This window comes from Telopea speciosissima, chromosome 7 (genome assembly GCF_018873765.1).
Source record: "Telopea speciosissima isolate NSW1024214 ecotype Mountain lineage chromosome 7, Tspe_v1, whole genome shotgun sequence".
NCBI lineage: Eukaryota > Viridiplantae > Streptophyta > Magnoliopsida > Proteales > Proteaceae > Telopea > Telopea speciosissima.
The window spans coordinates 1,693,834-1,818,845 of NC_057922.1; the positions used below are offsets into that span (position 1 = coordinate 1,693,834).

Here is a 125,012-nt window from a genome sequence, read left to right on the forward strand (position 1 = left end):
CCTCATTTTGTATTTCATTTACTTAAGATATTATTCATAAATAAGCAAATACCCTCTATTTGAATCCAATAAAAATAATTAAAAAATCAAACGAAGCTTCACCAGAGGACGACGCATGTGGAGGGGTTGAAACCACTGGAACAGCAAGAATCTCACGCGAGGCTGGTGTCTTGTCCCGACGCTAATACACCTGCATAGGAGGGGAAAACGATACTAAGATAGGAATAGGAGGTGGCACAATAGGATGCCACTTGTCCTCAAAGGACAATGAAGACAAGAAAAGTAAGAACTCTCCTCAAAGAAGGTGACATCAGCACTCACAAAATATCTGGAAGAGACAGGGTAATAACACTTATACCCTTTCTGGGTACGAGAATAACCTAAATATACACTTGGTAAACCTAGGTGCAAACTTGTCAATGGAGACATGTAAGTTATGCACAAAGCACACACATAAAAAACACGAGGGGTAAAGCAAAAGCAGGAGTGCCCGGAAAAACAATGGAAAAAGGGAACCTATCGGCAAGAATAGAAGAAGGCATGCGATTAATCAAATAACAAGCAGTCAACACACTCTCACACCAAAAAAGCTTTGGGACATGCATATGGAACATGATAGCACGAACTACCATAAGAAGATGCCTATTTGTGTTCAACCACTCCATTTTGTTGTGGAGTGTTGGAACAACTAGTCTGATGAATCATGCCACGGGCAACACAAAAATCAAAATTTTCATTTTGTACATATTCCAATGCATTATCAGAACAAAAAACTTTAATAGACACACCAAACTGAGTTTTTATTTCATTATAAAATTCTTGGAATACACATAAAAACTCGGAATGATCCTTCAGGAGATACAACCAGGTAAGACGGGAATGATTGTCCATGAATGTGACAAAATACATAAAACCACGTTTTTTCTCGACACGACAGGGACCCCAGATGTCCGAATGGACTAAAGCAAATAAAGACGAACTACGAGCCACAAATCGAGAAGGGAAAGACACACAGTGGTGTTTCCCCAACTCGCAGGGTTCATACTCTATCCTAGACACAGACTTAAAAGACGGAAATAATAACTATAACCTAGCTAAAGATAATGACCCAAACGACAATGCCATTGGAAGGGAGTCACCCCACCAACAGACGCAGCAGCAACGGAGGAAGTAGCAACATCACAGGTAAGATAGTCCAGCCTATCCTTTTCATGCCATCCACCAATCGTCTTTCTCGTGTAAAGATCCTGAAAAACACAATGAGTAGGAAAAAATGTCACAGAACAGTGTAAAGCTTTAGTAAGCTGACTAACAGAAAGAAGACTCAATGGAAACTGAGGAACATGTAACACAGAGGAAATGGAAGAGGTGGGAGTGACTGTACCAGATCCAATAACAGGAGCAGCAGATCCATTTGCTAATATGATAGATGAAGAATCTGAGTTATTCGAAAAGGACGTAAACAAGGTAGACTCACCAGTTATATGAGCAGAAGCTCCAAAGTCAATAATCCAGGGAGAAGTAGTGGAGAAGAAGGCAGATGTACCTGCATGAGCAAGGGTAGCAGCGGAAGAGGAAGGTATGGAGAATGCGCTACTGGATTCCTCAAGAGTTTGTAACCTCCGTAATATTTGAGAAAGCTCGTCACGATGAATAATGCTTGACAAACTGCCACCTGTAGTGGAACCTGATCGAGAATCACCAATGGTCACAATATCAGCATTCTCATAAGATATCGCATGATTGGCTGATTGGGTTGCCCAATCTAGTTTGCCATGCTTATCCCAACAATATTCAACAGTATGACCAGATTTACCACAATGAGTGCACCGTCGATTAGAGCGATCACCTGACGGACCACCAGTACTACAACCACCACCACCACAACCTCCCCCTGTGCCACGGCCTTTTCCACAACCACGACCAGCAGTAAAAGCAGAGTTATCCTAGGGGGAGGAATCAGCCTTAGTAGGAGCAGCAATACGTTGGAGACGAGAGAAGGTATCGGCCAGTGTAGGGACTGTCTCACCAGCCAATAAATGGCCCTTCACAGCCTGCAGATCAGAATTTAACCCAACAAGAAATTTGGAGACAAAGAACTCATTACACTGGGCTTTTAACTTGTCAATATCAGTAGTAAGAGGCTAAAATACATTCAACTCCTCAACCAAGCCCTTAAAAGAACAATAGTACTCTTGAAGAAACTTAGAAGATTGCTGGAGCTGGAACAGTTTTTCATACAAATCGTATACACGGTTCATACTTTTCTCCTGAGAATAAGTATCTTGCAGATCATCCCAAACACCTTTGGTTGTAGTGTGAAACATAACGTTTGCGGCTATATCTGGTTCCATGCTATTCCATAGCCAGATGAGAGTGTTGGCATTCTCCTTTTTCCATTCACTGTAAATGCTGTCACTGGATAAAGGTGGATCAGATGTAATATATTGAAGCTTGTCCTTGGCCATGATATACACTTTCACAGCTTGTGCACAAAACAAATAATTCGAGCTCCCCTAGAGCTTGATGGAGGTAATTGTCACATTCACATTATCAGAAGAAGGTGGAACAACAGAGGTAGTAGTAGTAGACTTAGAGTCGCCCATAACAAACAAATAAGATGGACAGAAGCAGGAACCAGCAGCAACAATAACACATCAGATGCAAAAAAAATTGCAGGAATGATGATCCAGCAGTAGGTGAGTACCAACCACAAAAATAATATGGACAGCAACAACTTATACCAATTCAAGAGCAATGAAGATTGCAGCAGAAGTCAAACAATAACCACACAGAGCAAGCCAGCAAGTGCAGTAAATAACTAAACAGAGTTGAGGAAGAACATCATCAAGAGAGCAGATCCTCGAAGAATAACAGAAGGAGGTCACTAGATCAGAAGAGTGGCAACCACAGTAGAAGAATCCTCCAGTCACACAGCCAGCAGCAACCATCGACTCACACCAAAAAAGAAACCAAAATTGATATGGAGAGCAAAACACCAGTTGAGATCGATTTCTCCATTATGATGAACACAGAGAGAAGTTGATAGAATCTTCAAACCAGCATGAAAACCACCTTAAAGAAGATCATAAAGAACCAGATTGGCATAGGAACCACATGCCATTAGCACCCAGTGAAAATAGGAACCATCACCATCGAGAGAGAAAAAATATTTAGCAGGCACAATTTCTGATCGATTCTTCAAGGTTGTCTTCCCATCAGCAACCAAACTCCATCGAGAGAGATCAAAAACAGCCCTCCATTTATTAATAAGGAGGCTTTAATCTATGGCGAACCAGAACAGCAATCGGTGGCTGCACACCAGAAAAAGAAAAAACTGGAAACCGAAGGAGAAAACCAGAAGAAAGGGATTGAAGAACCCTTGATTGATTAGTATTGCTCTGATACCATGTTGCAAATCAGAATTAAACTAATCACATCAGGGGTGATGGAAGAAAGATGAAAGAAGAAGAAGAAGAAAGAGAGGGAGAAGAAGTTGCCGCAAGAGAGGAGGAGAGCAGCCTGAGATAGGTAAAAAATAGAATACCTTCCCGCAGGCAGCCTCTGAATATATAATTAATTTAGACAAAATAGAAAGTAAGGTAGTTAGGGATATCCCCTAACCCGTTACTTATTACAACCGTACAAACTAAGGAAGAAACTGATGTAAAATAACAGAAAAACCCAAAATATAAGACTAAAATACCCCTAGTTTTCAACAAGGCTTAGTAGTGCTTAATTTCATATTTCCTAGGTTTATTTAAAAATCTTTTCATATATCTAGGTAGTTAAGTACTTAAGTGTCTTTTTACATTCCTAGGAAGATTTATTGTTTCCTTGTTTCTAGTTCCTAGGTTCTTGTTTATTGTTCCTAGATGCATGGGAGGATGTTTTCTATGTAATGGGTTGGGAATACCAACAGTCCATTAATTGCTTACATGTATCTAAGGGGTTTTTGGAACTCCTTCCTCCCCTATAAATTCAAATCTTGGAAGGCTGCTTTGGCATTCCAGAATTCTTCAAACAAATACTTAGTCTTCTTTCTCTTTTGAGAACATTCTTGTGAGTTTATCAAGTGGCCTAGGTGGGACCCCTATGGTGGGACACATGTGAGACTCTAGTTGTCTGATTTATTTATCCTTCTACTATTTCAGTCTTAAGGCTATCAAGTACAGCAGTCCATCTTCAAGTAAGTTCTTTGAAGCTATCCTTTAATCAGTCCCTGCACCCCATTTGCAAACCTTTTCTGCCTTTAAAACCCCCATCCATAACCCTCTAGCCGTGGCCTTTCTTACCTTCCATTAAAACCAGCAATCAATTACCCTAATCAATCCTAGCCTAAGCAAACCAAGTTCAGATCAAAACCCTATTCTCTACCAGTTTTCGATCTTGGCTTGTAGTCCTTTAGGTCTGCACCAACAGCATACCAACTAGTGCTACATAATGGCTGGCCAAGGCGGGGTGGTGTTCAATACGTACATATGGTGATTTTAATTCTTCTTTCTTTTTATTTCTCTAAAAAAACTAATCCAAACACAGATTATGATCTGTAACAATTCCATACAGAATTGCTAGCTGCCACCTAGCGGAGGAGAAACAGAAAAAAAATAGGTTTATTTACTAATGTTGATGTGATCCCAGGGTTCAAAAACCCTGTTTGGGTTCACTACGGGCCCACCCAAGTGCTTAACGGCTCAACAATTAAAGATAACGGCACTTTGTAAATATGACGAACAGTTTTGATGGCTAACAAGTACATAGAATAGAATAGGATCTAATTGGAAGCAATTATTTTAATGGGGAAATTCTGGAAATTCAAAGAAAAAAAATGAATATTGAGAATCAATTTAAGAAGGGCCTGTTTGCAAATAGAATAAATAAGGCTTCATGTGATATTTTGAAGACGACCCCATCTTCTTCAACCCACGATACTTACTGTAGCAGTAAACCAGCAAGGTAAGAATGGAGGAAACTCCTTCAATGTAACACCGGTTGACAAAAAAATTCAGGGGTGAATTCCTAATCCCCAGCCCTCTTGAATGCAAGCAACGAACATGAGAATCAGCAGGGTAAAGTTGAACAAAAATCCCTAAAATCAGATAGGGTGGTAGTTATAGGTTCAGGTATGGTTTCAAGAAGATATCCCACAACTCCCTCTGAATTTCGACCTGAAACTCAGTATAACGGGTCGCCTTCAAGAGAGGTACTAGTACCTCAAGCTGCAGGAAGAAAGAGGATGCAACTAACAAGATCAACTCGATTATGTTGATCTACTATTACTGCCAGAAACAGAGCACACTGTATAGGTTTAAAGGAAGCTGAAAAAAGGAGATTTAGAGGAAGACAGGTTAGAAGATAAAATCTGAGCTGAAAAAAGATGAACCAGAGAAGAAGAATTCAAAGCACACACAGCGTCATATCAACACCGTGAGAGGTAAATCTCAGTTTTTTTCTATTCAATATTCCATTACAACTGAGAATCGTTGGCTTACATATGTGTATATAAAGAGGATAAAAGGGACTCCTATTCAAAAACAAAAATTGAAAATAAATTTGACTCTAACTCTAACACTGAAGTAGAGCTTGAACCAGCCTCCACAATCTTTCCCACGACTCTATTATCATGAATAAAATAACAGAAGAAAATTACAGGATTAAAAAAAAAAACAACTCAACTCCTAATTTATCCGGCTAACTGTGCATCAAATGTACATACTTTGGTTCATATAATACACACATACATTCAAATTCTGACCCCTTCAATCCCTTCTCTCCCCCAAACAACTAATTAGGCCTTAGCTGCTATATCCAAAAGGTTTATCAAGTTTAACTCTATGGAGAAATCCCATTAAACACATCAACACACGCAGCTAACTTGGTAAGATTCTCTGAACCCATAATAGAACAGCACTAGAATAATTCTATCACTAAACAACTCTTTGCATGTAGAGGCCTTCATTTAACAACAGCCGCTTAAAATTGGGAACAAGCTGAAGTTTTGATGATAGAAAACACATATCCCCTTGTCCCCCCCCCCCCCCAAAAAAAAAAAAATTAATAATAATAATAATTGGAGGTTACAGCTAGTCCAACTTAGAAGAAACAGAGCTCACGCCTCATCTTCTACCAGAAACTTGGAATAATAAATAAATTTGACGACTAACCATGGTTAGCCTGCCTTCGTAGTCTTAAAAGCAATCAAGCATCACACAATAAGAGAATGAAGATCTTAAGTCGATAAGAGAGAAATATACAGATATAAAAATGGTAATGGTTCCGTCAAAGCAAACGAAAGAAGTCATTCTCATATTTGTGTTTTCGGGAGGCAGGAGCACCTACACTTACTGACCAGATGAAATGCCTAATTCCCTTGCTCCGGATTAGAGAAACTATGAAAGCCTACCTGGTTCGACTCTTTGAAATATAATGAGAAATAGCAAACGGATCAATTGGAGAACTAACTTCTTCTTCTATTTCTTGCGGGCTTCTTGCGGGGTTTGGAACTACTGTCCCTGTTTGAATAACTTCGAAGAGCTAGGGTAGCGTTCAGATGTGAAGATTTGGAGCAAGAAAGCGAGAGATAATGATGCTGCCAGCCTGCTATAGTCTTAAGGCTAGGCCGGTCCTACGTCCTAACAGGGTTTAAAACACGGGATTGGGACCCGGATCGACCCGAATCGGAACCGTTTTCGGAATTGATCCCAATTCCCAAGGAGGAAAAGACACGAAAAAAAAAATAAGAAATGTTTTAAAATGAAATAACGGAATTTAGCTTGTCTATACGGAGCTCAGCACGGGTTCGGCTCCTGTCCTGGTGGGAGCTGGAGCGTCCAGCACCCCCTGCGATTAGGACACCTGGCCATGTGATAATCTAACGGTGTTATTACATTTAACCTATTATTTTAATCCACCCCTCTCATCTACCTCTCTCACCCGCCCATATCCCATTAAACCTGATCCGTTTTTCAGAGCGACAAACCCTATTCTAGAGCTCTCACCTCATCTCCACTGGTTGAGCGAGCGGTGGCGAGTGATGGCGAGTGGCGACGAAACCAACCGGCGACTGGCGACGAAAGGTAATGTGACTTGTCTCTCCTTTTCTCTCTCTCTCTCTCGGATTTGGCTGTCCCTCATTTTTGTTCCTGAAAAATCCTAATGAGGGTGATATTTGCGTCATTGCTAAGTACCCTCTCACGGGATCGTGAAATAGTAATTAATGTTGGCGATGGATGATTCTGTAAGGTGGGTTTGTTCATCCGATGTTGTATTTGTAAGTGAGCGATTTTAATGATTCTCTATTCATCATAAAAGAGATGGGGAAGGAATCATCCTCATCAGATGTTGGAGGATGTAGGCTTGTATTTTCCTATTGGTTCAAGATCTGAGATCAGTATGTTCATCTACGATGAAGAATCTGATAGATTCAGAAAGGTGAAAATTGAGAACATTTTAATTTTTCAGTCTTCTTTCTTCAAATGGTAGTTGACTTAAAACTGTTACTGCTGATTATTAGACATCAGGGGAATTGCCCAGAAATTGTTGCAACAAAACTGAAGAAAGATTGATTTCTCTTCCCATTTCATTCTTTCCCAATGTTTGTTTGTTTGGTTTTCTGAAAGTGGTTATAGAATTGAAAGAGAAAATAAAATGTCTAGATTTAAAGCTGGGATTTCCACACCATTGGAAGTAATACTGAGGAAGAGTATATGCCGATTTCTTGAAGTTAAGCTCTTTTTAGTGGATTTGCTATCAGTTTTCGAATCGGCAATTCTATTTTCCGGCATTTTTTATTGGGGATCTACTGCTGCAGTTTCCGGTAGGTACCCTCCAAGGTCTTCAATGGATGCAAGATATGATAGATAGGTAGGTTGGTAGGTAGTCCATGATTTTCGTCGCCACTGGCCGCCGCTCGCTCAACTAGTGGAGATGAGGTGAGAGCTCTGGAATAGGGTTTGTCGCTCAAAGAAATGGGACTCTTATCTTCTCTCTTATTTTCGATTTGGATTTCAAAAACTGAAAAACGGGTCGGGTTTAACAGGATATGGGCGGGTGAGAGAGGTAGATGGGAGGGGTGGATTAAAATAATAGGTTAAATGTAATAACACCGTTAGATTATCGCATGGCCAGGTGTCCTAATCGCAGGGGGTGCTGGAGCTCCATTGCAGGACAGGAGCCGAATCCGCCCAGCACGCCTAGGGTGCTGCTAGCCATCGGGCTGTGCCGCACACGTCCCTAGGTGTGCGTCGAGATATGTGCGACACAGCTCAACCGTTGGACGCCCCCTGGTAGCACCCTGGGCGCTGGCCTCCCTGGAGACGATCTTGATCCAAAATAACGGCTTTCTACCGCCTGTTCGGTTCCTCTGCAAATACATGTGAGAGGCAACCATTTGTCCTAATTTTATCATTTACAAAGAGAGGAGGGAGGTATTTATAGAAACAAAATAAACATGTGATTGGTTCTGAGATGTGTATGTTCACTTGCATGTACCGTACATGTAGATGATCCATGTTCTTCTATCACCCCCAACATCCCCCCCCCCTAAAAAAAACCACGATTAAGTGGTTAACTTCAAGGTTCGGAAAAGGGTGGGTACGTGGCCTGGTTTCCCACCTAGTGTCACTCTCTCCCAAGTCCCACCCCATGGAAAGGATCGTCCTGCCCATTGGTCGAGGTTGCCTGCATATCTGGAGCGGGCGGCGTGTCCAACATCTATCCATTTTTGGCGAATAAAGAATTCCTTGCCTTTTTTTTTGGTAAAAGGAATTTATTATTTAGAGAACAAAATTCATGAAAAGTCAGCATACAAAGGAAGGAGAATACAGTGGGGGAGGGGGACGTGCCAAATATGATTGTTTTGAACAACGTTTCCGAAGAGTCTGCTACAAAGTTAGCTTCACGCAAAGTATGCTTGAACTGAATGTCCTCAAACGAATGAGAGAGTTGGAAGGCAGTCCTTGATAATTTGATTGACTCTCCATGGAATAGATTCACCCTTACAAAGAACATTCACCACAAGTAGGTTGTCGTTTTCAATGATTAGCCTCATGATGGTCTTTGAGATAGCGATTAAGATAGCAAACCGAACAACCAAAACATATGCAACCAAAGCATAATTCCATCCAATATCCACAGAAAAGTAGCAGATAAAGGAAGCTTTAGATGGATGACAAACTCCGCCAATCCCAACCATTCCAGGATTCCTTTGACTCAATCCATCAACTTTAAACTTAACAAAAGGGATGGAAGGGGGAGACCACCTTACCAACCTGGGAATCTTAGAAGCGACCTTATGAAAATCAGAGACTCTTTAGAGAACCTCCTTGGGATTGAAATTCATTTGTCTGAAGATTAAATCCCAATAACCACTTCCAAATGATACTACAGAAAAGGGAGGTCTTGAGAATGTTATATTTGTTGTGAGAATCTAAGTTGTTGATAACTGAAATAATAAAGGTACTAATGGAGTGATTGTTTATAAGAGGTAGAAGATCTCCTTGTTCCCAAATTGCTGAACTGAATCACACTCCACAAAAAGATGATCAACGGTTTGATTCTGATGCTGACAGATCATGCATAATGGATTTAAGTTGAATCTTCTATTATTTAAAAGGTCGGAAAGAGGAACCCTTTGATGGAGAATTTTCCAAAGAAGATGATGAATTTTTGGAGATGTGGGAAGGTGCCAAAGTTTAAGTCATAATGGTTGGGACTGGATTGAATCATTTGATGGCAATTCTAATAAATACCATTTACAACTCTTGTAGTCTTTCGAAATGGGAGTAAAGTACTTTACCCAAATAATATAATATTTATTTAATATCTCATCTTATTACAATCTATTGAACAGAAAATGCTCACTGCATTCCCATAAATAAAACCCCAATAAGATAATAATAGAGACTACAATGCAAAAAAGAAATATACATTAAAATACGACTTCACATCCTCTACTTCCGCCCTGCCCGGTGTGAGGCGCACACGGCAGTAGAGAATGTAAAATACTTGCCGTGAAAAGTGCAAACCCACCCCCCTCCCACCTTCTCCTTCACAAAATGGATGAAAGGCCAACATAATGGATGGGGAAAGCAAAATGGAGATATGGTGTTTATCCAATAGAATCCGAATTCAATCTATATTCAGTCAAGGTTTAATGGTTCCAAATCATGTTTAGGACTCCTAAGAACGTATCCATGCGACCAATGGACCAAATAAAGCTTATCCTACCGAGTTTTGGGTGTGAAACTCTCGGACTCAAATAGTTATACTGGTCTACGAATTTTAAGGAAATATGTTCCTTCGAAATAATCGGAGCCTGAAATGTAAATTAATTTCCATGCATTTACGTAAGACATTGTGTCCTTCAAGCCTCTCATTATTTGGATTTTTTATTTTTTGATATTAAGATTGATTAATTTGACTAATTTCATCTGCAAGAGAATCTGCAGTTTGAGAGCTAGCAGCAAACCAATCGAACCATTCAGTGCTCCTTCCTATCCCATTCAACCCCACAAAACCCTCTGGAAACAAAAAGTCCTGCAAACTAACTTGAATTATACCAGATCTATCCTCAATAAATGGTTAATTTGGCACTGCATGGACCGTTTTCAGAAACGATGACTAAAAACCTTGCATGGACGACTACCTCTTTCTTTTTTGGGAAAATATCATCCCCCTCCCCTCTAATTTTACTTAATATCAACTCAATACCCAAATTTTGAAAAATGATAATGCCGTCCCTTACTTTTTAAAGATTCTATCAACCGTACCGTAAGTGACTAATTCTGTTAAATTAGTATATGAAATGACGATATTACTCTTTTTTAATTGGAGTTAATGGGTAGGATCCACCAACCTGACCTTGGCGTACATTAGCACCTTCTCAGCAGTGCACGTTAACAAATCCCAATTACTTGACTTAAAGAAAACTTTTTTTTTTTTTAAATTATAATGAGGGGAATCAGACGGAGAATATTGCCCATCGTCTTCCCCAAATCGACAAACAGGGAAAAAAACCCTTTTAGGGTTTCAATTCTCCCACCGCCGCCCCTTGTAGTGGCCAAAAGGAGGGTCGGCAGCCTCGAAACTCATGGGCAAACGATAGGCCTTTACCGGCGACCAAGGCAGAAGCCTTTCCTACAACTCCGCCCCGACCCTCTGCATTTTTTCTTCTTCTTCCGCCAGCACCACCATCATCGCCACCACTGCCCGATCCTCTTCCACCGCCAGCACTAAAAAGTCCTTTCCAATTTAATGATTTTCTTGAAACGAGAAGCAATGAACATTGACTGTTTATATATATATATATATATATATATATAGTGGGGAAGGGGAAAGTTTGAAAGTTAGAACCAAGGCGGAGAATCGGATCAAATCCGAAGAATGAGGAGATAATTCCTCCTAGTGGATCATAAAATCCTTGTGGGTGCTTCAATATCCTACTATTGAAGATCATTCGCTCCAGGTACTACCCATCAAATCTATGGGTTTAGGGTTTTTTTGCCATTCTAACAGGTTCTCTATTTGTTTGTGTTTTGTCTACTGTTAGTTTAGTTTGTTGAATGTATGTATTTTAATTGAGATTGGGTGTAATTGGAATCGATGGATAGAAGATGGATGTGCAATTTTTTCAAGGTTTTGTTCTAATTTTGGATTATTGTTGTTATTACTGTACCGATCAATAACTCTGCAGCAGGCAGGTACAGTAGTAAGATAGAGCATGGATTCCCTTCTCGAATATTTCACTGCTATTAATTTTCCCAGCTGTTGCTGCTCAACTACATACGAAGGTACCAATAATAGAAAGCAGTTGAAGCACTCTACTGAAAATTGCACTGGTGTTGTCAAGAATAGTAATATTGCACAAAGAGTAAGGGGTTGCAAGAGGAGGAAGAAGAAGACGAAGGGGGAGATAGAGAGGGATGGAGGAGCTGGGTTAGAAGATGGAAATGGGGTTCGGCGGTGGTGGTGGAAGAGGATAGGAAATGGGGTTTTGGGTTGAAGGGTAATATGGGGTTTAAAAAAAATTGGATATGCTTACATCATCACATAATGGTGTTTTTTAACGGATACGGTTGATAAAATCTTTAAAAAGTAGGGGGAGGGCATTATCATTTTTTAAAATTTGGGTATTGGATTAATATTAAGGAAACTTAGAGGGGAGGGGATGATATTTACCCTTTGGGGGGCGGGGGTGGTTCCTACGTAGCATATATAAAGGCTGGGCAAGATGTCTTTTATATCCAGAAAAAATGGAGAACACTACGTACTCTGCACTCTTCAGTACTCCCCAGTCCAACCATCATCGGCTGAGAGAGATCGAGTTCCGCGTGCTATGGCATAATTAAGCTCCTCCAAGAAGGCATGCATACTGATTCGGGCTTTTGATGTATAATAATTAATTTATGTATTTGCGATCATGTTTGCATGATATATATATATATATATGTATATATATATATATGGATGTATCTGAGATGTTTCGGGTATTCCAACCAACCAACCAGCTGTGCCTGCAGAGCATATTTTGTTGTCTCTAGAAATGCTCCATCACAATTCATGACCATACGCTGCCGCTAAACAAGGAGGTTTCCATTGAAATGTTTGTTAGTGAAATGTGAATATGTAATAAATTTGTTTGGGCCGTTTAGGCCTTTTGATGGACCCAAAAAAAAAAAAAAAAAAATGTGAATGTGTTACAATTCTTGATGGTCAGTGCTGAATTCTCAGAGAGAGAGAGAAAGAGGTCTAAATTACCATATTCCCCATAGGGTAATGGTCCCCCCCCCCCTCTCTCTCTCTCTCTCTCTCTCTCTCTCTTTCTCATACTGACTCCCAGCCAATGGTTCTAGGTATCGGAGCAGATATGTTATACTTATAACTAGTTATGTGGCAATTATATTTCTGATAGGCCATCCCCTCACCAAGGAGCAGATATGTTATAACTATGATAAGGAGCATGAGTCCATCGGTGATCAGTTGAATTCCTCTTTTAATATTTATGTCAACAAGAAGTGGAATTGTGCTTCAACCTATTGCAAACACTCCATTCCCACACCTCCCAACTGTAAACAACAAAAGCCACAATATTTGTCAAAGTTATAAAAATCACAAAAACAACAATCAGAAGCATTTTTATATTTTTATCTCTTCTCAGTATATGCCAGAGATTTAAGTCTACTAACAGACAAAAATAAAAAAGACTTCCGAAGAAGCAACATGTTTCATAGCAAAAGAAAAACATCCCACCCATGATGAATCCAGCAGTTTTAAGTTACTTATTTCTGGATACCTAAGCTGTGATGATGTCAAAATTGGACCCAAAAAAAATCATAATAATAATAGTGTTTTTCAGTCACCAAGGACAGCCTTCTTGAATCTGACTATGCATTCCAAAGCTTTTTCAAATTCATTGTCTTCTAATGCAAGTGTGAACCGACAGTAACTGGGGATTCCAGTCCATGAACCACTGTTGATACATAAACCAGTGGCCCTGAGAATGGCTTCCCTGAAATTAGAGTCGTTGAGCTCTAATTCACAAGCATCAGCAATATTGTTGGCACCTCCATCATTGGACGATTGGTTAAGCTTCAAGGTTTTACCTAGATATGCTGTTGGTTTTGCTACCATAGAGACACCACCGCAACATTGAAGCACATCCCAACCACATCTTTGGAGCACCTTTGCAATGATACCACAGAAAATAATCAGATAAAAGGACACAATAAAGCAACACTAGTGAGTAGAAAACATGCTAAAAAGGCTCGGTCTTTTTCAATTATTTGGCCGAGTCCTACATGGGAACTTAAAACTGATGCTTTGAAAACAGAAATTCTGATTAGTATATGAATTTATCCCAGCTTGGGATCCAAACCCATATTGCTTGATGCCATATGGATGCAATTTATATGTAGAGCCCAAGGTATAGTCCCAATTAGTGACTCGTAATGTGGATGCAAAATGTGGCTTAGAATAGAATACATGGCCATGAGTCTATTGGTTGTTATCATATATCCATAAAATAAAGTACTAAACATTGCAATGTTGCAATGTTTGGACAAAATACAGATGAGGGGGGGGGGGGTTGGAAGTAACAAAATTCTAAGCTTTTAGTAAGAGGACAGCAGAAAGTTGCAATGTAAAACCTAAATTTATGTTGAAGGTTTGTAATGTAAGGCTGGATCATGAAGGACCTAGCCCCAGGCAGGATCTTCTTGAATAAAGTTTAATGCTGATTTGATCTTCAAAATACTAGGCAACAACTGAAGAACTTGTAGCAGATCACACAATGAAATTGATTGAAATAGAAACAAAGAAGAAAATAGAAAATAGAAAAGAAGGATAGGATTGGATCGAGCATCCCACCCTTCTCCCTGGTCTCTCACCCACGGCCTCTCACCGTATTTTGGTCTCTCCCCAATGGTATCTCACCATATTCTATCACAGAACAAAGCACAAGGCTATGTTTTTTTTTTCTTTCTCAATCTCATTAATCAAATTCGTGTAGAAGGCTATAGCCCCTTATAAACTTACATAGAAGACTCAAAAACAGACTCAAACACTAATAAGGTAACATAAACTGACTAGGAAACTAAAATAATGAAAGAAACTGACTCAAAACAGGACTACAATTAAACTAATGAAGTAAATCCTGTTTTCGTACTTTCTACCCATATTTTAGGTTCATTAAATTGACCAATTACAAAGTAAACCCATGGGAGATTCTCGAGATCTCGGCAGACAGTGCATTTCTTTTTTTTTTTTGGGTTTCGGTTTGATGTTTCGGTGGGAAAATGGTCATAGTTGGCTCTGAAACTTTAAGAGAAGCTTGTTTTAGGCTTAACAAACATATTTAAATCTTCAAATTGCAAAAAAAAAAAAACACCCAATTTTGTGCTTTGGATTTGCACCCTTGGTTGGCAGTAAACGTCGACTCCTTATGTAATATTTGCCTATATACATTGTTTGAGTACTATGAGACATAATGGCCAAATAAAACAAGTAAATTATGCAATAATGGATGAAGACACATAATATTGAATAATTATTTTAGAAATAGTTAAAGACTTAAAGTAAAAACTACAAAGTATAATGATGAGTGAACAATGCATATTAAATAGACACCTAAGTACAACAAATGTCATAGACCCCATAGTCTTCCATGTCCCAACAATACAATATTGTGAGTCTCTGTGACTGTCTATTGATATGAACTATCCACTAATGGTCTGATGGAACCGACGCGAATTGTCTTCCGTCTGCATGACATATGAATGCCACATCATAGTGTTCGAGAAGAAACAAGAGTAGTTTCTTCTTAAGGAGGTTGAGATATCTGAGATTTTTGAGATTTCGATTGAGTTTACCAAAACCATGCAGATTTGGGTCTCGTAAGAGAACTCGTCTTGACCAGGTTGAGATTCTCGAGTTTTTTGATCTCGGCGAGTTTTAGGACTATGGGATCAAAAGCCCAACACCTACACAACCCAAGTTACCCAACCCAGAGCTTATTTTCAATAAAATAAACCCTTTAGGTGACTTATCTGTATCAATTTTCTTGTGCTTAAAGAAAAAAAAAAAAACTTGTCCACAAGTTTGATAGAGATGCTCCATCAAACCACCAAAAACCTGCCACATCATCAGATCAGGCTGCCTCTCAGAGCAGTTTAATCCCACTACTACACTGGGCTGGTTTTGGGGCTTGTTCCTGCAGCTACACATGGACCTGTGATCTACATCAGTTTGACTCTTTTAAAGCCCAGCATATTTTCCATCTGTCTTACCATCTTCATCTTTCTATCTAGGCATGCATGTGTGCATCCAACATTTGTGAGGTACAAGAGAGGAGCAAGGCCTCTGAATAAATAAAACACAGCAGCAAAAGAGATGGAGGGCTTGCTAAGGTTTGGGATTAAGAGACTAGGGTTAGGTATATAGCAAGAACTGAAGACGGAACTTATTAACCAACACTTAACAGCAAGGTTAAGACTTTCTTGATTGGTTGACTGATTTAGCAAGAACCCAAGGCAGATTGGAAATACAATGCTGTAAGAGTTATACACATGCAGGTTGGTTATGGCCACGAGCCATTTGGGGCCTGAAAGAATTCTGTTTTGAGGAAAACATAATGCACAAGGATCCTAGGGCCTAGAGTTTTGTATTAGTTTTCGTGAAGTTCTCATTACGGAAAGGAAATGAACTAAAACAATTATAAGCAAGAATTGGGTGGAAGCTTATAAATTGATTTCAATATTGAGGATATACAAGGGTGTGAAGAAATGATACCTCTTAGAAAGCTTAATATGACTGTTAGCTCAAAGCTTAAAGGGAAGTGACTATGTTCACAGCATCAGGGTTTCAGCAGCTCAATGAAGGTTGAGGTTTTGCTTGGATGGTACCTCTTGGTAGAGTTTTGATGGTGGATCATTTACCAGTCAAAGGTTTCAGCTTAGTTGATAGATGCTACGTTGCTACAAGGCTGAAGAATCCACTGAACACTGTTCATTTTCTCCAGTACTACTTCTGTTATATGTACTTCTTACAGCTCCTTGCAGTTTAATTGGAGCCGGACATTCCAAGAAATATAAACTGGATCCATTGGCTACATGGTCCTTATAGCAAGAACTGTCGCACCTATAAGCTCTTTCTGAAGTATTCAGCAGGAAGAAAATGTAGAAATTTTAGATTAAGGGCCGATAATGGTTGTCTACTAACGGTCTAGCTGCAATTAAAGAATAGCTAATTGGCATATCCAATATTCATTTGCTACCCATTGGAAAGAGCCGAATTAGGAGTTAGTTCTTCATAAAACGTACTTTTTCTTTGGATCTATTATCAGATTGTATGAATACTGTTTTATGAACTCCTACATTGACAACCTGATGATGTAACCTTCTTTTACTATTAATGAATTTCTCTACTTGTCTATAAAGAAAAACAAGACTTCGGGGAACTTGGCCTGGTTCATTACAGATCCTATCAGATAGAAATAAACTAGCTTTATGATATGGGAGACTAGGGTAATGGGTATAGGTAGTTAAAGAAGATCAAGAGTGTCTGGAGATAAACTCAAGATTCAAGAATGAATTTGAGACACTAAATATCTCTGAGAACTTTGAAAGTAGTCAGTTGAATAAATAGAAATCAAGATTGGAGAAACACAATGGAATCATGATTGGAGAGATGTAACCTCAGGTCCTCAACTCTTGATCAAAGAATTAGAATTGGAACAGACCATGGACAAGGGTTTGAAGGAGCCAACACCACCAAAAGTTGTACAGAATCAGCACCAGAAAAGAATAAAAGTAACTCTTTATTCAAATTCTGCATTACATTAGTCAACTCCTCCCTATTTATATACAATATACAAAACAGTATTACTAACTCTAGAAAAACCTGCCCAGCTGCCCCATTTTGGTTCAAAGTTGAGCCCACGCCTGATTTGCACTCCTAGCAACAAGATGGTAACCAACATCTAACACAAAGAGCTAGTTAAGGGCCTCCTTCCTCCTTGCCGGTAACCTCCTCAGATCGATCTCTCTCCCTGAGGCCTGCCTCCATGGCTGGCTTCACTGGTCCTGCTCCCAGCCCTTCTCTCCAGTCATTCTCCCTCCCTTCCATCTCACACAACCATTTCCTCCCCTCCCCCTGCCCCCTCCAGTCCGGATGGTGTGTTCTGGAGCTCCCTGTTCAACCACGACTCCCTTTCCTCAAGAGAAGGTCACGCCCTTCATTTCATACCACCTAACTTCATTGATTCTTCTAAGACTACCCTTCATCAGGGCAGCCTTCTTAATGAAGGTGCACCCCCATATTGGTACAAGATTGTACAAGATTTACAACAAAGGGTGCACCCCCATAGGACCTCCACTCGATCCAAGTATTGGTCCAAGTTGCTGCTTGGTTTGGTTTCTACACCTAACTCCCCTACTTTCTATTTTGGTGATTTTTCTCCTTGACTGTTCCCAGCCATCCGAATTGGCTCAAATTTTGGGATTGACTTGTGCTGGTCCAAACTTGAACTCGACCCTGATATTAGCCTTTTTGCTGGCTGAAACCTGAGTTCCAGCACCACCCTATATTCTGAACCTTTGTTGGTTCAAACTCCTATACTTGGGATTGTTCATTGGTTATTGTGGGTTTGTTTGGGACTAAATCGGACCTAGTTTTAGTCTTACATTACTTATTGCCTTTGCCAGGAAGCTCCACAATGTCAAGAGCGCCCTTAAAGCTTGGAATGCAAACTCTTTTGGAAATATCTCTGATTCTCTTGCTGCCTGTAGACTTAAACTTGGTGATATTCAGACCAGGCTTCAAGATGACATCCTTAATGTCCAGTTGGCTGATGAAGAAAAGAAAACAGTTTATGACCTCTCAAACCTGGTGGCTCAAGAAGAGAGCTTTGCAAGGCAAAAAGCCAGGGTCAAAAGACTCCAGCTTGGTGATACTAATTCTGCTTATTTCCATATGTCTATGACAGCTAGAACTAATTTCAACTCCGTCCCTTTGCTAGTTGCTCCGGATGGTTCCACTCACTCATCAGTTGTGGGCATGCGATCGGAAGCAGTTCGATTCTTCAAAGAGTTGTTTTGCCCCACATCTTCTTCTCCATCAACTCCCATCCCTGATGGGCTCATCAACAAGTTCATCCCCAGTCACTTTGTCAGCTCTCGTCATGCCATCCCAACTGAAGCTGACATCCTCCAAGCTGTTCTCTCCCACAAGCCTAATCAAGCCCCAAGCCCCTAGTCCAGATGGTTTCAATATGGGATTCTTTTGTTCCTGCTGGGATGTTGTTAAGGTAGATCTCATCAAGGCCAAACAAAGCTTTTTCTTTAATCCCGGGCAGATCAAAGGTATAAATCAAACTTTCCTTTGCCTTATTCCAAAGAAAGAAGGTGCTTCTTCCATGACAGATGTCAGGCCTATCTCACTTTGCAATGCTTTAGATAAGTTTATTGCTAAGGTGCTTTCAAACAGGATCTCGTCGGTTGTAGATTCCCTTGTTAGTATTAATCAGTCAGCTTTCATTGCCAGCCGAAACATTTTAGACAATATTTTGCTTTGCAATGATTTGGTCAGTGGTTTAGATAGGAAAAGTCACTCTTCAGCTGCTCTTATGAAGATAGACATTCATAAAGCTTTTGACTCGCTGAGATGGGACTATATCATCTGTGTTTTGAACAAAATGTGATTTCCTCCTGCTTTTGTCAATTTGATCTACCACTGCATCGCCACCCCTCAGTTCTCTGTACTTGTAAATGGCAGTCTAGCAGGCTTCTTTTCTTCCTTGTTGGGCATTAGGCAAGGATGCCCATTATCCCCCCTTATATTTACCCTAGCTATGGAAGTTCTTTCAAGGGAGATTCAATGCAAGACTGATCAACTCTACATTTCTCCAATGCCCAAGTGTAAGAAGCTCAAGCTCACTCACCTAGCTTTCGCAGATGACCTTATGGTATTCTCCAAAGCAAACATCCTTTCTATTGAGACTATAATGGCTTGTTTGAATCAGTTTGGGATTTACTCCGGTCTCAAAATTAACCCCCAAATATCTCAACTCTTTTTGGCTGGTATCTCTGATGAAGAAAAGGTTCTCTTTCAAGCAAGGACCTCATTCCCATTCGGCCATCTCCCAGTTAAGTATTTGGGTCTGCCTATAATTCCAGCTAGGCTGACGGCCCACCATTGCACTCCTATTTTGAATCTCATGCGCAAGAAACTTCAATTATGGAAAGGCAAACTCCTCTCATATACTGGTCGTCTTGAGTTAATCCGATCGGTTCTCCAATCTTCTTATATTTATTGGTCTGGAATCTTCGGTCTTCCTCAATCAATCATAAAGGATATTGAAAATCTCATGTGCTCATTCCTTTGGAAAGGTAAAGAAACGTCTCGCTTCCTCCATCCGATGAGTTGGGCATCAGTTTGCCTCCCCAAATCGGAAGGAGGCCTTGGTTTGGGAAGAATTAAAGAGGTAAATTCAGCTGGTATCCTGAAATTGATATGGAAAATTGCTGTCAAGAGGAAAAGCACATGGGTCGATTGGATATATGCAGGGCTGCATAGAAATGGCTCCATATGGTCGGTCCCCACAACCTCTGATGCTTCTTGGGTTTGGAGAAAAATCCTATATCTCAGGCATAGTTGTCATGGCGCCGCCATGGCGTCCTGGCGCTGGGGGAAAGGGCATATCGAGATCCGCCATGGTATATGTATAGCTATCGAGCGATATGGCTTCCATGGCGTCGCCATGGACGCCATACCACGATATATGGGTATGTCGACCGATATTTGAACATTTAATGTATAAAAGTCAGGTTTATATATATATATTTTTTAAAAATGATTTAATAACTTAGATGCTTTTTCGTTAATGTGTATTGGAGGTGTAACTTGAAAAGTTACACCTGCAATACACATTATCATAAAACTTAAAAATATTAAAGATAATAACTTATACGGTTATACCCTAATGGGGGAAATAGAAATCGCAAAAGGAAAATCGAGAGGAGAGGGATCGTGACTCCGGCAACGGTAACTTCCTCGCTTCCTGCAACTCTCGAGTCTCGGCAGCCTTCGAACTTCTCCAGTTCTCCGGCAATCTCTAGGACTCCAACTCTCCAAGTAAGTAAATTTTTATTTTTTTTTTTAATTTGGATCTTCTTCCTCCTCCCAGGCAGACCTCGTCTTCTTCTTCTTAACTTCTTCTCCTCCCAGCCTCCGGTAGTGATTACAGCCAGTAGTATCGTTTTTTTTTTTTTTTTTTTTCTCTTGCCTTGCTTCCTCCTCCCAGGCAGACCTCTTCTTCTTCTTCAGTTCTTCTCCTCCCAGCCTCCGGTAGTGATTACAACCAGTAGTATCGTTTTTATTTTTATTTTTTCTCTTGCCTTGCACAGCCACATTTACACACACAGTGACAGGGAGAGAGTCGAGAGACAGAGGGGGGGGGATTTATTTCAGTTAGTAGTCCTCGACTCCTCTCGGTTTTTATTTTCTTTTTTCTTTTTTCTTCTTTGCTTGTACAGTCACAGAGACAGGGACATAGTCGAGAGACAGAGGGGGGAGGGATTTATTCCAGTCAGTGCTGTAACCATAGCCCTCTCGGTTTTTTTTTTTTTTTTCTTTTTTCTTCTTTGCTTGTACAGTCACAGAGACAGGGACATAGTCGAGAGAGAGGGGGGAGGGATTTATTCCAGTCAGTGCTGTAACCATTGTCCTCTCGGTTTTTTTTTTTTTTTTTTCTTTTTTCTTCTTCTTGCCTTGCAACTAGCTTGCTTACAGTTGCAGACCTTGGGACTTCTTGCCTTGCATTTTTTTTTTCTTCTTCTTGCCCTGCACAGTGCGCACATACACACAGTGTCACACAGAGACAGGGAGAGAGTCGAGAGACAGAAGGGGGGAGGGATTTATTACAGCCGAACTATCTCTGTTTTTTGTTTTTTTTTTTCCTTTTTCTTGCCTTGCAGTAGCAGGGTTGCACAGTCACAGAGAAGGTGTTTGTTTTTTATTTTTTCTTCTTCTTACCTTGCACACAGGCACACAGCCACAGGCCCACAGCCACAGGCCCACACATACACAGTTACACTTACACACACAGAGACAGGGAGAGAGTCGAGAGACAAGGGGGGGAGGGATTTAATAGTTATTACAGCCAGTAGTCCATCACTATTCACTGATTTCACTCATAGTCTCAGTCACAGACTCACAGTGTCACACACACAACAGCAGCAAGCACATATTCAACTCCATAATTTCAGTTTTTTTTTCCCCCTCCATCCATTAATGTTAATCTGCTAAAAACCAGTACTTGGATTTTGTGTTTTGACTGTTTTCCATCCTAGTTCAGCTTAATGTTAATATGCTAAAAACCAGTTTAATTGTGTTTTTTTTTTTGTGTGTTACCTTTGTAGTCTACTAGTGTCTTTCACTCAACTAATGGATGGTTCTACACCAATTAGTAGTGGGGGTGAAAATATTGTAAGTACTGGAGCTACTCCAGGATATGATCCAAGCAAAGACCCAGCAAGAAAGGCCAAATCAAATGACCCTGGGTGGAAGTATGGGTATTGGCCAGATCTAACAAACAAGAATGTTGTTAAATGCACCCTTTGTGGCAAAGAAATGAGTTGTGGAATTAAAAGATTGAAGCAACATTTGGTGGGTGGATATGGAGACGTTATTAAGTGTACCAAGACGAGTGATTCTATTTCTCAAGTGATGAGGGAAGCTCTAAATAAAAAAAAGAAGAAACAAATTACAGAAGTATTGGATGATGATGATGCTGTAGAAGTTGGAGGGCAAATACAATAAGAAGATACACTAGAAGGACAATCCCAGACTCCTACAGCTGCTAGGGTGGCTCCTAGCTCTGGGACAATTGCTAAGAAAAGAAAGGTTACTCAGCCTCAAGTAAGGGGTCCCATGGATGCTCATGTTAGACGGACTCCTGAGCAAGTAGTCAATGAGAGGCATAATAGTAGTTCTACTCAGGCTACTATAGAGAACCGTTTTAGGACACCAGAACAAAAAGCCAGAGTTGATTATCACATTGCCAAGTGGATGTATCAGCAAGGTATCCCATTCAATGCTATTAAGGCAAGGACCTTTGAGGTGATGTGCGAGTCTATTGCACAATATGGTTCTGGATATATTCCACCTTCATATCATCAAGTGAGAGTGCCATTGTTAAGAAATGTTGTGAATGAAACTGCAGAGATGAAGAAAAAATATGAAGAGTATTGGAAGCAGTATGGGTGCACTCTTATGTTTGATGGATGGACGGATAAACGGGAAGGCACTTAATTAATTTTCTCGTTAATCGTCCGAGGGGACTTATTTCATGGGATCTGTTGATGCATCTGGTATGGTTCAAAGTGCACAAATGCTATTTGAATTGCTTGATAGCAAAATTGATGAGATTGGTGAGGATTATGTCATTCAAGTTGTGACTGACAATGCTTCAAACTATAAGTTGGCTGGTAAAATGCTTATGGAAAAGAGAAGAAAGCTATACTGGACTCCTTGTGCAGCCCATTGTTTAGACCTGATGTTGGAGGATATAGGTGGTCTGAAAGACTTTAAGAATCTGATAGGTAAGGCAAAAAAAATAACCACCTTCATCTGCAGGCACACACGTCTTCTTGATGCAATGAGGAAAAGAACTGGACAAAAGGATCTTGTGAGAGCTGCAGTTACTAGATTTGCAACTGCTTATTTGACATGTCAAAGTTTGGTTAAGCATAAGGATGCATTGAAGCATTTGTTTATTTCTGATGAGTGGAAGGGTTCCATTTTGTCAAAGACAGAGGCTGGAAAGAAAGTGGAAGAAACGGTGTTTGCTGTACCATTTTGGAACACTGTGGAAGATTTTATTAGAGCATCGAAGCCACTTATTGTTGTTTTGAGGATTGTTGATGGTGATGAGAGGCCTGCTATGGCTGAGGTTTATGTTGCTATGGAAGAGGCAAAAAAGAAAATCCGTGAACATTTAGCACATAAAGAACGGCTGTGGAAGAAAATTATAAATATCATTGACAGGCGTTGGGAGTGTCAGATGGAGCGTCCATTATATGGAGCCGCACTATTTCTTAATCCCGGAAAATTTTTCATGTTCAAGGAAAGTGAAGATGGCGAACTGATTGCCAATCTACACATCTCATTGATTGATGTCATGACCAGACTAGTGGATGACCCTGCTATACAAGACAAGATAACTTTGCAAATTGATGATTATAGATTTTCAAAGGGTTCTTTTGGGAGGGATATGGCGATTAGACAACGGACAACCATAAATCCTAGTAAGTAACTTAGTATTTTTAGTTTGTACCTACTTTGTATGCTACTATGTCTATGATGTATTACTATTAATTCAGTTTTTTTATTATATTTTTATAGTTACTTGGTGGAGTACAAATGGAGGTCGTGCTTATGAGCTTTCAAAGCTTGCACGACGCATATTAGGCCTCTGTTGCTCTTCTTCTAGTTGCGAGCGCAACTGGAGCACATATGAGTTTGTAAGTATTAACTTACATGATTACATTTACATTTAATTTATTTTTTAGACTTTTTTTTTTCACTTTTGTTATGTCTTTTATTGAAAAATGACTTTTTTGTTCTCTCTTGTTTATGAATTCAGATTCATAACAAGAAGAGGAATAGACTGGAACATTCTCGTTTGAATGATCTAGTCTATGTTCAATACAATAGCCGCCTCCAAGAAAGGTTTCAACAAAGACGTGAGCTGGAAGGCAAAAACAAAAAATATGATCCACTAATTCTTGATGAGCTAGATTGGTCTAGTGAGTGGATGGTTACTCAGCCAGTGGAAGATTTAGTCCATCCCAATGATGATCTCACGTGGGACGATGTTGGTAGAGCAACGGGGGCATCGATTGAAGCCCCCATCCGACCAAGGAGAACTCAAGCATCAACCTCTAGAGTCAATGTGACATATTCACGCCGTGGACATGGTAGAGGGAGAGGTAGCTCAAGGATGGCTAATGTTCAGGATGACTCTGAACCAGATGAAGACGAGGAAGAAGAGGAAGATGATGTGAATGACGACGAGAATGTCGTAGATGACTATGATGGTGTCGAAGAGCCACGACAAGAAAATCTGCCAAATGCAGATCTTTTAGATGAATATGATAATTAATTAGTTTTGGACCTTTTGGATATTGTGGATTGTTTAAACTTTGAAGTTTGAAGATTAGTTAAGGACTTAAGATTATCTATATTTGGTATTTTGGTTGATTACTTGACTTTAAATTTTGATCTTTGATTACTACATTCAGTTATCTATCTTAAATTATTTTTTTGCTTTTGAATACATAATTTCCTCTCCTCTTTCATCAAATTCATATATATTAATATATACCTATTACTTTGTTCAGGTTGCTTTGCTCCAAATCACACACACTGAAAAAAGACTATTGCTATCAAGCTTCAGTAAACAGGTTAGCCACTTAGCCTATCATTTGATTTTTACTATTGCTTTCAATTATTTGATAGGCTAAACCATATTTTCATACTTTCATATACACTAATGGATATTACACTTTCATGAATTAAACCATAGTATATTAGTAGTAGTGTAGTACACTTTCATGTTGATTTTTTATGTTATAGGACATATATTATAGCATACTAAATGACATTAAAAATAGAGAAAATAAAAAATAAAACATGGTCGACATGCTCGCCATGTCGATATATCGACGTGACACCCCTTCACCGACTTGGATCGCCGTGACACCGTGACAACTATGATCTCAGGCCTTTAGCCATGGATTGGAGGCTATTTTATGCAAGATATATGTTAGAGATATAGGCCAGAATACCGTAGGGGTATTCTGGTCCTTTCCTCTTTTTTGTTTTTCTTCTTATGTTATTTATTCTCTTTCCTTTGTTTATACTTATGTCGGCTATATAGGGGCATAAGTGTCTATGTAATTCTCTTTTATTAGTATAAATAAAGGGCTTAGGGAATCATATTGATACACTTAAGCATTAAACCATTCTATTTCTTAACATGGCATCAGAGCAACGATACTTCTGATTTTTTTCAAAAACCCCACCCTCCCATCGTGTTCTCTTCCCTTTCCCTTCTCTCTCGATTTTATTTTCTCCCCCTTCTCCTTGCTTCTTCTCCTTCTCTAAGGGCAGCACTGCAGAGGTGATCACATGATCTAGTTGCTGCCCCTTCCCACCTCTTTTATTCCTTTTTTTTCATGACCTAAACCTTTTCTCTCGATGGCTGCTGTTTCCCTATTGCACTAATTGGAGTTTCCTGTTTTTTTTTGGAAGTTCAGTCCTCGATTTATTGGGACTGCTTCTCCTTCTATTGGAGACCCTCTTGCGACATTGGACTGCTACTATCGAGACTACAACAGGAACTGAAGACCATATCTCCCAATCGAGCCCTTCTTTCAGGTTTTTTTTTTTTTTTCTTCAAAAAAAAACCCTGAATATTCTCGGTTTTTGGGATTGGACTGCTTGCGGCTCCTGCTTCTTTTGGATATTTTTATTCTTCAAGGACATTCTCTACAGTATATTGGGCAGCGTGGATAAGCCTTCTTCAACAATTTTTTTTGGATTTCCCTACCCCATCGATCTCTGTTTTTGGGTTTTCTTCCATAACCCTATCACACTCGATATTGGGGAGGGCTCCTATTTTGCTGCTGGTTTGTTGGGAGGTGTATTTCCCATCACCAAGGGCCATTCGGATATCCTTTCGGCACTTGGTTTCTCTGCTGGACAGATCTTCTCTTCACTATGGGTGACTCCACTGATATTTCGACAGCTACATCTGATCAGGTTAGCCATGACAAATCTGATTTTCGTGATCTCCACCCTAACCCTATCAAGTTAGACGGCAGCAATTATCTGCTATGGTCTCGATCAGCCTCTTTTGCTATTGCTGGACGTGGCATCACTGGTTATATTGATGGGACTATCCCTATGCCGACTGCCCCTGGTACTGCCAAGACTCGATGGCTAGCCAACAATGGTCTTCTTATGTCATATTTTGTTCTATGAATTCAGATCTTGCCCAGGGATTTCTTCTACTTGATACAGCTTCTCAGATTTGGGTAGCATGTAAAGAGACATATGGGCAGCTTGGTAATGATGCTCAGGTGTATGAGCTTCGCAAAAAGGTCCTGCATACTACTCAAGGGGACTTAACTGTGTCTAAATATTATGCCACTCTCCGCAGCCTCTGGCAGCAATTGGACCATTTTTCAGATTATCACCCTGATCCAGCTACCAACATCGCTGCCTATAAGAAGCATGTCGACAAGATTAGGGTGTATGACTTTTTGGCCGGGTTGAATGTTGAATATGACCAGATTCATGTCCAAGTGTTGGGCCATTCTCCTTTTCCCACACTTGAACAATCCTATGCCCTGGTCTCTTCAGAAGAAAACCGTAGGGCTGCTATGTTACATACTCCTGTCTCGGACAGATCAGGTCTCCAGACTGCTGCCCCTATTGGTACTTTATCTGTTGGTAGTTCTACTTCAAGCCCTATTACCTGTGACCACTGTCATAAGCCTTATCATACCAAGGACAGGTGCTGGAAGCTTCATGGGAAACCGGCTGACTTTGAAGCCAAGCGGGCTGCCAAGAAAAAGCCTAAAAGCAAGGCAAATCACTCTGAATCTGTTGATACAGCCCCGGCTACAGATATTGGTCTATCCTAGAACGATTTACAGGCTTTCCTGCGTATACTAAGGTCTTCCGTTGCTGCTGCCTCTACTACTTCCGTTGCCACTGCCAATTCCTCAGCTCCTTCAGGTTCATATTCTGCCCAGTCAGGTATCCCTTTTGGTGGTCATTGTGCTTCTGTAGCTTCACATCCTTGGATCATTGATTTCGGGGCTACAGATCACATGACTGGTACTTCTAGCTTATTTTATAGATATTCTCCCGCTTCTGGGAAAGACAAGGTCAAGGTGGCTGATGGTTCCCTTTCTTACATCTCTGGAAAAGGAATCATCAACTGTACTTCCAACCTCCATTTGTCTTCTGTTTTACATATACCTAATTTTACTACTAACCTCCTTTCCATTAGTAGTATTACTCGTGATCTTAATTGCAAGGTAACCTTTTATCCTTCACATTGTGTTTTTCAGGATCTGGCGTCTGAGAAGACGATTGGATTGGGTAAAGTTCACAGTGGGCTGTATCTGCTTGATGATGGTCATCTTCCTTCACCGCTACCTTCTCCACTACATCAGAACTCCTTGGTCTCTTCTGAACTTTACCAATGGCACTCTAGATTAGGTCACCCTCCATTAGGAATTTTAGCGCATTTATATCCATCTTTGGTCACCAAATGTAATAAGGATAACTTTTTTTGTGAGGCTTGTGTTCTGGCCAAACAGACACGTGCAACTTTTTCTTTATCTAATAAAAGGAGTTCTTCTTGTTTTCATTTGGTGCATTTGAATGTTTGGGGACCTAGTCGTAAGACCTCTATCTCTGGCCATCATTGGTTTGTCTCATTTATTGATTGTCATTCTCGAAATACTTGGATTTATCTTCTTCAGTCTAAAAATCAAGTTTTTTCTTGTTTTCAACATTTTCATAAAATGATCCAGACCCAATTCCAGGCCACTCTTAAGGTTTTACGGAGTGATAATGGCACTGAATATAAGGAATCCCAATTTCAAAAGTACCTTGCTGATCATGGGATTCTACATCAGACTAGTTGTGTTGATACCCCGGCCCAAAACGATGTGGCCAAAAGAAAGAATCGCCACTTATTAGAAGTGGCAAGAGTATTAATGTTTGCTCGACATGTTCCATCCCAATATTGGGGTGATGCGGTTCTCACTGCAGCTTACCTTATTAATAGGTCACCTTCACGGGTTCTGGATTCCCGTAGCCCATCTGACATTTTACTTGGTGATTCCTCCTTTGTGATACCTCCCAAAGTCTTTGGCTGTGTCTGTTATGCTAGGGATACTGATTCCCTGGCAAACTTGAACCCCGTGGGTTACGGTGTATTTTTTTGGGTTATTCTCCAACCCAGAAAGGATACAAGTGTTACCACCCTCCTACCCGCCGTACTATGGTGAGTATGGATGTGGTTTTCCATGAAACCCTTTCCTATTATTCCTCCCCACCTCTTCAGGGGGGAGCGTTCTAATGAAGATGTGGTTCATACTCTTGGGTTTCCCCTCCCCCCATCACCTATAGCCACCAACCAACACTCCCCGGCTGCTGTCCAGCCTCTCGAGGCTGCTGTCCCTTCACCTGAGGGGAATCCAATACAGGGGGAGATCATGGAAATAGATGGTGGTAATGTTCCTATTCAGGGGGAGCTGACTCCAGTACAGAGGACCATTGACAATTCCACCATTCTCACTTATAACCGGAGATGTTCTAACAGAGGGCAGAATCAGTCCACTGCAACACCGATACCCATCCAGTTGCCGCCTCAGGATCCAGATCCTCCTCCTGGTGAGCCCTCCTCTTCTGATCTACCCATTGCTCATTGCAAAGGTACCAGGACCTGCACTTTACATCCTATTTCCCATTTTGTGTCTTATAGTTGTCTTTCTCCCTTTTTTCGTACCTTTGTTTCCTCCCTTTCTTCTGTTTCCATTCCTAAAAATTGGCAGGAAGCATCTACAGATGGGAAGTGGAAGGCAGCAATGTTGGAAGAAATGAGAGCATTGAACAAAAACAATACGTGGGATCTTGTAGTTCTTCCTCCAGGAAAAAGACCAGTGGGTTGTAAATGGGTGTTTGTGGGTCAAGCGGTATGCGATGGTACAGGTGGATCGGCATAAGGCACGTCTGGTTGCTAAAGGCTTCACTCGGACATATGGCATTGACTACCAGGAGACTTTCGCACCGGTAGCAAAACTCAATACTGCACAGGTATTGCTATCCTGTGCAGTGAATCTTGGATGGGATCTTCAGCAGTTGGATGTGAAGAATGTCTTCCTCCATGGTGAACTAAAGGAAGAAGTATATATGGACATTCCTCCAGGTTTTTCAAGTCTTGCTACTAAGGGTAAGGTGTGTTAACTGAAGCGTGCACTCTATGGCTTGAAACAGTCACCTAGAGCTTGGTTCGGTAGATTTAATAAGGCTATGTTATCCATGGGCTACCAGCAAAGCAATGCTGATCATACCTTGTTTATCAAACGTGTGGGTGCTAAGGTTACTCTCCTCATAGTCTACGTTGATGATATTGTAGTGACCGGTAATGATGGTGATGAGATCAACAGGTTGAAGCTATTCCTTGGCCGTGAGTTTGAAATTAAGGATCTGGGGACTCTGAAATATTTTCTCGGGATAGAGGTTGCTCGTTCTTTAAAGGGTATATTTCTGTCTCAAAGAAAGTATGTCTTGGATCTACTATCTGAAACGGGGCTGCTAGGGTGTCATCCTTCGGCAACTCCCATAGAAGCTACGACAAGACTCAAGGAGAAAGAAGGCACACCAGTTAACAAAGGTCGTTATCAGCGGTTGGTGGGCAAACTTATCTACCTATCTCACACTCGGCTAGACAGTGAGTATGGTCAACTAGTTTATGCATGACCCTTATTCTTCTCATATGGAGGTAGTCCTTCGCATCTTACGATACTTGAAGTCTGCTCCAGGACAAGGGATACTCTTATCTCCCAATGGTCATCTGAAGGTTGAAGCATACACTGATGTGGATTGGGCTGGTTCAAGTGATAGGAAGTCCATCTCTGGATATTGCTCTTTTGTTGGTGGGAACCTTGTCACCTGGCGTAGTAAAAAACAGAATGTGGTGGCCAAGTCCAGTGCTGAGGCTGAATTTCGTGTGATGGCTCATGGTATCTGTGAATTGTTGTGGCTTAAAGGGCTGTTGCAAGATATTGGAGTTGTTGTCCAACTTCCAATGATGTTATATTGTGACAAAAAGGCTGCCATAAGCATCGCTCATAATCCTGTCCAACATGACCGTACTAAACATGTGGAGGTGGACAGACATTTCATCAAGGAGAAACTTGAAGCTGGACTTATCTATGTTCCCTATGTGAAGTCTACTGATCAACTGGCTGACGTGTTTACAAAGGGGCTGACTGGCAAAGTGTTTTATCCTTTTCTAGCCAAGTTGGGCATGTGTGACATTTTTGCACCAACTTGAGGGGGAGTGTTAGAGATATAGGCCAGAATACCGTAGGGGTATTCTGGTCCTTTCCTCTTTTTTGTTTTTCTTCTTATGTTATTTATTCTCTTTCCTTTGTTTATACTTATGTCGGCTATATAGGGGCATAAGTGTCTATGTAATTCTCTTTTATTAGTATAAATAAAGGGCTTAGGGAATCATATTGATACACTTAAGCATTAAACCATTCTATTTCTTAACAATATATAATGGGGCTTCCACTAAAGTTTGGATAGACCACTGGCATCCGTTGGAAATCCTCCTTCCTTTTATTGGCTACAGAGATATTCACAGATTGGGTCTTCACAAGCACTCTTTAGTTTCGGACATCATTGACCAGAATGGTTGGATCCCCCTTCCCTTTCCTCTCCTATCAGATATGTGGAATGCTCTCCCCTCCATCTCTAGAAGGCCGTCAGGAGCAGGAGACATTGTCAATTGGACTCCATCTTCTTCTGGAATATTTAGTGCTAAATCTGCCTGGGACCTCACCAGATCAAGGGGGACAAGTTCACCTTGGAGAAAGATCCTTTGGTTAAAGGCCACACCCCTCAGCACAGCTTTTGTGCTTGGAGAGCTCACTCCAACTGTCTTCCTACTCAATCTTTCCTCCTCCTCCGGCACATCATTGTTGATCCTACTTGCTGCCTTTATTAGAACGCCCCGGAAGACATCAATCACCTATTCTTCGATTGCCCATTCCCTTCGTCAGTTTGGGCAAGAGTTTTAGACCATTCTGGCCTAGAAGACGAAGAATTTTTCCTTTCAACAAAGAGTGGATATGGGTGGATATGTCTTTTGCAGGAACTAATATATTATTCATCCAAAAAAAAATATATGTGATTTAATTGGGAAACTTGCTTTTGGTGCTTCTATCTCTTCGATTTGATGGAGTGCAATATAAGAAGATGGACCTCCAACTCAAGACCTCTTCGTCAGATTTGGGATTCCATCTTTTTTTATGTCGTCAGTAAAGTTCCTAGGACCTCTCCTAGTTGTGTTCCCTCCCCAAGGCAGGCATATTGTTGTATCCTAGGGCCTCCCCTCTTCCCTTCTCTCTCCCCCCCCCCTCATATGGGTTCTCTCTTGTAAGTAGTTTTCTTTTCTTTCCCCAGACCCCTCGGGGGGCCCCTTGTTTCTTTTCCTTTTGGTAATGAATATATTATTCACCCAAAAAAAACTCTAGAAAAACCTTAACCATCAAGAAATTAACTCAAGAGACTCCTAATTAAAAATTAAGATACAAAAATGTGAGCACACACACATAGATACACATACAGAACCTGCTCCAAATGATACCCAAAATAACTAAGTTACAACATAAATCAAATGAAAGATTGACTAGACAAATAATTGCCATGAGTCCCAACCAAAAGTTATTAAAAAGTAGCAGAACCATGTATAGATGTGTCATACCTGCTAGCTGGTTTATGTAACATAAGTTAAGATGGTTTCATCTTTAGAAAATCATGAGTAGACACACACTTTCCTCTTTTGGGAAGGATTCAACACTCGAAAATCTCATCTAGAAAATACAAATTAAAATTTGGGAAGCAGGGTGGGATCCCACCATTGTGAAGAACCTACAAGCTCTATGTCAAGGAGTGGAAAGGGGGAAGCAGAGGGGTAGGTGGTGGACAGGGTATTAAAAATTGATCCAAGACCCAATGAAGTCCCAACGTTGGACAGCTTTCATTCTTGTAGAGAATGTAGCCATGGGCACAGATGTAGATTGACCAATACTCGTTTTCCTTCTGATACTGATAAAACACTTCCTGCCAAGAAACTTCCAACAAAACTAATGGAAAACAAAAACCCGAAGACAAACTAAATTTTAAGCCTGAGTGTTGCAGATAAATCAGCAAAAGAGGGCTTATTTTTTGAAATAAGTCTTGGGTTGGTTTCTATACATGTTGGGCCTTTGATCCCAAGGGTTTTCAATGGAATAGGCCACTTTAATGAGTCTAAACTATGAGTATTAAGGCTGCATACGAGATTGCATTTATCCGGACTTAGTTTCTTATACTTCGTTTATTTTTAAGTTGTTTGGATTAGTTCAATTGAATTGGTTCTATGTGGTTCAATTTAGTAGGGCCGGATTAGGATTCTATAAGTCCAGTCATGTTTTGAATCTGTTTCCTTTAGTATTTCACTTTCCTAGTCAATTAAGGTTTCCTACTTACTTAAGGATTGGGTTATGCCTTTCCTTTTTAGTATTTGAGTCTATTTTTGAGTATTTTATATAAGGTTGCAAGGAGGGCTTGCATTGGACAAGAATTTGATAAATAAAGTTGCTGCTTTTGCTGCTCTCTTCTCCATTGAAGATCCCTTGTGTTTGATCAAGGAACCCCTTGTGTGTGAACAAGGTTTAGGTGGGTGTTTGATCCTGTCGAACCACCTTGCGGTGTGAAGTCCGGGTGTTTAATTTCTATTTGTTCTTCCTTCCATCATCTTCTCCATCGATTCAAGTAAGTAATTTCGGGATTTCGTTTCTGCAACTCCTAATCTGATTCTGGCTTCATATGGAAGTACTTTTTTTTTTTTTTTTGCATGAATTCTGATTATTGCAGATCTGTTCATCTCTGCAATAGAAGGATTCAACCAGAATTTCAAGCAGATCAGACCTGCTGACCTGGAGTTGTACTGAAATTCCAATCCTGCCCTTTATTTCAGACTCTTAAATTTCTGCAGTTTGTTGACTAAATCGATTTGATACTTTTACTGATCTGTTCTTGCTGAGACTTATACTCTGTTGTCAGAATCGATTGCTCAACTTATTTCTGATTTCTGATCTCTATTTTGCTGTGTGGAATTACTCTTATACCCTTCTACTAATTCAACTATGATTGGTCCATATCTACTGATCCAACCATTGGAATGCCCCCAATGTTCCTTGGTCTCTTCCGGCTATGCTCCAGTCCCCTCCGGCAGCCCTGCTAGCTGCCTGCCCTGCTGCCTCAACCGCTTCTCCACCCTCCCCTCCCCTCCCCTCAACCCTGCACTCTCCATCCAAAAACCACCCATCATTTCTGCCCCCCCCCCCCCTCTGCTCCTCTCCCCGTTTCACCCTCAAAACCTGCTTCAAACTCTCCTCCGCCTCCCCCCAACCCTGCTTCAACCTCCCCTTCACCTCCTCCCATCACTTGGAGCTCCCTCCTTTCCGGCAATCCCTCAGTCACATCTGACCGACACTCCCTGTATTTTGTATCTCCCACCATCGTCGATGACTCCAGGGTAGGCCTCTGTCCCAAGGGCCTGCTCGATGATGAGCTCTCCAAGTGGCACTGCTGCCTCGTGGGTCACTTTCTTGGCGCTCGTCCACCCTTCCACATTGTCAAATCCTCTCTTCAAAAACAATGGCGCTCGGCAGGAGCTGTCTTCACCTACCTTCTCTCCAGCGGCATCTTCATCTTCAGGCTCTCCGACGACTCCGACAAATCTCGCGCCTTGGAGGGTGATCCTTAGCTGGTAGGCAAGAAACCGATATTCCTCCGGCAATGGGACCATCGCTCCTCTCTCAGCAAAATCGACCTCAAATCCATCCCTGTCTGGGTCAACCTGCCTGGACTCCCATTTCACTATTGGTGTTCTTCTGGTCTCAGTCTCGTTGGATCGACCATCGGCAACCCTCTCTTCTCCGACGAGCGCACGAAGAAAATGGATCGACTGTCCTTCGCTTGCATCTATGTGGAAATATCTGCAGATGACCCTCCCCCCGAATTTGTCACCATCCAGGAAGAAGATGGCCACTGTTTCTCTCAAAGAGTGACTTACGAGTGGCTCCCCCACTACTGCTCCATCTGCAAAACCTTCGGCTACCCCTAGAAGTTGTGTCTCCCGGCTCCTACTACCTCTGCTGATGGCCCAATGATTCCTCCGTCTACCTCGCCCACCGTGACTGTTCCAACGGGTGATGTGGAGACCAATATCGCTGACTCTGGAACAGCGATTCTTACTGTTGAGGAGGTTGAAGCCCTTGGGGAAGACATTACTACTGCTGAGATTGGTACCTTGGTGGAAGATGACGCTGATGCATCAGTTGACTCGATGGAAGGTAAATATCCTTTGAAAGACGACGCTGCTGCCCGGGAGGTGGTTACTCCGATGGAAGGTTCCTTGAAACTCTCTCGTAGCCCGAAAAAACACCGGAATCGCCATCGGAAAAACCTGCGTGGCTCTGGCGAGGCTCCCAGTCATGGCGGCTCGTCCGAGGCTCACCTACTCTCCAGATCTGAGGACGCTGACCACAACAGGTACATGGTACTTCGATCTCTCGAGCTGGGCGATGATAGTGATGTTGCAACCTCGAATGTCACTCTCGAGATCAGCCTGATCTGCGACGATGACTTGCAGGCTCCCCCTGCAGTTACCTCTGCAAGCTCCCCTTCACCTTCGTCCTGCTCCCCTTCCACTTTTGGAAACCCAACTCAGATATCACCCCCTTTTAACCAAACCACTCCCTTCCCGAGGCCTCCCCCCAACTTTTCAACCCATCTCTCCCCCTTACGTGACCCACTTATCCACTCACCCCCCTTTGTCCTACCTCTTAGCACCTCCTTGTCTGACCCGACCCACCAACCTGCCCTCTTAACCCACCTACCTCTCCTAACAAATGACTTAATCCCTTTTCCCCCTTGGCCGAACCACTTCAAGCCTGGTCCTGGTCCTGGTCCTTCAGCCGGTTCCACCTTGGCCCATTGCCCTTCATCCCTTCTCCCCCCCTCCCCCTCTTCTCCTCTGGTTTGCTTTCCCCCCTTGAGAGAGTATCGCCTTAGGCCCCGAAGCGTCCCCCCTGGGTCTCGCATTAGCTCCACTGATGGCTGGTTGCCCCCTCCCCCCCCTTTGACCATGATCCCTTGGACCATTTGGAATGTCCGTGGCCTTAATGCCCCGGCTAAACAAGCTGAGATTCGCGACCATATCAAATCCTCCAAATCCTCCCTTTGTTGTCTCCTTGAAACCAAAGTTATCGAACCCAACTCCTCCTGCATCGCCCACTCTCTTGCTCCCTCTTGGTCTTTCCTTTCCAACTACACTCATTCCCCAAATGGCCCCATTTGGGTCCTTTGGGATCCATTCAAATTCCTTATCTCAGTCTCCTCGGCTTCCCCCCAATTCCTCCATCTTAGCATCTCTGACCACCTCCACAATCACCTCCTCTTCTTCACCATGGTCTATACCTTTAACCGTCACCTGGATCGGCTCCCCCTTTGGGACGACATCCGCTCCATCGCTTTGTCTGTGGGTCCCACCCCTTGGGGCATGGGTGGCGACTTTAATGTTGTCCGCTTTAGCCACGAAAAATTAAGTGGTTCCCCCATTGACCAACTAGCTGTTACTGCCTTCAATTTTTGTCTTGAGGATACGGGGCTTAACGACCTTAGATGGTCGGGTACTGATCTCTCTTGGCACAACAAGGGCTCTGGCCCTGACAGAGTTGCCTGTAAGCTTGACCGTGTCCTCATAAATGACCATTAGCTCTCCTCCCTTCCTTCTTCCCATGTTGTCTTTGACCTCCCCGGCCTCTCTGACCACTCCCCCATCTCCCTCTTTATCCTCCCTTACTTATCCTTTGGTCCCAAACCCTTCAAGTTTTTCGACATGTGGTCCTCCCACACTGGATTCCTCCCTACTGTCCAAGCAGCTTGGGACATTCCTGTCCAATCCTTCTCCTCCCCTCTCCTTGCCTTCTCTAAGAAGCTCAAAAATATCAAAGCTGCCCTCAAGTCCTGGAATTCTACCACCTTTGGTAACATCTCCTCCCGTGTCTCCTCTTGCCGTGACACCCTCTCCTCCATCCAGTCCTGTCTTCAATCCGATCCCCTCAACTCCTCGCTTGCTGCGGAAGAATCCCTCGCTGCCTCTGAGCTTGCCTCCTCTCTCTCTCTGGAGGAAAGTTTCCTCAAAACAGAAATCCCGGATTAAATGGCTCGAGCTTGGTGACTCGAATACTGCTTTCTTCCATCGTTCCCTCAAAGGCCGAACCAACTTCAACTCCATTCTCACCCTCACCACCTCTGATGGCTCGGTCCTCTCCTCTTGTTGAAGCTATCAAATCTGAAGTTGTGTCCTACTTTTCTGGTATCTTCTGCCCCCCCCTCCACCACCCAAGCCCCCATCCTGGATGACCTTATCAATAAATTCGTTCCTCCTCACCTCTTCAACTCCCTCTGCTCCATACCCTCTGACTCTGAGATTGTCACTGCTGTTCGCTCTCACAAGGCTAGCAAAGCTCCAGGCCCTGATGGTTTTAGTATGGGGTTCTTCTCCTCTTGCTGGGACATCATCGGTGCTGAGCTCATTGGTGCCATCAGGAGCTTTTTCTTTAACCCCCACCAGATCCAAAACATAAACCACACCTTTCTCTGTCTCATCCCAAAATCCTCAGGAGCCTCTTCCATGCCTGACTTCAGGCCCATCTCCCTCTGCAACCTCCTCTACAAGTTCATTGCCAACAAACTCCAGCTCGTCATTGACTCCCTTGTCAGCTCTAATCAGTCAGCCTTTATCTCTGGGAGAAGCATTTCGGATAACATTATCCTCTGCCAGGAAATTGTTCGAGGCTTCCACTGGAAATCCATCTCTCCCTCAGCCCTCTTGAAGATAGACATCCACAAAGCCTTTGACTCCATCCGGTGGGACTACATCTCCCAAGTCCTCCTTAAGATGTCATTCCCGCCCACCTTTGTCAATTGGATCCACTTTTGCATCTCCACCCCTCGCTTCTCCGTTCTCCTCAATGGCAGCCCTACGGGCTTCTTTAACTCCTCTGCCTCCCCCATCCCCAAATGTAAACCCACCAACCTGACCCACCTTGCCTTCGCTGATGATCTCATGATCTTCTCCAAGGCTGACCCCCTCTCCCTTGAGTCCGTCATGTCTTCCCTCCACCTCTTCCAGGGTCTCTCCAGTCTTCGCATTAACCTCTTAAATCCCAAATCTTCCTTGCTGGGATCCCTGATACTACCAAAGTCTCCCTCTCTACCATCACAGGCTTTTCTCTTGGCACCTTACCCGTCCGCTACCTTGGCCTCCCCCTCATCCCTGCCAGACTTTCAACCCACCATTGCCATCCCATCCTTGACCTCCTCCGCAAGAGGCTGCAACTCTGGAAGGCCAAGCTTTTATCCTATACAGGTCGCCTTGAGCTCATCAGATCGGTTCTTCAGTCGTGCTACATCTATTGGAGCGGTGTTTTTGGCCTCCCTAAGGCTACCATCAAGGCAACCGAGTCTATTATGTGTGCTTTCCTTTGGAAAGGTGTGGATGTAGCTAGGTTTCTCCACCCCAAAAGCTGGTCCTCCATTTGCTGCCCTAAATCTGAAGGCGGTCTTGGTCTCAGAAGGATTAAAGATGTGAACATTGCAGGTTCTCTCAAGCTGATCTGGAAGCTTCTCACCAACAAATCCAGCATCTGGACCTCCTGGGTGTATGCTGGGCTTCTTCGTAGTGACTCCATCTGGACTGTCAGCTCTACTACAGACTCCTCCCGGATTTGGCGCAGAATCCTCCAAGTGAGGCACATAGCCATGGGAGCTATATCTTACAGGATTGATGATGGGCTGCACACCTCCCTTTGGCTTGACAATTGGCATCCCTCAGGTGTCCTTGCTTCCATTGTCAGCCCCCGTGTCATATATGCCTCCGGTCTAGACAGATCTTCCCTTGTGGCTTCCATCATCACCAAAGGCTCTTGGTGCCCTCCCCTCTCCCCTCCTCCCCTTGCAGGCATCTGGAGATCCCTCCCCCCTATCCCCCCTGGTCATCGTGGTAGAGGTGATGCAATCACCTGGCTCCCCTCCCCCTCTGGCAGGTTCAGCTCCCACTCCGCTTGGGACATGGTCAGACATAGAGGGACCCTCAGTCCTTGGCACAAAGTGTTTTGGTTTAGAGGGCACATCCCTCGTCAAAGCTTCACCGCTTGGCGCGCCCTATCAAATTGCCTCCCTACCCAAGACTTCCTCTTGCATCGCAATATGCAAGTCTCCTCCAACTGCTGTCTTTGTTGGAATGGGCATGAAGATGTGGAGCACCTGTTCTTCTCTTGCCCCTTTGCTGCCTCCATCTGGAGCCGTGTCCTTCGCCTCTGTTGGCCCGCCCAGAGATCTCCTCTGCCCCTATCCAGAGAATGGGTTTGGATCGATATGACATCTGGTGGGAAATCGATCTACGATACGATTGGGAAGCTTGCTTTTTGTGCCACTATCTCCCACATTTGGATGGAGAGAAACCTAAGAAGATGGACATCCAACTCCCGTTCTTTCGACAAGATTTGGAAAGCCATCTTCTTTGATGTTTCATCTAAAGCTAGCTCCCTCCCCCCCTCTGGTGTAAAGGATACCCCAAGGAACAGGCTTATTGTTGTCTCCTGGGGTCTTCCTACCTCCATTTTGCGCTCTAGCTAGCCTCTAGCTTCTTTGTTGTTGGCCCTAGGGCTTGTATATTCCTCTTCTTTCTCCGTAATTTAAATTTTTATTCATCCAAAAAAAAAAAACCATTGGAATGATTTCAGAATTTCAGCAATGGTTCTTTCCATTGTTTGTTGAGAACTCAAACGGAGTTTAATATCATTCTAACCAACCGATTTCATGCTATATCATTTCTCCCTAATCTGAATTCTTATTCTCTGAGGAAAGGTCCAATTTTGGTACTGTTTTGATTATTCAATTACCGTACTACTGATGCAGATTTATCACCAAACTTGGCTTCTTTGCTTAGGAATAAGTCTAGGGTTGGGTTATATACATATTGGGCCTTTGATCCCATGGGTTTTCAATGTAATAGGCCACTTTTATTGGACTAAAGTATGGGAAATAAGGTTGCATACGAGATTAGTTAGTTTAGTTTCCATACTTAAATTATTTTTGAAGTCTTTTGTTTTTAAATTGAACTGGGTCCAAGCTGGTCCAATCAATGGTTCAATTTAAGTGATTTTAGTAGTTTTCTTTTACTTGCTTTTAAGCAATGTAAGTTGGGCTGGATTAGGATTCTATAAGTCCGGCCATGTTTTGAGTCTATCCCCTTAAAATATTTCAGTTTCCTAGTCAGTTTAGGTTACCTAATAGGTTAAGGATTGGATTAGGCCTTTCATTTTTAGTGTAGGAGTCTATTTTTGAGTCTTTTATATAAGGTTGTAAGGCGGCAAGCATTGGACTCGAATTTTGATTAATGAAAAGCATTTTTCTGCTCTTCTTCTCCATTGAAGATTTTTGTCTTGTGCTTGATCAAGGCTGAAGGAAACGGGTTTGATCCGATTGACACCTTGCGGTGGGAAGTCTGGATGGATCGTTTGGTTCTTCGTTACGTCTCCATTGTCATTCTACTGTCAAGCAATCTGATATCAAGGCTTCTTCTCCAACAAGTCTGAATCTCAAAACCCTAACCATTCTTTTCCTCTCTTCTAGACAACCTCCATCAAGCCCAGACAAAACCAACCGTAGGAATCATCTCAAACTTTGGTCGAGTATTCTACAGCCCCATTGAGGAACTCGATCCAAACTTGGGCTGATTCTGCCTAGCCATTCTCCTTGAATCCTATTTTCCCCTTCTAAACACTAACCCTAAATTTAGCTGTTTCCATTAGTTTAACCCTAACCGAGTTGCCCTTTGAAAAACAGATCCTGGTTTTGTCTTCTAGGTTGATTACTTCAATCTAGAACTACATTACTGAGTCCAGATGAGACATGAAATATAAGCTGGTTTTTGAGTGTCAACAACATTTCCATTGGTCTTGCTGGCCTTCAGCTGTAAATCTAAGGGGTTTCATTGGTGAGGTTCACAAGAATTTATTATTATTATTATTTTTTTAATTCTTTAGCCTATTCTAATCAGAAGCTTCTGTTACACCATGTGCAGTTTGCAATTGAATGCAGGCATTACATGCATAGATATTATGTACTTCTACTGGTCAACTGTGCATGTATATTTAGGTGATTATCCATAAGGAAAGGCATAACTATAGTTGCATATACAGAGTTGTCTGCATGTCAAGTTTAGCTTGCTATGTAGGACTTCAAGACACATGTCCATGTCATTGTAATACATCCAGTATCCATGTAGGATGCTAAGAAAATTGTCAGTGTCATTGTCACATAACCCCCCATTGAGGTGTCCTTTTTAAGCTTTAGGGTTGCATGTCCATGCTTTCTTTGCAAAACTAGCCAACCAAGTTATCAGTTAATCTGAAAGCTAATCAAATTTTATATAAGTTTCAAACTTTTTCAACCTGAATATAATACCATAATTTGAAATAAGAAATATCAAAGAGCTCAAACAGTTCTGATATCTGAAAAATCAAACAAGATTACCTCCTTTAAGCAGTTAAATCTACTACTCAGAATCCTTTTCTGCTCCACAATAGCCTCCAATAGATTCTCAGTCTTCTGCTCTCTAAGACCTAGCAACCTTTTTATAGCATACTTGACGGTGCTGTGGGGTTTGCTTAATCCTGGGAAGGAATAGAATGCATCAATCAAATGAGGCTGATTTAGAACCAGAAACCCAAATGTAAGGCCTCCAGTTAGCATCTCAAAAGATAGTCCACCGAGCAATGACACACAAAAAGATGGGTTGCACTGGTAATTCAGCTTCGACAAACTATCCCATAAATTCCACATATTCCAACCCTCAGTGAGAAATTCCAATCCAGAGAAAGAAGCATCAATCAAAACTCTTGCCCCAAATTTGGCACAGACAGATAATATTCCTCTCATCTCTTCATTGCTGTAAAGCGAGCCTGTTGGATTGACTGTTGGACCTGAAAGATAAACCCAAGGCTTCTTCACCGTTCCAAGGAAGCTTATCAGTACCTTCTCTGTGAGCTTAAATCCTGCTTCAGACTGGGTTGGGATATCCAAAATGTTTGCATTCAAAAACTTGGCAGCAGATACATAATTTCCATTTGAGCCAGCAGGAAAGCACAAGATTCCACCTTCCTGTATGCAGCAAAGTACCATCTTGTTGAAAAGAGCCAGAGGGGAATCTCCATATATAACTTCTGTACCATCAGTTGGGAATCCATAGTTGCCCTTGATAAACTGTCGAATGCCAATATTCACATCAATTTCTGTCTCAGCCAAGTTCTGTCTTGCAAAACTCTCAAAGATGGCAGCTTTTATAGGTGCAGGTATCGGGAGGAAGTTCTGATCTACATCCATGTGAATTACTGAAGAGTTCTGTAACTCACTAATGGATAGCTCACCAGTACTAAGAGCACAGATGGCAGAACTTGTGAACCCAATCATCTCAACAGTCCTTGCCTTCTCACATTCTCTCTGTAAGAGTAACATGATCTCAGTTTTGACACATCATGGAAAAGACAAATAAATAAACTTGTACAAGAATTTCCATTCTGGGGGGGGGGGGGTGGGGGGACAGGAAGGTATAATGAAAAGGAGAAGCTAAATAGTTATCTTTTCTTATTCTCTAGCATTTTATTCAGGTTACATGATATTCCTCTCTCAAGTATAATATTGAATACGGGTCAACCCATTTACTATTATCTACACCTTCCATTCCATTTCCAATTGACAGAAGCAAAGTTGTGGCATAAGCAGTATACTATCACTTACAAAATCTAGTCAATGAATGCTGATAAAAGAATCATCTACTACATTAATTTCCTTTGCTTGCTCTGTCTTTTAGTTTAAATACAATTGTATTCATAAGCTGTATATTAGTTGATTCAAGCAGCTACAACACTTGGATACTTGAACATGCTAACATGACCCACCATAACCTTATCAGTGCAATATGATGACAGTACCTGAACTGGAAAATTTAAGGGTACTGCCAAGAATACAGTTCCTGTGCTTCCAATTGGTACTACTACAATAGGCTATTTCTTCCCAGCGCGTCAGCTCCATAAATAGGTACACAAGAACGGTATATTATAGATTATAGCGAATCTTCATTGTAAGAAACTCACCATGAAGAGATGCTTAGATTTGAAGAAGAAGCAGACATAGAGAGTTGACCTTTCATGGTACTAATGGCTCCCACCATAGATATCCAATATAGCAGAACAGAACCCTACACTATTAAAACCGAGAAGATGAAGAGACGAATTGGAAGAGGAACAGGGACTGTGTAGAGACTAATGATTGAATTAAACAGTCCCCCCTCAATGCCTTTATTTATATCTTTAGATTACAAGGAAGGACTCCTAATCATATTAGGACCCATAAACATAGACACAACAGGAAAATAGAAACTAATCTAATTTTAGTTACAAACCACAATATGAGACCATATAGGAGGAATCTCGATTAGACTATAGGAATATTCTAATTAAGATTCCACTCAGCCCTCATGGCCGATATACTTCAACACTCCCCCTCAAGTTGGAGCGTACAGATCACCTAGACCCAACTTGGAACAACTCCTACAAAAATGGCCTTTTGTGCTACCATCAGTCATATTTGGATGGAGAGAAATATTAGGAAATGGACCTCCAACTCTAGACCTGTTTGTCAGATTTGGGACTCCATCATCTTTGACATCAAAGGCAAGCTCTCTACTTGCTTCCCCTTTTTGTAATGATACACCAAGGAACAGGCATATTTTCCTGTCTGAGGTTGGGGTAGCTTGTGCATTTGTGTTTTCTCTCTCTCTCTCTCCCCTTTTTGGGGGCTTTTGTAGTCCTCTTTCTTTGGTAATGAATTCTTTATTCACCCAAAAAAAAAAACATGGAAGATTTGTGAAGCTCCAGGTCAAATTCCTTTTGCAAACACATGATGGGCCATGATCAGGCGTCCCTCCATACCACCCTGACTCAACCTAAATCCATACCTATTTTATCCATGTCCAAAGTTGCCTCTGCTACCTCCTTCTCAGACTCCGACTCTTTCAGTTCCCAGAGTCCTCTACCTGCCTACCAAACCCATCCCCCGGCGCCAGATGCTTCTCAGGCTCCAACTGAACCTATTGTTCATAGCAGCGACAGTGAAGTTGACACTGCACCACACCAACAGCAGCAACAACCCAGAGCCGCCCTTGCACCTCCTCATATTCCCCCTCAGGCCCCTAATCCCAGTCCTTTTGCCAACCAGGACCCTAAACAACTATTCACTTTTGATGGTCTCCCATTTCACAAATGGCCTGAGGGTATCTCGGAATTTCATGCCTGGCTTACTGCAGAGATGTTAGTTGCTGGAGCCACTGACGGCACTGTCATTACCAAGTTCTTGGCCCGTACCCATGGAACCCTCAGAGAATGGTTCATGGCCCTTGGCGGTTATCGGCAACTCCAGTGGACTCAGATTCCTATTGATGTCTTCATCGCACAATTGTACAATGAGATGATTGGACCCATTGAGAACAATAGACTCAAGGCCCGAGAGGAGTACTTCCAGATGAAGTGTTGCTCTTTTCAGAAGGCTGATCTTGCTAAGCACTATACACGGATGTTAGACCGTTTTTACATCCTTGGAGGATTGGATGACCCAAATATGAAGCAGGTGTTCCTCAATTCTTTCCCCGAACCTTTGGGAAAAGAAGCTGTAAAATCCTTCCAATATTTTGGCCTCCGAATTGATCAAGCTCCTATTGGTCGTCTCTACCAAGAGATCCTTAGTGCTCTGCAGAAGTTATGTGATCAGCAACTATTCTTCAAGCAATGGGAGAAGACCACTCATAAGCTCACAGATGCTTGTGACACATCCCATCTCAAGATCAAGTGCAAAGACAAAGACTGTTCTTGTCCTTCTAAGAAGAAATCCCACTTCTCCAAGTTCAGGTCCCGTCCAGAGAAAAATCATAAGACAAATGGGAATCACCGATTTCATCGGTTCAAACGTAAGCATCAACATAGGTCTCAGCAGCAGCCCTATAAGTTCTTCAAACGAAAGAAATTTCGGCAGAAGACCTCTATCAAATGCTATGCGTGTGGAAAAATTGGCCATTTTGCTCGTAATTGCCCCGCCAAAGCCAAGCAGGCCAAGCTAATGCATATGCTGGCCCCCTTTTCCATTACTGATGATCCGGATGCAAATGTTGAATCCCTTTACTCTGTTGATGATGACTTCTCCCCGGACTTACTGTTTGTCCTTGAAAATTGGGAAGACGAAGACTTGGATACCTCCTCACCCGACTCCGAGTCTGATGTATTTGACCCCATCTACCCGATGGCCTCTCTTGTCTCCTCTCCTAACCCTCCCAAGTCACCAGCTTTTGCTATCACCAGGACCCCGCTTCCTCAAGCTCGTTTCTCCATCTCTCCTACCACATGGGACCGCCCTATCAAAGTCATTGGCTACTTTGACACCGGTTGTTCCACAACCATATTAGCTCCCCATGTCCTTCCTTCTGATTGTTGGAAACCTCACAAGCAATTCTTCACTGCAGCCGATGGTCAAACCTTTTCGGTCAACCTCATCTCCAAACACCCTATCCGTTTCCAAATATTTCCCTCTCTCACCTTGTGTCATACTGTTCTAGGATCCTCTCTCCCCGGTCGTGATGCCCTTATTGGTTTTGACATCCTTTATCAGTTACCCCACCTCAGATGGAGCATACATGGTCTCAGCTACAAGAAGCTATTCATCCCTTGGACAACTGTTCCCAATTTGCTACTAATCACTCCTATTGCAGATATTAAAGAACAATTGCTCCTCCGTTGCAGTGCTGAAAATCATGCAAACTTTCTCACCAAATGTGATCATCCCCTCTGGCAGAACCCAAAGTTCTTCATCCGTCTCCCTTTCAAGAAGAATGAGGATGCAAATCCTACTAAAGCCAGTCACTCTGGCATGAAGCCTGAACACCTCACCAGTGCACGCCAAGAAATTGCCCTCCTAGAATTTCAAGGCCTCATAGAGAAGACATCTTCCCCTTGGGCTTGTGAAGCTTTCTATGTGAATAAGAGAGCTGAACAGAAGCGTGGCAAACTCAGACTTGTAATCAACTACCAGCCCCTCAATGCATTTCTGGCTGATGACAAATTCCCATTACCTACCAAGCCTGCCCTTCTACTCCAACTTTCCAAGGCGAAGATATTCAGCAAGTTTGATCTCAAAGCAGGATTTTGGCAGCTAGGAATTCATCCAGATGACAGATCCAAAACTGGATTCTGCATTCCCGGTGCACATTTCCAGTGGACAGTTCTCCCCTTTGGTCTCAAGGTGGCTCCTTCCCTGTTTCAACAAGCTATGCTACAGGTCTATGCTCCCATACAAGAACATGCTTTGATCTATATAGACGACATACTTCTCTTCTCCGATACAGAGGAAGATCATGCTCTTCTTCTACAGCAGTTCTTGGACATCACCATAACCTATGGTATAATGCTCTCTCCCACTAAAATGGAAGTTGCAGTCGACACTATTGACTTTCTCGGTGTCATCATATCAAAAGGACAATTTCAGCTTCAGCCACATATTGGCCGATCCCTCCTTGAGTTCTCAGATGGCCCCTTCACTCGGCAAGAGCTGCAGCAGTTCCTCGGCATCATCAATTACATGACCGAGTTCTTACCACACCAGGTCCGATTCACAAATCATCTTCACCGACTCCTCAGAAAGGATGCACCACCCTGGTTCTCTGTCCATACCCAGGCAGTCAAAGATCTGAAAGCCCTGGCCCAGTCATTGCCTACTCTACAGATCCCATCTACAGGACTTCGTATTCTACAGTCCGATGCCAGTGATACTCAATAGGGTGCAGTTCTACTTAAAGAATCTTCAGACAAGATACGACGTATATGCGGATACCGTAGTGGCATGTTCAAACCAGCCGAACAACACTACCACTCCACATTCAAAGAGATTCTTGCAGTCCGTCGTGGAATTGAGAAATTCCAGTTCTTCCTTATTGGCCATACATTCCAGATCGAAATGGATATGACAGCTTTCCCGAAGATGTTACAGTTCAAGCGAAAGCAGCTCCCTGAATCTCAGTTACTACGGTGGGCACAGTGGTTCTCACAATGGTCTTTCAAGGTTCGTCACATCAAAGGCAAAGATAATGTCCTCGCAGATTTCCTCTCCAGGACCACGAAGAATTTACCATTATCTTCTTCCATCCCTGCCCTTTGCATGCCCCTTACTCCTGGAGCTTCCTCCTCATCTTCTTCAGCTCCCCCACAACCTGATCCACCTGATCCACTCCTCGACCTTTTACCTGCTCTCCCAGCATCCCTCTTCAGTAATATTTCCCTTCGTACTCTCAGGACCAATAGTATCTCTACCTATCAGTCCATTCTTATCTCCATGGTCCATAATAATGGCCTTCAGTATGATTGGGTAGTCTGTCACCCAGATTTCCTTTTCCTTACTCCTTTCACCATCAACCCGGCCCTCTTTGATAAAGAATGTGTCGTGTTCTTCTGGCACCTTCTTGCTGTTCACACAGTTGCTCTTACCTTCAACCGTCATACTCTCTATCACTATCATAGCACAGTCTCCACCATCTTCTCCAATCCTATTGGCACTATTTACTTTCGTCTCCAAAGACCTCATTGTCTAGCCCGTTTTCTCCGCCTCTTTGCTCCCATACCTCAATGGCTTCTGTCCCTCTCTGCTCTTGATGACGATCCCTTCGTCACCTATATTTTCCATCGACCTCCTGATTTCATCCATCATCACCTGGTCACACCTCCCATCCTGGATCATAATCTAATTGCCTATGATCCGACCTTTTCCCTCCATGGCACCAGTACCGAAGATCTCTTTGTTCATCGTGATGATTCAGAGGCTCACAAAGAACGATGGTACAACTTCATGACCACCATGTGCTCCTACAACCATGTTGATCTTGCGACTCTACCAGCTTGCCTTCTCCGCAGCACCCATACAGCTTGGGACGTCAACAACGAGTTACAGCACCCAGTCATCCAGCGAATCATGAGCGAACACCTGGAGTTCGAAGTAGACCATGCACTGGACATGTTCATCGGTTACACCAGTGACACCGACTTCGACACAGATTAGTGCATGTCATTGTCAGCTTTCCCGTTTTGTCTTTTACTATGCAAGTCTTTGTCCTGTAAACTAGAAAGAAAAATCAAATTCCTAGCTTTGATGGAGATGGTTAAACTGCAGAACAAAATGAAGTTTGAGCAAGCTTTGTGTTCCCTATGTCCCCCATTTTTAAATGGACCAAATTCGAACCCGTGGTCCCTCTATGAAAGCTCAACTCACCGCCATGGAAGGAAAACTCGCGAGATCTCGCTTTTTGAAGTGATCGAGACGAGATGATAAGCGAGTTAAAAAATTAAACCATCTCGGGTGAAATCTCAGTCGAGTCGAGATCTTGGTTACCCGACCCAGATTTCAACCCTTTTTTACTTTAAGGACTTCCAAAACTTGACAGATCTCGCGAGTTCTCTGTCGAGTTCCAGACTTCGACCCTTTTTTTCCTCTATGAGCTGTTGTTGCCTCATTTTGCACTTGGATTTCAACGTACAAGTTGCCAGAGACTACATTCAGCTACAAAATTGAAGGATTCGCATCATATTTGTGATTCTTCATCAAATTTGAAGAATTTTTTAAAGGTAAACAATTTTTCTCCAAATCTATTTTTTTCAAAAAAAAATTGTTCAAACCTTGGTAGATTCATGTCAATTTAATATATGTTATATAACTTTGGACGATCTATCACTTGATGGAGTTCAATTTTTTTTTTTTTTCTGTTATTATTTTTTTATTATATTTTCTGCAAAAAAAAAAAATAATTTTTTTGAAAACAAAGTGAAAAAATAGGATCAATAGTGATTGTTTGGAAGTGATTTTCATGTATGTTGGACACCTTTGAATGCTCTACGGCCTCATGGAGTCATTTTGTTTTTTTACCCATAAAAATAAATTATTTTCTTTTTCAGAATTAATAAAAATATTATTACATTTGGAGAAAAAAAATATATAATATTAAGGAAAAATACCTATTTTGTTGAAAAATTACATACAACATATGTACATAATGTCCAAATTCAAATGGTGTCAAATACATCATTACATTATAACATTTTATACTTTAAGGTATAAATATTTTAATAGAAATTCTAAATTTTATTTTTAATTAAGAAATAAATACTAGGGTTAAGGGATAAATATGAGATAGCTATTTGATTGTTCTAGTAACTTGACATTATGTTTAATAATTACGAATACAATACTTTAAGTCTTCAATAGTTACTAATACATGCTTTTTAATGTAATAGTCTAAAAAAGTAAGACATTTGGTACACAATGGGAGACCGCATTGATATAGCAAGGCAACATGGAACTTTGATGTCAGAGGATAAAAACAAGTCCAAGTGTCGATATTGTGGGAAGTTTCTAAATTCTGGAGGAGTCACTAGATTAAAGCAGCATTTGGCTGGTGGCTATAAGGATGTTCTCAAATGCCCCAATGTTCCCTATGAGGTGCAGCAGGCCATAGCAAAGCACATGAGAGGAGGAAGATAAAAAGAAAACTGCTAGGGAAAGACAACAAAGAGAGTTGGATGAGGCAGTGCTAGAGAGGCATGGTGTAGAGATCATTGGAGATGATACTGGATATAGGCCTCCTTCTGGTAAGTTCTAATCAGAGGCTGAGTAGAGAATCTACCAGTAGGCATTGGCAGAGAGTAGACAAAGTTTGCATTTTGAGAACGTGAGAGCATATGAGCAGGCAACAGGAGTTGGTGGATCTGGCTCAGCTGCACTAGAGGCAAGAATGCAACAAGATGAGAAGAGGAGAAGCACTGGCACAAGACGAAATCCCCATATCCCACGACCCTTAACCCGACCACGAGTACATTCCCCAAATCCCATTCTTGAGTAGGATCCATATATTTTCAGGCAACAAGATGACTACTAGCTAACCATCCTGCAAATGTATGGTAGTAAACAAGATGAAGCACGGGATGCCTTCAGCAAGTTCATGCTCTATAATAGCATTCTACCTCATGTAGCATAGGGAACATACTATCATGCATTCCTTGACACTGCAAAGAGGGCAAGTGCAGGATGGAAGGGGCCCACACCATTTGAGTTAATGAATGTATATTTGCCTAAGGAAATAAAGGAGTTGCAAGAGTACATCGAGAGTCTGAAGCCAAGGAGGGAGATGTATGGGGTTACCATTATCGCTGATAGTTGGACTGGACCTACTAGATAGTCCATTATCAATTTCATGGTGAGTTGTAATGGAAAGACAGTATTCTTGAAGTCTTTAGATGCATCGAAGGAAATAAATGATGCATCCTATTTGTATGGGCAATTGAAGCAAGTGGTGGAGGATATAGGACCAAAGAATGTTATCCAAATTGTGACGGATAACGATTCTAACTTTAAAAAGGTTGGGGAGAAGTTGATGAACAAGAAGAGTAAGAGGATCCGCCTCTTTTGGATTCCATGTGCAATACATTCCATTGATTTAATGCTGAAGGACATAGGGAAGAAAACTTTGATGGCAAGTGTGGTCAAGAGGGCAAGACAAGTGACCACATTTGTATATAACCATGGTTATGTATTAGTCATGTTGAGGGAAAGATGCAATGGTGATTTAGTGAGACCTGATGTCACTCGATTTGCCACCAATTACATTGCATTGAAGAGCTTTCACATGAAGGTGGTAGGTCTGAGGTCTATGTTTGCAAGTAAACAGTAGTTTGTTTGGCAGGGGTCGAATTCAAAAGAAGGGAGGGCAGCATAAGAGCCCATTGCAAGTGACTTATTCTGGCGTGACTTGAATAAATGTGGTGCCATATTAGAGCCAATGGTGGTAGTAGTAAGGATGGTTGATACGGAGAAGAAGCCTATCTTGCCCCACATTTATGCTGCCCTTCAGAAGATGAAGGAAATGATCAGAGCTATGATACCTCGGAGTGCAAGGGCATTAGCAGTTACTATTTAGTAATTATTTGTGGTTTCCACTTTACCAACATACTATCTGAATCCAAAGTATCACTGCTTGCATGATCTTGGGCTAAACACAGAATTGCTAGAGGCAGTTCAAAATGTTATTGAGAAGTTAGAGCCCAATGCATCGACACAGGCTGAGTTGAGAGTATGGGAATTTGGTAGTAAGTAAAGGAATGTAATTAATTAATTTTATTGTACTATGTACTAATTACTAAATAGTAAATACTAATGCCTCTAGCAATGTTTGAATTTTGAAATGAGAACAGATCCAATACTTCAGAGAGGCCACGACAAGTTTCAGTCGAAAAGCTACAGTGGAGGGTAGACAAAAGTCAGACCCTGGTAGGTGGCATTACATTTATGAATTATAATTTTATCCCTTTAAAATATACATATTCCTAATATTCTTAATATTCTATATTTGTAATGCAGCCGACTGCTGGGTGTTTTATGGTACAAGTTCACCCAACCTGAGGAAGATAGTAGTGAGAGTGCTCGCACAGACTTGTTCATCCTTCGGATGCAAGCGCAACTGGAGTACATTCTTATTGATCCACACGAAGAGGCGGAACAGATTGGGGCACGACTGACTAGAGCAGCTGGTGTATGTGCATTACAATGAGATTAAGGATGAGGCACATACGTGAAGTAATGGACACCAATTATAGAGAACCCATCGAGCTAGTAAACATTTTCCAGGAGGACTCTGATGATGATGAGGATCCCCTATTCAAGTGGGTGAGGGATCATGGTGCACCAGAAATGGATTAGGCTGGGGGTAGGCCCGATCCCACCATTGCGACCGCAACCGGCACAGATGTTGAGGAATATATGTCCGAAGAGGGACATGTGCATTTAGAGTCACCGAGACCTTTTGAGGCATGATGATGTTGATGGTGATGATGGTGGTGTTGGTGGTATGCGGAGTGGTGGTTATTATGATGATCGTCATGAGGGGATGCGCGAGCAGTACCAGTATGAGCTGGGGATGTAGGCGGGCCTGTGCGTTACACAGGTGAGTCTTAATTTACGCATGCCACACAAGATCGAGACCATGGTGTCCTCACTATGTACAAGAGATGGAAGGGTCGCAAACAGTCACAGGCTCAGGATGATTACATGAGTATGAAGATCATGCTTGCAAGTTTCGGAAGCATGAGTATAGTTACTACTAGTGAGCGTCAGTCGTGGCATTCATCTCCTGGCCATAATCATGAGTGATTATGGTCAGTTTGGGCAGTCAGCACTTGAGTTCGACAATCAAAGCATCGGGTTAGGTTTTGTGGACATATTCCCAGTCCCAAACCAGGCACACCCATACATGCCTCAATATGATAGTAGCAGTGGATCTCACGCCTCATGGCAACCGGCTCTTCTATACCCTAAGATAGGGGACTTTGAATATGTTGATAACAACACTTATATGAGTACTGTGGCAAACTATGTGCAACACTACAATAACATTATGACATGGGAAGAATATGTGGACCGACTCGTTCTGAATGAGTGAATGCATCACATTTTATGGGATGATAGATCATAGATGTAATATATTAAACAGATTGATGTATTGAATATTTTAACATTTCTAATGCTTATTTAAGTTGTTTTACAATAATTGAATGCTCTGATTGCTTTCTATTACTAAATTATATGTAGAGTAGGGTATTTTAGTACGTTGTCGCCTACCAACCTAGGGTTTGAAGTGAAACTCCTATTTGGACTTTGTTTTTGCAAAATCTAATAGTGTCATTGTGTTTAAATGGCCTAAAATAGGCTGAGTACCAAGTTTCAGCCCCAAAATAGGTCTAAAACCCATCGAAACTAGCCATCAAGTTGGGGAAAAAAATTACCCCAACTTGTTGAGATCTCGCCCAACTCGCTATTTTGGCTGGTCGAAACCTGTACTCGAGATGAGTTCTTCTTCTATACTCACCGCATCATCAACAATGTAAGCAGGTCTACAAAAGACCGTGTGTGTGTGTGTGAGAGAGAGAGAGGTACCTACTGCAATAAAAAGTCTTTGAAGTTTCTGGTAGAGAAGATGTTCTCTAACTAGAAAACAATAAGAGCAGAAAGGAACATGGGCATATTGTTCGCTATCGTTTCATCTAAAAGCTCGAGCTGTTAAGGAAGGGCAGTGTCAATGTATACATTAACCCTCCCCCGCACGTGCAGGCCAAGATCCCATGGTCCTTGCATGTGTAGCTCACGCGGCGTTTCTTCGCGTGGCACCGAAAGAGAAGAAGTGTCGACCCTTACCTGATTTTTGCACTTCCAATGAGTTGAACACTCGACCTCCCCGCTCTGATACCATGTTTGCTGTTTCACCTAAAAGCTTGAGCTGTTAGAGAAGGGCAGCGTTAACGTATACAATAACACATATACCGTCATAAACTGAGCAGCTTGAAGACATCAAAACCAAGACTGAATTAAATAAAACAGAGAGACACTACAGGTAACAGGTGTCTTTCATTTCGTCACAGAAGAATCTAACAGTAATTATTTGTCCACGAGGCTAGCGTGTTGGGAAGTCTTCGGTGATCTGCCCGGCCCTGGATCCCAATCCTTCACTCATTTAGCCTTTGTCTCCCTCTCTCTATCCTGTGGGTCAGGCTTCTGAGAGAGCTAGGTGGGAAGCGAAGATACAGTTCCTCAATAGGCAACCGAAAGAGGAAATGTCAGGAACCTCCACCATGGATACCCCAACCCATGAGGAGCAAGACCAGAGAGAAGCAGAGGACACAGAAGGAGACCAAGGAAGCCTTGAATCTTTCCTGAAGTGCGCTGTGACACTGGGAATCTCAGACCCAACCGCATAGTTGCAATCTGACTCTCTCTCTCTCTCTTCTTCCAAGTGGGTGATTACCGCGGTGGTCCCCGAACATTTCACCATTGTTGGCCTCACCACCAAGCTTCCAATCGTCTTTGGCCGGAAATTCTTTCCGCTGAGAGATACTATGAACAATGAAGAGGGGAAGAAAATGAAAACCAGTTTCGATACCTTTGTTTTAAAAATAATATGAAATACAAATAACGCCCTCGATTTTGAGCCGTTAAGAGTTAGAACACATGCTTATTGAAGGGTTACCCCATAAATACTAATAAATCATTTATTGCCATAAAGCATAAACCGCTCCTCAGCTGTTTATGAATTTCAGTTTATTTCAATTTATATTAATGAGAAATAAGGATCATAAATCATACCAATTACTTGTAGATACTGAAATGTGTCAGAAAAATAGAAATATAAATCATACCAAGGAGAACCTTAGTTGAACATTTAATAATTTCTAAACCAGCAGTTCTCCTTATATTTTGTTCTTCTTGATTGGTCAAGGAAAAAGAGATCAAGTCAGAAACAATTCATGAACCTGTGCAGGTGGATGACGATCAGCAAGCTTAAAGGATAGAAGCTCATAGAAAAGACAACCATAGTAATATTGGCTAAATAAAGCGGTATGCCCTTCAAGCAACTCCACCGTCTTCGATAATGCTTTAAAAATGGACTCCTCTTCTGAAATGACAAAAGCTACTTCCAGATCTGAATATACCTGGAAAAATGTTTCTTCACCATAAATATAAAAAGTTCCATAATTATAGAAGAGTAAAAGTTGATGAAATATAATGAAAAGACTGAAACTGAAACTAGTTTTTTGATTCGTGAGTAAACAAAAAAACTGGGCCCATGGACCTTGACTTGGTGCGAAGAACCCAACTTACTTTTAATCATCCAAATCATGAAACTTTCTAAATACAAACACCCCAAACATGCATACCAACACTAGAATCATATTTACCTGATTTTTAACTAGACCACAAATAATTGCCGCGTGTGAGGGCAGGATATTTCCTGCAAGATATTTCAGTACCCCATTTGAACCAGGGAGGCTAGAAAGCTCAAATTGATCAGATATGTCCAAGAAAAGAAGAGAGCCGATCTCCCTTGTGGTATCTAAAAGGTGCTCAAAAGCTGAACTTGTAACTGCCTCAAATTGAGCCATCCCTGTAACCACAACCTGTGGTTTCAACTTCTTTATCAACTCTATCATCAGATCAGATTGGCGTGGGGCTTCAATGACTGTAACAGCAGCCTCCAAAGGCTCAACATCACATCCCGCCTACACGAAGGGAATTGATCTTTTAGCTGTTTACTTGCACACACTATAAACAAAGCCACAAAGTTATCTCCAAAAAAAATTTTGGCAACCAAAATGATTCAGTGGAACTTGATCTGTCAGCTATTCAATATACCATTCGCAAAGAAATTTGTCAATTGTCAAAGTCATAATTTATTGAATCCCTATAGATAATAATCAAATACATGATAAATGAATATTGCTGACATAGAAAAATTATGACAGCACAAAGTCAAGAATAGAAATAATTTTAAGCATATAGGCAGAATCGATTTGGGAAAACCAACTTTCAACTTTATTTTATTTTATTTAAGCTTTGTATCTTTACCTTATTATACTTTTCCCTGCAAGTTTAACATCTTTCTTTTCTTTTCTGATTTATTGATGCAATATCAAGCCTGAAGAAGATCCCTCATGCTGTTTTGGTCCACATCAGAACTAGACCAACCTGCAGGGCCAAGAACCAGCTGTGGGTTAAGCTGGCCAGGGTTAGTCCCTGCAATATTATTGCTGGTGGGACCCATGAAATCGACTCCAAAGAGCCACCAGACCTGAGTTTAATTTTTCTTAAAGTGTCTTTTAATATCTCAACCTGTGCCAAATGTGTTGAATTGAATTATTGAATGAAACAAAAGTTGGAGCCTTGGTGGTCAGACCTGCGTTGAAGCAGTCCCCTTCCCCTTTTATCCCAAATATTCTCTGGGACCCGGGCCAGCCCCTAAAATTTTATTAAAAACTATTCCAAAGAACAAAAGATACTAAAGGGGGGGACATGCCCGCCTAACCCCAAGTCCGAGAAGTACAATTAAATCGCTCCACTCTGAACAGACTCTCTCTCCCCGACCCCATACATATTTATCTTCTTAACACCGGGAAACCAATTGCATCCTCGCGGGTGATCCGGCGAAGTTCCATTAGTAAAGATAAAGAAGAATCTCCAGAGAAAACAGTATCCGTCAATGAATTGCAGGAAAGATTTGCCAGCCAGTTGGCCGCCCTATTTCCTTCTCTATAAGTAAATGAAATCAAAGGCCTAATCAGCTTCACCAATTTTAGAGTTTCCTGAAACCAGTACCAACCTTTCCAGGATCCGCAACTCCCTTTGGATAAGCAATGAATTGTTGCCGCCGAGTCAAAGTTTACATAGACACCCATAAAGCCCAAATCCCCGCATAGCTTAAAGCCATCTCTCAATGCCCTAAGCAGTCCCTTTCTCCTCTCCTTAACGTCTTCTCTTCTTTCTTTCCCCCTCTCAATCTCCTCTCTTCTCCTCTCTCTCACGATACTCCCTCTCATCCCCCCCCCATCTCTTCTCTCTTCATCCAAGATCAGAATCTGATCTTGAAACCTCATCTTCTCCCTTTATCCTATCCCTAACCTCCCTATAAACTAGATCTGATCTCTCTATTACAGATTTGAACCTTCCGTCTGTGTCATTTAGCTTTTAATTTATATTACTGATTTTTTTCCCCCATTTTTTTTGGTCATTGCCTATCAAAACAAGAAATTCAAACAGTCGGGATGTTTAGAAATTAAACTTAGCACTTTAGCATGCTAAAATATCAAAGAAGTTTAACTCAGCTGATGTAGATCGAAGCATGTGTGTGTGTGTGTTGGGGGGGGGGGGTGTTAGTGTTCACGTGACACTATTCACATGAACAGTGATTTGGGGGCTGATATGGACTGCTGGGTTAGAGGAGTTGATTTTTGGCGTTATTTTTATTATCAGACACTTATTTAGTTTCCTATTTGAATTGTAATCCTAATTGGGAATCCTAGATCTGTTAGGAATCCTAGTTAGAGTGTAGTTTCTATTTTATACATTTTATTAATTAGTTTCTTACTTAGATTAGGATTGGGTTGTTTTATTATAAATACATGTATGTGACTGAACAGAAAAGAGACAGAGATTGAAGAGAAAAGAGCTATTGATGAAACTGTGCGATGAGGCAACGGTGAGATACCGTGGGTGAGAAACCCTGGGCGAGAGGATGATGGACTGAGATAGCTGATCCTATTCCCCCCTTCTGTATCCCTTTCTCTTCTTTTTTCTTATCCTTTTATGTTCTCCTTCATATGTAAACAGAAAATAGCAATAAAAGAGTTTTAGTTATTTAATTTTTGTTCTTTTTATTGTATTGATCCTGCTGCAATCGATCTCCCGTTGGTTTCCCTGGTTCAAGGTCAATTATAAATTTACAACATTGCATGAAAGCATAAGTAAATGACAAGTATAACAAAACAAAGTATCAGAACTACGCCATACCTCCATTGCTAGAGAGGTTAACCATAGTTTCGGTAGATGCCTGGTCAAATGTTCATCAACAATGGCAAGTCGCGGTGAGAACAATCGAAGAGCATTCTCAATTGCCACAGCCCTTGATGGAAATACAACAACATTCTTAAGCAAGCACCAATGAAGAAAAGTTAGCACAGAGTACATCTTACTTAACAAGTAATAATAAACTATTGAAAGTGTAAGATAAAGTTTCCATTAATCTCTGCCAGAGGAACACTTGTCCAGAGACCTTTACGGACATTTCGAAAATAATATAGTAAGGTCTTTGGATCTTCTTCATCGGAAACATTTAAATATATCTGTCAAGACATCATATGTGGATCGTCATCTAGTTCCAATTTTCAATATACAGTTACGATTCAATTTGGTAGACGTTCTTACTTGTAGAATCAACAAGCAACCCATCAACACACAAATCCATGTTTGTAACCCATTATAAGTTGAAAATAAAGCCACATGAAGATTACTTTAATAGCATGGCTTTCTTCAAGCATTACAAACTGCAGCACTGACTTGATAACATGGATCAGAGTGATATTAAGTTAAGCATAAAGAAATGCACAGAAGATAGTTAGTTTGCTCTATAATCAGCATCAGAATCCTAGATAATTTTAACCGATACTTCTACCACTCACAAAACGTACACCACTTTGAACACTTCCTGAGACTTGTATTATTTAATGCCTCATTTCATACTTTAACATCCAAAGCATCTCAACAAATCCCACTTCCATAAAAAATTTGGAAAGTAACCAAAGTGAGTATCAACTAGACAGTTGGTTATTTTTTTTATTTTAAGACACATTCTCTACTAAATTGTTCACTGTTAGATAGATAAGAGCTTTAAAAAGCCAATGACTAGCTCCATTGTGCCATTTCAAATTCTCTTGCATGTCAACATTAAACAAACAGAAATCCAGAATCAATTGGCTTGAACTCGGAGACTCGAACACCGCCTTCTTCCACCGTTCCCTCAAGGCCCGCTCAAACTCCAACTCCATCCTCTCTCTTACTTCCTCCAATGGTTCGGTCCTCTCCTCTGTTGAAGCCATCAAAACCGAAGCTGTGAACTATTTCAGTGATATCTTTTGCCCTCCCCCCTCCTCCCATCTCCCCCTCCCCGATGACCTCATCAACAAATTCCTCCCCCCTCACCTCCACAGCTCTCTTAGTTCCATCCCCTCCGACTCTGAAATCACCTCCGCTGTCCACTCTCATAAGGCTAGTAAAGCTCCAGGTCCTGATGGGTTCAGTATGGGATTCTTCTCCACTTGTTAGGATATCATTGGGGTCGAGCTTATTAGTGCCATTAAGAGCTTCTTCTTCAACCCTCACCAGATCCAAAATATCAACCATACCTTCCTCTGCCTTATCCCCAAGTTCTCTGGAGCTTCGTCCATGTCTGACTTCAGACCCATCTCCCTTTGTAATCTTCTTTACAAGTTCATCGCTAAAATCCTTGCTAAAAGGCTCCGGCGCTCAGCCTTGTCATAGATGCCCTTGTCAGTCCCAACTAGTCTTCCTTCATTGCTGGGAGAAGCATCTCGGACAACATCATCCTTTGCCAGGAAATTGTTCAAGGCTTTGACCGCAAATCCCACTCTCCTGCTGCCCTTCTAAAAATTGACATCCATAAGGCCTTCGACTCCATCCGTTGGGATTTCATCTCTCAAGTCCTTCTCAAGATGTCCTTTCCCCCGTCAACTGGATCCATTCTTGTATCTCTACTCCCCGCTTCTCTATTCTTCTGAATGGCAGTCCTGCTGGTTTTTTCCCCTCCTCGGTCGACATCCGACAAGGCTGCCCCCTTTCCCCTTTCCTCTTCTGCCTGTCCCTTGAGGTTCTCTCTTGCAGCATCCAGTCCAAAACCGACCTCCACCTCATCTCCCCCATCCCTAAGTGTAAACCTACCAACCTGACCCACCTTGCATTCGCGGATGACCTCATGATCCTCTCCAAGGCTGACCCTCTCTCCATCGAATCCATCATGTCTTCCCTTAACCTTTTCCAGGGCCTATCCGGTCTCCGCATCAACCTACTAAAGTCCCAGATCTTCCTTGCCGGAGTTTCGGAAACCACCAAAACCTCTCTCTCCTCCCTCACCGGTTTCACCATTGGCACCCTTCCTGTCCGTTACCTTGGCCTTCCCCTCATCCCTGCCAGACTTTCAGCCCACCACTGCTCCCCCATCCTGGATGTCCTTCGCAAGAGGTTGCAGCTTTGGAAAGCCAAGCTTTTATCCTATGCAGGTCGCCTCGAGCTCATTAGATCAGTGCTCCAGTCTTGCTACATTTACTGGAGTGGTGTTTTTGGGCTCCCAAAGGCCACCATCAAGGAGGCCGAATCGATTATGTGTGTTTTCCTTTGGAAAGGTGTAGACTCGGCCAGGTTCCTTCATCCTATGAGCTGGGCTTCCCTTTGTGTCCCAAAATCTGAAGGAGGCCTCGGGCTTAGGCGAATAAAAGATGTCAATATTGCCGGGTCAATCAAGCTTATTTGGAAGATCCTCACCAACAGATCTTCCATCTGGACTTCGTAGGTGTATGCGGGGCTCCTCCGTAGAGATTCCATTTGGTCTGTTAGCCCAAGGACTGACTCCTCATGGGTTTGGCGTAGGATTTTATAGGTGAGACATTTAGCCAGGGACGCCATTTCGTGCAGGATTGATGATGGTGCGTCCACCTTGCTTTGGTTGGACAAGTGGCACCCCTTTGGTGTCCTATCTTCCATCGTCAGCTCCCGGGACATCTACTCCGGATTGGATAGATTTGCCCATGTTGACACTATCATTACCAGAGGCTCTTAGTCCCCCCCCCCCCCATTTCTTCTCCCCCCCTCGCCGACCTTTGGAGCTCCCTTCCCCCCATCCCACCTGGGCCGGTAGAGGTGGCACCATCTTGTGGCTTCCATCCCATACGGGCAGATTCAGCTCTCACTCTGCCTGGGATTTCGTTAGACATAGAGGGACCACTTGTCCTTGGCATAGAGTTGTTTAGTTTCATGGCCACATTCCTCGCCATAGCCTCACTGCTTGGCGCGCCCTTGCTAGCTGCCTTCCTACCCAGGCCTTCCTTATTCATCGGCATATACAGGTCCCCCCCAACTGCTGCCTCTGCTGGAATGGGACCGAAGATGTCGATCACCTATTCTTCTCCTGCCCATTAGCCTCCTCTATCTGGTCCCGTGTTCTTCTCCATTGTTGGCCTGGTCGGCGCACCCCTCTTCCTCTCAGCAGGGAATGGATTTGGATTAACATGACCTTCGGAGGGAAATCGACATGTGACTCGGTTGGCAAGTTAGCCTTTTGTGCTACTATCTCCCATCTTTGGGTGGAACGCAACCTTAGAAGATGGACATCCAACTCCCGCTCTTTTGACACGATTTGGAAGGCCATCTTTTTTTATGTTTCATCTAAAGCTAGATCCCTCCCCCTTTGTGATGTAAAGGATTCCCCAAGGAGCAGGCTCATTGTTGTCTCCTGGGGCCTCCCTACATCTATTTTGCACCCTAGCTAGCCCCTAGCTTCGGCTTGTTGCCCTTGGGCTTGTATATTCCCTCTTTTTTCTTAGTATTTAAATTTTTATTCATCCAAAAAAAAAAATACATTAAACAAACAGGTACGTTAAGAACTTGTTTATTTGGAAGTACAAGAACTAGGCACTTTTAGATTTGATGTCCAATCATCATAAGGGACTATAAGGCCCCGTTTGGTAACACTCCTCGAGAAAACTTCTGGTGATCTTCTGTTCTGCGGAAATGCATATAGAATAGAAACGTGTTTGGCATACCTGGTTCATTCTTTTGTTCTCACAGACCGAACCGGATGAAAAAACATAAGAAGAACACGATTTGAGAAACACAAATTTGGTGTTTCTTCTGTTCTTCAACTCAAGTGAAAGAACAAAAGGCTTGAAAAATTAACAAGTGTTCCCGATAAAAACAGAAGACTCGTGTGAAAAGGGTTTTACCGTGGTCTCTCTCCTCTCACGCCATTCTCTCTACCACAACTTTCGCACAACCCTCTGCAACTGGACTCCATTGCAATGAAAGTGGTGGTAGATTCTCGGTTTTCTGTGGCAGGACCTCCGCACAACTCTGTTTACAATTCCTCATGCAACCATCCCCTTCCATCAGTCCCAGGTTAGCACCCATACTTCCTATTTTTGGCATACCTTAAATCCTATGCTTGATTGGTTGATCTGGGTTGCTGAACTTCTGTTTACAATTCTCTTAAAGTTCTGATTCTGATCTGACTTCTGAGCATAAAAAACCAATTAGGAATTTTCTAAAACTTAAAATCTAACCATGAACTTGAAATCTGCTTCCATACTTGGCATTTGTTTTCTGTTCTGAACCTTCTTACGATTTCAAAATTCAAACCTGACACTAATTTCCTATTCCCTACTACAAGTCTGATTTCAATTTAATCGATTTTCAAGTTCTGTTTTCGAAGTCTAATCTCAGATCTCTGACTATAATTAAGCTTGTTTTTTTTGGATGAATAAAAATTTAATTACGAAGAAAAAAGGGAGAGGGATATACAAGCCCGAAGGCCAACTAGCCCGAAACTAGAAAGGACTAGGAAGGGCGCAAAATAGTAGAAGAGAGACCCCAGGAGACAACAATACACCTGTTCCTTGGGGAATCTATGACACTAGTAGGGGGGAGGGAGTTAGCTTTAGATGAGACATCAAAGAAGATGGCCTTCCAAATCATGTCTAAAGAGCGGGAGTTGGACGTCCATCTTCTAAGGTTACGCTCCATTCAGATGTGGGAAATAGTAGCACAAAAAGCAAGCTTTCCAACCTTGTCACAGATCGACTTTCCACCAAAAGTCATATGAATCCAAATCCATTCCCGAGACAGGGGAAGAGGCCTTCTACGAGCAGGCCAGCAATGACGAAGAACCCTGTTCCAGATGGAGGCAGCAAAGGGGCAGGTGAAGAAGAGATGGTCGATGTCTTCGTATCCATTCCAACAGAGGCAGCAAGTAGGGGAGACTTGCATGTGCCTGTGGATGAGGAAGGCCTGAGTTGGGAGGCAATTTGCAAGGGCGCGCCAAGCTGTGAAGCTCTGCCTAGGGATGTGGCCTTTGTACCAAACCACTTTGTGCCAAGGACAAGGGGTCCCTCTATGTCTGACCGTGTCCCAAGCAGAGTGGGAGCTGAAAGTGCCAGTAGGGGAGGGAAGCCAAAGATGGTGTCCCCTCTGCCTCTGTGACCCGGGGGAATAAGGGGGAGGGAACTCCAGAGATCAGCCAAGGGGGGAGGGAGGAGGGGGGGTCCAAGAGCCATCAGTGATGATGGATGCTACAGGGGACAGCCTGTCCAAGCCGGACTCATAGATGGTGCGGGGGCTGACTAAGGAGGCCAAGACACCCGAAGGGTGCCAATTGTTTTGCCAAAGATAGGTCTGCTGCCCGTCATCAATCCTGCAAGAGATAAACCCTTTGGCAATGTGTCTCACTTGAAGAATTCTGCGCCAAATCCAGGAAGAGTCTGTGCTAGGACTGACAGTCCAAATTGAGTCTCTACGGAGATGCCCCGCATACACCCAGGAGGTCCAAATGCTAGATTTGTTGGAGAGGAGTTTCCAAAGCAGCTTGATGGAGCCTGCAAGATTAACATCTTTGATCCTTCTGAGCCCCAGACCTCCTTCAGATTTGGGGAGGCAAATGGCAGACCAGCTCTTGGGGTGAAGGAACCTGGCGGAGTCCAAACCTTTCCAAAGAAAAGCACACATGATGGATTCGGCAGCCTTGATAGTAGCCTTGGGAAGGCCAAAAACACCGCTCCAATAAATGTAGCAAGACTGGAGAACCGATCTGATGAGCTCGAGGCGGCCTGCATAGGATAGAAGTTTGGCTTTCCAGAGCTGCAGTCTCTTGCGGAGGAGGTCTAGGATGGGGTTGCAGTGATGGGCTGAAAGTCTGGCGGATATTAGGGGGAGGCCAAGGTAGCGGACAGGAAGGGTGGTGATGGGGAAGCCTGTGATGTTGGATAGGGTAGTTTTGGTCGAGTCAGGAACCCCAGCAAGGAAGATTTGGGATTTTAGGAGGTTGATGCGAAGTCCGGAGAGGCCCTGAATGTTAGAGTTGTTAGAATATCTTGTATAGGGGTAGTTCTGTCATTGTCTAGTTATAAGACATGACTAAGTTGTATTTTTACTTTATTGTCTTATTTCTTCTTACCTCCCTAGGGAGGCTTGTGTAATTTGGAAGACTTAATGAATGAAGCTAATATGTGTGTTGAGAATCACTCTCAACACACACAATCGATTCTCCCATTCTCTTCTCTTCTTCTTCTCTCTTCTCTCCTTCTTCTTCTTCTTCTTGCTGCAAACTTCTTCTTTTACCAGATTCGATCTACCTTTGAGTTTCAACTTGGTATCAGAGCCAACATCTCTGGTTTGAGAGTCGGCTGAGCTCAGTCCTCATCTTCTCCTCTCTTTGGAACCCTATAAATGTAAAGGGGGTTCCATTGGAGGCTGTATATGTGAAACCTATACTCCTTACAGTCTTGGGAGTGGTATTCTCTAAGTTGGAGAGAGTTTAGGAGCTGCTGAAGGTGACTTGAAGCTATGGAGGAAGACTGGCAAGTTACCGCCAGCTTGTGAAGCTTCTTCTTGGTTCTCCTTCTCTTCTCCACATCTTGGCATGACACCTGTTGGAGTTGCATTGCCTAGGGGTGTTGTTTCAGACCCCAAAGCTCTTGTTTGTTGAAAAAGAAATGCTGCCTTGCTGCTAGATGTTTTGAAGACTTGAAACCAGGCTCTGTTTTCCGCCCTGACTAGGAGTGTCTCGGTTTCGATTCGCCTTTGGCAGCTTGGATGACCTTGGAACTTGTCCCATTTGTGTCGTATGGGAGTGCTTTTTGAAGCCCTAAGAGCCTGCCTTGAAGGTGGAGGGTCGAGGAAGGCTATCTTGTTTTTTTTTATTCTGCAGGTATCGGTGCTCTGTTTTTAGTCTTCTCTGAGGTCTGCTGTATTGGATGGCTGAATGTGATAGTATTACATCTTGATACACTTATTAGGTGTTATGGACTAAAGGTTCTTGACTACTAGCAGAATTTGGTTTGAGTTATGCAAGTTTTTGCTCTTCATATGCTTGCTGTTTTTTAGGCTTGGCCTCAGCCTTGTGGTTTGGTTGATTTGGGACCATTTTTTGTATTGGTCTGTCTCCTTGTTTTGGGTTGAGTATACTTCCCACTTGCGCAAACAATTTATATTGATTGTTGAAGTGTTTGCCTATTATGTCCAGAGTGTCTGGACAAGATTCTGAGGTCAGTGGACCAATTACAGCCAACAGCCCAAGTGGTGGTTTCCCAACCATGGCTTCCTTTGATAACCCCAACACCCAGATCTCAGTTGTGAAGTTGGACAATACCAACTATTTGGATTGGTCCCGTTCCGTGAAGTTGTCCCTACGTAGTCGGGGGAAGTTGGGGTACATTACTGGGTCTATCACAGCTCCTGCTACTACTGATGCAGGCTATCTCAAGTGGGAGATTGAAAACTCCACTGTCATGACTTGGCTGATCTTTTCCATGAAACCTGAGATAGGTCGGAGATTTATGAGTAAGGAGACTGCTAAAGATATTTGGGACGGTGTATCCAGAATTTTTGACAGAGTTGGAGATTCAACAAAAGTGTATCAAATTCTCCAAAAAACCATTCATATGAAACAGGGTGATAGGAGTATATCTGAGTATTACAACTCTGTTATTAGCTTGTGGGAGGAGTATGATCATTATACCAATCTCCAGTTGTCCAATGCTGAGGATCGGGCAAAAGTCTACAGGAGCCAAGAAAAGGAAAGGATCCTTATTTTGCTTGGTGGTCTTAACTCTGAATATGAGCCCCTTCGCCTGCTAATCTTAGGGAGGTCTCCATTTCCATCTCTGGATGATGTGTGCAGTTATTTGCAAAGTGAGGAAACCCGGAGGACCACTAAGGATATTGTACCATCAATAGAGAGGTCTGCTCTTGTTTCCAGTTCCCAAAAAGACTGGAAAAGTGGGGGGAAAGGCCGTGAGAGATACAAATGTGACCATTGTGGCAAGCTTGGACATACCAAGGACCGGTGCTGGGATCTTCGTGGGCAGCCCCCTGGTAAGCGTGGTAGTTCATCTCATGCCCGTGGAGGCAAGCGAGGGGGAGCTAAGGCTCATTCTGTGACATCTGAGTCCGAGCCACCTGGACCGCAGCCTGCTCTTGATTCCCTCTCACAGGATGATATTGCAGCCCTACGTCGGTTGATGTCTCACCTTGGAGGGTCAGCTACTGGTTCTAGCTCTGGAGGGTTGACTACTTCTGCCTCAGCTCTGCAGGTCTCATCTGCTACCCCTACTGCACCCATTTGGATCATTGACTCTGGAGCCTCCGATCACATGACTGGTATGTCCCAGTACTATGATTCCTATTCCATTTGTTCTGGCCGGGACAAGGTAAGGGTTGCTGATGGTTCCCTTTCCTCTGTCTCTGGTAAGGGTAATGTGCTGGTTACTCCTTCTATTTCCCTTGAGTCTGTCCTTCATGTTCCCGACTTTGCTACAAACCTATTATCAGTGAGTCACCTAACCAAATCCTTACATTGTTGTGTCACTTTCTTTCCTTCTTATTGTGTCTTTCAGGATTTGGAGACAAAGAGGGTTATTGGCAGTGGGACTGAGAAAGCAGGACTCTATCTTCTTGAGCCACAGTCACCTGCTCAATCTACAGCTGCAGCTTAAGTTTGTGGTCGGCATGACCGGAGTGCTTTGGAGTCTGTTATGCTTTGGCATCAACGTTTGGGTCATCCCTCTTTTGTTGTTATGAGGAGACACTTACCCCACTTGTTTACTTCTTTTCCTGCATCTTATGTTTTTCAGTGTGAATCTTGTATTTTTGCTAAACATTGTCGCACATCTTATCCTTATCGTGGTAATAGATCTATTGCACCTTTTTCCCTTGTTCATACTGATGTTTGGGGGCCTTCTCCTACTACTTCCTTATCTGGTTTTCGTTATTTTGTTTCATTTGTGGATGACTATTCTCGGTCTACTTGGACTGTTTTGTTAAAACAAAAGAGTAATGTTTGCGATGGTTTTAAGGAGTTTTATCACCTTATCAGTACTCAGTTTGGTACTCACATCAAAATTGTTAGATCTGATAAGGGGGGTGAGTACATGTATGGGGGGCTCCAACAGTTCTTTTCTGATAAGGGCATCATCCATCAACTGGCTTGTGTTGACACCCCACAGCAAAATGGGGTGGCTGAACGCAAAAACCGCTATTTGTTGGAAATCACCAGGGGTCTTCTCTTTGGTATGCACGTGCCTAAGACCTTCTGTTCTGATGCCCTTCTTACCGCTGCCTTTCTTATTAACCGGATGCCAAGTCCACTCCTTGGCTCCAAATCCCCCTTGGCTCTTCTTTCTCCTCAATCCTCAGTTTTTTCCTTATCTCCACGCGTCTTTGGTTGTGTTTGTTATGTACATGTCACCAAATCAGCCCGCACCAAGCTTGATCCCAAAGCTCTCAAGTGCATCTTCTTAGGCTACTCTGATTCTACTAAAGGGTATAAGTGCTACCATCCTTCTTCCCGAAGGCGATTTCTCTCCAAAGATGTCACCTTCTTTGAGTCTATTCCTTTTTTTTCTTCTTCCCCTCGCCATTCTGTTCAGGGGGAGAATATTAGCAGTGAACAGAATGCGGATGTCATTCCCTTCCTATCTCCCTTGCCTACCTCCACTTCCCCATTTCTATTTGATATTGGAAAGTACAAAGAAGTGGATGTTGTGGATGATGCTGATGTTGATGGTATTGGTGATGGTGATGCTAGCAGACAAAAAGGAATACAAGGGGATAAGATTCAAAGAAGATGGTGTATTCACAAGAGGTGAATGCTTGTTGAAGGAAAAAGGGAAGCAACCATGGTACAAGTGACCATGCCAAAACCCCTCTTTGGATCTACATCCTCAATCTCATCCTCTTCAGTCAGGTAATCCCTCTCCTTCTGAATTAGATCTTCCCATTGCTATTAGAAAGGGGAAGAGAACCTGTACTAATCCCATAGCCCAGTTTGTTTCCTATGACTCCATTTCTCCTACAGGTGTTGCTTTTTCCACTGCTCTTGAGTCTTCTTCTATTCCCAAAAATGTCACAGAGGCCTTATCCAATCAAAAATGGATGCAAGCAATGACTGAGGAAATGGTGGCTCTAGAGAAGAACAATACTTGGACACTTGTTGATCTTCCCAGGGGGAGAACTCCAGTTGGATGTAGATGGGTTTATACAATCAAGTATAGATCCGATGGTACAGTGGAAAGGTACAAAGCTCGGCTGGTTGCAAAAGGGTATAGTCAGGTGTATGGCATTGACTACCAGGAGACTTTTGCTCCTGTAGCCAAGCATAATTCCATCAGGGTTCTTCTTTCAGTAGCAGCCAATAAAGATTGGCCTATGTACCAATTAGATGTGAAGAATGCATTTCTTCATGGAGATTTAGCAGAAGTTGTGTACATGCAGCCTCCACCTGGTTTTAAGTGTCCCTCAGCTGAAGGGAAAGTGTGTTTGTTGAAGAAAGCTCTCTATGGCCTAAAGCAGTCTCCTAAGGCCTGGTTTGAGAGATTTAGACAAGCCATTCTGAAGAATGGGTATTCCCAGAGTCAAGCTGACCACACTTTGTTTATCAGGAGAGGTAATGGTACAGTTACAGCTCTCATTGTCTATGTTGATGACATTGTGGTGACTGGGAATGATGTTGCTGAGATAGATAGATTGAAGTCTTATCTGGCTAAACAGTTTGAGATCAAAGACCTTGGAATCTTAAAATACTTCTTAGGTATTGAGGTATCTAGATCAAGGAAAGGGATCAACATTTGCCAAAGGAAATTTGTCTTGGATCTTCTGAAAGAGACAGGGATGATGGGGTGCAAACCAGCCACTTCCCCCATTGATCCGAATCATAAACTTGGTGATGAATATGGTTCTTCTCTTATAGATGCAAGCAAGTACTAGAGGTTAGTTGGGAAACTAATCTATCTCTCCCTAACTCGACCAGACATCTCTTATGCAGTTGGAGTGGTGAGTCAGTTCATGCATGCTCCTAGGGGTGGACATCTGGATGCAGTATATCGCATCATCAAATACTTGAAATCCTGTCCAGGAAAGGGCCTTCTATTTGCCAGGCATGACCATTTGCAGATTGAAGGCTACTGAGATCTTGATTGGGCTGGTTCGTCTACGACAGGAGATCTACTTAAGGTATTGTACCTTCTTGGGTGGTAATCTAGTTACCTGGAGGAGCAAGAAACAACCAGTTGTTGCTCGATCTAGTGCTAAGGCCGAGTTTAGGGCCATGGCCCATGGAGTATGTGAGCTTATATGGCTAAAACGACTTCTTCACGATTTGAGCTTTGAAACTAAAGGGCCAATGAGACTTTATTGTGACAACAAAGCTGCCATAAGCATTGCCCATAATCCGGTTCAACATGATCGAACCAAGCATATTGAGGTCGATCGTTACTTCATCAAAGAGAAGTTGGATTCTGGGTGCATTTGTACTCCCTTTGTGAAGACAGGTGATCAAGTAGCAGATATCTTCACCAAGGGTCTCTCTTCTAGTCTATTTGGTACTCTATTGTGCAAGCTGGGAATGTATGACATTTATTCTCCAGCTTGAGGGGGAGTGTTAGAGTTGTTAGAATATCTTGTATAGGGGTAGTTCTGTCATTGTCTAGTTATAAGACATGACTAAGTTGTATTTTTACTTTATTGTCTTATTTCTCCTTACCTCCCTAGGGAGGCTTGTGTAATTTGGAAGACTTAATTAATGAAGCTAATATGTGTGTTGAGAATCACTCTCAACACACACAATCGATTCTCCCATTCTCTTCTCTTCTTCTTCTGCTTCTTCTCTCTTCTCGCCTCCTTCTTCTTCTTTCTGTAAACTTCTTCTCTTACCAGATTTGATCTACCTTTGAGTTTCAACTCTGAAGAAGGTGTAGGGAGGACAAAATATGCTCAATGGAGGAGGGAATGGCCTTGGAGAAGATCATAAGATCGTCCGCAAAAGCTAGGTGGGTCAGGTTGGTGGGTTTACACTTGGGGATGGGGGAGATGAGGTGAAGGTCAGTTTTGGACTGAAGGCTGCGGGAGAGAACCTCAAGGGAAAGACAGAAGAGGAAGGGGGAGAGGGGACATCCCTGGCGGATGCCAGCAGAGGAGGGGAAGAAACCCGCAGGGCTTCCGTTGAGGAGGACGGAGAAACGAGGGGTAGAGATACAGAAGTGGATCCAGCTGACAAAGGAGGGGGGGAAAGACATCTTAAGAAGGACTTGGGTGATGAAGTCCCAACGAATAGAGTCGAAAGCCTTGTGAACGCCGATCTTCAGAAGGGCTGAAGGGGAAGTGGTGTTCCGGTGGAAGCCTCGGACAATTTCGTGACAGAGGATGATATTGTCCGAGATACTTCGCCCAGAGATGAAGGCGGACTGGTTGGGGCTAATAAGGGAGTCAATGACAAGTTGAAGGCGATTTGCAAGGATTTTGGCAATGAACTTATAGAGGAGGTTGCAGAGGGAGATGGGTCTGAAATCAGCCATAGAGGAGGCACCGGAGGATTTAGGAATGAGGCAGAGAAAGGTATGGTTGATGTTCAGAATCTGATGGGGGTAGAAGAAGAAGCTCTTAATGGCGCCCATAAGCTCGGTTCCGATGATGTCCCAGCAAGCGGAGAAGAATCCCATACTGAAACCATCAGGGCCGGGAGCTTTACTGGCCTTATGGGAATGGACAGCAGAAATAATTTCGGAGTCAGAGGGGATGGAGCAGAGAGAGTTGAAGAGGTTGGGAGGAACGAATTTGTTGATGAGGCCCTCAAGGATGATGGGAAGGGGGGAGGGAGGAGGACAAAAGATACCAGAGAAGTAGGAAACAGCTTCGGATTTGATGGCATCGACAGAAGAGAGAACCAAACCTTCAGAGGAGGTTAGAGAGAGGATGGAGTTAGAGTTGGTTCTGGCTTGGGTCAAACTTGGGAATTCCAAGTAGGAATCTCAAAAGAGAATGAGTAATTAAGCTTGTTATTTGGTACTAAAATCAAATCTGGTTGAACCTTCTATCGATTCTCAAATTTGGGAATTCCAAGTAGGAATCTTCAGATCCTAAGACTTTGACCATTGGATCAAGCCCTGATTTCTGATTTTATATTCTTCCATCCAATTAAAGCCCTCGACCAGAATTTTGGCGGAATCTGATCCCTTCTATTAATAATTTTTTTTGGAAATCTGGTCTTATTCCTTACCTGCAACCCTGTCACAAGCAAGGATCAGGAACTCGGTGCCGACATTGGTTTCGACCAGCTAGAAATCGAGATTTCCCAGGTTTCGACGAGATTTGGTAGAAACCTGGTACTTTCTCCAGGCTAACTCGAAACCATGGTTTCGCGGCCCAGAAGTAGTTTTTTTGCCCTGATTATTGTTGTGCTGCCTATTTTTGATATTTTGAACCCAATCCATGCATTAGTTTCACATAGAGGACACTCAAAATAATACTTGTGGTTTTGACCCAAGTTTGATGGTGTATATTGTTCTTGGAGATGATATTGAATCTATTGATTAAGGTTTGACCGGAACATAACTCCTCCAATATAAATCAGATATAAACAATCTTGGATTTGTTTGAAAGCTTTATTGGAAATCATTCCAACAAATCCCAGATTGCTTAAATCTTATTTATATTGAAGGAGTTATGTTCCGGTCAAACTTAATTTGGTGTGCGTGAATGCTGCTTAAAATAGTTCTGAATGGAAATAAGCTTTTAGACATCAAAACAAATGAATATTTTACCACTTTTTTGGTTTTTAGCAATGTTTTATCATATTAAGATTGTATGGGATTTTTAGATTTGAGAAAAAACTAGCATTTAAAAGTCGAAAATTGCACCTGCCGCCGAAAATCTAGTTTTTGTTCTTGAACTGGGGCATTTTCTCCTTTTAGAATTTCATTTCTTAACTATTTTTATTGGATTCAGATAGGGGGTATTTGTTTATTTTTTAATAATATCTTAAGTGAATGAAATAACATTTAATCTTAAAGGGTAATTTATGCATACCTCCCCTGAGGTAAGGCGAAATTACAGATTCACCCATGAGTTTTGGATAATTATGCGTACCTCCCCTGCTTTCCAAAATAATTAATAAGTAAACCCACTCCGTTAACTTGGGGCTGGAAATGATAGATTTGTTCAAATCATGGACCAAAATGCCCTTCATGCTAAAAAACCTATTTTCTTCCATTACTTGCTCTGTGGGCAATAACAAACTGAAAGCAAGACCTGCGCCATTCTTGCTTCTGCGACCACACTTCCGCAATTCTTGCCGCTTCTTGCTGCTGCAACTACACCTCCGCCATTATAATCCAGACAAGCTTGTGCAAAAGTTTACAATCCTACTGTAGAACCTCGCTTTAATTCGATCTGTTCATCCAGAATCAATTCCCTCTCCCTTCCATTCATATAAAGATTAAAATAGCTCGTTAATTTCAAATGGTTTCCTTTCTGAAGAAGTTTTGAGTCCCATTTATGAAAACTGTGAAAGAAAGCAACAAGAGCAAAGTAATTTATGCCCACCAAAGAATGCTTAAAGATCGAAAAATTAAAAAAATAAATAACAGAAAGATGCTTGATGTTTGATGAAATGAAGTGCGAAAGAGAATTTTGCTTTTTGTATTCACTCATTCCCACAAGGCTTAGAAATCAGCCAAAAATCCAAAACCAATCTTCCATGTGTTTGTTCTTACTGCAACATTCACAGCATACAAAGGTTACAGACAAGGTGAGCATAAGAAGGGAATTCCTTTCCCCTTTCCCCATCTCACCAAAAACTCAACAAGATCAAATAAAGAAAGCAGAACGGAAAAGAAGGCTTGGACTGCAAAACCTGCCTATACAACTAAATTTGATCCCATTATTCAGTTGGTGATCTACTGTTTCTTTTTGGCTAAAAATTGATGAATTAGATTGGAAAATTCGAGTTAAAATTGAAAGATATAAGGCAAGGATTTTGGACAAAAAATTGCAGTTCTTCAGGTGCATACCCAAGATGACGGCCACCGATTAATTAATTAATCAAATAAAATCAATAATCTGGTTAATGAGCTGCAACCCTGGAATTGGATCTCTTCTTAGCCTCACTATAAAGCACCACCCCCACGAACGTCACAGCAAAGCCCGCCATCCCCATCACCATGACTGGATTCCTGAAAATCAATACTGACACACCACCACGGCAGCTTTAGCATTCCCCAGAACCTGGAGCATCAACGCGCTCGTATGCTTGGTCACCAGAAAATTCGTCCAGCTCACCATATAGGCCACCGTTGCATTCCCCAAAAGCAGAAACACTATAAAGGGGTCCTCCCTCGCCTTTTCGAAGGTGGATGCAGCCACATTGCCTTCAATGTACAGAGCGAATGGAAGCAGAATCGTAGCAGCCAGAGGGGCCATGTAGAGAAGCAGATTCATGGAATGAAGCTTCTCCGCCTCCGATGTCAACAGCAATCCTTGAACCACCAACTTCAAAGCTCGTCCAGCTGTGGATCCAATACAGACCAAGAAGCCAAAGAGATGGAAAAGAGGCTCGCTATTGCTGGCAATGACGATCCCAAACATGACGGGCATGAGCGCAAGGTACACCTGCGCGGAATCCTTGCAAATAATGAGGAAAGCGAAGACAGCAGTAAAAAAAGGGGTTGTTGCGCCAATGGCTTGGTAGAAGGAGACTGGGATGTAACTGAGAGGTATTAGCACAGACGACGGAGATGCAGAAGATGACGCTGAGGGCAGCAATCTTGAAGAACTATCGGAGGTGTAGTCGCAGCAGCAAGAATAGAAAATAGGTTTTTTTAGCATGAAGGGCATTTTGGTCCATGATTTGACAAAATTTAACTTTTTCAGTCCCAAGTTCACGGCATAGGTTTAGTTAATAATTACTTTGGAAAGCAGGGGAGGTACGCGTAATTATCCAAAACTCACTGTTGAATCTGTAATTTCGCCTTACCTCAGGGGAGGTACGGGTAAATTACCCTTAAATGATATTTGGCCTAAATAAGTGCATGCCCTGGTTTTGAGCCAGGTTTCCTCAAGTTTCGATTGGGATAAGTGAATTAATATAGGTGTTCAGGTCGAAACTTGCGAAATTACCAAAATGTGGCCGAAACATGGTCAAAACCATGCGAAACCAGGTTGAATTTAAAGTTGACCCACATCTCGTCTTGGTACACTGCAAAACCGAGACAAGTCACAAGCCAATCTCTCACTTGATCTCACTGGTTTGAGATTATAGTTGTCAGCTGTCATAATGAAAAGGCAACCCAAGACGGTGGCCAGGCGCCTAGGCATCACCTTGGATGCCTAGGCATGCACATACAAAAGGGGGGTACATGCAAAATATGAGACTAATCTTTTAAGATATAACTTTTAGGGGGATTAGATGTAAAATGTGGGATTTTAATGTCTTAAGATATAATTTTTAAGAGAGGATATATGTAAATTTTGAAACTTATTTCTTTTACTAATAAAATCAGAAAATATCACTTTTTAACCCTTCTTCGACTCAGCAGACTTCGACGCAACGGGACGACAACCAAATTCCTCTTCAACGCAGCGGAACTAGCAGCGGTAGTGGTGGATAGTTAGGCTCTCCTTCTTGTCCTTCTCCTTCGCATTCTCCTTCTTCAACAACCACTGCAACTCCGGTGGACAGGTAGACTCTTCTTCTCCTTCTCCTTCTTCTTCTGGCAGTGGCGGTGATGCTGTCAGTTGTCACTGCTGCTGCCGCTGCTTCTTCCACTACTTCTTCATTTGTGGTTCTTTTTCTTCTTTTCCAGCGGCGATGGTGGTGGCAGTTGCTACTGCTTCCTCCACCTCTTCTTCTTCTTCTTTTCCAGTAGTGGCTGTTGCGGTTACTTCTTCTTTTTTGTCTCTGGGAGTTTAAAACACCTTACCTGCCCTGAATTTCATTTATTTTTCATAATCCAGCAGATATTTTACATTTTTCACCCATTTTCCCTTGGATTTCATGTCTGGGCGCCTAGACAACTAGGCAACCAGTCTCCTAGTACCTTAAAACATGCCTTGTCGCCTACGTGGTGCCCAGGTGACGCCTTGACAACTATGTTCAAGATTAGCACTGCATTATTAGGCTTGCTTTTAAATCTCTTTATTCAATCTTCCTTCTCTATCATATTCGTAATTTGTCACCATTGCAACTTCTAATCCCTTCACAACTTAATTGAGATTCTTGAATATCTGTTCCTCAAAACCCGTCTCTTTTCACCCCCACAATTGGGAACTTCATATCTCCATGGAATTATATCCTAGCTTCATAACATGGAGGTTTCACAGTCTGTTAAACTATCATGTACAAGTGTAAAACAGATACAATTAGCATCTGAAAACACACTTGTAGATGGGAAACTTCAACATTTTCCTCCCACCTGCAAAGCCCCCTGACATGATTGAGAGTCTGAGACATTCTGCTTTGAGGGAAGACAACTATCTACAACTATAGTGAACAGTATGCAAAATAGTGGGTTGCATTGTCTAAGGTTCATCCTAGCTAGAAAATATCCTTTTGGGATCCATTTATAATAACAGAATAGTGTTTTTATTCAGAAGAAGAAAAATGCATTACTCTCCCCATCTGCTAATCAAGGGCTAAAGCCATTCTTCCCGAAGGCATAATACAAGAACTTCAAATTAATATCATCATATGCCTAAGGCCAGTCAACCTTGTATTTGATTTCTTTTCTGCTCAAAGCTCTCTTGTCGTGTACACATTCATTGGCTATCAAATGGAGTTAAAATTTTTGAGAACTATCAAAAGGGTTTGATGGTCTGAATGTTAGAGTTTATATGTTGTAAGGGTAGTGTAGGATTGTATGGGCCAAAATACCATGGGGGTATTCTGGACTTTTTACCTTTTGTTATGCTTTCTATTATGTACAGCCGACTCTGTATTAGAGTCGGCTATGTTAGGGGCAATTCTGTCCATGTAACCTTTATTCTTTATTATAAATAAAGAGTTTGGGATCATTCTTTAAGTATCCAAGCATTACACTCTAATTCTGATCTGTATCAAAGCAGGTTTCGAATTAGGGTTCTCCACTCCTCCATTCTCGATCTCTTCTCTCCTCTCTTTCTCTCGATCTCCCTTTCCTCTACTTTTTTCCTCTTTTGTTCTTCATTCTTACATAGGGCAGCACTGATGAGGTGATCCATAGATCCAGTTGCTGTCCCCCATCACCTCATTCCATGATATCACACACAAATTCTGATCGATAGGAACTTGCACCCTGTCTGTGATATTTGAAGCTTCAAGTTTTTGGATTGATTCAATCTCCATTACAAGGAATCAATTCTCCTTATTGAAGATCAAGAACTGCAGCAGATTTTTATTGGACAAGCTTCTATCTCCAGCCGTATTGAAGACCTCCTCATTGATCGATTTTCCCTTCTTTCAGGTTTTTCCCAAAACCCTGACAAATATCGATCTTGGGGTTGGTTTCTGTTGAAGCTGATCTTTGGAAGAGTGATCAAGCACTACTACAAGCACACTCAAGCCAAGTTTCAGCATCATCCACTGAATTTTTTGGACCATTCTCCACTACATCGATCTCACCAAAATCAGGGTTTTTTTCAAAACCCTGAAAAAGTTGATCTAGGGGATTGCCCTGTCTGCTGATTTTTGGAGACACATATTATTATACTTACAAGAGTCTCTCCTCCTCTTTCTGGACATTCTCTTAGAGTATTTACTGGGTTTTTCATCACATCAGCCTTTCTCTGCGATTTGGATTGTCTCTGCCACTTATGGGTGACTCATCTCTACTGGAACTTCGGGCATAGATGGACATGGTAAGACTGAGTACCATATTTTTCCACCCAATCCTATAAATTGGATGGCTCCAATTACCTCCTATGGTCTTGACAGCTTCCTTTGCAATTGCTGGCCATGCGCTTACTGGCCATATTAATGGCACCACTGTCATGCCAACAAGCCTTGGCCCTCTTTAAGACAGGTGGCTCTCCAATAATGGCGTACTTATGTCCTATTTGATTGGTTCCATGCAACCAGACCTGGCCGAAGGGTTTCGCTATGGTCTGCCTGCAAGGAAACATATGGACAGCTTGGTACTGATGCCCAGGTTTATGAACTCCGGAAGAAGGTCCTTCATACCACTCAGGGGGAATTGTCTGTCTCCAAATATTATGCTACCTTGTGCAGCCTTTGGCAACAATTGGATCATTTTTCTGATTTCCATCCTTCTATTGTTGTTGATATTACTGCCTATAAGAAGCATGTTGACAAGATACGGGTTTATGACTTCTTGGCTGGATTAAATATGGAATATGATCAAATTTGTGTCCAAGTGTTGGGTCACACTCCTTTTCCAACACTTGAACAATCATATGCCTTGGTCTCCTCTGAAGAAAACCGTAGGTCTACAATGTTACATCCTACACCTATTGAGAGATCAGCTCTCCAGACTGCTTCTACGGCTACTCCTGACACTGCTGGGAACTCCTCTTCTGATGATTCTACCAAGGGCATTATTACTTGTGAGCACTGTAACAAGCCCTATCATACCAAAGAGAAATGTTGGAAGCTCAATGGGAAACCAGCGGACTGTGAGGCCAAACGTGTTGCCAAGAAGAAAACAAAAAACAAGGCAAATCACTCTGAGACTGTTACCACAGCCCCGGCTACTGACATTGGTATATCCCAAGATGATCTACAGGCATTCCTACGTGTGCTAAAGCCTTTTGTTGCTGCTGCCTCTACTACATCAGCAATTGCCAATTCCTCTGCTCCTTTGGGTTCAAACTTTGCCCAGTCAGGTATTTCATTTGGTGGTCATTGTGCTTCAGTAACTTCCCATCCTTGGATCATAGATTCTGGAGCTACACATCACATGACTGGTTCCTCTAGCCTTTTCCATCGCTATTCTCCTATGTCTGGGAAAGACAAAGTCAAGGTATCTAATGGTTCCCTTTCCTCCATCTCGGGGAAATGAATCATCAATTGCACTTCCTCTCTTACTTTGTCTATTGTTTTGCACATTCCAAATTTTACTACTAACCTCCTTTCCATTAGTAGTATTACTCGTGATCTCAACTGCAAAGTAACCTTTTTTTCTTCCCACTGTGTTTTTCAGGATCTGGTAACAGGGAAGACGATTGGATGTGGTAAATTGCACGGTGGATTGTACTTGCTTGAAGATGGTCGTCCTTCTCCATCAACAACACCTCCTCCACTACATCAGAACTCCTTAGTCTCTTCGGAACTTTACCAATGGCACTCTAGATTAGGTCAACCCCATTAGGCACTTTATCTCATTTATTTCCTGCTTTATTAGTAAAAGGTTGTAATAAGGATGAATTTTTTTGTGAGGCTTGTGTTCTGGCCAAACAGACTCGTTCAACTTATTCTATTTCAAATAAAAGGAGTTCTTTTTTTCATTTGGTGCATTATGATGTTTGGGGCCCTAGTTGTAAAACTTCTCTTTATGGATCATCGTGGCTAGTTTCATTTATTGACTGTCACTCTAGAAACACATGGGTATATCTTTTGCACACAAAAAATCAGGTTTTTTCATATTTTCAGCATTTTTATAAACTGGTCCAAACTCGATTCCAGGCTACTCTCAAAATTTTGAGAAGTGATAATGGAATCGAGTATAAGGAATCTCACTTTCAAAAATACCTTGTTGATCATGGCATTCTTCACCAGACTAGTTGTGTCGATACCCCAACCCAAAATGGTGTGACTGAAAAGAAGAACCGCCACTTATTAAAAGTGGCTAGAGCATTGATGTTTGCTCAACATATTCCTTCTCAATTTTGGGGGGATGTTGTTCTCACTGCAGCCTATCTCATTGACTCCCGTAGTCCGACTGAGGTTTTACTAGGGACTTCCTCCTTAGTGGTTTCACCCAAAGTGTTTAGCTGTGTGTGTTATGCTAGAGATACAAAATCTCCTGGCAAACTTGAACCCCATGGGTTACGGTGTATTTTTGTTGGTTATTCTCCAACCCAGAAAGGTTATACGTGTTACCATCCCCCTTCCCATCGTACTCTGGTCAGTATGGATGTAATATTTCATGAAAGCCTTTCATATTATTCTTTACCACCTCTTCAAGGGGAGAGTTCTAGTGAAGATGTGTTGACCTTTGAGGTTCCTCCTCTTGAAGTTCCTCCTTTTTTATCCCCTCCTTGCGAAGAGGTAGCTGCTACACAGCCTCCGTTAGCAGCTGCACAGCCACCTTTAGCTATTGCCCAACTCCCTTTAGCTGCTACCCCCTCATCCGAAGGGAATCCTATACAGGGGGAGATCATGGAAAATAGTGGTGGTAATGTTCCTATTCAGGGGGAGCTGACTCCAGTCTAGACAACCATTGGTGAATTTCAGAAGAGAAAAGACAACTCCAACATTATCACCTATCAAAAAGGATGTTCCAGAAAAGGGCAACTTCAATCTACTATAGCACCAACACCTATCCAGTTGTCGACTCAAGATACAGTTCCTACTTCTCCTGGTAAGACTTCTTGTTCCGACCTACCTATTGCTCATCGCAAAGGTACTAGAACTTGCACTCAGCATCCCATATCTCGTTTTGTTTCTTATAGTTCTTTTTCCCCTTCCTTTCATGCATTTGTATCCTCTCTTTCCTCTGTTTCTATTCCTAAAAATTGGCAGGAAGCATCTACAGATGGAAAGTGGAAGGTAGCAATGTTGGAAGAAATGAGAGCATTGAAAAAAAATAATACGTGGGATCTTGTGGCTCTTCCTCCAGGGAAAAAACCAGTGGGATGTAAATGGGTGATTGTGGTCAAACAGAAGGCAGATGGGACAGTGGATCGATATAAGGCACGTTTGGTTGCAAAGGGCTTCACTCAAACATATGGAGTTGACTATCAGGAGACCTTCACACCAGTGGCGTAACTCAATACTGTAAGAGTATTATTGTCTTGTGCTGTAAATCTTAGATGGGATCTTCAGCAGTTGAATGTGAAGAATGCCTTCCTCTATGGAGAGCTAGAGGAAGAGGTATATATAGATATTCCACCAAGCTTCTCTGATGATAAGACCAAAGGCAAGGTCTGTAAATTGAAGCGTGCTCTTTACGGGTTGAAATAGTCACCTAGAGCTTGGTTCGGCAGGTTTCACAAGGCTATGGTTTCAGTGGGATACAAGCAAAGCAATGTTGATCATATATTGTTCATCAAACAAGTTGGTGATAAGGTAACTATTCTCATAGTCTATGTTGATGATATTGTGTTAACCAGAAATGATGGTGATGAGATCAAGAAACTGAAGCACTTCCTTGGTCGTGAGTTTGAAATAAAGGATCTGGGAACTCTAAAATATTTTCTAGGGATAGAGGTTGCTCGATCTTCAAAGGGCATCTTTCTTTCTCAAAGGAAATATATCCTAGATCTATTGTCTGAGACTGGGCTATTAGGGTGTCATCCTTCAGATACCCCCATGGAAGCTACTGCAAGACTCAAAGAGAAAGAAGGTGAACCAGTTGACAAAGGTCTCTATCAACGATTGGTGTGAAAACTGATTTATCTCTCTCATACTAGACCAGACATAGCTATTGTTGTGAGTTTGGTAAGCCAGTTTATGCATGATCCTTATTCCTCTCATATGAAGGCCGTCCTTCGCATCCTGTGATACTTGAAGTCTGCTCCAGGAAAAGGAATACTCATATCTCCCAGTGGTGCTGATTGGGCTGGCTCTACTGATAGAAAATCCATCTCTGGGTATTACTCCTTTGTGGATGGAAACCTTATCACATGGCGTAGCAAGAAGCAGAATGTTGTGGCAAGATCCTGTGTTGAAGCAGAGTTCCGTGCAATGGCACAAGGAATCTGTGAATTGTTATGGCTTAGAGGACCGTTGCAAGATATTGGTGTTGTTGTCCATCTTCCCATGATGCTGTATTGTGATAATAAGGCTGCCATTAGCATTGCTCATATCCTATCCAGCATGATCGTACTAAGCAAGTGGAGGCTGATAGACATTTCATTAAGGAGAAGCTTGAAGTCGGACTCATCATTGTTCCCTTTGTGAAGTCTACTAATCAGTTAGTCGATGTGTTCACTAAGGGGTTGAGTGGTAAAGTGTTTCATCCTATTCTAGTCAAGTTGGGCATGTGAGACATATATGCACCAACTTGAGGGGGAGTGTTGGATTGTAAGGGCCACAATACCGTGGGGGTATTCTGGACTTTTTACCTTTTATTATGCTTTCTATTATGTACAGCCGGCTCTATATTAGAATCGGCTATGTTAGGGGCAGTTCTGTCCATGTAACCTTTATTCTTTATTATAAATAAAGAGCTTGGGATCAGTCTTTGATTATCCAAGCATTACACTCTAATTCTGATCTGTTAACAGGTAGTTTAGGAACTAATTAGTTAACTAGTTTCCTTATATTGTAATTTTCTGTTTTTTACTTTTTACCTCCCTAGGGAGGTGTATGTAATTTATTATATTCATTAGTGAAGTAATATAGGTGTGCTGGAGACTATTCTCCAATACGCAACATTACACCATTTTCTCTTCTTCTTTTCTTCTGTTCTACTGCTTCTCCTTCTTCAACCTCCTACCATCATCTTTCGCTTGTTCCCTTGCTATCTTTAACTTCCAACTTGGTATCAGAGCTTACTTTGTTGGTTTGAGAGTCGATTCACCTTCTTGTTCTATTTCTATCCTCCTCTCTTTGGAACCCTAGGTTACAAAGGGGTTCCAAGGAAGGAGATATTATGTGAAATGTCTGAAGATATCTTACAAGAGGCATGAATAAAGACCATGGAACCACAAAAGGAGGAGTTTATTTGAAGAAATAAGGGTTTGGAGCTCAACCTAGCTGGACAGCAAGTTACCGCCAGCTTCTTGGTAACTTCTCTTTATCTCCTTCATGCGGTTGTCTTTGGAGCCGAGTTCCAGCTCATTTGGATCGCCCTAGGGTCTACTTGAACCCCCATGGGCTCGGTTCATCTACCTAAGAGTTGTTGTTCCACAACTCATCTTTCTCTTGGATTTTAAGGTACCGCCAGGCTCTGTTTTAGTCTATGCTGCTTGTATCGATGGTCTATGCTGCTGCTTGTTGTTTGGTTTGGATGAGTTGTGTTATTTGGGCTCTTCATGTTGCTGGATGAGATCATTGTGCCTTGAAATATATTTTGGAGTCGTTTTTTTTTTTAAGTATTTACCTGGTTTGCTTGCTGGACTGTGGTTACCAGTGTTTGCAAGTGTCTTTTGGGTTGAGCAATGACTCCCCATTTGATTTGGATTTTTTTTTTTTTTCGAAGTGGGACTGCTTGGTGTTAATGAGGAAAGTGGTTTGAGCTTCTCTTGTGGTTGTGTGATGAAGCTACACCTACAAGAATGTTGTGGTGTTGAATTTCTTTGAGCCATTTGCCTTCTTTGGCTGCTGGACTATGTTCCTTTTGGGCTGAGAATATATTCCCCATTTGACTTTGGGTATTACTCTCATCTTGTAAGTGTGTTCTTTGGAGAAGTGAATCGACAAAGGTTGTTTGGAGCATAGTTATCAAGACGTCGCCATGGTAAAGCCATGGCGTCCAGGCTCCTTGGTCGCCTTGGGCGCCTTGAGCGCCATGGCGGTGTCACCTTGATTTTTTACCCTCTAAAACGCCATGGTCGCCTTCCCGCCTTGCTAACTATTGTTTGGAGGAGTCTTATCTGATCAGAACTGTCATTGTTTGGGTAGAGTATGTACTCCCAATTAGATTTGAGTATCATTCCCTTTTTTTTGTGTATTCCTACATTATGTCAACTCTTGGAGGAAGAAGTCAGGGTCCACCCCAAGAAAATGACAGAGATAGGTTCCCTTATGACTATTGTGGGATGTCTTGACACACGAGACAGAGAGAGATGTTGGATACTTTATGGTTGTCCCCCTGGTATGCACGGCAGCAAGAAAGGGGGAGCCAAAGCATGCTCCTTAATGACTAAGGTTGCACCTATGGGATCTCCATATGGACTACAGACAAACACCACATCCCTCACTCAGGATGATATTGCAACATTTCACAAGGTTTTGTCATATCTGGACAGCCCTACTTCTACACCTACATTGCCAGATTCTTCAACTTCCACTTTACAGGGCTCTACATATGGCCCTTCCACTACCTCTACATAGGTCATTAACTCTGGAGCCACTGACCTTATGACGGCATATCTTAGTGTTATGACTCCTACTCTATCTGTTCTGGTAAGGAAAATGTTAGAGTTGTTGATGATTCCCTTTCCTCTATTTCTAGTAAAGGTAGTATTCATGTCACTTCTTCTATCTCCCTTGACTTTGTTCTTCATGTTCCTCAGTTTCATACTAACCTCTTATCTGTGAGCCACCTAACCAAATCCTTGAATTGTTTTGCAACTTTCTTTCCATCTCATTGTGTTTTTCAGGATTTGGTGACAAAGATGGTAATTGTCAGAGGACGTGAGGAAAATGGACTTTACCTTCTTGATCCAGGAACATCCTCCCTACCAACTACTCAGTCCTATGCATGTGGGCGTAGTGACAATAGTACTGTTGACTTTGTGATGTTGTGGCATCAACGCTTGGGTCACCCTTCTTTTAGTGTTATGAGACAAAAATTACCATATTTGTTTTCTTCCATTTCTTCTTCCCATGTATTTCAGTGTGAACCATGTCTATTTGCTAAAAATTTTCATTCTTCTTATCCTTACAATGGCAATGGATCCACTGTTCCTTTTCATATTGTACATACTGATGTTTGGGGACCCTCCCCTACTATTTCTTTACTTGGCTATCGCTACTTTGTTTCATTTGTTGATGACTATTCCCGCACTACTTGGACTATTCTACTGAAACATAAGAGTGATGTCTGTGATGCCTTTAAGAATTTTTATCAAATGATTCTTACTCAATTTGACACTCGAATCAAAATTGTTCGTTCTGATAAAGGGGGGGAGTACATGTTTGGTGGCCTCCAAACCTTCTTTACTGACAATGGCATTATCCATCAGCTAGCGTGTGTTGACACACCCCAACAAAATGGGGTAGCTGACAGGAAAAATCGCCATTTATTGGAGGTCACTCGGAGTCTTCTCTTTAGCATGCATATTCCAAAGACTTTTTGGTCTGATGCTCTTCTTACTGCTTCCTTTCTCACCAACCGCATGTCTACAAAACTTGTAAAACCCTAAATTTTGCCTAAGGGTATTTTTATCTTTTCAGCTGTGTCAGGGTTAGGGCAAGTTGGAGTGTGAGAAGTTTGGGCTGGTTGGGAGTTGCGCTTGCATAAGCTTGGTAAGTAGTTAACCCTAATGTGCCTCTTTATTTTGATTTACGTTATAGCATTTGTATGTTTATAGCATAACTTATAGCTTAGTCTAGTGGTTTGAGACTTTAGTCCAAGAGTTGGAGGTCAAGTGATCAAAACTTGTTGGAGACTTTTGTAAGAGATTGTATAAGATAAATTTAAATTTTTTTTTTTTCAAGGCTTACTAGCCTAACACGATTTTGGTAGCTTGGTGGTTTAATTTAGTCAATCTTTGATCAACGAAAATAGGAAGTAGAGACCTTCTTTGGTTCAAATTAGAAAATAGAAGTTACTATAATTAGGGATTCTTATTGTGGACTACCTTGTTATTAAAATAAAAGATTTAATTAATTAAAAGATTCCAATCTCTATTATCCTATTGGTTAGATGTCACCATAATAAAATTTGAAGGATAATTGCACTAAATAGGATTATTCTTGTAGATAAAATATAATTTAACTGAAATCACTTGGTTAGGATATTAGTTTCCTTTCCCTAGCATCCTAGCGGTTGAGTGATGTGATGATAGGATTGGGAGTGTTTAAGACCATAAGATTAGGATTTCTTGTGCTAGAAGCAAGGGAGAGAGAGATAGAGTCCAAGTTGGAAGAAAATAGGAGATCTCACATCGATTGTGGCTAAACTACAAGGAAGCCACGATTCCAACCCATTCCCTCATTTCCAAAAAAAAAATCGTTCAAGGAGAGAGAGGGGCTGGAGAATTCGAAGAAGGGAGAAAGAGAAAGAAGAAGGAGAAGGAGGGAGCTTTTCCTTGGAGTTGTGGCAATCTCTTTCAAGCATTCTAAGTTCGGAGAAGCTCTCATTTAGCACCATTAGAGCACCTAGCAAGCTTGGGATTCCAGCAACTTTTGGTATTTTTGTCCAATCGGATTTTCTCGAAGAGGTGAGTATTGTGCATGATTTTACTTGATATTTTTATATATGTCAAACCACAATTTTATTTCCGTGTCTCTTGTTTAGTTACTTATTTGATGCTCATATCAGATTTTCTATTGCTTAATCGATGCATGCACTTGAGTGTTTGAGAAGAGTATTTTATTCTTCACTATTTAATTCAAGATAGGTGCTGCTGAAATTTTCTTTAAAAGTATGCACGTTCTTAAGATAAAATTTATACATGATTGTGATGGTATGACGAAGTGCTTTGAATGGTGTTTCCTAATTGATAACTTCATTTATTTTGTTGCGCATAAAAATTCTGTTTTGTTATTTTTTATTTAAAGCTTGTAGTTACGTTCCAAGAGAACTGGAGAAGTTGCTTACCGTTAGATTGGAGATTATTGTTTGATCTTCACGATTATGAATGCACGTCTTGGATACCTATTGGTGCTTTAAAATTCTGTTTGCACACATTTATATCGTTTTTTTTTTTATTTTTTTTTATTCTGTTTTCATATGTTTAGTTCGTTTTTACTGTTAGTACATCATAGGGTGGAGTTGAGGTGTAGCTAACCTTTATTCCGAAAGTTGTTTGTATAGTCTAGGATATTTTTATTGATTTACTTTGCCTTACCTGCATGGACTTACATGTGGGGACAAGGTAAGACAACTTTCCTTGTTAGAGCATTGTGCTTCCATGCCATAGTATTCGAGTTTGAGAAGCGTGCTGGTAAAACCTTCGAGGGCATTGAGGAGCTACAGTTACTATAGGTCACTGGTAGTGTCAATCGCTTCTATTTGACTAAGTGGAACGGTAAGATGATGCAGTTCATGGCTGTTGCATGCGTTGCTATCACTAGGGCCATGATCAGTGTATGATTACGATTGCTCTACTAGTCGATTTTACATGAGAGACGTAATTATTTTCGGCCTTTACTTTCAGCATTTATTTATTTACTATCTTTATCATTGTTTCGATGAGACTTACCATATTGGCTTATCTGTTTGATGATACGCTATGATTATGGTGATGTACGTTTTTTCTGATAGGATACTAGGTACCTTACATTATATGCATATCTTTCAGACTTGTATGCATGATTATTTTTACACCCGTGGAATCATGTATTGTACTTGCTAAGCTTTTCCCGAAGCTTACCCTCACCATATTTCAGATATGACGGAGTTTGAAGATGACTATGCATATGAGGGCGTTGAGGACTTTGTTTATGATGAGGAGGATGAACCTTTATATTAGCTATCTTTGGTTTTAGACTTTGGATTTAAGACTTCTATGTTTTAAGACTTATGTTATTTTGAGGTTTTATGCAATTTGGAATTAAACTTTTAGTCATGGTTTGAGGTTTCAAGGATGTAAATTTCATTTCAGCAACTTTAAAACATTTAATATTAACGGAACATGTCTAATTTAACCATTTTTACATTAATGTATTTGTCTTTGGTTCAACTCTGGTTCATAACCTTTGACTTGAGATTCTGTGGACCATAAATGTCCCTAAATCGCTAGGGTGGTTTCGGGGGGGTTACAAAACTTCTTAGTTCCAAATCTCCTCTGGACACCTTGTCTCCTCAGGCTTCTGCTTTCTCTCTTCCTCCTAAGGTCTTTGGATGTGTTTGTTATGTTCATGTTAACAAATCCTCTCGGACTAAACTTGACCCCAAGGCTCTCAAATGCCTTTTTCTTAGGTATTCTTCTAATACCAAAGGCTACAAGTGTTATCATCCTTCCTCCCGTCGGCGTCTCCTCTCCAAAGATGTCACCTTCCTTGAATCCGTACCCTTCTTTGCTCCTCATCAGCACCCTCTTTAGGGGGGAGAATTGTGGGAGTGAAAAGGCTGCTGATGATATTCCCTTTCTTTCTCCCCTACCTATTTCTCCTTTTATGATTGACATTGGGAAACACAAAGAAGTGAATGTTGTTGACATTGATACTCATTCAGGTGTTGATGCTAGCAATGAAAATGGGGTTGTTGTGGACAAAAGAGGTGTTGCTGCTAGCAATGAAAATGAAGTTGTTGTGTACCAAAGAGGTGAATGCTTGAAGGATAAGGTAAAGAAGACCTGCCAGGAGTCCTCTTTGGATCCACATCCTGAGCTCCACCATTCTCAGTCAGGTGATATCCTTTCTCTTTCTTTTGATTTAGACCTTCCAATTGCTGTTAGAAAGGGCAAGAGAGTTTGCACTAATCCTATTGCCCAATTTGTTTCCTATGATGCTCTCTCTCCTACAGGTCTTGCTTTCACTGTTGCTCTCTCTTCTGTTTCCATTCCCAAGAACCTCACTAAAGCTATGTCTAACCCAAAGTGGAAGCAAGCCATGTCTGAGGAAATGATGGCCCTTGAGAAGAATTGTACTCCGAAATTGGTAGATCTTCCCAGGGAAGAGTCCCAGTCGGACGCAAGTGGGTCTATACAATCAAGTATAGGTCTGATGATGCAGTTGAGTGGTACAAGGCAAGGTTGGTGGCCAAAGGGTATAGTCAAGTATATGGGATTGACTATTAGGAGACATTTGCTCCTGTAACTAAGCATAATAATATTTGGGTTCTCTTATCATTGGCAACCAATAGAGATTGGCCACTGTTCCAGTTGGATGTGAAGAATGCTTTCCTCCACAATGACTTAGAGGATGAAGTATACATGCAGCCCCCTCCTAGCTTCAAGTTCACTTCAGCTGAAGGCAAGGCGTGTCTCCTCATGAAGGCTTTATATGGTCTCAAACAGTCTCCAAAAGCATGGTTTGAGAGATTCAGGCAGGCTATTCTGCAGAATGGGTACTCCCAGAGTCAAGCTGACCATATCTTATTTACCCGGAGTGGTAATGGTACCATCACAGCCCTTATTGTCTATGTTGATGACATTTTTATGACTGGAAATGATAGTGTTGAGATAGCTTGGATGAAGTCCTACTTGTCTCAACAATTTGAGATTAGAGATTTGGATCCCTTGAAGTACTTTTTGGGAATTGAAGTGTCAAGGTCCAAGAAAGGCTGATAACATATGTCAAAGGAAGTTTGTCCTTGATTTGTTGAAAGAGACAAGGATGTTGGGCTGCAAACCAGCAAGCTCTCCTATTGAGCAGAATCACAAACTAGGAGAAGATTATGGTCCCTCTCTTGTTGGTGCAGGGAAGTACCAGAGACTAATGGGGAAACTCATCTACCTGTCTATGACTCGCCCAGATATTTCTTATGCAGTGGGAGTTGTGAGTCCGTTTATGCATGCCCCCAAGAGTGAGCACTTGGATGTTGTATACCGCATCCTTCGATACTTGAAGTCCTCCCCAGGGAAAGGACTATTGTATGCCAGGCATGATCACCTGAGGATAGAGGGCTTTACAGATGCTGATTGGGTTGGATCCATCTCAGACAGAAGATCTGCTTATGGTTATTGCACATTTGTAGGTGGTAATTTGGTTACATGGAGAAGCAAGAAACAACCTGTTGTAGCAGATCCAGTGCAGAGGCAGAATTTAGGGCAATGGCACATGGAGTTTGTGAACTTATATGGCTGAAGTGATTGGTTCAAGAGTGAGGGTTTGATACTAATGAACCTATGTGGCTCCAGTGTGATAACAAGGCAGCTATAAGCATTGCTCACAATCCCGTGCAACACAACAAAACAAAGCACATCGAAGTGGACTGGCATTTCATCAAGGAGAAAATAGACTCTGTGATGCAGATTCATCACCAAATAGGGCTTGTTTCATTGGGAATAAGTCTAAGGTTGAGTTACATACATGTTGGGCCTTTGTTCCCAAGGGTTTTCTATGTATTAGGCCACTTTAATGAGCCTAAACTAGGGTACATAGGTTGCATACGGGATTAGTCTATACTTAGTTTTTATTTTGCGTTTTTAATTGAACCGGATTAAATTGGTTGCATCCAATTGGTTCAATTGGTCTAATTTAAGTGAAGTGATCCTATTGGCTAAGAGGATCTTATATCCTATTGGCTAGTTGGGAATCTTCTTTGTTTAAGTAGTTTAAGTTGTTTTTAAGTCATTAGGACTCTATTTTGGGTCTATTTCAGTTTCCTACTCAGTTTAAGTTAGCTAATAGGTTAAGGATTGGGTTAGGCCATTCCTTTTTAGTGTCTAAGTCTAATTTTGAGTCTTTTATATAAAGTTCTAAGGGGGCCAAGTATGGAACACTAATTTAATTAATGAAAAAGCTTTTGTTTGCTGCCATAGCTGCTGCTCTGCTCTCTTGAGTAAACCTTGTGAGTAATATCAAGGCTACCTTGTGGGTAATATCAAGGTGAAGGGATTGGTGGACTCCGATCGACTCCTTGCATCTTGTAGATCGGGAGGTCCTTCTTCTTATTCAATTGAGCTTCTTCAAGCTGTTGTTGCCGCCTTTGAAGGAGATCAAACCAGTAAGTAATTTTAATTTCCTACATATATCCTTCCCCTCTTCATCCTCTAACCTAATCCACACCCCCCTCCATCCATCAAACCCTAATTTCCATTAAACCTGCAACTCCTACCTTAACTAGGACTCCTTCATAATTTCAGATCTGTCCATCAATTCCAAACCAAACTTCTAGCCTATAACCCCCACACCTCTCCCTACACTCGATCCAAAATCCAGCTCATAACTCCCACTCTATCCCCTCCATTCCTCCACTCCATTAAACCCAAAACCTACCACTCAATTCTGTCCAGAATTGCAGAATTTTAAACTTAACCAAATCTAATTATTTTTATCCCATAATGACCTCCTAGACCTGCATATTAAAGCTATATAAGACCCATTCCCAAATTCCCATCCTAAACCCTAGAATTAACCTAAAACCTAGTGTTGTCCATTCGAACCAGCAACCCCTTTTGCTATTGATCCTGTTATCTGGCTCCTAGTAGGTCTCCTACCTATCTAGGACTACATTACTCTGGCTACATTTGCACCCCTTTTATGAAGACTGGTGATCAATTGGCAGACATCTTTACCGAAGGACTTTCTTCTCTACAGTTTGGTACCCTATTATGCAAGCTGGGAATGCTTGATATTTATTCTCCAGCTTGAGGGGGAGTATTATAGTTTATATGTTGTAAGGGTAGTTTAGGAACTAGTTAGTTAACTAGTTTCCTTATATTGTAATTTTCTGTTTTTTTCCTTTTACCTCCCTAGGGAGGTGTATGTAATTTATTCTATCTCATTAGTGAAGTAATATAGGTGTGTTGGAGACTATTCTCCAATACACAACATGCACCATTTTCTTTTCTTCTTTTCTTCTCTTCTTCTTCTTCTCCTTCTTCAACCTCCTACCTTCTTCATCTTTCCCTTGTTCCTTTGCTATCTTTAACTTCCAACTCTGAAAACCTGGGGGGCATCAAACTAAAGTTCTAAGACTGAGCAAGACACTACTTCGGACATGATTCATCCCTTTGTGAGCCAACTGCTATTTCGCATCCATCAGAGACTGGCCAGGAGCAAAGTTCTGAGTTGCCTCATCCAAGGGGTCGTACCAGGTCGAGAGCTCGCCGGCGCCGAAATGCTCTGGCAGTAAATCAAGGCAGCATTCTTGGGTTTCCCCCTTTGTCCATTGGGCAAAACCGATTTGCAGCTCTGCGAGATGACATCCATACGGACTCTGGCCCTTACACCGTGCAGAACCTCAACTCTGCAGTCCCTCGAAGTCGCTCTCGCATGTCGCTAGCTGGAGATGACTGTGCTGCTACCTCTGATCCTCAGCCTGAACCTCCTCCAGCCGCCTCGTTGTCGGCTTTGCAGCCTCTGCACCCTGATCCTGGTCAGCTTCCCTGTGAATCACCTGTGGAGGATCTCGCCTCTCCTCTGGTTTGCTCCCCTTCTCTCCTGCTTTCCTCTCCTCATCCCGATGCTTCCCTTCCCAATGCTATTCCCCTTTCTCCCACTTTGATAGACTCAGATCCCCTTTTATCCATTTCTCCTCCAACCATCACTGTTTTACCCATTTTGTCCTCCACTAAAAAAGGCAAATCCAAAAAGAAAGAAAAGAAAGAGAAAGAGAAGAAACGTAAAAAGTCGTCCCTCTCTGGGGCCCACCCTTCCCACTCGCCCAAATCTTCACCTATTCCTGCCGGGTCGGGTACCTGTTTACCTGACCCAGATCCTATTGCAAGCTCTTTCTCTCCTCCTTCGTCCCAACCCGAGCACATTCTTGGCTCTAACTCCTGCATCTCCCCTGCTCCTTCGATCCCAGCTAATCCTTTACCCCCTGCTCCTTTGATCTCTGCAAAAACAAAACCCCCTGCATCCTCTTATAATCGAAGGCATCGCAGCTCCTCTGCTTCTTGCAGCGCTAGTGTTTTATCCCGTTTCTCTGGGACTGAGTTGCAATCCTCAAATTCTCCTCAATGAATCTTGGCATTTTGTGGAATACTCGGGGTCTCAATTCCCCTTCTAAACACGCTGTTGTTCGCTCCCACATTAGACATCTCCATGCTACTTTTTGCTGCTTACATGAGACTCATGTCAAAGAACCAAATGCTGCTCGAATCTCAAATTCCATAGTCCCTGGTTGGTCCTTCCTTTCCAACTACTCCCACCATCCTGATGGCCGTATTTGGATCATTTGGGATCCCTCTGAAATCAAAATTTCTCTGATCTCCTCTTCAGCCCAATTCCTCCATCTAAGCTTCTCTGATAGCTTAAACCAATTCTCCTTTTTCTTCACTGTTACCTATGCCTTCAACTGCCCTGTGCTGAGACAAGATCTTTGGACAGACCTCCGTAACCTTGCGGGTTCCATAGATTCTCTCCCTTGGGGTATTGGTGGTGACTTTAATGTCATCAGATATGGCTATGAAAAACAGGGGGGTGACCACTTGGATCTTGAATCAATGGCTGCTTTCAATGATTGTATCGAGGACTTGAGCTTGGATGATCTCAGATGGACAGGTCCCCCCTTCTCCTGGAGCAATAAAAGGGCTGGTCCTGCAAGAATAGCCTGCAAATTGGATCGGATTTTAGTAAATGAATCTTGGCTGGCTTCCTTTCCTTCCTCCTCTGCAAATTTTGACCCCCCTGGTATATCTGATCACAGCCCCATAGCTTTATCCATCCAGCCTTATAACTCCTTTGGCCCAAAACCTTTTAAATACTTTGATATGTGGTCCAAACACCCCTCTTTCCTGTCCACAGTCAAGGATGCTTGGGACAAGCCTGTGCAAGCTTTCTCCTCCCCTTTTTTAGCCTTGGCTAGGAAGCTCAGGAATGTAAAAAATACTCTCAAATCCTGGAACCTCAGCACCTTTGGAAATGTCTCCCAAAATGCCAAGGACTGCCAGGATAAGCTTGCAAATATTCAGAATCAAATTCAAATGGACAACTTCAATGATCAATTGGCTACCGATGAGAAAGCTACTGCCCTTGAATTATCTCTGCTCCTCAATCATGAAGAAAGCTTCCTGAAGCAAAAATCCAGGATTAAGTGGCTTGAACTTGGGGATTCCAATTCAGCTTATTTTCATCGTTCTCTGAAATCAAGAACCAATCATAACTCCATAATTCAGCTAGCTGCTCCTGATGGATCTCCAGTTACCACTGTGAGTGGTATCAAAGGTATGGCTGTGAATTACTTCAAGAATCTCTTCTCGGGTCCTTTGGATGAGACTGAACATGTCCCTGATAATGTGCTCAACAAGTTCATCCCAAATGAACTCATTCAGTCTTTTAATGCCATTCCAAATGAGGAGGAAATTATTGCTGCAATTCATTCCACCAAGCTGAATCGAGCTCCCAGGCCAGATGGATTCAGCATGGGGTTTTTCTTAGCTGCTTGGGATATCATCAAGGATGATCTTATCAAAGCAATCACTAGTTTTTTCCTCAACCCTAGCCAGATCAACGAGGTGAATCACACTTTTCTTTGCCTCATTCCTAAGAAGGAAGGAGCCTCAGTGATGACTGATTTCAGGCCCATAGCCCTCTGCAACCTGATCTACAAACTTATAGCTAAGATCCTTGCTTCCAGGCTCAAGAAAGTGGTGGATCTGCTAGTCAGTGAGAACCAGTCAGCCTTCATCCCGGGTAGAAGTATTTGTGATAACATCCTTCTTTGCAATGAGATTGTCAGAGGATTTGACAGGAAAAACCATTCCCCGGCTGCTCTTATGAAGATTGATATTCACAAAGCCTTTGACTCTCTGAGATGGGATTTTATAGCAAATGTCATGAACAAAATGAGATTTCCAGCAGTCTTCATTCATTGGATCCACTGCTGCATCTCCACTCCAAAGTTCTCAGTTCTTATTAATGGCAGCCCAGTAGGCTATTTTGGCTCCACTGTAGGGATTCGACAAGGCTGTCCTCTTTCTCCCTACCTCTTCACCTTAGCCCTGGAATTCCTATCCGGGGAAATTCAGCTTTGCACTGACCAGAATCTCATCTCTCCCATTCCCAATGCAAAACCCTCAAACTCTCACATTTGGCTTTTGTTGATGATCTCATGATCTTCTCCAAGGCCTCCATCACCTCTTTTGAGTCCATTATGAACTGTTTGCAGCACTTTAAAGCTTTATCAGGGCTCCGCATCAACCCCCATAAGTCCCTTCTCTTCGTAGCTGGTGTCCCGGATGATTTCAAGGTTGCTTTGAAGGATATTTCTGGCTTCATATTGGTCATCTCCCAGTGAAGTACTTGGGCCTGCCTATGATTCCAGCAAGACTTTCGCCCCATCACTGCACTCCTATGCTGGATCTTATCAGGAAGCGTCTACAACTCTGGAAGGGCAAGCTTCTCTCCTATGCTGGCCGATTGGTTCTTATCAAGTCTGTTCTCCAAGCCTCCTACATCTACTGGTCAGGTATCTATGGCTTGCCTCAGTCCACTATTCAGTCTTTGGAGACCCTCATGGCTTCTTTCCTTTGGAAAGGCACTGATGCCACTAGATTCCTCCGGCCTATCAGCTGGAACTTGATTTGTCATCCTTTAGAGGAAGGAGGTTTGGGAATTAGAAGGATCAAAGATGTGAATTCGGCTGGCATAATCAAGCTTCTTTGGAAGATTGTTTCTAGGGCCAAAAGTATTTGGATGGATTGGATATACTCAGGTCTTCTCCGCTCAGACTCTATTTGGTCGGTCCAAATACATTCAGATGCTTCTTGGGCCTGGCGCAAGATTCTTGAGAATAGAGTTCTGACTCTTGGATCTGTATGTTCTCACATTGGTAATGGGAATACCACCTTGCTCTGGCTGGACCACTGGCATCCTATGGGCATTCTGCTTCACCAGGTTACCCCTAGAATGATTTATGACTCGGGGCTTCCTAGAAATGCTTTGGTGGCTGATATTCTAAATGAAGATGGATGGGACCCCCCTGACTCCACTTCCCCTACTCTTACTTCTATTTGGGCTCTCCTTCCTACAATCTCCAGAAGACCTTTCAACCGGGAAGATTGAGTCTCTTGGATGCCTAGCACTTCGGGAAAGTTCAGCACTAAATCAGATTGGGACCTTGTCAGATCTAACCTTCCTCTTGTCCCTTGGAGGAAACTTATCTGGTACAAGCACCACATTCCAAGACACAGCTTCACGGTCTGGAGAGTCTTATCCAACTGCCTCCCAACGCAAGCTTTCCTCAGACACCTGCACATTATGGTCTCCCCCAACTGTGGCCTTTGTTGGAATGGGACTGAAGATACAAATCACCTCTTCTTTGGCTGCCCCTTCACTCGCTCTATCTGGAAGGGCATCCTTTCCAAATGCTAGCCGTCAAACAGGAGGATTCTTCCTTTTGATCGTGAGTGGATTTGGGTTGGTATGACTTTTGGTGGCTCTACTATCTGTGATATGATTGGGAGATCGGCTTTCTCGGCGGCTATCAACCACATTTGGATGGAGAGAAATCTTAGGAAATGGACCTCCAAATCGAGATCTACCAACCAGATTTGGGATTCCATCTCTTTTGAAATCAAAACTAAAATTAGTTTAGCTGCTCCCTCTACTTGTATTGACACCCCAAGGAACAGATTCATTGTTGTATCCTGGGGCCTTTCTTCTATCACCCTTATGCCAGCGGGCTCCGCTATTTGAGCCTTTTCTGCTGGTCCTTGTCTCTTGTTTCTTCCCTCCTTTTTGAGGGCTGCTTTTAGTAATGAATTTTTTATTCACCCAAAAAAAGACACTACTTTGGAAGTGGCTTTGGAGAGTCAAGTGGGAGAGGCAGGATTCGAACCTACGTAGAAAACCTTCAACAGATTTGCAGTCTGTCGCTTTTGACCACTCGGCCACTCTCCCCTTCCCGGGCCGAGGCCCCCCTTAATGGGTTCTAAGAAGGCGGGCTTGCTTGCTCATCAATCTAAAGGCTTAATGATTTGATTGAAGGGAACTAATACAATTAGCTTAGCTAGCATTCCAGGGTCCTTTAAATTGTAATTGAATCCAAATATGGAATCTCCAAGTTGATATTGAGACAATCCACTCAAGCAATAAGGAATACAGTTTGAGGTGGATAGGGAAAATTTTGTTAAGTTTTCCCAAGATTGCCAGCTATTGATATAAAACATAGAAAATAATCCACTCAGACCTTTTTTAACCAATTTCCATGTACAAAACAAGCAAAACATATAAAAAGCACCAGGTAATTAAGAAGTAAAAACAAGAACATACATGCACATATGAAAAGAGAGAGCAGTTTGGAGAAGGGAAGTAAGCATGTGTATATGTATGTGTGTGGGTTACAGAGAGAGGGAGAGAGAGATTGAGAGAGTTCCCTTACGTCAGTATTAAGTGGAATATGATGGTATGTTTTCATAAACCCGGCAATAAGATTACGAAATCTGGTGCTTCCAGCTGGAGGCTCATATGGGAGAAATGAGTTTTCTTTCAACACACTGGCAAGATAAGCTAGGAAGGGAATCTTCTCATCGGCAACGGAATCATCGTCAAAAGTCAAATCCAATGGATTGCTGACCTCTTGGAAGCCATTTTTTATAAAGTCAAATATTACCTTCACCTGGTTAGTTTATTTCCATTGTCAGTCACTTGATTTTCTTCAGCATCCAGTGAAATATAGGTCTGCTGTCAAATTATAAATCAGACAAAGCACATACATGATTTGGTTGACGAAGTTGACAACTATAGACTGATAAAGCATGTGAGATACAGCCACCAGCCTTCCCATAGGCCCAGGCTGTTCGGGCACAAATAGGTTGATCACCACCAAGCCCCATGAAGAACTCAAAACGATGACGGCTATTCTTCTCAATTTCAACCAAGGCTGAAATATCTGTATCAGAAGCCTACAACAAAACAAGCTTTACTAGGCTGTTGATCGCCCAAGAATGAGTTCATTTTAAAGAAAGCAAACCACTTATGCAGACTAAGAAGGATCTTCTATTCATCATTCATGAAGGTTGCATATAAATGATCGTAAAATGAGCAGAAAAAATCACTAAGATTTTTTCAAATTCTACTCCTCGTTAATCACTAATGTAAAGACAACCGCAGTTACCCACCTGAACAACTTTAGTCTGCCAAAGCTTCGTCACACAGAAACCACGACGTTCAAACAAGCGTTTACACACACCTTGTCCTGGACGCCCTCCCATATTAAAGATCATGATCCCCAGAGGTTTGATGACAGCTATTCCTTCCTCAACAGCTCTAGCTATTAGACCTAATCCAAATTGGTCCTCAACAAAACCCTGAAAAGGAAGAAATAATACATTATCATTATTGATTAATCTGTCTACGAATGACCAGAAGTGAGAAAGTAACAGAGCACTCAAAACTGTTCTGTCCTTTTTTTTCCATATGATTGTTTTTATTCCTATTAATTAACTGTATTATTGACAGTAAAAAACAATCAAAAGAACGTATCAACAACTACATGAATCTACTACATAATAGGATAAACTCCAAAGTAAATTGTCTCCAAGCAAACAATATATTAGGAAAAAACATCTAGGATATCACCAGAAAACCTGAGCACATCTATGGACAAATGAGATATTCATACAAGATGCTAAAGCTAGCATCTCCCTGGTCTAGCCCTCTCCAACAATCTGATTGCAATCACCAATACTATCCAGTACCCCCATGATCTTCAAGAACCATTCTCAAGTATATAAAAATGCCCTCAAATCAGCTGTGGCAGGTTCACCCCCCAGAATAGGCAGAAATATGCCAAGACAGCATGGCCTGATCCAGTCCTAATTATACATCTTATAGCTTAACAGCCATTGAACACTATCAAAATTGAGTTTTGAGGAAACTCAACGGTAGAGAGGAGCATACCATCAATATCCAAGGGGAATAAAGCAATTATTAATAACTCTATTCTGCACCAAGTGATAAGATCATAAGAGTCAAAAGCAATATCATTGAAAATATCAATCCTCGATGCACAAAGAGACACCCTGATAATCATAATTGTTGTTGATGTGTCACATTATTGGTACCGTGGGGATACACGTTCTTATACCATGATAGGGGGAATTTTCCCTATATCGTGATTTGCTTTTCTGAGTAGTTGTAGTTGGTTTGGGTTTCCTAGTTTGTTTAGGACAGTTAGTCTTCAATTGTAGTCTGTCTATGATTCTTTCTATAATGAGGAAATCTCTTCTCTTGTACTTGTTGATTGTATATAGAAGCCGATGGGGGACTGCTAGGAGTATCGGCTGTTGATCTCTAGACAGTCCCCTCTTCTTCCTCATCTCTTCTTCTCTTTTGTTTACTGGTTTTGCTATTCAGATATTGTTTCATGGTATCAAAGCAGTAAAATCAGTACACAGATCCTCCATTCAATCTCTGTTTTGAGAGTCTCTTAAAGGTTCAAGTCTTTTTTAATTGCAGCACCTATGCTGCCTCTATTTGATTGATTCTGCCCTAGTTAATGATATCACGAAGGTAAACTAGGGCACACTACTTACTCTACTTTGTTAACATGGAGATATTGGAGCACAACAATCAGCATTGATCTCAATTATGCCTGTGGTTTCAATTTCTGGGAAAATTCTTCTCTAACCTGAGATCTGAAATTACTTTTTACTCTCCCATTTGATGTGGCATATTTTTTTAAGACAGACTCCTACATATAAGAGGTACACTCGATCCAAAGCTTGGGTCCATTTACTGGTTTGATTCATTTAATTTACACTGTCCTAGCTGCAAGCAGATGCTCTGTTTTTTGAGCTTTTCTTTGACTACTTGCTGCTGGAACTACCTGTGATCTACCCACCTGATCGAGTCAAGTTTTGGCGGTTTTATTCCTCTCTATAAGACCCTTGTTCGATCCCAGTTTTAGGTCAATCTGACCTTCTGGTCTTCTTAAACCTGAAATCACCCAAATTGGGTTTTTCGTGGTTATTTTGATATCTATCTAGTATCTACAGCCGGTTTCTGATTCAGATCATCTAACCTCTACTACTATTTCCTGGTTACAAATAGTTACAATTTACATTGTTTTTTATCATCTTCTGCTGGTCAGTTGTTCTAATAGCTGATCCCAAGCCACCCACTGATAATGTACAATTTCAGATTACTACTATTAAACTCTCCGGAGTTTCCAACTATCTCTAATGGGCCCAGGCCGTGCAGGCATACATACATGCCAAAGGAAAGTTGAAGTATATTACTGATGATCTTCCCACTCCTGATCCAAAAGATCCAGCATTCCAGCCACTCACTGCTTATGAAGAGTGGATGCGTGAGAACTCTACTATCAAGATATGGCTATGGAACAGTGTTGAACCTGTTATTGCCTCCAATGTGATGTTTCACACCCTTGCCAAAGGTGTCTGAGAAGATTTATGTGAAAGCTTCTCTCAGGATAAGAATATCTCCCGCATGTATGACCTCTATAAGAAGCTGTTCAATTTCAAACAGGGAGATAAGATTTTGAATGAATACTTTGACAGTTATAAAGGTATTGTTGAAAAACTCCAGATTCTTCAACCCTTGACTACTAATCAGGAGCAGTTGAAGCAACAACAGACCGAATTTCATGTTGCAAAATTTCTAGCTGGCCTTCATTCCTGACTACCAATCTGTTACGAGTCAACTTCTCATAGGGGAGAAGGTACCTTCTCTTAATGAGGTTTTCTCTTGCATTAATCGTCTGGCAAATCCCTTCAAAGATGACACTACTACCAAGGAGAATTCTGCCTTTGTTGCAAATCGTGGACAAGGTTCCACCTCTGTACGAGGCCGTGGCCAATGGAAAGGTCGTGGACGTGGTACAAGTAGTCAACCCATTGATATATCTTCTCGACAATGTACTTATTGTGGCAAGACAAATCATGCATTGATTATTGTTTAGTCAAACATGGCAAACCTGAGTGGGCAAATAAGTTAGTTAATACAGCCATAACTGATCCTTCTACTTTGAGAACTACTTCTAGTGACATAACTCATAGTTCTACTTCTGGAGCATCTTCTACAGTGTCTGTTCCTTGAGATGATTATAACCAGATACTTAAACGTCTCCAACAACTTGAGTCTGCATCCGCCTCCACCTCTACAGCTACTTTAGCTCACACAGGTAACTCTGCATTCCATGTCTCATCTACCTCATGGATTATAGATTTGGTACATCTTGTCATATGACTACAACAACAACAACAACAAACTCAGCCTTATCCCAACTTAATGGGGTTGGCTACATGGATCCAATCAAACAAAGTAGGTAAAAACTGTGAAGTGAAAGAGAAGAATGGGAAATAAGATGAGAAGTGAAAAATGAAAAATCACAAATGAACAGAAGGAAATACAAGAAAAGTGAAAGAGGAAAGAGGCACAGCCCAGCAAGTTAGGAGAATTTCAGCTAAATAGGGTTTACTACATGGATCCTTGCCCTCCACGTAGCAGACCCTATTTAGCTGAGATTGTCTTGACTTGCTGGGCTGTACCACTTTCCTCTTTCACTTTTCTTGTATTTTCCTTCGTTCATTTGTCATTTTTCATTTTTCACTTCTGGTCATGTACTGTCTCTCCAACTTCTTCCATGGCCTTCTCTCCTATTCTTCATGTTTCCATGGCCTTCTTTTATTTGTTAGTCAACTTACTAAATCTCTCAATTGTTTTGTTACTTTTTTCTCTTCTTATGGTCTTTCAAGACCTTCAGACAAGGAGGACGATTGATGGAGGGTTTGCACAGGATGGATTGTATTACTTTGATGGTACCGGACCTTCTACAATCTACAGCTGCTACCACTACAAGCCTACAACCGAATCTTTACCTTTTCAATGGCATCTTCGACTTGGTCACACATCATTATCCAAGCTTCAGTTGATGGTTCCTAGTTGCAAATCAGTTCCTCGCCTTAAATGTGAAGTTTGTGAACTTGAAAACCATCATCGTGCACCTTCCCTGTTCATAGTGTGTCCAGAAGTTCCTCCTTGTTTTCTTTAGTTCATTAGGATATTTGGGGTCCGTGTCGAGTAGATTAAGATTTTCTTATTTTGTTAGTTTTGTGAATGATTATTCCTATATAACTTGGGTTTACTTGTTACAGGATCGATCTCAATTCCTTATTTTTCTAAAACTTTTGTCCAGAAAAAAAAACTCAGTTTGATATTTCTATTAAAATATTTCATTCTAATAATTCACTTGAAGATACTCAAACTGAAATACTGATTTTTGTTTAGCTCATGGTATGGTTCATCAGACTAGTTGTTCATACACTCCACAACAGAATGGGGTGGCCAAACGGAAGAATAGACACTTGCTGGAAGTTGTTCGATCCATTATGATTCATATGAACATCCCCAAACATTTTTGTGTGACACTATTCTTACTGCTTGTTTTCTTATTAACCGTATGCCCTCTTCTATTTTAAATAACCAGATTACTTTCTCTATTTTATATCCTGATAAATCCTTGTTTAGTTTGCCACCGCACACCTTTGGGTGTGTTTGTCATGTCCATATCTTGCACACTCACATAGAAAAATTATCTCTCCACGCAGTCCAGTGCATTTTTCTTGGCTACTCTAGGACACAGAAAGAGTATAAGTGTTTTGATCTTGTTACAAACAAATAATTTGTTAGTACTGACGTTACATTTTTGGAGAATACCCCTCATTACTCCTCTACTCCTCTAACTCCTCCCTACAGATGTTGTCCCTGATCCACCACTTCCAGTTCCTGTCCCATTGACTCCTACTAAACCTCTTCAGGTCTATCAGCAGTGAAAGCAGGCAAAGTTGCCATCCTCTACTACAGCTCCTGTGTCCACTACTCAGTCTGATCCGAGTGCTGAGGTCTCCTCAACTTACCAGTTGCTATTCAGAAAGGTACTTGCTCTTGTACTCAGAAATCCATGACTCTGTATCCCATTGAGCATTTAATGTCTATTTCTCATCTTCCTTCTCATTTCATACCCTTGCTTTGATGTAGATCGCAAGTCCATGTGTACCCGTAGGAACAAGCCCCAAAACCAGCCCAATGTAGTTGTGGGATTCAACCGCTCGAACCCGTGATCCGGAAGTGTTAAACCTATACTTGAAGTAGATTCAAGAAAAAGGGAACCATGAATGACCAACCGTTACCCATTGTGGTACCTCCACTAGATCCGCCCTCACAATCAGGTAATATCTCTCCTACTTCTAATAATGTGCATGATCCTGCTATACATGATGACCACCCCATTGCTATTAGAAAGGGTGTTCGAACTTGCACCCAACATTCCATTTCCCATTTTGTCTCTTATGAATCTTTAACACCCTCTAATCGGGCCTTTGTTTCCTCTTTGTTTTTTGTGTCTATTCCACAAGATTGGAAAGAAGCCATCAAAGATATGAAATGGAAGGCTGCCATGCTTGAGGCCTTGGACAAAAATGGTACCTGAGAACTTGTCCCTCGCCCCGAAGGGAAGAAGTTGGTTGGATGCAAATGGGTGTTTACAGTCAAACAAAGGCTAGATGGCACCATTGAGAGATATAAGGCACGCCTAGTTGCCAAGGGCTTCACCCAAACCTATGGGATAAATTATCAAGAAACCTTTGCACCGGTTGCAAAGATGAATTCAATCAAGGTATTGTTGTCATATGTTGTCAATCTGGGGTGGAATCTTCAACAATTGGATGTAAAAAATGCCTTTTTGAATGGAGATCTTGAGGAACAAGTATACATGGACTTGCCTCCAGGTTTTGGTTCCTCATCTACTACTGGCCATGTTTGCAAATTGCAGAAATCCTTTTATGGACTCAAACAATCTCCTAGGCTGTGGTTTGGTCGCTTTCTGAACTGCAAATTTGCAATGTAGAAGTTTGGATATCAACAAAGCCAAGCTGATCACACCTTATTTGTGAAAAAGAGTGGTACCCAAATTACTGCCCTCATTGTGTATGTAGATGATACAGTAATCACTGGGAATGACGACATTGAAATCTCCCATTTGAAGTCTCTACTAGCAAAGGAGTTTGAAACAAAGGATCTGGGACCTCTCTAGTATTTTCTTGGGATTGAAGTTGCAAGATCAAACAAGGCATTTTTATTTCCCAACGAAAGTATGTCTTGGACCTCCTTGATGAAACAGGAATGCTTGAATGTAAGCCTGCAGACTCTCCTATTGAGGTTAATCACCAGCTGTGTAGTGCCATGGGTGATTCGGTTGACAAGGAACAGTACTAGAGACTGGTTGGCCTACTGATCTACTTATCCCATACTAGACCTGATATTGCCTATCCTAGGACATCTCATCTTAATGCATTCCACCGTATATTGACATATTTGAAGTCTACCCTTGGGAAAGGTATCCTATTCTCTAACAATGGGAACCTACGATTGGAAGCGTTTATTAATGCTGATATGGCTGATTCTGTTGATGATCAGAGATCTACTTTTGGTTATTGTTCTTTCCTTACTGGTAACCTTGTCATATGGCGAGCAAGAAATTGTTTGTCGTATCCCGGACTAGTGTTGAAGCAGAGTATTGTGCTATGGCCCAAGGGATTTGAGAACTCATATGGCTTAAGAAGTTATTGAATGATCTGGGGGTTACTTCTAAACGTCCCTGTGACAACAAAGCTGCCATTAGAATTACACGTAATCCAGTTCAGCATGACAGGACGAAACACATTGAGATTGACAGATACTTCATCAAAGAAAAGCTTGAACAAGGAATTGTTTGTATCCCTTTCGTTAGTTATGTTAATCAACTTGTTGATGTATTTATGAACGGGTTGAATTGTAAGGTGTTTCATCCATTAGTCTCCAAGTTGGGCATGTATGAATGTATGATATATTTGCACCAACTTGAGGGGGAGTGTTGAGAACCGTGGGATTAGAATATGTTAACACCTTACATTAGGTTAAATTAGGGTTTTAGTTATTTTTACCTTTTACTCTTTGGGTTGTACCTCTATTATAAATAAAGAAGACCTTTGAAATTAATGACAAGTCGCATCATTCCTCAATCTCTGATTCTAAACTAAAACAGAGTAAGAAGAAGTTTTATTTGAAAAACTGGGAATTGTGAATTTTGGCAGCTTGTGTATCAAATGTATTGGTCCATAATACCGTATTAGTTTTATACCCCAAAAAAAATATTATGTACCAGTTCTATATCGTATCGACATGGCCAATCTCAATGCATATCGGTTCGTATCGAATCAATACTTGATAACATAATACTTGTCATGGCCCCAAAGCGAGCAATGGCAGTTGCCGGGCTGCGATAGGCAAAGACAACACGCCGTGAGGAAAATATGCCCCAATTGTGCTGATTCTAGTTCCAAGAATGTTTTCTAATTTTTTTTTTCTTCTTTTTACACCTCTTCTTCTTCCCTTTTTTCCGTAACACACCCCCCTTTCCCCTTTCCCCTTTTGCCTTCCTTATTTTCCTCCTTTTTGACTGAAACTGATATGGGCACCCAGACAAAGAAGGTGCGCAGTTGCTTTGGACATGTCCTGGGTGCTTTGTCACCTAGGCAAAGCCTTTTTTTTTGGATGAATAAGAATTTCATTACCAAAAGGAAGAAAAGAAAACAAGGGCCCCGAGGGGAAGAAACAAAAAATAAAAGGGCCCGGCCCTAGCTTAGCTAGGGGCCAGCTGTAGCAACAAAGGACACATTTGAGAGACCCCAAGAATCAACAATGAGCCTGTTCCTTTGGGTGTCTGTACAACTAGAAGGAGGAGCAGTAGATAACTTTGCTTTAATTTCAAAGAAAATGAAATCCCAAATCTTCTGAAAAGAGCGAGAGTTGGAGGTCCATTTCCTGATATTACTCTCCATCCAAATGTGGTTGAGAGTAGCACAAAAAGCTAATTTGCCGACAGAGTCACAAATAGAATGGCCGGCAAAGGTCATGTCGATCCAGATCCATTCCCTTCAGAAAGGGAGGATCCTTCTGTGGGCAGGCCAGCACTTGGACAAGATACCTTTTCAGATGGCTGCAACAGTAGGACAGCCAAAGAATAAATGGTCCAGATCTTCAATACCATTCCAACAGATACAGCAAGCTGTAGAAACTTGGATCTGCCTGGACCGGAGAAACGACTGAGTAGGCAAGCAGTTGTTAAAAATTCTCCAGGTTGTGAAGCAGTGCCGAGGGATGTGATGCTTGAACCAAAGGAGCTTGCGCCACGGGGCTAACTGCCCATGCAGCCGAATAAGGTTCCAGGCAGCCTTGGAAGAGAAAGAGCAAGAATTGTTTGTCTTCCAAGTGACACAGTCGCCTCTAGTAGCAGGCCGTCTGGTAATAGTATGTAGCTCATTCCAGATAAGGCCGAGGGAGGAAGAGGAAGAAGGGGGAGGAGCCCAGCCAGCTTGGTTAATGATATCCGCCACTAGGGAAAGCCTGTTGAGCCTTGAAGCATAAATGGTTCTCGGGGTGACCAAGTGTAAGAGAATGCCCATGGGGTACTAGTGGTCCAACCACAAGTAAGAGGAGAGGCCATCGCCGATGCTGCAATGAATGGCTTGGAGAATCAAATGACGGCTAGCAAGGATCTTGCGCCAGACCCAAGAGACATCAGAAGAGGCAGAAGCAGTCCAAATTGAGTCTTGGCGGAGCAGACCTGAATAAACCCAGTCGACCCAGATACTTTTCTGCTTGGAGGCTATCTTCCAAATGAGCTTGATGATACCTGCTGAATTCACTTCTTTTATTCTACGAATGCCAAGACCACCTTCTTTTTTAGGGAGGCACACTGCTACCCAGCTGATAGGATGGAGGAATCTAGCAGATTCATTGCCCTTCCAAAGAAAAGAGGCCATGAGAGACTCCAAGGACTTGATGACTGATTGAGGAAGCCCAAAGATGCCTGACCAATATATATAGGATGATTCCAGGACTGATTTGATAAGGACCAGTCTGCCCGCATAAGATAGAAGCTTGCCCTTCCAAAGCTGAAGACTTTTCCTAATAAGATCAAGCATAGGGGTGCAGTGGTGAGCTGAAAGTCTAGCTGGAATTAGAGGAAGCCCCAGATATTTGACTGGAAGGTGATCTTCGAGGAAACCAGATTTCTCCAGGAAGGCAGATTTGTCTAACTCTGGCACCCCCGCAAAGAACAATAGAGACTTGGCCGGATTGATGCGCAAACCTGCAAGCTCATGGAAACGCTGGAGACAAAGTAAAATAGACTCAAGCGAGCTGATGGAGGCCTTGGAGAAGAACATCAAGTCGTCAGCAAAGGCCAAATGAGGAAGCTTGAGGGCTTTATATTTGGGCATCGGAGAGATAAGCCTCTGGTCAGTGCAAATCTGGATATCTCTGGAGAGAACTTCCAAGGCCAAAGTGAATAAATAAGGGGAGAGCGGGCACCCTTGGCGAATCCCCGCCGAAGCACCAAAATAGCCAGCCAGGCTGCCATTCACTAGAACTGAGAACATAGGGGTGTTGATGCAAGAGGTGATCCAATTGACAAAGACCAGAGGAAACCCCATCTTCACCAAGACCTGAGCTATATAATCCCACCTGATAGAGTCAAAGGCCTTATGAATGTCGATCTTCATAAGGATAGAGGGGGCATGGTTTCTCCTGTCAAAGCCTCTCACAATGTCGTGGCATAAAAGGATATTGTCCGCAATGTTTCTTCCAGGAATAAAAGTGATGGTTGTCACGCAAGCGGGTCCACAACACTTTTTAGGCGACGAGCAAGAATCTTGGCTATAAACTTGTAGAGCAGGTTGCAGAGAGCTATAGGCCTGAAATCATTCATGACATTAGCCCCTTCCTTTTTAGGGATGAGACAGAGGAAAGTGTGGTTGATGCTCTTGATCTGGCTGGGGTTGAAGAAGAAGCTTTTAATGGTAGCAATGAGATCAGATTTGATGATGTCCCAGCAAGCTAAAAAGAAGCCCATACTAAAGTCATCAGGACCCGGGGCCCCATTCTCCTTGAGGGAGTGAACTGTTGCTATAATTTCCTCTTCATTGGGGATGGCACACAGGGATTCATGCAGCTCAGGAGAAACAAACTTGTTGAGTAGATTGTCCGGAATATGAGATTGAATCTCCTGATGGTTGGTGAAGAGGTCTTTAAAGTGCTGAACTGCCAAGTCCTTGATACCATCCACAGAAGTGACAGGGGAACCATCCGGGCTAGAAAGCTGAGAAATAGAATTTGCATTGACTCTGGCTTTTATAGATCGATGGATGTAGGCAGTGTTCGAGTCACCTAGATCCAACCACTTGATTCTAGATTTTTGCTTGAGAAAACTTTGTTCCCTAGCAAGTAGGGTAGAAAGCTCAATAGATGTTTCTTTTTCTTCTACAGCAAGAGGAGCATTTTGAAGATCAGATTGTAACCGAAGCTGTATAGATTCCAACTTATCCTTGCAATCAGCCACCTGGAGAGAGATATTTCCAAAAATATTGTGGTTCCAAACCTTGTGAGCAGCCTCAACACTCTTGAGCCTTTTGGAGAAAGCAAGAAGGGGATTGGAGGAGGAAAAGACAGGTTTGTTCCAAGCTTCAAGAACCAGAGGAAGGAAAGAAGGGTGAGAGGACCACATATCAAAATATTTGAAAGGTTTAGGACCAAAAGAGGAGAATGGCTGGATGGTTAGGGATATAGGGGAGTGGTCAGATAGGCCCGGGTTGTCAAAGTAAGCAAGAGAGGAGGGGAAAGATGTTAGCCATTCTTCATTAACTAGGACTCTGTCTAGCTTACAGGCTATACGGTTGGGACCAGCTCTTTTGTTGAACCAAGTAAGGGGAAAACCTGCCCAGCAAAGATCATTAGCCCCTAAATCTTCAATGCAATCATTGAAGGAATCCACAGCATCCAAATCCACAAGTCCCCCCCCCCCTTGTTTTTCGTTGCTGTAATGGAAGACGTTGAAATCCCCTCCTAGGCCCCAAGGGAGATTGGCAGAGAGGGAGGCAAAGGAACGAAGGTCAGCCCAAAGAGAGGCACGAAGACCAGGGCAGTTATGGGCATAGACCACAGTGAAGAAAAAAGAAAAGTTGCCTTGGCAGTCCGAGAAGGAGGTGTGCAAGAACTGAGACGAGGAAGAAGAAAGGGATATGGAAATAATTGCTAGGTCCCAGATAATCCAAATTCTGCCATTGGGGTGGGAGGCATAATTGGAAATCAAGGACCAGCCAGGGATGATGGAGGAGAGGATTTTGGGAGAGTTAAGTTCTTTGATATGGGTTTCAAGAAGACAATAGAAGCAAGAACGAGAGGAACGAATGCGAGAACGAACGGCAGCTTATTTCAAGAGGGAGTTCAACCCTCGAACGTTCCAAATGGAGCCAAGGATCATGGCGGAAGAGGAAGAAGGGGCATCGAGGACTCAAGCAGGCGAGTCAGGATAGCACGAGATCGAGTTTCGCTATGATGGAGACGATTATAGGACCTGCCAAGGGGGGAGACAGAGGTGGGAGGGAGGCGGGGTTGTCTGGTAACAGAGGGATTCGAGGGAGAGGGGATGACAGGTGGAGAAGAAGAAGAGATAGTCGGGTTAAGAGACTGACCCGCCCCGGATCCAATTGAGGATAACTGAGAAAAATGGGTGGAAGCGAAGGGGCCCACAAAAGGAGAAGGGTTACCCAGGGTTGAACCAGAAGAGGGTCCAACCAGATTAAGGAAAGATTTAGAAGCTAAGGGAGGGGGTCCCACAGGACCAACATCAATTGGCTGGGGGCAAGGAGTAGGTAAAAAGGGGGTTTTGTCTGCAGAAGAAAAAGATGAGGATGAGACATCGTCACGAGAGGCCAAAGGGAGATTTCCCAAAGAAGAAGACTCCGTCAGGGGGCAGAGGGGATCTGCAACTCGTCTGGAGCTAGAAGGAGAAACTTCAACTGGAGCCACATCAGTCATCCTTGACCTACTTCGAGGAGTAACCTCAAAAAGAGGTTTTTCGGGGCACGAGACAAACTCCTGGTCGTCAACAGTCTCCAACAGGCTGAAACGATTCTGCGTATCTCGTCCAGGCTGACGCTTCGACAGCGACAGGGCTTTGAGCAGGATTGTAGATTTCGCCGCAGGTTGGAAGTTCCGGCGCCGACGCCTGGTTCTCGTCCTGCCTCGAGAAAATGGTCTATGACGAGGAGGGCACTGAGCAGAGGCACCGGCGGCAGTACCTGGGACCAGAGCAGCTCCGTCATGGGAGGCAAGAGAATCCAGAGTGTTTGTCGCAGCTTTAGATCCTTCGGCTACCACACCCGGACCTAGGTTTTCAACAACCTCACCAGCCTGAGTCGAGGTCTTGTCTACCGGAGCATAGAGATGAGAATCATGTCCAAACACCTTGCAGACCGAGCACTAGGGAGGTTTCCATTCACAATGAACTTCTTGCTCAAAGGAGAAGTCCTCTCCTTCGTGGACAGTGATGAAGGCAGGAAGGAAGTCTTGAGCTGAAACCTCAACACAAATTCTCGCGTAAGCCAGACGATCCTTGCGCTTGGTTCTCGCGTCGGAGAAAAGAGGCTTTCCTAGCACAGAGCCAATGAGGCTAAGTCCGTCTGTACACCAAAAATGAAGTGGAAGCCCAGGTAGAGAAATCCATAAAGGAATGGAAGAGAAATCCACTTTCCTGAGCTGTAGCTGCCTATGCCATTGTCGGAGAAAAATGGGCTTCTTCCCTACAAGCCAGGGGCCTCCTTCAAAAGCTCGAGCCTTGTCGAGAGAGGAGAATTTGAAAATAAAAAATCCATTGTCCAGAAGAAAAGTGTCCAAGGAACCCTGAGGACGCCATTGCTTGGACAGAGAGGACTTGACAATAAGAAATGGAGGTCGAGAGCCCAAGAAGTTTCCAACCAGAAAATTCTCCCAAAGAAGAGCTTCTTCGGCAAGCAGTTCAGCAGGGCAAAGGGCCACCTTCGAGGAACCCACAAAAAAGGGGGCAACAAGCGTAGAGGAAGCCCATCAGAACCAGCAGGGGAACCAGAAGAGACCAGAGAGGACCAAGTCAGAGGAGCCGGCGGAGAGGGAATCAGGGGAGACGGGGGATGAGGAGGGGAGGAAGGAGAGGGGGAGGCAGCAGGGGAAAGGGATGGCATGCTTCAGGAGGAGAGTTGCAGGCTAGGGAGAGGGGGTCAGGCCTGCCGGAGGCTCCGGCAGGGAGGGAGGGAGAGCATAAGGGAGTAGCCCAAATCACGTTCCAAGAGACGATCCAGCCGGGTATTCAATTGTTACTCCTTCGAAAAACTGTTAATTTTGATCAATTGGTCTTCTTATTTGGTATATATATGGTTAGAAAGCTTGCTAAGTTTTTTCACCATGGAGATAGGCTCAAGTCATTTGATAAGACAGAATGATCACTGGCTGTTGATGTTGGCTTTTCTCTGGTATTGTAGCTGGTGTGTCCTTCTGGTGTGTCCTTGACAATTATGCTGACAATTAATGTAAATCATGACCTCTAAAAATCTCCTCATGTCATTGAATATATCTAATTTACTCCACTTATCACACATAGTCCATGGCCCCACCACCAGAACAAAGCTACACATAGATGGATACATGGCTAACAGATCGACCATCTACCAGACACATAGGGAACATGAGAGGAAGAAAACACCAACTTTTTCTCCTCCAACAAGTCACACACTGATCATTTTGTGACCAACCTCCCACCATAACATTTAAATACCCAAGAGAAGCAAGGGATTTCCAAATCAATTTATGTTGGAATGGGACAAAGGGCTTTTTACTGGAATATTAGAGCCACGAAAAAGGAACCAGCTGAAAACATTAGAGAATACAAAAATGAGAAGAACCTCTTCTAACCTGAAGTGCACAATAGTTACTTAATGAATATAAGAATTCCTCGCTTGCATTTTCTGTAATCATCTTTGACATGGCCTCTGGATTCGGATTGAGAATCTGGAGGAGGAAAAAAAAGAGAAGAAAAAGAAAACAATCAGTGGGAATATTTCTTGAATGGAAGAACCCCATTAGTTGTCATGTGACACTTAAAATATTTAGGCCCTTAAGTTTCTATGCACTTAAAGATAAATACCAGTTTCCTTGATGAAGCATCTCCAGGAAGGAATTAAAAAATTGAGACCATACCTGAGGTATGCAACCAACAATTCGTTCCAGTTCGATGTTATGATCTCTACAGTAAGAAAGCAGATCAGATTCATGAAACTCCACTCTGTCCAGCAAAGTTTTCTTCTCTCCATCATAAATAGGCTGTCCATTCTCATCCAAAGCATTTAAGTATAAATTTATTTTTGCAACTTTTACGGCTCTTGGGTTTATATCAAGGCCATATACCTGTAAAATGCCATGCAGATACCTCTTAGTGAACTCATATAAATGCCATGTCAATAACAAATATATTGGTTTTTCTTTTAACTTTTATAAGGGACCCAATAAGCCTCAACAATTGAACGCATATAAAATTTCTTATGGAGATAAGATACACCAAATTACAAATCCAAAAGCCCTTTCTCTTTTTCTTTTTATTTCAACCCTCCATTTTAAGTTCTAGCTGTGAAAATAGATCATCAAAAGTGACAGAGGATTAGAAATGAAGAAGCATTCTGGCTTCTCCCATTCACCAAGAGGAAGAAAAAGAAACAGAGAAAACCAACAAACCTTTAACGGAGACCAATTCTCAGCCAGTGCAATGGATATCCATCCATTTCCACAACCAAGTTCGGAGACTGTCTTGTCCTTGAATATAGAGTTAGGATGTCTATTCAGTCCTTCATAAAAAGTGAAGGACCAGTCCTCTGGGACAAAAATACTTGGAATCACCATCATTGTCAATTTCTTCCTCCTCTGGTATCCTGCAAATGGAAAAGCAGCCAATACTATAACATCAAACTAACGGAAATGGCAGAATTACCAAAAATCGATGATCGCAATCAAGTTGTGGACACCACAAAAAGGTTTGGATAGTTTTCATTTTGACCTAGGGCTCACAGGGCTAATAAGTTCTAAAATTCTCATAAGATCCTTGGACCAGATGAATCATGCATCCAGCTACCAAGTTTAAATGTAGCAAAACCATCTCTCGGGAACCCATTTGATCTTTTTATCTTTTATTTAACAGGCATCTCTGCATAAAAAGGCTTAACCATCCGATTTAGGGGTGTAACGTTTTACCTTTTCCTCACTAGTTTCTTTCCAGGATTGGTAAATATGTTAGAAACAGAAGAAGTTTAGTACATTCTAAATGAAATTAATATTGGAAGAGATGCCCATGGAATCTCATTAGAACAGAATACAATTTTTTTTCTTTTCTGTGAGGTTGGGGGAGGGGGGAGGGGGAGGCGGGACAAAAAAAGAACGAAATATGAAGTAAGCACAGGACAAACAGTCGGTATTCTACATCACTGTAAGAACTGGAATTTTTAAGAGACCGACTTCTATAAATACATTCATCATATCTCGGAAAGAGCGTCTTAGATGGGGTTCCAAAGGCCATGGAATCTCATTAGAACAGAATACTATTTTATTTTTTTTGTGGGGTGGGGGGAGGGACCAAAAAAGAACGAACTATGAAGTAAGTATAGGACAAACAGTCGGTATTCTACATCACTGTAGGAACTGGAATGTTTAAGAGACCAACTTCAATAAATCCATTCATCATATCTCGGAAACAGTGTCTTAGATGGGTTCCGAAAGACTGTCTGGCCAACTGAGAAGAAAATTTATGCCAATAGAATTACTCCAACATCTGTCTCCGACGCATCTCTTCATTTTAGCTGACATTATAACTTGACACAAGCAGCACCATTGGTTTCATCTTTTTATTTTCAACTCCTGTAGTTTCTTTTACGGAAATGCATAATAACCCAATACAGGAAGGACTCAAACATCCACGCACAGCAACAGGCAACAAGTAGACGCAGAGAATGATAGCGAAAAAAGAAAATGAATATCCAACTAATTACAAATGCAAACCGAGTTGCAATTTCTGTTCAATCAATCAGAACGAGAAGAGATCGTGTGTGAGAGACAAGAAGATCGTTTAGAAATGAATCAGAATTAAAGAAGCAATGATGATAAAGAAGAATGGATACCTTGGTAACCACCAAGAAGAATGTCGTGGATACGGAAATGGAAGGTGTGGAAGCATTGCTCAGAAGCCGCCTCGGTATCGAAGCGCTTCTGTAGATTGGAAAGGAAGATCCGAGCTTCAGCTCTAGTGGACGGATCTTCGAGCTTCTCCAGCAGAGATTTTATGGCCGTGTAAGCTGCGTCTCCCGACTGTTGGCACTGCTTCAAGAAGTCATCCATTGTTCCATACGTTGATGACCCCATCCCTCTCTCTCTCTGTTTCTCTATCTCGAGTTCTTCTTCGAGTGTAATACACAATCTCAAATCTAAAAACGAAACAACAAAACACGCATAGGATTAAAATGGAGAAGTAATAACTAATAATGGCCCTCGATGGTGTACTTTTCCTTCACCAACCACCGTAGAGGAAAACTTTTTTCATTAAAATAATAACGCAGATGGTGGAGGAGAAAGAAGGAAGGGATGGCAGAGAGAAGTCACTGCTTTATTTATTAGGTTGCAAAAGCTAACGAACTAGGATTACTCTTTATCAAAAAAAAAAAAACAAGAGAATTACACGACACTGTCACTGTCAATCTGTGACTGTGATGCTCCCATGCCCAGGACTTTGGGCGGTATTGTGGGTCCCGCTCCGCATTCTAGTCTCCGTTGCGCGAACTGAGGAAGAAGTAAAGAAAGTCAAAACCCAAAAAAAAAAAAAAAAGAAGTTTAAAAAAGGGAAATAATTTTCATTAGGTACAGTACAGGTTTTTTGTGATCAGAAACTCACGGACAAAATTGATTGAGTACAACATGTATTCTGTCAAGTTGAAGGTGCTAGGGCAATTTTGATTATGATAGTTAGGATTGAATATCTAGGAAATGGTTTAGGTTAATCACATATCAAAGTTTAGTCTCAAATTAATTATTGGAGATGGTTTCCTCGATGAATCGTTATCCTATCCTGTTACTTCATGGTGCAGTACTGCATCGTGCGGTGCAACAGAGGTCATGTGGCATAATGGGCCCTATATGGTGCACATGGCCTCTGCATCCGTCGCACGATGCAGCACTGCTTCGTGTAGTAACTGCATAGGATACAAATACTTCCACGATGCCCTAGTATTAATGTACACGTACGGGAAGTTTAGGCTACTAATCCAAAATAAAAAATGATAATTTACACATACCACTCCTAAGGTTTAACAAAAGTATAATTTTATTCCCCAATTTTTGATAATTTTGCTTACCACTGAGGTTTACAAATGTTAACAAATACACTATCATGACTAACAATGTTAAAAATATATTGTATACTGACAGAATTATCCTTACAAGAAGGAAAAAAAAAAAAAAAAAACCAACCTGCAACTCATCTTCCACAAAATCGATTGGGGAAGACGAGTTGCAGGTATGGGAAATCAATTTACACCTAACCAAATGAAAAAGAAACATTGAACGAGAAAAAAGGAGAGAGAGAGAGAGAGATGACGATTTTGAATTGAAACCAGCTCCAATTCTCCAATCCCACCATACCAAGTCCTTAAAAAATGAAAACCCACCTCTATAACCATATCCTCTTTATACCCAGATATAATTTCCTCCTAAATTCGCAGATCGCAATTATTTAGTTTTGCTCTGATCATCCTGCGAATCCATCCATGTCCCCTATTTCTTCTTGTATCTTGTTTCCTGCAAAATAATTCGGTTTTCTCAGCTTGGTTGTTTCTCTTTTCTTTTTTTTCTGAAAAATTTATAAAACATCCCTGAAAATGAATCGATACTTAGATCACCCCCTCTTATTTGAAAACACTCATATCACCCATGCTACAGTAATGGTGTTAGTCAACTGTTAATTATTGTTGTAAAATGACTATTTTGGTTTTATACTAAAATTTTAGAATTAAATTTACAATACTACCCTTTCATTCATCTTCAACCTGTGGGCAGCGAAGATGAGGAGTTTTTTTAGTGAGAAGGACAGATTCCGCCATGAGAGAAGCTTAAGCTGGGTCTTGCACTGAGAAAGCAAGGCCCATTTCTGACCGGCCTGCAACTTCCTCAACGTCAACGAACTCGCTGCTTTGTGGGAGAAGAAGTTCGGCCACACTCTCCCTCGAGAGACCGTCACTGAAGACAACCTCATCGCCGCCGCCGCAGGTGGTTTTTTCTTCTGTCTTCCAAACATCACCCGCTAGATTTCCAATTTCTTACTTTCTATTTTTTGTTTTTTTTTTTTTTTTAATTTGGAACAGAGAATATCATCCTGCACAGCTTGATGGCGGCTCTCATCCACGACATATTCATAAAGGGATGTCAGATCAATTTCTCTACTGATGGAATCAAGGACCTCGAAACCAATTCTCTCGAGCACGACGGAGACGGTGATAGCGAAATTGCCGAAGGCGACGGCGACGACAAGCTCTTCCTCATGAGCCTCTTCTCCAGGCCCACCATTTCAGGCCAGACCCCACAATCCCCTACTTGAAACACAAACGCTCCATGACCACCAGACCCTGTAACCCAATTGAATACATCCCAATAGAACTCCACTACAGACCCACCAACCACAATTCGCTCGTTCCCTCTAAACTTCCACGCTAATCTCTTCACAATCAAACCCACCTCATCGTCCACCTTCATCCTCAACACTCCACCGCTGCATTCGATCCCAATTTCATGCTTCGATCCAGAGATTTGAGCAGAGGTCACGAAATTCCTGCGCCCAAATACGTGCTCACGACGGGATAGTAAAGTGGATTCGGCGGAAGGAGAGATTCGGCTAGCTCCGGCGATGTGTCGCAGCGCATCTTCTCTAAGATCACCGATGAAGAATTCGATGCGGGCATCGCAGGCGATGGCAATGTAGAAGCGTGAGGCAGGCTCGGCCGAGTTTCCGATGAACTCTGTCTTAGAAAAATCCCAATAGAGCTTGACTCGGTGGCGATGTTGATGGCTGAGGGAGACAGATTTGGAGCCAGGTCGGTTTCGAAAGAAGGAGAAGGTTGATGGGAAGAGAGAGAAATTGATGGAGAATAAATCGACGGCATGGATGATTAAGGAATGGAGAAAAGGGTTTTGGACCAGGTAATTGTCAGGAAGGTTGGGAAGTTCCAGAGCTGAGTTTGGTAAATGCAGGTGATGAGGTTTTGTGGCTTCTGGGTTTCTTGAGTCAATTGGTTTGGACTACTGAAGCAGGAAGGGACCATGGTTTCGCTTCTTCTCTGAGGCCCTCAAACACTGAAACTGAACTAGAAAATTAAAGAGCGTTTTCTCCTCTCAGGCTGCAGTTTCACACTTTAGAGAGGTGGGTATCATGGGGCGCCGATCTGCTTTTTGGTTTTCCATTATTGTTTTTGGGGAGCTTGGACAGAGATTTAGTTGCAGAGATTAAGTTGCAGGTCATGTGAGGAAGAAGATGGATATTGGGGGTTTTAGATTCAAGGGTAAAATAGTAACTCTACATTAGTCAAGGGTAGTCTAGAGATTTAAATATGTTTAACAGTGAAAAACTAACGGTAGGGACTAATGTGAGTATAGGGCTCTCATGCAAGGAGTGATCTGAGTATTTTCAAATAAGAAGGGATGATCTGAGTATCGATCCATTTTCAATGGGTGTTTCGTAAATTTCCCTTTTGGTTTTTTTATCAATGTTTCTCATTCAATTCTTACAATTTAGTGTATCTTTCTTATCAAACTCTTGTCTCTTCTGGGTTGTTTTTTCAGTCCTATTTTCCCATTGGTTGTTATTTATTTTCCTAATTTGGGGTTATCTTCTCATTTCCAGCTTTGCAGCTTTGATTGAATTTATGACTATTTGTTCTTTTGAAGATCTTTAATCCGGCCATCCCATCAATTCCTCCCAACTATTAGCAATATCTAATCTCCCCAATCCAAGTTCCATCTGGTTCCCTGATAATCCCTGCCGCCTTCCCTGCAAAAACCCCCAACTGGGTTCTCTTATCTGTTGCCAATGACAGGAATTCAGAAAGACAGGGTGAGATTCAATGTCGAAGGTAAAATTTTCAAGACAACAACAACGACTCTCGCCAACGTCGGCCGGAACTCCATGTTCGGAGCTATGTTTGATGACAACTGGAACCTGGGCCCAACGAAACGGAGGAATATTTCATCGATCGTAATCCGTCATGCTTCGTCGTTCTCCTTGATCTCTTGCGAACAGGAGAGCTCAACATCCCTCCCAACATGCCAGAGAGGCTAGTGTATTGAGAGGCGCTCTACTATGGCCTAATTGATCATGTCCGAGCAGCTAGATGGGGTCAATTCGATGGAAACATGCTGAGGCTCGCCGGCTATGTCGCGGGTTGAGCCCCCGGCGATGGCACTGCAATACGGGCAGGCCCTGATGGTGGTTGTTGTGTTGCCCATGGGAATATGGGGCATGTTTATAAATTGATGAGACTGATCAGCTTAAAGTGGTGTTTAGGGCTGGTTAGGTGTAAATTGATTTCCCATACCTGCAATTCATCTTCCCCAATAGGTTTGTTTGTTTGTTTTATTTTTTGTTTTTTGTTGTAAGGGTAATTCTGTCAGTTCACATCATATTTTTAACATTGTTAATCATGAGATGACGAAATGAGTGTACTTGTTAACGTTTGTAAACCTTTAGGGGGTACATAGAATTATCCAAAATTAGGGGGTAAAATTATACTTTCGTTAAACCTCAGGAGTGTTATGTGTAAATTACCCAATAAAAGATGGAAAAGAGAATGCCACCAAATCGTGAAGTGCACGCCACCGCTGTGTTTTGGCACAAGGGCACACAAAATGATGGTCGTACCCCCTGAAACCCCGAAAATAACCAAGGGTGTTGCATCATTTAGCTTACCCCTATGTCAGGGCACAGGGGCGGCTTGTCTTGTGCAATCGGGTGCCTACTTTTTGTGTGAGAGCGTGTGAAAATCATCATGCGGAATTTTTCCCCATTAATCGTTGATCATCTCATCCATTGGCATATACCCGTGCCTATCCAATTATGTCCATGCACCCCCTCGTAGTCTTATCCACCATTTTTGGTTGCTGTGAATTATTCCAGGTTTTGTTTTACTGCACGAACAACTCTATAATTGATTAGAACTTGACATGTGAGCAAGAGACCTTATAGTCTACTAGTCCGTAGAATACTATGATAACATTTTTGGTTCTCTATTTCTTTGGTTTTTTGGTTCCTGGAAATAAAAAAATAAGAGAAATCCATTTGTTAAGATCTGTTCATTTTTTTTGTTTTCAGGAATGACTCAAAACAAAAAAGTTGCTAAGAAATAGACACAAAAAAAGCTCTAATTTGTAGCTTTTGTCTTATCAATAAAAGGAATAAAACAGCACATCCAATACAACTTCTACCACCACCATTACCTCCACCACTGCCATTGCCACCAACACCCCACCATCATCACCTCCACCTCCACCACCACCTCCATCGCCACCGCCACTGCCTCCACCATTACCATTGCCACCAGCACCCCACCGCCATCACCTCCACCTCCACCACCGTCGTCGTCACCTCCTCTACCACTACTACCACCTCCACCACTGCCATCTCCACCTCCACCACCACCTGCCCCACCCCCATAACCACAACCACCACCACCACCACCACCTCCATTATTGCCGCCTCCACATACACCATTGCCGCCTCCACCGCCACCACCACTGCCGCCACCTCTATCTCCACCAGTTTTTTGGGTATTCAATTTACAAAAAGTCATTTCTGGAATAGAAATGATGAAACATGGACCAGAAACAAAAGTGTTATCATGCAGACCCTTAGGCTTTGTATGGCAATGTTGTTTTTAAGTGTTTTTTCGCTTTTTGGAACGAAAACATGTTAAAAACTGAATGGTATATCCTGTTTTTTTTTTTTTTTTTTTTAAAAAAAAAAAAGAACCGAGCACTTGGCACAGTTTTAGCACACATTTGCAAAACACCAAAATCACATTTCTCACCTGAGAGAAACACTTTTTCAAATTTTTAGAGAAACACCAACTTCACTTAAGTGAGTGAGGGTATTTTGGGCTTTTCCACAAAAAAACATAACATAAGGCAAGCAAAGCACTAAACTTCACATTCTCTCTTCATTCGATCGAAGGCTCTGCCATTCCTTGTTGTTTTGTGCCCTAAAACTCAAGCTCTACAACTCCAATCGTGCTCTTTCTTGATTCTGGTAACCTCTACAACTCCGGTTACCAGAGCTTTTGTAGCCAATTTGCTCTCTGAGTCATTTTTCATGCTCTGCTTATTCTCTTTGCTATTGCTAGTCTCTGCAATGGCTCCGAAGTCCGAGAAGAAGCCTGCAGAGAAGAAGTTGATGGAGCAGAAGAAGGCGGCAGAAGAGAAATCACTAGCGGAGAAAAAGCCCAAGGTCGAGAAGCGACTGCCAAAGGAAGGTGCCAGTGGCGATAAGAAGAAGAAGAGGGTTAAGAAGAGCTCTGCCTATTCTCTTTATTGTTGATAGTCTCTCCAATGGCTCCTTTTTATTTCTTCAAATTAGATACGATTTCATTACAAAAGACAAATGTGAACGCTTCAAGATTTTTGGGAATTTCGATCTTGTCACACCCCGCATGAACTGTCTAGGCATAGTATGAAGAGAGGCTATTTAGCACTCAAGACTACCAGGATCACAATGCAACACTCTTAATGCACACACCAACATAGATAATCGAATAGCAGAAGCGAGTAAAGGCAGTAATTTACCAAAGGAACCCGTTAGGGAACCATATGATATCAATATTTACATATAGCCTGTAGTTATGGTCTTTACACCACAATATATGCCAGTATTTAAGGTACCTCAAAAGATTATATACATTAGTCTATAAATACAAAAAAGAACTAAAGATCCTGCCTAATCCATTAGGCCCGCCTACGAAAAGGCACACAACAGGTCACAGGTGCAAGACCCGTCATGCTCCTCGGGTTCTTGATCTGCGAGCTCCACGTACTAGTATATAGGTAGTTCATCACCTGCACAAACTTTAAAGAGGATTTTCCACGAGTGTGAGCTCCACTGAGCCTAATGAGAGGGGAAACACACAACATTCAAATGATGCATGAAACAATTTATTATTAAAACTTATCATTCACATGATGCATGTAACATCCCATCTTTAACTTAACCACCTAGCAAACATATTAAGTCACTAAGTTCAAGCTACAGTGCTGACTCGGGAAGCATCTTAGGTCACTTCTTTTTCTCGCCGCCATACTCCTTCAGCCAATACCGTAAGGAGCCCACCTCCACGCTTGACACCTTGTACCAAACCTTCGGGCAGAGCCCGATAATCATGCACACCCGATCCTGGTATACCCCCTACTCCAACCATCAGGCTTTTGATTACTCAGCACCTAAAGCCCTACTGGTAAGGGTTGTATCTTGGGGTTTCCAACCTAATCATGTATTTCTAGATGATGACGTGTTGTATCCAAGAGTGCACCATGTTCCATATAGACGTCCACTCAAGGACACAATGTTTCACAAGCATACATCAATGCATAAACCAATCATAACAATCATTCACAATACAGGAATTCGTAACCATCTATTCTTAACAGAAACAGTCCATAAGAAAATAACATTCTAAAGCATATGAATTTAACATAACACTAACAAGATGTAATTAACATGAATAATACTTAGAACTAGCAATAGGTTATTAAGTTCCTAAATAGAAATCAGAATTTATGTCATTCGTTGTGCATGCAGGGAGAGTATATACATATAGCATTCAAACATATGGAAAACACAAGAAAACAACCAAACCCCAACTCACCTGTACCTTGGACTGATGTCAAGCAAGGAAGAGAGTTGACCAAGGTTTCAGAGGAGGATTCAAGATAGTGTAAAGGCCCTAAAAATGGTGTTACAGAAGGTTAGAGAAGGTTACAAAAGGCTAGAACCCAAACTGGATCAAAATCCGCACTCAACAGGGGGTCGGATCTTCAAGCCTAGCTCAGACCCGGTTGACCTCCCTTGAAGATTCGGGTCCTGCAACAGAACCTAGATTTTTGCAGGTTTTGACTGGTTTGGTCTCCAAACTCAGTTCTATTATGTCCAAGGGTTTGGGGAAGATGATGAACTCATCAAAGGGGTCAATTAAAGCCAACTGCATGTATGATCAAAGGGATTACACATGTAATTGAAATTCAAGGTAGGAGTTTAGGAAGAAAATGAAGAAATTTAAGAGATTGAATTACAAGAACTCAATGGCAGCAACCTAAGCTTAATTTGGACATCTAAAACCAGAATTGAAACTGTTGTAAGGAATTTGAGGTTACCTATTGATGATCAACCAAAGAGAGAAGTGAATTTGGTAGCATGCATACAATCAATGGAAAATCTCCAAGAGATCTCACCAAGCATCTTCTTCTTCTTCCAAAACCGATTCTAACCCTTAGCCTTTGAGAAATGAATTCTCAAGGCTACGGATTGTTTATATATCCAAGCCCTCAGGGTATGTTTGGCCAAGGCCCCATGAAATGGGTTTTGAAATAAAGTGTTTCTACACTTTAGTTGGTTCGGACGCCAAAATCGGGAATTTATAGTTCGGGTGATATTTAAATCCCAATGATATAAGACACAGGTTATTTGACTCAATTAGAATGTGCGGGACTCGCGGGGTAAAACTAAATATTGAGCTGGCACCACCAGTCTATAGTGGCAGTCTGATAAACACGACCGATCGGCTCGGATTACGAAAAATATAAATTTGGTTTTTAATAACTAAAGAGGATTTGTACCTATTGATTGGTATCTGAAATAGACAAATTCTTTATGTGCTCTGTCTCACACTCCCTGCACGTACGGGAAATGTGTGGGGCTTGACTGAGCTCCCTGAATTCCACAAGGGTTATATTAGATGATTTTTCAGTGTTTGGTGTTAGTGAGACGGGGAATTGATCCATTTCCTCGACAGACAATACCCAGATCGCGGGGGCATATATAGTAGTTGAATTCGAACCAGGCATTACACAAGTTCGAATTATACCTGGTTTAGAGGTGGGTTTCACAGATCTAATGTGTTATTAGGGTTTCTTTGAGGTGATTTTTCCCTTTCCTCAAGGATCCATCTCATGTTGTAAATCTCTCTCTTTTCTTAAATTTCTCGAACATTCAACTTCTTGTTCACTGATTATCTTACCTTAAATTCATTGTTTTACATGCTTACTTACTTTGGTTGACTGAAAATATATATAAGTTCTGTGATGTGAGTTGCCAAAACCTGTAATGTTCGTTAAGCATAAGAAATTAGTTCGTTATAGTTGACCCAGGCCCAAACTGCAAACATCTATGATTTGGTTTCTGGGCTGCTAGAGATCATCAACCTATAATTATTGGAAGTCAGTGACTATAAACTATCCACTGTGGATTGTAGTGTATTCTTACTATTTCCGATATACAATTTGTAGAATAAGGAGAAAAAATTTTGAAGCTTCAACTGTAGTTTACATTGTTATTCTCATCTGAAGACTGAAAATAATACCATCATTTGAGTTTATTCCGCTTGTGATGCTCTGGGTTCATCATTTTGATCAACCTGTTATGGTATAGGTAAACATTTTTGTTTGTTCAATGAGAGAATTGCAATTGCATCTTGATGGAGTCCTCAAAATTTAGTGGACTCGCATTGAGCCGCACTTCTTTTGGCTTTAGCCGTGTTTGGCATGTGCATTCCTATTCCCAAAATGCATTCTTGGGGTTCTTGGGCTCGAGCGACTAGATAGATCCGGAGGGGAAACCAACGACATCTCACCTACTCCATCCCTGAAGACTCTCTTTTTCAGTTTCTCTCATTGCAACAGTGATAACTTATGGCAACTAAGGCCTTGAATCACCACCAAAACCAGCAGTTTCAAGCTCTGCAATCCATCCATGAAGATCCTCTTTCTCTCACTGCAATTCCTTGACTTTATTTTTTTTTTTGTTTTACTTAAAAAGCCATAAGTAGAAAAGCCATGGTGTAGGTGACAATTACGTAATTTTTGGTAAACAACATAAACGATTCTGTTAAGTGCGAGTCATACAGATTTCTGTTTCTTCTAAGTTTCTAAAACAATTTTTTTCCCCAAGGTTACCATACGACATTTCAGGACCCTGAAACGCTAAAAAAGCACAGAAACAAATAAAAATGTGTCGAATCCAAAAACACTAAAAAAAACAGAAGCGTTGCCATACATAGCCGGCCTTAGTGTCCTGATCTACTATGTTGCATATTTAGACGCCCAACAACTGGTATTGCATATGGGTTGCCGACAATCAAAACGGTTTTCACTCGCTTTTATAATTTTTATTTATTTATTGGTATTCTTTCCTCTCTTTTTTTCCCCCTATTAGACAGGTACAATTAAGTACTTTTCTTAATAGGTAAAGCTTTTGCCATGTGTAAAGTGATGTAACAATTGGTTGGGCAAGTGTAAAGTTCTGAACTCAAATTGGATGATATATACCTCCCAAGTATGTCCATGGATCTCTCATGCAGTGACTTGGTAATTGGTAGTCCTTAAATTTGCAATGATTTGGTTCACTACTTGGCAAATTCCATTTAAGGTAAAACTTGACAAGCATGTGAGTGGAGATCTTGGAATCTCTCTCTTCATAAGTTCAGCCTCATTTTACTTGTCATATGGCATTAATAAGTGTTTGTCCAAAAAATGTTTATTTGTCTAAACAATTGGAACCTTGTTTTACAATAAGTTTTTTTTTTTCTTTAAACAAAAAAAAAAAAAAACTTTTTCTATATTTAAAAAAAAATAAAAATAGAAGTGTTTTATAGATCATATGGACCTTATATTTGATGATAACTCATTTACATGGTGCACTATAGAGAGGTCTCTCAAAACATCTTACTCTTGTCATGCCATGTGGATGGATGACTATGCTATTTTGACTACTGGATAGAGAGGACATTGTCTAGATTAGCAATATATCAACTTTCAGATCAAAATTCAATCAAATAACCCTCATGTATGTTGATGCACATAACCTTGGTACTCCAATTATTGTTGTGCACTCTTTCATTGTCTGAAGCTTTATTTTGCCCCTAGGCAAACCCTTATTGGCTGAATTTAACATGTGAACAAGGGACCTTTGGGTCTTTTTGAGCCGCATCTGATATTTCACATAATAGATATTTAGGCTATGATAAAGAAAATAACTTTTTTTTTTATAATTTCTAATTACTTTTTCATTTGTGTTCAGACTCTAAAATTACAAGTTTAAGATGTAATAATTCCGTTAAAGATTTGGTTTTCTAGTGATCCTTTACTTGCATACGTAGCAATTTTGAACATGCAATGGTATTCCTAATAGAACTTCAAACTAATATCAAACGATCATCCTCAATCTATTGGAAGGTAAATGTAATACTTTAACAGCAAAACTCTAATTATTTTCATTGCAGTTTTTTTTTATTTATTTATTTTATTAAATAATCCTTCTCTTTTCAATTTTTATTTCCACAAAATAAATAAAAATTACTATTGGTGGCAGGACGAATTTGTATCACCTCCAATTCGCTGCCCCCTCTAATTCCCTCCAATCCCTCACATAGGAACAGAAATGACCACCCTACCCCACCTTGGGCAGTGTGTTCGGGCAGTGGTTAAGGTGGTCATTTCCGCTCCTATGTGAGGGATTGGAGGGAATTGGAGCGGGCAGGAATTGGAGGTGATAACGATTCGTGGCAGGACTCAATAGCCAAATAAGCTCATCATCCTATGAGACAAGCTCAATTGTTACTTACTAAGGGGGTTTTGTGTTGCGGAATATAGTGTTTTTAAAATAAAAAAAAATCCGAATATGAACTCGGACCTGGAGAAGTCCTAAAAGTTTATTGATTATTAAAATAAACAGAGATAACCCAAATTGAGTATTCTAGGCAGTGTCATTCTCAAAAAATTGCGTAAAGACTACAGAGGGATTGCTCACTCAGCCATTTGTGTTCAATTTATGATCCACCTTTAGGTGCTATAAGTCCGATCAATATTCATAGTTGGAAAATCAGGTTTTTTGATTTGACTCGTCTTTCAAAAAAAACCTGGTGACTTGGCATTGTTAAAACTGGTCAAGGCAAGTCACAATTTTTTTAAAAATTTTTAATATAATAAATATGTATAAATTAGTAAAAAAATAGAAAAATATGGTAAAAAATCAGATAAAATAATGAATCACATATCAATGCATTTTGAGTGTATACCATTGAATAATTGAAGAGAGTCAAAGAGTTAAGGGATTCTTACTGTTTAGAATCAGTTTACTATTTTATTAAACTCAAATTCTAAGTGAACCGGATTTATGTCTTTTAGAAAATGACCAAATTCGTTGAATTTGTCATGACTCGCGTAAAAATATTGAATTTTATACTCTTCTTTGAATCAGACGATTTATAACCCAGTCTTGTCATTTTGTACCTTGCCTAGTCTTCACGGATCTTGACCGAGTTTTCCAAAATTTTGACTTGACTCGGGCTACTCGCCCCAGTCTAATTCCAGTTTTCCAATATGCCAGCATTAAGACCCTAAAAGACAAAACCAATACTAGAAGAATAAAAAAATCGGTTACTAACCCCAAGGGGTTGCTCCCTTGGCAAATACCAACGCCTCAAAAGCAAGAGGTCATAAGTTCAACTTTCCTTGGGGCCTCCCTCCCCAATAAAATATATATTAGGGGTGCATGTTTGGCCCTGTCGCCCCGAACCCGCCCTGAGCCCGAACAGGGCTTGGGCTGAGATATTTGGCCCTGAAAGCAGCTTAGGGCTAGGAATTTCTGGCCCTGAGTCAAGGTTGGGTCGGGCCAGGGTTGAGGCCTCGGGCTAAGCTTGGCTTGGCCCGGCCCGGCTCGACCCTATTTTAAGTTATACTATAAAATATATATTGTTGTATATTATAAACTTTAAATGTCACCCACATTTGTTATATACTTTATTATATATGAAAACAACAAGTGATGTAATACATTTTATTACAGAAAAATTGATAATTTCCTCCCCGCCCATGTATTTCCTTCTCCCTTCCCATGATCAGGGCCAATGGGTCAGCCGGGCTCGACCCTGAGGGCGGGTTAGGGTTGGGTCGGGCTTGGGCCTAGTTAAGGGGACTTAGGGTTGGGCTAGGGTTCTATAAAGCCCGGCCCAACCCGATCCTGTTGCAACCCTATATTATATATATATAAAAGCTCTCAATTCCAAAAAAAAAAGGGTAATTTACACATACCACCCCTGAGGTTTGACGAAAGGATGGTTTTACCCCCCAGTTTTGGAAAATTCTACGTACCCCCCTGATGTTTACGAACGGTAACAAATAAACCCATTCCGTCAGTTTATCACTAACACTGTTAAAATCAAAAGGTAAAGTGACAAAAATGCCCCTTCAAGAAAAAAAAAAAAAAACTTGCAACTCATCTTCCCCAAATCGATTGGGGAAGATGAGTTACAGGTAT

The 125,012-nt window shown here is 41.9% G+C and overlaps 2 protein-coding genes and 1 non-coding gene across 5 annotated transcripts in view; all 3 read right to left on the minus strand.

Moving 5' to 3' along the window:
- The window catches only part of LOC122667753, a 16,648-nt gene extending 10,127 nt beyond the window's left edge, over window positions 1-6,521 (minus strand). For both annotated transcript variants that reach the window (XM_043864162.1, XM_043864161.1), the window contains exon 1: window positions 6,404-6,521. The gene's annotated coding sequence lies outside the window, so the exon portion shown is untranslated. The remainder of the gene's footprint in view (window positions 1-6,403) is intronic.
- Window positions 6,522-13,154: 6,633 nt separating this feature from the next.
- On the minus strand, window positions 13,155-119,947 carry LOC122666986 (methionine S-methyltransferase). 2 transcript variants are annotated; one of them, XM_043863127.1, is made up of 13 exons: window positions 119,938-119,947; window positions 111,580-111,822; window positions 110,147-110,340; window positions 109,616-109,822; window positions 109,331-109,426; window positions 95,662-95,850; window positions 95,257-95,445; window positions 94,923-95,159; window positions 56,902-57,036; window positions 54,297-54,617; window positions 53,871-54,050; window positions 40,963-41,928; window positions 13,155-13,680 (listed from the first exon to the last, which is right to left on the minus strand). In XM_043863127.1, exons 2-13 carry the CDS (start codon window positions 111,818-111,820, stop codon window positions 13,351-13,353), a joined length of 3,285 nt encoding a protein of 1,094 aa, XP_043719062.1. In that variant the 5' UTR covers window positions 111,821-111,822; window positions 119,938-119,947; the 3' UTR covers window positions 13,155-13,350. The 2 variants fall into 2 exon arrangements, with proteins under 2 accessions (XP_043719062.1, XP_043719061.1); XM_043863126.1 differs by lacking the exon at window positions 119,938-119,947 and having other exon boundaries at window positions 111,580-111,851.
- TRNAC-GCA lies at window positions 94,359-94,441 on the minus strand. Its single transcript has one exon. It is a non-coding gene; the product is annotated as a tRNA-Cys (tRNA).
- Window positions 119,948-125,012: the final 5,065 nt, after the last annotated feature.

Coding starts and splice junctions, on each gene's coding strand:
- LOC122666986 (XM_043863127.1), bottom strand. CDS start 111,820: ATGGGGTCATCAACGTATGGAACAATGGATGACTTCTTGAAGCAGTGC. Junction 95,851..109,330: donor GTAACTATTGTGCACTTCAG/GTTAGAAGAGGT, acceptor CTTCCTTTTCAG/GGTTTTGTTGAGGACCAATT. Junction 57,037..94,922: donor ATATTCCACTTAATACTGAC/GTAAGGGAACTC, acceptor TGCTTGCTTAAG/AATGTTGTTGTATTTCCATC.